Genomic DNA, 144,179 nt, shown 5'->3' on the forward strand with positions numbered 1-144,179 from the left:
ATGTAATTGATTGATTTTCCAGTTGGGGAGCAAAAGAACGTGGCAGGTATTTACAGAGCAGGGCAGTAAAACTGGCCAGTGTTTAAACAGCCTGATTTGAGCGGGCGGATGGATGGAGGCAGGGTGGATAGAGCCAGGAGGCAGGAGGAAGGCAGGGGCAGATGGGGCTAGAACATAACAGCCTGAGATAAGATATGTGGTCAGTTAGGAGGTTTATGACCCCTCACCCTGGGTAGATGATGACGATGATGGGGAAAGTTGTTGTGATCAATGTCAAGAATGTTTGTGTAGCAGAACTCCCTGTATGCTCTCAGAAACCCTCGCTAAGAAATATACAGCACATTTATGGCAATTACCACTTTTTGAAGTAGCACCTAGCTATTTTTCTGTTAATTAAACCTTTACATCTGACTGAGGTTATGGAATAAATTAAAACAAGTTTTATTATCACATACTATACACCGAAGAGGTGCAGTGAAAATGTGTTGGTTTACAGGGTCAGCTGTAGTAGTACAGTGCCCCTGGAGCAAATTAGGGTTAAGGGCCTTGCGTAAGGGCACATCGACAGGTTTTTCACCTTGCCGGCTCGGGTATTCAAACCAGCGACCTTTCAGTTAGTGGCCCAATGCTCTAACCGCTAGGCTACCTTCCGCCCAACATACAATCCTACAATCCTCGAATGTGAAATATCCCCTTCATTCTCTGTCATACCGTAGGCAGCCAGTTTCAGTTATTAAGCCTATGGAGTGTGAGCACTTGTGCTCTTTCACTTCAATAGGTTTGTGAAGCCCTACTGCGTCTACCCGTCCTCTCCTTGTCTCTTCAGACTTTGACGCAATGTCACCGAGAGCTCTCTGTCGGTCTTCCCCTTCAGCTGTTAATATCTATTCCTGTCATCATGCAGTATGAACCATGAAGCAGTATCTGACTTAAGAAATCCATTTGAATTTATTCACCACGGGGTATTCAACCCGGCACGATGATTTGGCTGCAACTCATTTGATTGAACACCTTCGGTCTCCACGGCAGTCAGTCATTGAAAACGTTCAGTGAACATGGAAACAAAAACCATGACGGCTCGATCAAAAACAGGACAAATACGTGTTAACTAAGCGAGATCCAGACAGCTCAGATAAGTAAAGGATCCTGGCCTTGATGTATTGAGTAACATAATGTCCCACAGCATAAGGCAGTAGAGGCAGCTGGATACAACCAGGCTGATAAAAGTGATGGTGCAGAGCAACTTCTACTAAAAGACCACTGTGAAATGAAGGACATCCTCCATCCACTCTGATGAAAGCAGCTGCTCTGCTCTCAGCTCATCACATACACACACACACACACACACACACACACACACACACACACACACACACACACTCAGCTCCATACAGACCAATCAATAGGCTCTGCTCTCAGCTCATCACATACACACACACACACACACACACACACACACACACACACACACACACACACACACACACACACACACACACACACACACACACACACACACACACACACACACACACACACACACACACACACACACACACACACACACACACACACACACACACACACACTCAGCTCCATACAGACCAATCAATAGGCTCTGCTCTGCTAATTTCTATGAGCTGTGGAGGAGCATCTTTCCTACTGTACTCTCTGGTCTAGCTCTAATGTGCACCTGGTAACTTGTTGTGATGTATTACACAAACTGCATATAGTATTTGCCCATATAACTCAAAGTTATACTGTGATTATTCTGCAGACAGGATATTATCAGAATCACTATTATTCTCTGAGATGCAGGCTTATAAAAACATTTTTTAACTGCCCTCCCTCAGTCCTCTTGAACCTTTCTCTCTCTCGCTCTCTCTATCTAAACCAAAAAAGAAACGTCCTCTCACTGTCAACCGCATTTATTTTCAGCAAACTTAACATGTGTAAATATTTGTATGAACATAATAAGATTCAACCACTGAGACATAAACTGAACAAGTTCCACAGACATGTGACTAACAGAAATTGAATAATGTGTCCCTGAACAAAGGGGGGGAAGGTCAAAAGTAACAGTCGGTATGTGGTGTGGCCACCATCTCCTCCCCATGGACTGCTCCTGATTTGCCAGTTCTTGCTGTGAGATGTTACCCCACTCTTCCACCAAGGCACCTGCAAGCTCCCAGACATTTCTGGGGGGAATGGCCCAAGCCCTCACCCTCCGATCCAACAGGTCCCAGACGTGCTCAATGGGATTGAGATCCGGGCTCTTCGCTGGCCATGGCAGAGCACTGACATCCCTGTCTTGCAGGAAATCACGCACAGAATGAGCAGTATGGCTGGTGGCATTGTCATCCTGGAGGGTCATGTCTGGATGAGCCTGCAGGAAGGGTATCACATGAAGGAGGAGGGTGTCTACCCTGTAACGCACATGGTTGAGATTGCCTGCAATGACAACAAGCTCAGTCCGATGATGCTGTGACACACCGCCCCAGACCATGACGGACCCTCCACCTCCAAATCGATACCGCTCCAGAGTACAGGCCTCGGTGTAACGCTCATTCCTTCGACGAAAAACTAGAATTCCCTGGTGAGACTAAACCGCGACTCGTCAGTGAAGAGCACTTTTTGCCAGTCCTGTCTAGTCCAGCGACGGTGGGTTTGGGCCCATAGGCCATGTTGTTGCCGGTGATGTCTGATGAGGACCTGCCTTACAACAGGCCTACAAGCCCTCAGTCCAGCCTCTCTCAGCCTATTGCGGACAGTCTGAGTACTGATGGAGGGATTGTGCGTTCCTGGTGTAACTCGGGCAGTTGTTGTTCCCACTGCTAGCGGAACGTCTAGCCGTAACAGGTTTTAAACCCGTTACATTGAAGATCTGTGAAGTTATTTGGACTTTTACGAATGATCTTTTAAAGACAGGGTCCTGAAAAAGGGACGTTTCTATTGTTGCTGAGTTTATCTACCAATCATCTGGGTTGTCCTGGATGATCTCTCTCTCAGACACACACTGATCTCTGAACATTGCAAGCATATATACAGTAGCAGATGGGTTTCTCAACCTGAGTTTAACTGTACCACCTGGGCTGTGGATGCTGCACTTCCCAACTGATGTGTGAAGTGTCCATGCGCACTGTAAAAAAGCCATCTTAACCAATTGCTTATTGAGCTTCAAAATGACAAGAATTTGAGCTAATGTGTTCGTTTTTTTACTCAGCAAACTCTTCTCGAAGTGAGTTGTATTTGATTAAGCTTGTTGAGTAAAATTACAAATTGATGTTTGCTCAAAACCTCTCTGTCACGCCCTGGCTATAGAGAGGTTTTTTATTCTCTATTTTGGTTAGGCCAGGGTGTGACTAGGGTGGGCATGTTCTATGTTCCTTTTTCTATGTTGTTGGTTTTCTATGTGTTTGGCCTGGTGTGGTTCCCAATCAGAGGCAGCTGTCTATCGTTATCTCTGATTGGGAGCCACACTTAGGTAGCCTGTTTTCCCACTATGATTTGTGGGTAGTTGTTTTCTGTCTTTGTATTTGTTACCAGACGGAACTGTTTTGGTTGTTCTTTGTTTTGTTTATTTTGTATTTTAGTGTTCAGTGCATATTATTAAAATGACGAACACTTACCACGCTGCACATTGGTCCGATCCTTCCTACTCCTCCTCAGACGAAGAGGAGATCCGTTACACTCTCAAAATCACACCAATCATTATCATATTTCCCAGCATGCTCAATTGCAGGTTGATTTTCAGAATTGTTTGTTTCAATACCTGTGTTTTTGCATGATTGGTTAGTTGATTTTCTAAACTAATCCAATATGTTAGAAGTTGGACTTATTACACCCGTTACTGAGATGTTTGTTCCAGTTTATATGATTTAGGTAGTCTCAATAATCAATCTACCCTACCCCGGCAGTCATTCTCAATGCAGGTTACGGGTGATTAAAAGTTCCAATTGATGTATATCATCACTCAGGATGGATTCCAATGGGAATTACACATCACTTGCAAGCCAACATAATGTGACTTGCAGGCTTGATATGACCTGTAAACCAGGGGTTTCTAACCACTGTGTTAGGGTGTAAACTAGGCCCTCAAAGAAAGCCCTTATGATATACAGTGCCTTCAGAAACTGTTCACACCCCTTGACATTTTCCGCATTTTGTTGTGTTACCGCCTGAATTTAAAATTGATTAAATGTAGATGTTGTGTTACTGGCCTAAGCATAATACCCCATGATGTCAAAGTGGAATTATGTTGGAATGTCTGGAGTCAATAAGTATTCAATCCCTTTCTTATGGCAAGCCTAAATAAGTTGTACGGAAACACTCTGTGTGCAATAATAGTGTTTAACATGATTTTTGAACGACTACCTCATCTCTGTACCCCACACATGCAATTATCTATTAGGTCCCTCAGTCGAGCAGTGAATTCAAACACATATTCAACCGCAAAGACCAGTGAGGTTTCCAATGCCTCGCAAAGAAGGGCGCCTATTGGTAGATGGGTAAATTTAAAAAAAGCAGACATTGAATATCCTTTTGAGCATATCAATTACACATTGGATGGTGTATCAATACACCCAGTCACTACAAAGATACAGGTGTCCTTCCTAACTCAGTTGCCGGAGAGGAAGGAAACCACTCAGGGATTTCACCATGGGGCCTATGGTGACTTTAAAATAGTTACAGAGTTTATTGGCTGTGCTAGGAGAAAACTGAGTTGGTGTTACTCCACAATACTAACCTAAATGACAGAGTGAAAAGAAGGAAGCTTGTACAGAATACAAATATTCTAAAACATGCATCCTGTTAGCAATAAGGCACTAAAGTAAAACTGCAAAAACATTGGCAAAGAAATAAACTTTATGTCCTGATTACAAAGCGTTATGTTTGTGGAAAATCCAACACAACACATCAGTGAGTACCACTCTTCATAATTTCAAGCATGGTGGTGGCTGCATCATGTTATGGGTATGCTTGTCATCTGCAAGGACTAGGGAGTAAAAAAAAAAAAAAAATGAACAGAATACAGCTAAGCACAGGCAAAATTCTAGAGGAAAACCTGGTTCAGTCTGCTTTCCAACAAACATTCACCTTTCAGCAGGACAATAACCTAAAACACAAGGGTAAATATACACTATAGTTGCTTACCAAGACAACATTGAATGTTCATGAGTGGCCTAGTTAGTTTGGACTTAAATCGTCTTGAAAATGGCTGTCTAGCAATGATCAACAACCAACTTGACAGAGCTTGAATAATTCTTTATAGAATATGCAATTATTGCACAATCCAGGTGTGCAAAGGTCTTAGACTCTTACCCTGAAAGACTCACAGCTGTAATCGCTGCTAAAGGTGAATACCTATATAAATGATATCTTTTTGTATTTCATTTTGAATAAATGTCCCAACATTTCCAAAAACATGTTTTCACTTTGTCGTTATGGGGTAGTGTGTGCAAATGGCTTAATTCATTTTGAAATCAGGATGTAACGTAACACAATTTTTTAATAAGTCAAGGGGTTTGAACACTTTCTGAAGGAACTTTATGTAATGTATTGTCATGAAGAGTTTGATTTGAAAGACAACATAATCACTTAGACACTCACTTGGTGAATGCTGCAGGTCTGAAACCCATTGAATACAACAGCCATGTCTCTGTCTCTAACAAATACAGTCATGGGTGGTAACTACTATTCACTCGAAAAGTTTTAGGCACACAGGGAAATATGCAAATGAGGTTGAATAAATTCAATAAAGTTCAATTGTATGTTCACTCGAACTGAAGTTAAAAGGTAAGTGAAAATGCAATTCGACTTGAGAATGTATGTTGGCTTAGCTTTATGTCCAAATGTTGAACAAACGCACACTATTATCGCAGCTGGTTGCCTTACAATTGTACGTTGAATCGGCTTTAATGCTATTTTGTTGAGCAAACAGCTGGTTGCCTTACTTACAGTAAAAAATGTACATAAAAAGTAGATGAGTCTCTCTCTCTCTCTCTCTCTCTCTCTGTCTCTGTGTCTCTCTGTCTCTCTGTCTCTGTGTGTGTACCTACCTACCTACGTGGGTGTGCTGTACGTCTGAGCACCACTGTTTTGTGAGGTCACACCCTTTGTCTAGAGACGGAGGTCCACAGGGTTTGCAAGGAAACAGCTTCCCTTCACATTACATCAAAAAAACAAAAAAACAAGTCGAAAAAGGAGTATACCAGTTCACCAAAGTCACAAATATGATACTGAAACCTAATGGCGTAAGACTGGACCATTGTCCCTGTTTGTCTTTGGTTATAACTTGTTTCAGTACGTGCTATTTTTCCACCTGATTATGAGCAGATTAAATCTGAGGCTTTGGAGGCTGTGATAGAGCTGTGGCCCCTGGGAGCGGGAACAGGGCCCTCTGCTGATTAGGCCAGGTGGAGGCGCTTACGTTTATTCCCACAGCCTACTATCAGGTTACCACATCCATGGCAACGCGGCGACTCTGTTTTCTAGCTGGAAGCAACATCCCTGCTACTCCCTGATCATTTGAAATGGATGTATTGTTCTTGAGATTTTAGACCATATGACTCTATATGTTATCCTGTAATAAGCAGAAAGTGGTATCTGAAACTAAGCAGTACCTGAAAGCTAACCATTCAAGTGTGTGTGTGTGTGTGTGTGTGCGACCCTGTGTGTGTTAGAGTGTGTGTGGACTAATTAGGACCAGCAATTACACCAAACTGTGTCTCCGTCTTCCCCTCAGACTGGGGACAATAGGCTGTCTGTCAGTGCCAATGTTGCCCATGCATGACAGATGCATGTGGACACCCCAGACAATGGCACGGCTGGCCAAGTGGATGCCCAAGTGCTGTGGGGCGGAGGGGCGGCAGGGGCCCAGGCGAACGGCAGCTTGCGTCCGACACAGACGTGGAGGAGTGCTGCTGGCTGGCCAGGCTCAGCTCCACGGCACCAGTGGGTCTCAGCAGCCCCCTGCAGCCCCAGCCCTAATGCTCACACGCAGACCTGTCAAAAACTCCTGCAGCGCCAGGCCCAGCCTGCTAATGGATGTCTGACTCTGGCTCCATAGCCAGTCATCTAGACTGTGTGTGTCGCAAATGGCACCCTATTCCCTATATAGTGCTCTACTTTTGAACAAAACCCGTATGGGCCCTGGTCAAAAGTAGTGCACTACATAGGGAATAGGGTGCCATTTGGGACGCCGGCCGTGTTCTGGTGAAGACGGCAGGACCAGACCATGAACATGCTGTGGATTCTTCAACTTGATTTTCTAACATGTAGGTTATGGCTAGATATAACAAAGAATGAGAATGGAGGTAGGGTATTTTAATCAGTGCAGTTTTAATTAAAAATAAATTCCACTTTGTCGACAAGATATATTAAATAGATTACAGAGCATCCCTGCCAATACATTTTAAATGAATAGTGAACAGCAGGGGCAGGGTTTCAGGCCAACTGCCTAAAAGCCTTTCTCAACCAGGTCCAAATAGGTGGAGCTATTGTAAGCATTGATTAAAATGCACCGTCAGTCCTTCATTTTGTATTCGGCTATATGTTCTACAATAGATTTGGTGGAAAAACTGTATGTTGGCAGAGGACATTTGTCATTCTGAACCTTTACTCTAACCTATTCACCCTGTTCTTTATGAATAAATGAATGAATGCACACATAATAACAGTAACACAACAGTATGCCCATTGAATAAAACTGCTCAAGTAAAGGGCAAGCGATGCTATTACATTTCTATTCTTTACCCTATCAACAATACTGTTAGTGAAGTGTTTGTTGTGGGACAATGTGTTGTGCTTTGTCCTACCTGCCAGAATCAGACCAGCAGCACGTTGGAATGACGTGCCGTGTATGAACATGCCACTGTTAGCGACAGCTGCTTCTGTCAAGTGCCTGATGAGGAGCGCACTGTCTGTTTGTTTGTGTGTGTGTGTACCTCTCCGTGTGTGTGTACGTGCGCTATGTGTGTGTGTGTGTGAATGTTGCCTTTAGTCAGAGGAATCCCTCAATGCATGGAGCTCATTATTCCTCCCTCCCTCTGTGGCCCCCCTCCCTCCGTGGCCAAACCTGGAGGATGATGCCTGGCAGGGCGGGGGCAGTCTGTAATGCCAGCAGAACAGTGCCCGGTCCTGCCCTCCTATCCCAGGGAAGCTCCACTGATGCCTGCATCCTCTCTCCTCTACCTCCCCCATCTGCTCTGTCCAACATCGTAATGAAAAACCAGGGCCGTGCAAAACGCTTTTGTTCTCGTTATGGCTCGGTGCAGTGTGTGTGTGTGTTATGGCTTTATGCAGGGTACTTTAAAAGGTCTCATCCGCCACTTTTTTAATCAATGTGAAACAGAGCTTTGAATGTCTTGGTTCAGAGAATTCTTGTAACTTTTGTGAATTTCGTGCTCTATGAATTCTGAGAAATCGTAATTCAGCATATTTGTACTACTCTCACATTGCATTCAGTTATTAGAACGCTGCAATCGCTTGAAATTTCGCAAAGTGCGTTGCACCTGAGAGGCCCTGCTTCTGCCACTTGTGTTATGCACTTACACGCTTCAATACCAGCCTTTAAATATGTTCTCCTCTTGGGAATGACACACATCAAGCCATGAGGCCTCTGGTAATCTGCAGCTCGCAAACATGGAATGATTAGATAATGCTAGGTGTGTGTTGGGTGTGTTTCTCAGCTATGACTGTGTTGTGTCTGGGTGTGTTTCTCAGCTATGACTGTGTTGTGTCTGGGTGTGTTTCTCAGCTATGACTGTGTTGTGTCTGGGTGTGTTTCTCAGCTATGACTGTGTTGTATCTGGGTGTGTTTCTCAGCTATGACTGTGTTGTGTTTCTCAGCTATGACTGTGTTGTGTCTGGGTGTGTTTCTCAGCTATGACTGTGTTGTGTCTGGGTGTGTTTCTCAGCTATGACTGTGTTGTGTCTGGGTGTGTTTCTCAGCTATGACTGTGTTGTGTCTGGGTGTGTTTCTCAGCTATGACTGTGTTGTGTCTGGGTGTGTTTCTCAGCTATGACTGTGTTGTGTCTGGGTGTGTTTCTCAGCTATGACTGTGTTGTGTTTCTCAGCTATGACTGTGTTGTGTCTGGGTGTGTTTCTCAGCTATGACTGTGTTGTGTCTGGGTGTGTTTCTCGGCTATGACTGTGTTGTGTCTGGGTGTGTTTCTCAGCTATGACTGTGTTGTGTTTCTCAGCTATGACTGTGTTGTGTCTGGGTGTGTTTCTCAGCTATGACTGTGTTGTGTCTGGGTGTGTTTCTCAGCTATGACTGTGTTGTGTTGGGTGTGTTTCTCAGCTATGACCGTGTTGTGTCTGGGTGTGTTTCTCAGCTATGACTGTGTTGTGTCTGGGTGTGTTTCTCAGCTATGACTGTGTTGTGTCTGGGTGTGTTTCTCAGCTATGACTGTGTTGTGTCTGGGTGTGTTTCTCAGCTATGACCGTGTTGTGTCTGGGTGTGTTTCTCAGCTATGACTGTGTTGTGTCTGGGTGTGTTTCTCAGCTATGACCGTGTTGTGTCTGGGTGTGTTTCTCAGCTATGACCGTGGTGTGTTTCTCAGCTATGACTGTGTTGTGTCTGGGTGTGTTTCTCAGCTATGACCGTGTTGTGTCTGGGTGTGTTTCTCAGCTATGACCGTGTTGTGTCTGGGTGTGTTTCTCAGCTATGACTGTGTTGTGTCTGGGTGTGTTTCTCAGCTATGACCGTGTTGTGTCTGGGTGTGTTTCTCAGCTATGACCGTGTTGTGTCTGGGTGTGTTTCTCAGCTATGACTGTGTTGTGTCTGGGTGTGTTTCTCGCTTTTGCTTTCTTTTTCTCCAGTGCCCTTAAAAGCTGTCATAGCCCCCTTTTTCACCAGTATGGCATGTTGTTGATTCCCAATTACAGCAGTGCAAATCCGTGGATTGAAGGACAATATAATCACTCAATGGAGATGTATTTGCATCTTGATTATGGAAAGGATGTGGATGGTGGCCCGTTGCCAATGGAGAAGAGGAGATGGCCTAATAAGACTACAAGCAATCTTGGTTGGGACTGCGAAAGCTACGGTGAATGGCAATGAGTGGGTGGTGCTTTCCATTTCCAACGTGGTTGTGGAACCACAATGCAATGTTTTAACACAATTCCCATTCTAATCATATTCTCTGAACTTCAATGGAATGGGGACTGAGTGAGTGACTGTTTCTGCTTGAGAGGACTCATCTGTAAGTCACTGGATCAGTGGGGGCTTTTCTCTCTCCCCATAGTCCCATATGACAGGCCCCTCAGCTTTGTGTTCTGTATGTAAGCGCAGAGTGCTGCTTGTTCCATTTGTCTGCTGCGGACCCCTGGGGCTCTGGTGTGATTGGAGTGTAGGCAGCTGTCGGTCACAGGAAGCCAAGTGATTTATCAGTAGGTAAGCGCCCAGCCAGCTCTGTCCTAGGCCCCTCCCCACGGCCAGCAGGGCTGAGGGGCCTCTAGCTGCTCATTGCTGTGGCTACGACCCAAATGGCACCCTATTCCATGCATACTACGCTACTTTTGACCAGAGGGCCCTGGTCAAAAGTAGTGCACTATGTAGGGAATAGGGTACCATTTGGGATTGAATCAGTGTGTGCCATCAGCCTGGAAGACAGGATCCTCAGACCTTCTGTGCTGGGAGGGAGTAGATCACCATCGCCATGGTGGGACCCTCTCTGCCAGAACCTCCATCTTCTCACCCGGGTGACTGGCTCCAAACAATCCTTCTGTCTGGCGACTCCAATCTCCACACCAAATGATTCAACACTCTGTATATTTCATTGGGTTCTGAGTGCCACTTTCATGTTGTACTCTGAATGCTGTTCTAAATCCTGAGCTTCATGTTTACGGAGGGAGATAATACATGACTTTCAGACTCCACCAGTGCGCTTAACAGTTGTCTATCCTCCAACTGGAGTCTACTCTGTAGGTAGTGATGAGAAGGGATGGTAGATGGACAGTTTTCTGTCTTGTCCTTCAGCCTGTATTCTGTAAGTAGTGGTACGTGCGGCTTGATGGATGGAGGCTACTCCTCTCCTGATTGAACGGTGGTGGATTAAGGAGGTGTGACCTCGGTTGATAGAGGTTCCCTTGCTTCTGCGATCGATAGCTCTTTGGGGCCTTCACCCCCCCCCCCCCCCCCCCACAACGACCACATCAGCCATCACCACAGCCATCGATCTCCACAAATATTACCAACCCCACAGCATTCACCTGAGGCTTTTAGCTGGAATTATGAGGCGGTAGTGGTGGTGGTGGAGAGGTATCTAGACACACACACATAGCCGGAGAGAGAAGTAATGCGTTATGCACTTCGGGGCTTTCTCACAGTGCTAAAATGTTGTTGGTATTGATGCTGCTGCTGCAAGGCAAGCACTTCTCCAGGCAGAGAGCAAAGGCTTTCACCATCCCCATCAAAACCCTGTCTGTGGCCGTGGAATATCAGGATGGGGTTCAGTGAGATTGGTTGTGATAATCGCCTCACAGCGAGAAAGTGGTTTTTCCCTTCTGGTGCTGGAAGAACCATTTACGTCTTAATGTGTTTGAACTGCCTCCACTGTAGATGTGCTACCGCAGTCTTTCATTTGAGGGAGGAGCGGGGTGCGGTGGCGCGTGGGCCCTTGAAGCACGTTCATGGGCCGCGTTCCAAATGGCACCCTATTCCCTGGCCAGAAGTAGTGCACTAAGAAGGGAATAGGAGGCCATTTGGGGTGTAGTGGTAGCACTTCGTAGTCTCATCTGTCTGTTGAAACTTCGTTGCGTTGCATAAGAACCCATTTAATGACTATGAAAACAACAGATTGACCTGTAGAGGGCACTGTAGTAATCAGAGTAGGTCTGGGGGATTGGTTAGTTAGATCCGTGGTTCCCAACCTTTTTTGGTTACTGTACCAACAACTGAATTTTGCTCTGCCTGGAGTTCCCCTGAAGTACCCCCTCATGTGTGTTTTACCAGTACACCTATGGTCTCATGAGTCTTGTCATGTACCCCCAGTGGATAGGCCAAGTATGCCCAGGGGTCCTAGTACCCCTGGTTGGGAACCACTGGGTTGTGTGATGTTGCCTGTCTGCTGGTCCGCCTTTTTGTTCGGAAAGACTCTGATCCTTTCACCATATAAGCACAAACCCTGCACTTTAAGGCCGCAAGATGAATCACGCTGTGTCTAAACAGCCCACCTTATGTTCAAATAAGGACTTCCTTATAAGGGAGACACCAGAAACAGGGCACCAGAAGTTGTACAAATGTACAGGTTTCATAAGTGCTAAACACGTCAAATATCAGATTAAAAGTAGAACACAAGTTCAAATGGCAGCGTTGTGCTGAAAGAACGAGAGGCTCTTCTCTGCTCCAGGCCAGTAAATCTGAGATGAGTGAAAATGCCATTAGGCTGATCCTGCGTGACCAATTCCTTTTGGCTCACCTTCTAACACTGGCACCACCACATCACTGTGAACCCCAGAAGCCCCGCAAAGGGCTTGGTAATGATTGGCATACCTGTAGTGTCTCTCTACAATCCAGGGTGGTATAGTTATGGTATGGATTTCGAAAGAGGGATGGAACACGGGGAAAGGGACGGGTGGATGGATGGGGGGTTTGTAGTACCCCTATTTGCCCTCCCTCCATGTCCCCTCTGTCTGTCTCCCTGATTCTGCTTTCCCCACTGCATGGCTTAAACTAATCCCATTACCAGTCAAGCGGCCTGACGCTGATGTGGCCTGCTTACTGACCAGCTGCTCCTGAGTCTGGCCTGGCTTGGACAGATACTGTAACTTTAGAAATCCATAGCCAGGGCCTCCTCGGGGTGTGTGTGTGTGTGTGTGAGTGTATCTTGGTCTGTGTGTTTGTGTGTGTCCACGCCTAACAGCCATGACAGTGGGGGCTCCAGTCTGCTGGTCCTGGGATGGCATGTGGTTTGGAATTGGAACCTCCTCATGCAAACCGTCGCAGAGTTCCATAACTGCCCCTCCATTATGCAGAGTCACTCAGAGCATCACTAATCCAGTCTCCCAAACAAAGGGATCTACACTGAGTGGACAAAACATTAGGAACACGTGCTCTTTCCATGACATAGACTGACCAGGTGAATCCAGGTGAACGCTATTCCATCCCTTTCTGATGTCACTTGTCAAATCCAATTTAGTGTAGACGAAGGGGAGGAGACAGGTTAAAGAAGGATTTTGAAGCCTCGAGACATTTGAGACATGTATGTGTACCGTTCACAGGGTGACACATCTGTGGGGACTATTGGAGTCAACATGGGCCAGCATCCCTGTGGAACTCTTTCGACACCTTGTAGAGTCCACGCCCCGACGAATTGAGGCTGTTCTGAGGGCAAAAGGGGGCGCTTCTCGACATAATATTTTGGTACACTCAGCGAATAAGCATCTATACTCCAGGGAGGTTCTCTGAACATAAAGATTCAGGAGGGGAGGCAGGTAGAGGAACTCATAAACACAGGCAGGGAAGCAGGCCAGGGAGGTAGAAATGCTGTAATAAAGGAGAAAACAATTGCTTTATGTTCCCTGTTATGTTGCCTCTGTGAAAACATCCTATTTACCCCCAGTATAAAGGGTCAACATTAATGAGCTCATGGACGCAATAATGCAACCTTTATAGGGAGTAAACATCTATCATCTATGACGAAAAGTGCAACTGTGATTACTAGGGTAATAATGTCACAGTTTATGGAGCGTGTCACCAGAGCCAGACCGTTTGGCTTGCCGTCAATAAATCCCTGTCTTCCACTGAGTATGGTCGCAGTATGGTTTCAGTATAGCTGAAGCCCCGTAGAGAATGCCATTAAAATGTCACATCTCTGAGAGTGTATACTGTTCAACCTCAGTGACTCTATAAAATCTCACGGCTGACCTGCCTATAGGTTAACCCTGCGAGATGTGACCTTGCTTTACCCCTTCGCGTCCCAAATGGCACCCTATTCCCTATATAGTGCCCTACTTTGCAACAGAGCCCCAGTCAAAAGTAGTGCACTACATAGGGAATAGGCGGTCGTTTGGGACACACAATATCACCCCTCCATCAGCTACAACAACACATGTTAAAATGATGATGTCATCCATCTGCTCTGTTTATTTTTGCAGCGGGAGTAATTAATAATTGATGGGTTCGCGCATTATGCCACTTTACACAGTTCAAAGGCTCTGGATCTGAATCAGCATCCCTGTCTAGGTTTGTTAGCGTCCCAAATGACACCCTATTCCCTATTTAGTGCACTACCTTTGACCAGCGCCTATAGGGCTCTGGGTCAAAAGTGGTGCACTATATGGGGAATGGGGATGCCATTTGGGACGAAGCCTTTGTCTGTTCACCCTGGTGTGAAAAAGACATCTCAAACTTTTAGTATTAGCACGTTGGTTTTAAATGTCATTTTAAGACCGTCTCCACCACCTCACATCAGTGAATAAAGAAGATTAAATTCTGAGCATCCTGCATTCCCCCTTTTCATCCTCTCCTCTCCTCGATCCGGAATCCAGCCTTTAGTGTTGTGTTTAATGACGCTTCTGAAAGATGGGAAACATGAATGAGTTACACCTGTGGAAGGAATGGAAGAACATATGTGAAAATATGAATTAGGCCGGGAAAAAATGAACACAAGCCAACATAATGACATGAAGGTTACTGCTCATGTTGACTGGTGATGTCATTGCAGCGGAGATGCCACACGTTTCTTCATGAATCACACAAAACAGATTGTTGATTTAGGGACTAAAACAAGTTGTTTTCTTGACCCTCTACAAACCCACGTCAGTAAACTGAACACGTGTGTATCCTTATATTGAAGGATTTTTACCAAAACCTTCCCATTGATGAACACACAACACCTAACATCAAAAACCCCAACAACCACTATGTAACTGCAATGACAACAGGCAGTACAGGTTGTAAAATGTATGTTCTAAATGGTATGCTAAAAGGAAAACTAAGATGCATTAGCTTGCCCGACATGTCTTTGTGTCATATAATGTGTGGTTACTAATGACTATTGATTGGAATCCTGACAGATTTGTCCATAATTCTTTCTGTGTTGTCATTGTTAGTTGCGCAAAAACACGCTCCCACTTGTTTTTGTGCATCTCTCCACATTGTCCGCATCCAGGCAGATATGTACAGTGCCTCGCTGTCTCATTTCAATTGGCCTCCATCTGTTTTGTGTGTCTATGAAAAGGTCTATTATGATCCTCTGCTCTCGGTACAAATAGACTGGCTAAGCGGATCGGGCCGGGCCCCCCCGAAAAGCATTAGCCCCTCAGATTCCAAGGAGCCCCGTCCCCTAGTTTAATTATCCAGCTCTGCGGATCTTAATTTTAACGAGTTTTAAAATGCATTGTCTCCGGAACCCATAAAAACGACCCAATGTGTCTGCTGTGGGTGGAAAGGCTGGGTGTAGTTGTTGGGCTGTGGGCAGGCAGGCAGATTGGGCCTGGGACAGCCTATTTATTAACCCTAGAGTGACTAGCTAATGTGATTGAAGTGGGACCACCTGGCAGGGGACAGTGTACAGTCAGCTGCCACTGAAGGCCACAAATGGGGAGAGACCAGGTGCTGGGCTCCGGCCCTCTTAATTGTTGCCATGTAATAGGTTGCTTGACTGCACAGTACGGCTTGGGGCTAGGATTAAAAACGTGGTTACTAACACACAGAAGTCTTTTTTCTTTTCTCTTCCAGTTCCCTAGCCCTACGGCCCCTCCCCCTCTGCCATTGGCTATGATAGAAAGGGAAAGAAAGAGAAAGAATGAAAGAAGCCTGGAAGGAGTTCTTTTTATTTTATCTTGAGGAAGTAATCTTAGGTGTACAGCCACTGTGATTAGGGAAAGATCTGCCGCCATCTGCTCAAGGTCCACAAAGCTCTGGGGCTGCTGTCTTACTAGTCTCTCTACCTATGGACAATTACACTGGCAATGCATGTGATGATCTTCTGATTTTTCTCTCTCACACACAGCTGCACTCTCTCTCTCTTTCACTCTCTCTCTTTTGCTCTCTCACTCTTGCTCTCTCTCTCATTTTTCTCTATCCCTCTGTCTCTCTCTCTTTCTCTCTCTATAGAATAACTATCTTCAAAGAAATGACTCGGGACGTCGGTTATAAGATGAAAGCTTCTGTTTAGTAATAATACTTGTTAATAATAAATAATAAAAAGTTGCTAGCGAAAGCTAGATAATCACTTGTAATAACTGGAGCATTCTTGTATTTTTTTCTCCTTATTTCCTGTCGCAGGGCATTCTGGTACTTGCAGTCAATAGCGTAATCCAATACTAACCAATACAACAGAAATATGTACATAGTTCTCTCAATCTCCATCAATTGAATTCTAATACCATCACTCTTGTAAATATGTAAATAACTCTAAAAGAAAAACATTTTTAGATACATCTCAGTGAATTAACTGTAAACATCCTCCCCCCGATGAGCACTGTGTTCCTCTAAATCTCTTAGCAGTATATCAACTGAATAGGTATCCTCAAGTCCCTGAGTTAATATGAACTGAACATGACCTAACTAGGCCATCTCAGCCTTGAAACAGTTCCTCAATCTTCCCTAGTTTCCAGGTTTGTCTGGGTGTGTTATCTTCTCCGATGAGTGCAACGTCACCCACTTTCAGTGGGGTTAGCTGTGGTGTGTCAAAGCGGTGTGCTGACTTTAGGTCCAGCAAGTAGGCTCTTCGCCAGCTGTTCCAGAAGCTGGTCACAAGTCTCTGCCTGTACTCCTATCTGCGTGTCACTTCCTCCTTGTTGAGCGTTGGGTGCTGAGTGTCAGCCGTAAATGGCTTGGGCGGCAAAGAGGTTAGTCTTTTACTCACCAGGAAGTGTGCTGGAGTCAGGGTTTGTAGTTCATCCACTTCATTGTACACGTAGGTCAGAGGCCTAGAATTTAGGACAGCTTCAACCTCTGTCAGGACTGTGCACATCTCTTCAAAGTTAATCGAAGCTCTCTCAAGAACCTTTCTCAGGCATGTTTTCACTGACCTGACGAGTCTTTCCCAGAATCCGCCTCACCAGACTGCTCGCTCGGCGATGAACCTCCAGGTGATGCCCCTTTCTGAGAAGAACACCAAGTGTTGGGGCACTTTGATTGCCTCCCACAGCTTGTTTAAGTCCTGATCAGCTCTCTTGAACATTTTTGCATTGTCCTAATAGATGACCTTGCATAATCCTCTCCTTGAGATGAATCCTTTCAGTGCTAACAGGAATGTCTCTGTTGACTGATCTGAGACCAGTTCCAAATGCACTGCTCTGGTTACAGCACAAGTGAACAGCGCAACGTATGACTTCTTCACAGAACCATTTTCTTTCACATAGAGCGGTCCTGCAAAATCCACACCTGGGACTTGGTAGGGATTCAGTTATTTTGTCTTTTGGTAAAGGCGCAATGACCTGCTGTCCGGCCCTTGCCTTGAATCTCTTGCAGACTATACATCTTGCCACTTTGCTATTGACTAGCTGCTTAGCACACATGATCCAGTATCTCTCTCTGATTTGACCTAGAGTGTCTCTTACTCCAGAATGCATCACCTTCTCATGATGGTACTGTATCATCATTTCTGAGTATCTGTGCTTGCTGGGCAGAACCCATGGGTGCTTCTTTCTGAATGTGAAGTTGGACCGTTGCTGTCTTCCTCCTACACTGAGTAGTTCGTGCTCGTCCAGGAACGGTTTCAGTTCTCTGATTTTACAGTCATTGTTTCGGCCTTTTCCTGCCTTCAGTAGTTTGATCTCCTGACTGAAACTCTGTTGTTGTCTTACCTTGATCCAGTACTTTTCCACCTCAAACAGTTCGACAGTAGTCAGCTCACCTTACACCTTTATGTTTGTAGGAGGATTGGCTTTTCAGTTTGCTGAACAGTCTTTTCAGTTTGCTGTACCTTTCAAGCTTCAACGCGGGTTCGGTGATGTACAGTATGTGCTGTTTGTTGCGAGGCGCTTGCTGAATGTAGCAGCGAGCAAGAATGGACTTGGGGAGGCTTCAAATACCACTTTTCATCCTCAGCATGTGCTGCTCCTCTTTATTTTCTCCCCTGTGATCCACAGGAATCTCACGACGTCTCCGTCTCGCTCTGCTAGGGAGATCTGCAAGAAAGTCTTCTTGATGTCTGAAATGAACGTGATCTCATTTCGTCTGAACATCAGCAGAACGCCGAGTAGATCCGGAATCAGGTTCGGTCCTGTGAGTAGACATCGAAGGATGGACAGCCATCTTAATGGGATGAGGCATCAATCAGTTTTGTCGTCAACTTACTACATAGAGAGGTAAGGGGTATTTCACTTTGTCGGCACTTGATGCGTTGTCCTTGGACACGTCCTGTTGTAAGTAGTCTTCCACTACTTCAGTGTATCTGCTGTACAATGTCACATCCTTCTTCAGTCTTTTTTTTGGAAAACCTTCAAACCATTTCTTGGCGATTCTATAGTTGTCTTGGAGTTTAAGCGTTTCTCGCTTCCATTGCAACTCCACGTGGTATCGTCCATCTTTGAAGGGGGTTGCTCTCTCAAACCTCTGTAGAGCCTCCTCTTCCTCTGGGTTCTGTGTTTTCTTGGTTGTGATACCCAGAGACTCAAGCTCCCAGAATGCATGCAGTTGCTTGGAGACTAGTTGCCTGCATGTTGCCTCAGCGACACTTGACATGGACACTGGTCCCTGCACCGACCATCCAAAGGTGCTCTCTAAAGCAACCAGCATCTCTGTCTGTCGCTCCACTCGGCCTGACACTATCTGTCAGTAGTAGTCTGAGAGTTCAGGATCGTTGTCATCTCAGCCAAATGTGTGAAGAGTGAGTGCCTCTTGTCTGATTACTGGTAGCTTCAGGCCCTTCACAACGTTTTTATGTACGAAGCTTCTCTGACTGCCTCCATCTACAAAGCAACAAGCTATCTTCCTGCCCTATGGGCCTTCTACCCATGCCTTTGCCGTTTGTAGCAACACAGTGGTCTGTCCGTCTGTTTTCATCTTCACTGAATGGGGAATAACTGAGGAAACAACTGCATCTGCAGAAACAGTAGGGGGTTGCAGCTCACTCCTCTTACCGGTACACACAGCAATGTGATGTCTGCTTCTACATGTTGCACATGATACACCTTTGACTTTACAGAACTTTGCTATGTGTTTCTCTCCTAAACATACAAAGCATCTTCCCATATTCTTTAGTTTCTCTTTGCGTGCAGCAATATTGTGGTCTGCCCTGTCACAGAATAGACAGTTTTCTTCCTTCTGGCTGGCTGTGAGCAGTGCCACAGCAGATGGCATGTTGGGTCTTTTTGTTTTAATTTCATTGGAGAATGACTTGTTCCATGGTTTTCTCTCTTTCTGTTGGTTGCATGATCTTGTCATTTGTAGTGCTCTCTCCCTGCTCTGAACCTCCTTCTGTTAGAAACGGACTAACTCAGGCATTTTCCATTCATCATCTCCTCTCCTCTGATGACTATAGTCAAGAGCTACAGTTGAAGTCGGAAGTTTACATACACTTAGGTTGGAGTCATTAAAACTTGTTTATCAACCACTCCACAAATTTCTTGTTAACAAACTATAGTTTTGCAAGTCGGTTAGGACATCTACTTTGTGCATGACACAAGTTATTTTTCCAACAATTGTTTACAGACATATTATTTCACTTATAGTTCACTGTATCACAATTCCAGTGGGTCAGAAGTTTACAAACACTTAGTTGACTGTGCCTTTAAACAGCTTGGAAAATTCCAGAAAATTATATCATGGCTTTAGAAGCTTCTGATAGGCTAATTGACATAATTTGAGTCAATTGGAGGTGTACCTGTGGATGAATTTCAAGGCCTACCTTCAAACTCAGTGCCTCTTTGCTTGACATCATGGGAAAATCAAAAGAAATCAGCCAAGACCTCAGAAACAAAATTGTAGACCTCCACAAGTCTGGTTCATCCTTGGGAGCAAATTCCAAACGCCTGAAGGTACCACGTTTATCTGTACAAACAATAGTACGCAAGTATAAACACCATGGGACCACGCAGTCGTCATACCGCTCAGGAAGGAGTCATAGAGATTAACATACTTTGGTGCAAAAAGTGAAAATCAATCCCAGAACAACAGCAAAGGACCTTGTGAAGATGCTGGAGGAAACAGGTACACAAGTATCTATATCCACAGTAAAACGAGTCCTATATCGACATAACCTGAAAGGCCGCTCAGCAAGGAAGAAGCCTAAGCTCCAAAACCGCCATATAAAAGCAAGACTACGGTTTGCAACTGCACATTCTGGGACAAAGATCGTACTTTTTGGAGAAGTGTCCTCTGGTCTGATGAAACAAAACTATAACTATTTGACCATAATGACCATCGTTATGTTTGGAGGAAAAGGGGGGAGGCTTGCAAGCCGAAGAACACCATCCCAACCGTGAAGCACGGGGGTGGCAGCATAGGACAACATAGTCAAGGTATTGGAGTGGCCATCCCAAAGCCCAGACCTCAATCCCATAGAAGATTTGTGGGCAGAACTGAAAAAGTGTGTGCGAGCAAGGAGGCCTACAAACCTGACTCAGTTACACCAGCTATGTCAGGAGGAATGGGCCAAAATTCACCCAACTTATTGTGGGAAGCTTGTGGAAGGCTACCCGAAATGTTTGACCCAAGCTAAACAATTTAAAGGCAATGCTACCAAATACTAATTGAGTGTATGTAAACGTCTGACCCACTGGGAATGTGATGAAAGAAATAAAAGATGAAATAAATTATTCTCTCTCCTGTTATTCTGACATTTCACTTTCTTAAAATAAAGTGGTGATCCTAACTGACCTAAAACAGGGAATTTGTACTAGGATTAAATGTCAGGAATTGTGGAAAACTCTGTTTAAATGTGGCTAAAGTGTATGTAAACTTCCGACTTCAACTGTATGTCCTCTGGAATCATCTGCAGTAAATGTGGGCATTGTAGGCGTCTGTAGGTTTCTGACACTACACCCAGTGATTCCAAACTCCTAATCTGGATTTCACATTCATCATATAGCATTTATGTCAGAGGATAGTGGATTGAGGTCCTGTTTTTGCTTTGGTAGTGGATTGAGTTCCTCCGTGCATGCAATCTCCGCCTCCAATCCATCCAGCGGAGTTAACTGTTCAATTCCAAAATCAAGTTCAAACAAGCTGTCCTCCTTAGCTGACAGTAATTCCAACAAGGTTCTCAAGTGATCGGTATCTGAATTTGACTGGGTTATTTCCACATCAAACTGATTCAAAATCTGTGTTGTGGCACCTCGCACGGTACCCCACGTTCGTCTCATTCTTTCTGCTTCATGCTGACGTTCCTCCTCAGCCATTTCAGCCGCTTCATCCTTCTAATCTTCGTCGCAGCTCATACTCCCGGGTTTCGCACCAAAGATATAGAATAACTATCTTCAAAGTAATGACTCGGGATGTCGGTTATAAGATGAAAGCTTCTGTTTAGTTATAATACTCGTTCACGTTACATTTTTACCACTTTAGATTCTACAAAACAATGAAAGAACGTTGTTAGCGAAAGCCAGGATAATCACTTGTAATAACTGGAGCGTTCTCTTTCGTTTTTTGTCGCAAGGCATTCTGGTACTTGCAGACAGTAGCGTAACCCAATACTAACCAATAAAACAGAAATACACTGTATGTACATAGTTCTCTCAATCTCCATCACATGAATTCTAATACATTTACTATTGTACATATGTAAATAACTGTAAAAGAAAAATATCTTGAGATACGTCGCAATTAATTAACTGTAACCAATTAAAGTTACAACACTCTCTCCTGACTGTACCGCTGCCTGCAGCAGCCTTACAATAGTGAAGGCAAAAAGTACACTCAACTTGTTATTATTATGGTGTGGATTCTGGTAACAATGCTAGTTCAAGAACAAAGTATATCAACTAAGAAGCTTGTACTGTATGTCTGCTGCTGATGTTTGAACTTGGATGTACAATAATGAGTCAATTCTAAGAGAATAGCCTATTGTGTGCATTGTGGTGTGAGTTTTGTTTAAAATTGATCGCACTGACTACCCTGCATTGTGGTGATAATGGTGCTGATACTGTAAACCTTACTTGATTTGTTTGGTTTCCTGATTGTGCAGAGTACAATCTAAGACTGCCTGTCGCAACAGTGCTGTGCAGAATACTGAAGTAGGTAGGGTCCACAGAGTGAAACACCGCTCTGAGAGAGTAGAGTGAGCTGCTATGTGTTGTGTTCTGGGAGCTGTCCTCAGCTTTCACAGCATCAGGCTGGCCTCCCTCATGTACCCTCTGCTGTGGTAACAAGCCCATGGAGCCACCATTCTCTATCTCTCTGAGGAACGAGAACAGGGCAATTACTGGAGACTGTAGATGAGCTCAGGTATCCTGCTGATCTCATTCCAGAAGAATACTCATGAAATCCTAAATAATAAAGGACAATATTATTAAGAGCCGATTCTTTAGAAGCCAATCGAATCAAAATAGCTTTAACTAATGTTTATGTTCACATAAGTAATTGAATGGTAATAGTAAGGAAAAATGCTAAATGATAAAGGGTTTGTCTCCTGGCAGCATTTACCTGCCAGATTCAGAAGCTTCAAAACCCCACAAGAAAAAAAAAAGCTTGAAACCCCCATGTGATTTTTGCCAAAAGTTTAGAGGTAAAAAACGAACACGGAACATAATTCATATGTGTTTTTTATTTTAGTTTGTTTTGGAGTAAAAGACAATACCTTCTAACGGGTTTGCTAATTGTTTTATTTCAGTTCACAAAATAGTTTTAAAATGATTCGCTTTCGTTGTAGTTTAAGTTTACTACAGTGGAAAAAGTACCCAATTGTTATACTTGAATAAAAATATAGATACCTTAAGAGAAAGTTACTCAAGTGAAAGTGAAAATCACCCAGTAAAATACTACTTCAGTAAAAGTATAAAGGTATTTGGTTTTAAATATACTTAAGTATCAAACGTAAATGTAATTGCTCACATATACTTAAGTACCAAAAGTAAAAGTGTAAATTATTTCAAATTCCTTATTTCAAATGGTACAATTTTCTTGTTTTTAAAATGTACGGATAGCCAGGGGTACAGTCCAACACTCAGACATCATTTACAAACGAAGCATTTGTGTTTAGTGAGTCTACCAGATCAGAGGCATTAGGGATGACCACTTGTTCTCTTAATAAGTGTGTGAATTTTACAATTTTCCTGTCCTGCTAAGCACTTTACTACATTCCTAAAGAAAATAATGTACTTTTTACTCCATACATTTTCCCTGACACACAACATTACATGTGAAGTACAGATACCACAAAAAACGACATAAGTAGTACTTTAAAGTATTTTTACTTATTTACTTTACACCACTCTTTTACTATAATAACCTTGGTCAGCCCCTCAGCTGTGATAAGGTTGTATCAGAGGTGATAGTTGTATTCCAAGTGGCACCCTATTCCATATATAGTGCACACATTTTTACCAGAGCCCCTGGTTAAAAGTAGTGCACATATGGAACAGGGTGCCATTTGGAACTCACTAGAAATGTTTCAGGAAGTGGTCTGTCAGTCCATTTGACAGTCCTCAGGAGAACAAAGGCTTAGCACTAATGCAGTAGAGATCAATCCACTGCTTCTACCCATGAACAAGGTACTAAGACGGTCAGGCTTTTACTGTTAAATCAACCCAGCACCAGCCACCAGGGACATCTTCAAAGCCTAGTGTACAATGAGTCATCCACCAACCGACCGTCTTCTGATAACTTTCACCTTGATTCAAACCTTTTTACTAAGGCTAGCTTGGTTAATTGTTGGCCATTGTGTTTTACACATCTGAGCCCGCATCAGCAGTCAACAATTGAATGGAAGTTGAAAGGGGAGGCTTTGTAATATTGGGAGTGGGCTAATTTGAATACACAGCCACAGTGGCCCTTTGATAGTCCCGCAAAGTGAGACAGGGCACTGTGTCGCCATCTGGGGTCTGTGTATCATTGTGCGACGCCTGAAACTAGCAGGTCCCATATGGCAGACATGGTCTGCCGGGTGTCACCTCTCTTGTTGCTATTTGTTGTTGTTATTTATTTACGAAACCAATCGGATGAGATGAGTGAGGGGAGTTAGTGTTGCCCCGTGCCAGGACCAAGGGTGGCAAGGGGGGCACATTGGCATCTCATGGCATGGACCTCCATTGAGGCTAGCAGAGACCAGGGCAGACTAGCCTGGACTGGCCTGGCCACCGGACGCATGGGAGCCGGGTGGGCCATCTGTGTGACACACATGGGTGAATCTCTCCTGGTTATCTCTCTTAGGCAGTGCCAAGTTGAGATGGCATCATACCCACCACCAGCACCAGGCCATCCAAGAGAGGACAGAGGGTTGGTTGGTCACAGCACTCTTCAAGGACCTTGATCTGTGCTTCTGTCTATCACCCCAAATGTCGTCTACAGCCATGACTACATGGCGTACAGAACATGACTTTATAGCACAAACAGAAGAAAACAGATATACTGTATCCTGTACATTTTACTACAGGTAGCAGCTCTCAGATAGTAATTGAAATGATTAGACAGCATTATCAAATGTGAATACAGACGATGGGAATAAATAGTCATTTGACAAGCTGAATGTTCGAAACTGTCGTTTGAAACGGCATGCCGTTAAACATAAGCGTTCGTAAGAGAGTGAATGCTGATGTAGAGTGAGAGAATGTCCCCGAGGCTCAATTAGCTAGTCACCACAGGTCCCGCATGTAATCATTAGATGACTGGTGTAGCAGCAGACACACCTTGGAAGAACTGTTGGGCTGTTGTATTGGGCTGTTAAACCTCTGGGAGGTGGTTACGCTAAGACTCAAAGCCCGTGCCTTCTCTCCCTCAGTCCCTACTGATCGAGCTACACTTCTCTGGCAATAGAGAGGTGTTGTTCTGTGCTGTTATTCAGGCTACATCCCAAATGGCACCCTATAACCTAAATAGTGCACAAATTTTAACCAGAATCCTATGTGCCCTGGTTAAAAGTAGTGCGCTAGGGAGTAGGGTGCCATTTGAGACGCAGGCTCAGTTGTACCGCAGGGAGGTGCTTGCTTGTCAGGCCCTCCCTCTTCCTGCTTGCCCAGTATGTGGTGTCTCACTGCCGGCCACACCCAGGGAACAAGCCAGCTAACGAGACGCCTGGGCCTTGGCGTGTACAGACAGGGTCAGTGCTGAACAGACCAATCAAGACTGGGTGTGCTTACCAAATGTCACCCTATTCCCTTAATAGTGTACTACTTTTGACAAGGGTCCATATGGTTCTGGTCAAAATAAGTGCACTATGTAGGACATATGGTGCCATTTGGGACGTATTCTGGTTTTGGGTGGTTTTGGTAGCTTGGTGGTTTTAGCATTTCATTATGTAGTCTAAGCATGCTGCAAAGGGAGGAAAGGTTGATAACGATATTCATTTTCTGTGGGACTACTTCTCACCTCTTTTTTGTCCTTTGTCCATGCATTGCAATTATTTGGGATATGATTACCAAAAATGGATTGTGTTTTGTTTACACTACACAGGAATTACACTAATGATGCAACTAGTACCGAAACTGTTTTTCAGCAGTGATCAAGTCTCATCTCGCTTTACAGCACATCCCAAAACGCATATGAAAATGTAATCAGCTCACTTATTTGGGTAATGGCGATGAAATTGGATTACGCTTTTCTCTCTTCGCCTGGTTGTCTCCAGTACTCTCCATGGCGGCGGGCTGACTCAGGCTTTGCCTCGTTACCCAAGTCCCTTTTAGCACCTCGTTAGTAGCCGGGAGCTGATGAGGTTAATTGGATGCTTTCAGCCTCCTTAATGACATTCAGAGGTTTCTCTCAGGAAGAAGGGCAAGTGTGCTCTATGGCTGACTGTGTCTACACCCCAAATGGCACCCTATTCCCTATATAGTGCACTACTTCTGACCTGGGCCCATGGTCAAAAGTAGTGCACTATATAGGGAATAGGGTGCTATTTGGGGCACAGGCTGTGTCGATGTGCCGATAGCTAGCTAGCTACCGTCTCTGGCCCCTGTCTATGATTGGCTGCACTTTTATAAGCCAATTATCCCTCTCGGTGAGGGTCGGCGTGGTCGTGGGCCTCTTGAGCGCGTCGCAGGGAAGGTCAATGCGATTGACGGGGGTTAATTAACCAACCGTAGCTCAAGAGACAGTCGAGTGTGAGCAGCCTCTGTCCCCAGCCCCAACCCCTCTGCCATCAGGGGAATTTCTCATTTCTGCCATTCAAGGAATGAACTGCTTCTTACAGAAATAAATGGCTTCCTGTTTGTCATTTTTGGGCAACCTTCGGTTTTTACCTGGTATGAGTAATCAACCAGGCATTATTGTTACTCATTGTGTATTTATTATTACTTATATTATTTCGATATTTCTTTCTCTCTACATTGTTTGGAAGGGGCCGTAAGTAACCATTTCACTGTTAGTTTACACCTGTTGTTCACGAAGCATGTGACAAATAAAATTGGCTTTTATTTGAATTGCACATCGACTGAGGACAACATTGAGGTATTCTAAGGTAGTGAGGGAATTTCCAGAAATTTCCTGGAAAGAAATCTAAAATGACCAAGGATGAATCTTGAGGGCCTTCAAAACCTGAATACAAAAGAAGTAACCTTGAGTGAACTGTGTTAGCAATCAAGAATGACTCCTTTTAATTCTATATTCTATATTCTGAGTAGAAAGACAGAACGTCTGTCCTGGTACATGGGGTCCACACTCAGTGACTCCATTAGGCAATGAAAACAGTCGTCCCACTGTGGGGCTAAAGGGGGTTGAGCCGTCAGCATCTCTTTAAAAAGCATCAGCTGCCACCATCCCGGCCCTTTGACAACCTCTGTCAGTTTATGGAGATTCCAGACCCCCTCCCCTGACCTTTATTGATTGTGGTCTGCACCAAACAGCCCCCTGCAGTCACCAAAGAGCCCTGCCCCTCGGGCTACAACAATGGGGTGCCGTAATGTTTCAATTACTGAACCCTTTCATTGTCTGGCCGTGACACGGGAGATCCATCTCTAATTGCTGAGTGGTACCTTTTGTGGTCCATCCGGCATCCGCCTAAAGTAGGGTTTTTCAGACAGGCCAGTTAGGATATGGTGTCCTACGACCACAGGACCGAAGAGAGGAACCAGTGTTGATAACTCGAACAAGAGTGATTCGATGTTTGTTTCATATTTCATCTGATGTGACTTGAAAGCATGCGCCTGTCCGGGATCAATATTTGCCCAAGGGAGCGTGATTAACAGGTTTGCTGGTGTCCTCCTTACTCCAGGTAATGGATAGGCAGGCTGCTTGTCAAAGATAAGATCCAACTTGAACTGAATCTTCTCATTGCCTCATAGCTTACAATATCAAATGACAAATCATGAGCAAAACTGCAGTTCATTTTTAGAATGAAGACCATTTAATTTCATCAGGAAATATTTTGCAGAAAACCTGCTGTTGTGAAATGGCCCTGGTTACCATGGCAGCTAAACCTGTGATGCTCTTTTGGTGTCCTAATTCACCCTGTGAAATCCAGAGTGGCCAGATTATGAAACCACTGAACCCTGTACAAAACCCTCAGGATAAAAAGCCTCTCCGCAGGTGCTTTCAACTCTATTGTTCAGTATTGCCACTTAGTGCTTTTTAAATCTGTCCTGTATTTCATATAATGATAACCAAACACTGGCGTGTGTAGAGCTATCTTTTGCTCTGTTAGTATTGCTTATGAACAAACCTGTCTGTTTGTACCTTTTGTACCTAAAACCCTTTACTTTACTTTTACCATTTCTTACAAACGCAAAGTGTGCACTGTGCAGGGGACAAGTTAGCCTCGGACAGTGGTGTCATGCACTTGAGGGATTCTCTTAAACAGCAGGAAAGTCGTTCTGGAAGTGGACTGTGAAACGCTTGTTCTCTAGTGGACCATCTTGATCTGACAGACCGAAGGGCCCCCTCTGTGGCACCCTTTGTGGCTCCCTCTGTGGCCCCCTCTGTGGCGGTCCAGACCGCAGGCTCAGGTGCTCCTTGGCTCAGAGTTGCAGCAACCTCTTTCAGCGATTCGTTATGCCTTGGGCCAGGCCTGCTGCGCCGGCACGTGCCAGACTTTAGCCAGGAGTCACACACAGGGACCCTGGCAACGGCCCGGCCCGGCAGCCTCACCACCCCACCACTGCCCCGCCCAACCCCAGCCCAGGACAAGAATAGGCAGAGCCCCGAAGGGCATGGAGGGTCCCCTCTGGAAGAAGAGGAGGAGAAGGAGGAGGTGAAGGGCCTCTATTCTCCCCTGCAGCTCGGCAGGCTATTCATTAGCCCGAGTCATCAGGAGTTCAGTGTCTGAATGAGACAAGGACAAGTGGAGGGAACCAAATGCACACTGCAGAGAGAGCAGACAGACAGTGGCTGTTAGAATCGGAGCTGTGCGAGGAACATAGCAGAGAGGGAGTGTTTAACTGGGTTCGCTGCTCTGTGGTGATTAACAGCTATCTCTGTCAGAAAGGTCACGGCTACAGTCACAGGTCACTCTGCTGGGGTGATGAACACAGCTATATGAATAGAACACTGAGGTGGTTCAGAAAATCAGAGTCGATGAGGACAAGGTCTGTCAAATCCTGTCTGCTGTCATATCAGGTGGATTAGAGCTTGTCTTTTAAAGGAGGAAATATAATATTCATATATATTCTACTATCTCTGACTGTTCTCAATCTGATTCGTTCAATGAATAATAATATTGCATCATTTTTTTCAAGAAATCAAATTCTGAACAACCAACATCAACAACCAACAAGAACAATTTTACAATGATAAAAATGTACAAATGCATTAATTTACCGTTTCTAGAGAGATATGACTCTTGGCTGAACTGGATCTGGTGTGAAGCCTGTGGCATGAGGTGGCATGGGGTGCCCAGCTGGTCCCCTCATGGTGTCGATGCCCGCCCTCCCCTGTCTGTCTGGCTGTATGCATAACATCATCAGACCCTTCATGGGGTCCCACATAAAAAAAGACTAAAATATACTATGGTAGAAATACTATAATATTCACTGTAGTGTTTTTGTGGACTTTACTGTAGTGTCGTGGACATGGATGTGGTATACTGTAGTATTTACAGTTTACTATAGTATAAATACTGTAGTAAAAAAACAGGTTCAAACCATTCAAAAGTTTGGGGTCACTTAGAAATGTCCTTATTTTTTTCAAGAAAAGCTCAAATGTTGTCCATTAAAATAACATCAAATTGATCAGAAATACAGTGTGGACATTGTTAATGTTGTAAATGACTATTGTAGCTGGAAATGGCTGATTTTGATGGAATATCTACATAGGCGTACAGAGGCCCATTATCAGCAACCATCACTCCTGTGTTCCACGAGTGGCACTTTGTGTTAGCTAATCCAAGTTTATCATTTTACAAGGCTAATTGATCATTAGAAAACCCTTTTGCAATTATGTTAGCACAGCTGAAAACTGTAGTTCTGATTAAAGAAGCAATACAACTTTAGACTTGTTGAGTATCTGGAGCATCAGCATTTGTGGGTTCGATTACAGGCTCAAAATGGCCAGAAACAAATAACTTTCTTCTGAAACTCGACAGTCTATTCTTGTACTGAGAAATTAAGGCTATTCCATGCGAGAAATTGCCAAGAAACTGAAGATCTCTTACAACACTGTGTACTACTCCCTTCACAGAACAGCACAAACTGGCCCTAACCAGAATAGAAAGAGGAGTGGGAGGCCCCGGTGCACAACTGAGCAAGAAACAGACGCCTTACAAGTCCTCAACTGGACTTGATCAATTTGATGTTATTTTAATGCACAAAAAATGTGCTTTTCTTTCAAAAACAAGGACATTTCTGTGACCCCAAACTTTTGAACGGTAGCATATATATATATATATAGAGAGAGAGATTAGTGGCTGTAAATACATATGAGGACCCCGAGGTCCGGACCTCAGCAAAAAATCAATAAATGCAAAATATATACACTGCTCAAAAAATAAAGGGAACACTTAAACAACACAATGTAACTCCAAGTCAATCACACTTCTGTGAAGTCAAACTGTCCACTTAGGAAGCAACACTGATTGACAATAAATTTCACATGCTGTTGTGCAAATGGAATAGACAAAAGGTGGAAATTATAGGCAATTAGCAAGACACCCCCAATAAAGGAGTGATTCTGCAGGTGGTGACCACAGACCACTTCTCAGTTCCTATGCTTCCTGGCTGATGTTTTGGTCACTTTTGAATACTGGCGGTGCTTTCACTCTAGTGGTAGCATGAGACGGAGTCTACAACCCACACAAGTGGCTCAAGTAGTGCAGCTCATCCAGGATGGCACATCAATGCGAGCTGTGGCAAGAAGGTTTGCTGTGTCTGTCAGCGTAGTGTCCAGAGCATGGAGGCGCTACCAGGAGACAGGCCAGTACATCAGGAGACGTGGAGGAGGCCGTAGGAGGGCAACAACCCAGCAGCAGGACCGCTACCTTCGCCTTTGTGCAATGAGGAGCACTGCCAGAGCCCTGCAAAATGACCTCCAGCAGGCCACAAATGTGCATGTGTCTGCTCAAACGGTCAGAAACAGACTCCATGAGGGTGGTATGAGGGCCCGACGTCCACAGGTGGGGGTTGTGCTTACAGCCCAACACCGTGCAGGACGTTTGGCATTTGCCAGAGAACACCAAGATTGGCAAATTCGCCACTGGCGCCCTGTGCTCTTCACAGATGAAAGCAGGTTCACACTGAGCACATGAGCACATGTGACAGAGTCTGGAGACGCCGTGGAGAACGTTCTGCTGCCTGCAACATCCTCCAGCATGACCGGTTTGGCGGTGGGTGAGTCATGGTGTGGGGTGGCATTTCTTTGTGGGGCCGCATAGCCCTCCATGTGCTCGCCAGAGGTAGCCTGACTGCCATTAGGTACCGAGATGAGATCCTCAGAGCCCTTGTTAGACCATATGCTGACACATGCACATTTGTGGCCTGCTGGAGGTCATTTTGCAGGGCTCTGGCAGTGCTCCTCATTGCACAAAGGCGGAGGTAGCGGTCTTGCTGCTGGGTTGTTGCCCTCCTACGGCCTCCTCCACGTCTCCTGATGTACTGGCCTGTCTCCTGGTAGCGCCTCCATGCTCTGGACACTACGCTGACAGACACAGCAAACCTTCTTGCCACAGCTCGCATTGATGTGCCATCCTGGATGAGCTGCACTACCTGAGCCACTTGTGTGGGTTGTAGACTCCGTCTCATGCTACCACTAGAGTGAAAGCACCGCCAGCATTCAACAGTGACCAAAACATCAGCCAGGAAGCATAGGAACTGAGAAGTGGTCTGTGGTCACCACCTGCAGAATCACTCCTTTATTGGGGGTGTCTTGCTAATTGCCTATAATTTCCACCTTTTGTCTATTCCATTTGCACAACAGCATGTGACATTTATTGTCAATCAGTGTTGCTTCCTAAGTGGACAGTTTGATTTCACAGAAGTGTGATTGACTTGGAGTTACATTGTGTTGTTTAAGTGTTCCCTTTATTTTTTTGAGCAGTGTATATATTATATATGTCACGCCCTGGCCTTAGTATTCTTTGTTTTCTTTATTATTTTAGTTAGGTCAGGGTGTGACATGGGGAATGTTTGTGTTTTGTCTCGTCTTGGGTGGTTATATGGTAAAGGGGGTGTTGAGTTTAGTGTATGGGGTTGTGTTTAGTGAATGTGTCTAGGTATGTCTATGGTTGCCTGAGTGGTTCTCAATCAGAGACAGCTGTCTTTCATTTGTCTCTGATTGGGAGCCATATTTAAGGCAACCATAGTCATTATGCGTTTGTGGGTAATTGTCTATGTTCTATGTTGCATGTGTGCACTTTGTTCGCTTTAGCTTCACGATCGTTTGTTTTTGTTAGTTTAGTAAGTGTTTGTTTTTCTTCATTAAAAGAAGATGTCTTTTTTCCACGCTGCGCCTTGGTCCACTCATTCGTCTCATAACGATCGTGACAATATATTTATTGATTTATTGCTGAGGTCCGGACCTCGGGGTCCTCATATATAGTTACGGCCACTAACCTTTTTTGAAACCGACCTGTTTAGCAAAAATATTATAATAACAAAAATATATATTTAAAACTTATTGTTTTGCCTGTTTTACATGTTATTTTGGCATTAATATGTGTTACATATCAATTTGCAAACAATAGTCTTAATAATTGGTCTCTTTTTTGCTTTCTTGAGTAAGGCAGCTCCAAAATGCAGGTCTTTCAGCTTAGCTCAGTGTTTTCTGTAGTGGAGGGGCAGCCAGCGAGTGTAGGTTGGTAATGCTCTCTAGTTGCGCCTTGATTGGCTCAGTGTTCTGTCACTGATGGGGACACCACGTCACCGCAAAATCTATGGGTAGAGCTAAGAAATTCAAGCCCCTTAGATGCTACCATAGAGTTATATTAAAAGTTCCCATCCAAGAAGGCTCAAGGTCATTGGCCACAGATAAAATGACGTCAAATCATATTATATCTACAGTAGCTTTGATTGGACATGTCAGCATCATACTTTCAAAATCTTAGCTAGCAAGCTAGCAGTCATCATCATGAATCACGTCGACAATCTACTGGCAAATCCTTTTTACTCCTTGTCATGTGAAGAGAAATAGTGAAGAGAAATTATAGATAAAACGTATCGGTGCTCATCGGCCATTGGACATAAACCTCACACAACAAGTTGGAAACCCCAAATTCAACAATGAGTGGTTTGGAAGGAATCAGAGGCTAACTGCAAGCATTGCAAAGTAATCACTAGCCTGCCATTCAGTGGAGTGGCTGTGTGGTCCCAAGTCTGGGTTTAAAGTTCTCTTTTCCAAGCTTAAAAGGGTAAACAAAATTCAACATTGGCCATGCTGTCAATCCAGCATGTCTTCTGCTGCGCTCAAAACAACTCGGAATTGGGAAATCTGACTTCGGTGAGTTCAAGACAACTGGGAACTCTGAAAAAAACATGCTCTGACTGGAAAAATATGTTTTAAACGGTCCTCCAATTCGGAATTGCAAGTATGTAACTCAGGCCTCTTTCTAGAGCTCTGACCTGAAGATCACTAATGTTATCATGATTCAACCTTGTTTTTTTCCGAGTTCCCAGTTGTCTTGAAAGCACCATAAATCCAGAGAATACCAGACTTTTGATGACAACATTTTCCCACGAAGGACCGCCGCGCCACCTTCCTGTTCAAGTGAGCACAGCACAACAAGGTGAGTCCGAAAATGTCTTGTATGCTGCTGCATAACTGATGTAATATGCCAGGGAGATATGTACACTGTCTGTGGCTAAGAATGTAATGCTGGGTGTATGTTGTGTAGTAAGCTGTTAGCAGCACATCCTAATAATTTGGACACTTTTCCCCTCATAATTTCACCTACTGTTCTGACTTGGTGGTGCACATGTAGCCTATAGCCTGTTTTAGAATTCTGTCGCTGGACATTTTAAAAAGTGCTGAACAAATAGTTATATTGACTATGTCTGTCCTAGCTTGCTCATTAATGTCTTAATCGAAACTACAGATTGCCTCTTATCCGCTTGTTGTCCCCTTATGCCATAGTTTGTACATCTCAATTGTCAGTAGAAACCACATTTGTTTAAGCAAGTCAGCCATATCAGCTATGTTTTTTTCAAAGGCAGTAAATGAGGCTGAATGAACTGTTTCGCTGCCAGACTGATAGCCAGGTGTAGCAGTGTGTAGGGACTCTGCTGTTGGGACAGCTTTATGTAGGCCCTAACAGTGTGTGGGCACGGTTTGTCACAGTTATAGTGCAATTAATGTATTGTTTAGTGTTGTGTAGTGGCTTTGCTGCCATGTGTAACAGTTTAACTTTAGACCGTCCCCTCGCACGAACCAGGGACCCTCTGCACACATCAACAACAGTTATAGGCGTGGATAGGCGTCGTTACAGAGCAAGGGGAACCACTACTTCTAGTTTTTCAGAGCAAGTGACGTAACCGACCGAAAGGCTGCTAGCGCGCACCACCGCTACCTAGCTAGCCATTTCACATCGGTTACATTCACCCCCCTTTCGACCTCCTCCTTTTCCGCAGCAACCAGTGATCCGGGTCAACAGCATCAATGTAACAGTTTAACTTTACGTCCGTCCCCTCGCCCATACCCGGGCGCGAACCAAGGACCCTCTGCACACATCAACAACGGTCGCCCACGAAGCATCGTTACCCATCGCTCCACAAAGGCCGCGGCCCTTGCAGAGCAAGGGGAACCACTACTTCTAGGTTTTCAGAGCAAGTGGCGTAACCGACCGAAAGGCTGCTAGCGTGCACCACCGCTACCTAGCTAGCCATTTCACATCCGTTACACATGCATGCCCCACCAAGACTTACATGCTAAAATTGCCACTAGTTATAGCCATGGATAGGCCTGGATGGATAGTTAAGTGTTAACTATAACCTATAGTGAACACAATATATGGTCTATACTTGGCATGTAGGTTTCTCACTTATGGCTGGCGCAAATTGGGATATGGGGGAAGGGAATGAGCAGGGTATATGCAAATTAAATACTGTAGTACAGTATATACTATAGTTATTACTGTAGTGTTTTTGTAGACTGTAGTGTTTTTGCTGACATTACTGTAGTGTTTACTGCAGTGTTTTTGTGGACTGCAGTATACTGTAGTATTTACCCTAGTATTCTACAACATGCTATAGTAGGACTACACATGATCGGGGGACACTACAGTGTAGTATAGTATTCTACAGTATACTACAGTTTACAACGGAATTCTATACTAAAATGTAGCACTTTATAATGTGTTGTATGTCCCAAATGCACCCTATTTCCTATATAGTGCACTACTTTCAATCAGGGCCTGGTCAAAAGTAGTGCACAAAATAGGGAATAGCGTGCCATGTGGTACACATACATGGTCTTTGTTCTGCTCTGGTCTGGTCCATTCCACACTGCCACCATCCTGACATTGGACATTGTCAGTCACCTGCTTACATTCCCCATGTACGCTCACATCACATTACCAAAAACGTACATCAATGCCATAAAAGCTATTTGTTATTGAGTTATTGAATTTGCACAGATTCAATCAACCACTAATAAAATCAGTCTTTGTACACTTGGGTGCTTTTTCATATGACATGACACATTTGTTTCTGTAAGTGTGTATGTGCACGTGCCATATCTGTGTTTGTGTGTGTATGAGTGTGTGTGTGTGTGTGTGTGTTTATTAGTGTGTGTGCATGTCAGTGGATCATCTGCACAGGCTCACAGAGCAGAGGGCAGGCCAGAACAGCAGACTGGCAGGAGCAGAGGGGAGCCAGAGCTATTTGCATAATTATGCCCCTGCTTCCTGGAGAGGCAATGAGAAACACTTCTCTAACCTCTATCGACCTTTCATGAACTGGAATACTGAACAGCACAGAGACAGAGGGACAGAAAGAGAGGTTACCAAAAATCTGTAGTATTCAGTTGTATTGTGCAAGGTTGTGTGTGTGAGTGTGTGCGTGCGTGCGTGCTTGCGTGTGTCAGTTTGTTTAGGCTAGTTACGGTATGTGTTGCCTAGGTGTTTCATGGATGTTATCTCTGCGTCTTCAATTCAGGTAGGATTCCTTTGTAGTCAAGCCACTATTGGCTGTCAGGACGATCACCCAGCCATTGGTTAGTCTAAGAATACACATTTATCTGCATTGATGGTAAATGGAGGATTTGTATCTCTCATCCCTCCATAAAACAGGACCACGTCTGCAACATAATCAGGCTCTAATGTGAGAGGCCTCTCCTGCCTTATTGGAAATTCATTCTGAATAGCTTGTTATTATCTTGGCCTCTGGATGTGTGTGAATAGATTTACAAGCATTAGGGCCGGGGCATTGTGAGGGGCATGTGTGGAGGACGTCCGGGGTCTTTTGTGTGTGCTGGGGTTGGAATCAGCTGTCCCCTCCACAAAAGCCGTCTGCTCGGAGGAACACAACAGAGAAATGTGTTGCGGTGTTTTCAGGAATCACCAAGTAGACATGTGCCAGATTTAGACTGTGTCTCGCTCTAAACAAGCGAGCTGTTAACACGTAGGCTACAGACTCATGTGCATGTACAAATAAATGCGGGCGATGCGCTTGAGATTGGAGGGTTGAACGGTGGTTGGGGGAGGATGTCGGGATTTTTTAAATATATGGAGATATTTAAAACTGTAAAATACTTCAAAGTCGTGACGGTTTGAGACAGTATACCTTCACATCACCCGATGACAGTGTCACAACAATTGCCTGGAGGCCTATCTTTCTTGTCATTAGGATCCAAACAGACCGTTCTCTCCTCGTTGGTCTCTTGGTTGAAATAATTAGCCTTTCACTTTGAGAGTATGTCAGGTCAACAGGGTGATTAGAGCTTATTGTTTGAGCCGTGCTAGTCCCAAAGAGAAAGATGGGTATCAGAGCCACCTGTATCCTGAACGCTTCAAAGAGGATCAGTAGCCATCTGCAGGACTAGACTCCAACAGCCTTGAGCTGTGCCAGGGATCTAGGACAGGAAGGGCCGTGGGGGGATGGGCATAGACATGAATATGTAAGAGTGGAAATTGGACTTAATTCTTTAGGAGCAACAGTCATTCAAGTTTCGTGAGCTCCTCTATGGTGTCTTAATTTTCCTGTGGTTGATGTTCCACTCTTCGTAACATCCTAATGACATGCTAGAGTTATATAGGCAGGGGCAAGCTCTCACAACTCACCTTATAAAACTATGGACAAGTAAATAATGTAGAGATACATGTACTATCGAAACAGCAAAAACAAGGAGCCTCTTCCTACACCTGTTCTATATGTTGTGGAAAATTTGATCCAAATATCTAGGCAGAGACTATTTAAGGTACAATAGTGAATCTTTAATAGAAGCAGCTGCAGGGAGATCTGTCTCTGATTTACAGTCAGGGAAGAACTCACAGGGGAGATGGTTGCATGTCACTCATATAGAGGGAGGTGATAATAGTTTTTGTTATACAAGCAACATTAACAGACAACAATGGCCTTGTGTTAGGGTGCAGACATGTAACAGGCGTCGGACTCTATGAAATGCAGTTTGTCACAATTCAACACAGAACAGAGCACAAACCTTGAGAAGTTACAACAGCTCACTCCAATTTTGCCACCACATATATAATGTCATTTAACAGGGTCAGATACACATTCATTACAGCCAGATCATGCAGAGTTTGAGTTTTTTTTTTTTTATTCTTGCTCACAGGTAAAACTGAAGAAATGCAGAATTTACAACACTGATAATTACAAAACACTAATTTAAAATACGTAACACATAATGCGTGACATAAAAAGAATACAGAACACTTGAAACATTACAGGACACTTTTCATGATGGAAATTGAAATATTCAAATGTGATTGTAAAAAAAAAAGGATACAGGCTGTTAATGACACACGAATTACCAGCCCCCAAAACAAACAATGCAGTTGTAGCCATAACAATGTTTCTGTGTGTGTGTGTATGTATGTGTGTGTGTGTGTGTGTGTGTGTGTGTGTGTGTGTGTGTGTGTGTGTGTGTGTGTGTGTGTGTGTGTGTGTGTGTGTGTGTGTGTGTGTGTGTGTGTGTGTGCGTGTGCGCGCGTTTGTTGACTCTCCTTGGGGTTGCCTGGACCTGACACCAACACCTGCCATACTGGAAAATGCCTGGAGGTTTGTTTGACTTGCCATGGGCAGCCGGGGGGAGTGGATGAGAGTGTGTTTACTTTTCTTCTTTTGTCTTTTTCTTAGAACGGTGAAGATAAGAGGCACGCGCTCTACTGCGGACTAAGCTGAAAGACTGTCTGTTCACTTTTCCTTTTTTTCAGGAGGGATGGAGGGATGGAGCCGATAAGTAGAGGGAGGATGGGAATCGAAAAGAGAGGAGAGGAAATTGGGGGTGTGGCTGACAAGCAAAGGGCAGGTGTAACTTCCACCACCATGTGTGTGTGTTAGGTTAAAAAAACACCCACACATACACACACCCACATGTATGCCCTCACACACAGTAACACATCCTACCATGTAACACTACTCCCCAGGTCTGGCTAACCGCATTACACCGTGATGGATGTCTGATTACATCAGCTAAATGAAATAACTCGGTGTTGCTTTCATGCGAGATATCAAGTCAGCTCACAGGAGAAAAATAAAGGTGTCTTGGAACAGGACCAGAGAGGAGTAGAACTGCCTTGGGATGCTGGACTGTGAAGCCTCTGCTATGCACACTTAAAGACAACACACAATGCAATTGTAAACAAGACTGGGGTTTCAGCTCCGTGACACATAGCCCTTCCTTAATTACAGAGTCAGTCGTGCCAGGATACACATACTCCATGTCCCTGTTATATTAACACAGTCTCACTCCTCTCTCCTTCAATGGAGATCAGATTAGCTGTCATACATGAATAGTAGACGTGTAACTATTTGTAAACGCTACGGTTTTATCTTTCCCCAAAGGTTTTTCCGCTCTTCTGTGTATATGTAGACTGCGACAGACAGCTCTATTATAGTGCAGCAGCGGTCTGTAATGGTTGTGTGAAAGGCTTTATCTGGAGCTCTTATCTTTGGCCCGCTCCCCAGCTGCCTGCCCTACACCTGTCTGTCTGTCAGACCCACTGGGAGGAGGTGTGTGTATGTGTGTGTGGGGGGGCTGTTGGCCAGACCGTTGCTGTGTGAGGAGTGGGGTTTGGGGTTCAGGGGGAACTGAAGGAATTTGTTGTGATTAGTGAGGACATACTTTGTGGTCACCGCAGGGCGTTTGTGAAGTGCAGTTGAGGACATTTCCTCGTCAGTGTTTTTTTTTTTATAAAGAGAGTCCAAGAATTTTCAGTATGATTATGTGACGTTTTGCCACGACCTTCTTCTTGTTTTCTACATTGTAGAATAATAGTGAAGACATCAAAACTATCTAATAACACATATGGAAGTATGTAGAAACCAAAAAAGTGTTGAACAAATCAAAATATATTTTATATTTGAGATTCTAGTAGCCAACCTTTGCCTTTAAGACATGAAGGTCAGTCAATCCGGAAAATGTCAAGAACTTCGAAAGTTTCTTCAAGTGCAGTCTCAAAAGCCATCAAGCGCTATGATGAAACTGGCTCTCATGAGGACCGCCATAGGAAAGGAAGGTAAGTTCATTAGAGTTAACTGCACATCAGATTGCAGCCCAAATAAATGCTTCAGAGTTCAAGTAACAGACACATCTCAAAATCAACTGTTCAGAGGAGACTGCGTGAATCAGGACTTCATAGTCGAATTGCTGTAAAGAAACCACTATTAAAGGACACTAATAAGAAGAAGAGACTTGCTTGGGCCAAGAAACACGAGCAATGGACATTAGACCGGTGGAAATCTGTCCCTTGGTCTGATTGGTCCAAATTTGAGATTTTTGGTTCAAACCGCAGTGTCTTTGTGAGGACGCAGAGTAGGTGAACGGATGATCTCACATGTGTGGTTCCCACTGTAAAGCATGGAGGAGGAGGTGTATATAGAATGATGTATATAGAATTCAAGGCACACTTAACCAGCATGGTTAACACAGCATTCTGCAGCGATACGCAATCGCTGTTTTAGCAGCAAGACTGTATAACAGCCATGACTAACACAGAGAGGCTGCTGCCTACATTCAGACTTGAATCATTGGCCACTTTAATAAATAGATCACTAGTCACTGTAAATAATGTTTACATATCTTACATTATTCATCTCATATGTATATACAGTTTCTTGCCTATGCCGCTCGGTCATCCCTCATTAATATATTTATATGTACATATTCTTATTCCAACCTTTTAGATTTGTGTGTATTAGGTAGTTGTTGTGGAATTGTTAGATTACTTGTTGGTTATTACTGCACTGTCAGAACTAGAAGCACAAGCATTTCGCTTCACTCACATTAACATCTGCTAACCATGTGTATGTGACCAATAAAATTTGATTTGATCCCATCTGGTTTGTGCTTAGTGGGACTATCATTTGTCTTTCAACAGGACAATGACCCAAAACACACCTCCAGGCTGTGTAAGGGATATTTGACCAAGGAGAGTGTTGGCCTCCACAATCACCCGACCTCAACCCAATTGAGATGGTTTTGGATGAGTTGGACCGCAGGGTGAAGGAAAGCAGTCAACAAGTGCTCAGCATATGTTACTTTATATGCTACTTTGAAGAATCTCAAATGTAAAATACATTTTGATTTGTTTAACACTTTTTTGGTTACTACATGATTCCATATGTGTTATTTCATAGTTTTGATGTCTTCGCTGTTATTCTACAATGTAAAAATAAAGAAAAACCCTTGAATGAGTAGGTGTGTCCAAACTTTTGACTGGTATCCATCATTTCAAAGCTCAGTGATTCACTCATAATGGTCCATTTCATAGAGAATGTTGCAAACTGGACTGCATGTAGGAAATTACTTTGAAGAGATGGTGATTGGGTCAAAATATGGCTATTGCTAAATTCAATATACTTGTCTTTAACTGCCACTTCCCGATAGTGAGGCTCTTCCCACATGCCAACTCATTATTCTCAGCTTCGGAAGCATCGTCATTCACCAAAGTTCGTGTGGCTATCCTTCAACACTGCATCCTTAGAAATATTCTCCAGGCTTACAGGGAATTGTTGATATGCTGTCAATGTATTATTCTAGACCAAATTTTCTTCCCAAAATGCATTTTACCTACATGTCTTAGCGTGTGTTTTTTTTGGCCAACTATATATGCAAATATGTACATATTTAATTCAATATAAACTGATTTGCATATCCGATCATATAAAAATTCTGAAAATTGTTAATACAAAAACTGATTATATTTGTGTCTACATTCAGCTGGTAAAAGTTGATTGTGACATGATTAAGTTTTAAAAAAAAATCCATATTAGAGTGTGGTGCCTGATCTTAATATATACATTTTCTGTTTTTATCATCCAGTGCAAGTTTTTTTTGACTAATCATTTTATAAACTGAGGTTAGAAACAACCATAATAGGGCCATGCCTTAAGTTCTTGACCCATGCCACTCCGTGGCAATGGCCATATGTGTGATTGACAGCTTGTAAGCCTCTATCACAGGCAGCAGGTACTGTGCGAGGGTGTTGCTGGCCCAGCCATCACACCTTTCTACTCCTCCAGAGATCTGGTTGCCATGGAGAACCAGGTGCAGCCCAGGTGTGAAGCGTAGTGTGAGCTGTGGAGACGTACTCAGCTATTAAGACACACTGAACCAGGGGGCCATTTTCTCCAGTTTTCTTACCCCCTTAGATGCAATGTTAAAAAGGTCCCTTATTTTCTTTTTTTAAACACTATACTCAGTATCACTAAGCCAAATACAATGTCATTGCATGATTATTAATGTGCTTTCTGAAAAGTGATACTTTTATCATTTTTATGCTACAGCCATATTTAAATGGTAAAAACAAATATAGACTTATTTCCTGCGTTTTAAGCAATCAACTCCAAACCAAAGTTGAAATGTGCACACTGACTCAACTTAGTGTGCTTGGATTCAGAATTGTTATACTATTTATCCTTTTTAAAATAAAACCATTTGAAATTTGCATAAATTAACATGTTTTTTTTGTTGAGAACCATAGGAGTACAATGGTAGCTATTCAAAATGCCCCTGCCAATTAAGCTAGACGATTTTAAAACATCCCGGCTCAAATTCCATAAACTATTACGAATTCGAATTTGCATAAATTAGCATACAACTTCATAGATTCAATGCCAAGCAAGGTTATTATAGTTTTTTGTTTTTATATTCGGTTTTAATTCTATTAGTTTTATTTTAAATTATGTTTACTTTCAGTTTGTTTTCAAACCTGATTTGCTAGTTTTATTTAGTTTCAGTTGTATAAAAATATTTGTATTTTATGATTCGGTTTCAGTTTTAACTGTAGTGTTAGGGACAGAAAGCATGACTGGGAGGCTAGAAGCGATTCGTGTCTGTTGTGTGTTTTTCGGGATGTCACTTTTTGCAACTAGGAAACAGTAATACATAAGGTGATGGGTCAGGTCATAGGTCAGGTCATAGGTTAGGTTTAAATTATAATGGTAATGGTCCCTTGCTCAGACATTGCATGCATCAACCAATGGTTGCATGCTATGTCATCTAATGTGCAGTTTGGCACCAGATTGCTATAACATATGATGTGGTTAGCTGATTTGTAAAATACCTATCCAGGCATAGAAAGATCTGGCATGCGTCAGGAACATACCCAATCTCAATGTGACTTGGATTTAAAAGGAATAGCGCAGAGACTGGTGCAAAAAAAAACATGGCGTAAGGAAAATCTCTCTCGCCCATGTTTACACCAATCCAATGCTTTTAACTTTAGTAGTACATGCAAGAAGAATCAAGTTAGTTACCTAGAAAATGTTTTCCGTTAAGCCAGCTGTAGTGATTCACAAACTGGGCCAATTTGAAACATTCCTATCTCCTGGCCACATTTACCCACCAGATTTTAGTTTGTTTTGGAGTCAAGGATAATAGTTTAATATAGTTTTAGTTTTTCAAGCAGGTTTGTTCATTATTTTATTTCAGTTTACTACATCGTTTTTTCACGATTAGAGTGTTAGTTTTGATTTCAGCTTTAGTTTACTATAATAAGCTTGATGCCAACCACAAGAAGACAGTGGTTAGACATTTTAAATGCTACTACTCTTTAACCATTTCAGCTTCAAACATTAAAACAACTTTAACATGTTCTGAACTAGATCAATTAGAACTATTAACATGAGCATAAAATAATAACCCACAGTTATAGTAACGCTTAAACCATTCAAGCTACAGACACCAAACCAACTTTCACATGTTCCGGGCATGCTATCTATCTATCAGTCAATCAAGCAATCAATCAATCTTTCCATCGACCTACTTTTTCAACTATAAAAGGTCACTACTATTACTACGGTAGTCGCTACCACTGCTAGAACTTATTTCACAACCGTAAATACCTTAAAACAAGCTAGCAAGCGCACACATTTTCTTTAGGAAATGTACTTTTATAGTTTATTATGTGGATTGTAATTAAATGTCTGATAATATCTAAAACATGTATGTGACTTCTAAGTAGCCCTAGTAGTGACAGGACGTACAGTAGCACAGTATCCTCTCTAACTATCCTCTGCTGTGCTGATGGGATGCAGTGACTAAACATAGCCAGAAGAGGACTGGCCACCCCTCATAGCCTGGTTCCTCTCTAGGTTTCTTCCTAGGTTTTGGCCTTTCTAGGGAGTTTTTCCTAGCCACCGTGCTTCTACACCTGCATTGCTTGCTGTTTGGGGTTTTAGGCTGGGTTTCTGTACAGCACTTCGAGATATTAGCTGATGTACGAAGGGCTATATAAAATAAACTTGATTGAAACTTTACATACATACACCACTATCTGGTGCAGTAGTGCCATCTCTGCTCCCTGTTGGTCTGCTCTGTGCTGCTAGGCTGCGATGGGATGTCGCTAATGGAGGCTGCCTCTTGTGTGAAGACGATAGCCTGAGACACAAAGTCAGTGTAGTGAGGGGGAGCCTTTCAAACTCAGTCAAGTGTCTGTCTGGCCACCTGCTAAACACCTGCACTGCCCTGTGCTCCCTCACTGACCGACCATGCAGTACCAAGTCGAGGCTGTGTCCATTTACTTACTGGCAATAGTGACATGCACTACAATATGGTGTTGACACCAGCACTATGGCTGCAAGGTCCTACCTAAGCTCAGGTCAGAAAACATAAATTAGTCCAAGTTAGTCAAACAATATGGATTTTTTTGCTTTTATTATTTGGACATTTAGCAAATACTGCAGAAACATACAAACGCGGTAAGAGCTTATAGGTACAAAACAACCAGAGGGAAACAATATGATTGCGTTTAAGAGCGTTGAAGAGAATGTTTTATAAGCTCAAGGTCATTAGATTGTAGCCTAATTCACTCATAAACCATTCTCGGTATCCATGTAAACTTGATATAAATAAGTAAAAAGGATACTTTTGCTATGGCATGAAGAAATACATTAATGAGTCACACATAAATCACACAAAACAATCATTTACGTAAGATAAGCTCAATAAATAAATAAATAAAAATCATGATGGTTTACTTGTAGTATATTGGCAATACAGTATGTAAATAACAGTAATGATACAATATCTGGCCAATGATAAATAAGACATTAAAAACAATCATTATTCGACACATAAATTAAGGCAGTTTTACAGCAGGTGTGTACAAGAGCTCTAATCCAAGGCATTGATGGATAGGGAAAACTTTTCAAATTGTATTATGTTCAGAGACAAAGCTAAAATGGAATGTCCACAGATTCACAAGCTATAATAAAGCTAATAGATACATGTCCAGCCTGTGAATTAAAAGGCAATTTTATGACAACGGTACAGCTAGGATATCCCTTTCTTAGGTCTAGAAGCTAATGCAAAAGCACTTGTGCAGAGATACTAGAAAAATAAGTTAACAGTCTAATGCTTTACTTTCTTTAGATCAACTAAGATGAGTCTGAAAAATATAGAATTCAAGCTCCAAACAGGATTTAAAATCCACCTTTATTAAACGCACAGGCTGATGATGGAGTCGAACTTCACGCACATGACTTCCATGCGTAAAGGCACAGGTTCAACAGGCTGGGCGCACAGGCATCTGAAGGAGGATCACCTGCCTGTTTTCTGAGGGATGACATTTGTTGATGTGCCGTGTAAGTCCCGGTGAACTGTAGAACATGGCAGGGCAGTATTTGCATGGGTAGACCTGCGAGGAGTGGAGGAGACGGATATGCCTTTCTTGGTTGACTCTGTTGGGGAAGTTCTCTCCGCAAACAGGGCACAGGTGGCACCCTGAGGAACTCAGATTCAATGGTGCGTGGCTTGGAGTTTGGTCACTGGGCTTTCCCTCGCTTTGGGATGATGGATAGGCATCATGGTCCTCGCTGCTGGTGTCGTGGGAGGATGTGGCATGTTGAGATAGGATGTGCTTTCTCAGGTATGCCTGGCGTTTAAACTTTTTCCCACAGTGATGACAATCATAGAGACCCTCCTCTGATGTAACTGATCCCGACTCTGACAGCCCGGGGCTGGGTGAGTCTCTTTCGCTCCGGAGCTTTATTTCTTCAGACACAGCCTTATCAATCGCCGGCATCTTATCACTCTGGGATTTAATATTTTGCGCGCCAGATATTGACGCTGTATTCTGTGGCTTTGGTTTGTGCCAGCGCCTGTGGGAGGCTAGGTTCGCCGGGCAGCTGAACACCTTATCGCATTCAGGGCATCTGTATTCAACTCTCACAATCCTGGAGCACTTGTGCTGGGCCAGCGCGAACGGGTTGCCATATGCTTCTCTGCACAGTTGACAGACGAACTCACCGAGGGGTTTGTCACCTGCTGCCGGCTGTGGTCTGGGTTTTTGGTCGACAAGCGCCTCTTTAATTTTGAGGCCAAGCACGGGCGATGTGGTCATCTCGTCTTCAAAGTGTAGCTTCCTGATAGCTTTGTTTTTTTTGGATGGAGGCTTGTTTTTACGCTCGGTGTCGCTCGAAGGCCTTTTGGTGCCATTCCCGGTGACAGCGGGTGGGATTGGGTTCGTGGTTGTCCCGGTCCGGTTGCTGTTACTGGTACCGATTTTTAGGTCCACTGGGGCAAAGAGATTATCTAAAGTGGTGAGCGCTGCAGGTGTGGGAAAGGATTCAGCAGACACAGGTGAGCCTAGATTTAAACTTCTCTCAAAATATGCCCGTTCATGGTCCTTACTGACGGGCCGGGTGGGGCTGTAGAGCGCCTGGTACAATGCCTCCGGGTTCCCAAACTGAACGGGTTTAGCGTCATGTCCGGGTGCCGCTGCTGTGGCTGATGCCTCGCAGAACACGGATGCTGCTGCCGCGCGCGCAGGGAAGGATGCGAGAGCCTCCGACTGTAGTGCGTCTTTTGGACTCTGTAAAGCGTGTATTAGTTGTCCCTGCTCCTCTTCGTCAGAGCGCACCCTGTAAGACACAGGGTTCGCTTTCTTGTTCCTTTTCACTAAAAAGCCTCTTGGCATTTTTGCGGTGGACGGAACGAATAAGGCACTTTGGACCCACAGATGATGTTGAAATAAAATCCAGGTTCGGGTTATTATCACAGACACATCGGACACTTTGATTTTCACCGTCCCCTGCTATTGATTCGTTCTCTTCCCGAGATGCTTTTACCACGACATAGCTGCACTCTTTTTAAGGAGACATGATGACATTGTTCTCGCCCCTTGTTGCCTCATCCCCAACCAATCAGATGGAACCAAGATCCCTATGGATTTGCGAGTGGGTGGGAAGGGTGGAGAGGTGGGCTTGGTTTCGGGTGGAAATGTAGGAGGATTTGCAGATTTCTAAACAGATGTACCTGAGTTTGTATTATATTACTAGGCGCTCATTGCCCCCCTCCCTATCCCGTTACAGGCACACGCCGGGACCCTCTTTTTTTACGGTCTGATGAGTTCATATAGAAATGCACGCGTGCCTCGGCTTTGTGTCTCCTTTTTTTGAAAGGGGGGGGGGGGGGGGGGGGGGGGGGGGCTCTGATATGCCAAAAAGGAGACGTCCGTCACTACACAACAACCATCAGAATCTAAAATCTAAATTAGGTAGGGGTGCCTGATTGACGGACAATGACAAAGATTCTGAGGTTGGTGTTGTTTATTAGTAGGCCATACTCAACATATTATTTCCAGTGCAGACACACGCACACACACACAATGTTGAGTTGCATGTTTTAGTCTGCTTCAATTGCATACACATTCAACCTTATTCGAGGCTAAACCATTTCGGCAAATTATTTATTGGCAACCTATATTCAAACAAGTTGTATAGCATAGGCTATCCCATAAAAACACACAATTTTAAAAGCCCAAACAAGCAAATATATTAAGCAGCGACAAAATAAACATTTTTAAGGCATTCATAGCGACATGTGTTGGATACGACAGTTGAACTGTGGACATATGAAGCAGTCATTTTACGCATACATAATTAATAAAAAGGGGTTTCCTGTTTTGCATTACAATGGCCGCGCTTGTGCAAGCTGTAGGCCTATACCGCTTGTGATTGAAAAGGAAATTGCACGGTAAAATGGGCCCCAAAAGCAATCTGGCCAAGAGATACTGTCGGCGCGTGCTGTGCGTAATCAGTGCAGTTTGGACAAAGCGGACGGTCTCTAAATGGGCCAAACCATGATTATCTCTCCGTTAAAACAGTCAAACCCAATTCCTTCAGGGTCAAATCATATCCCATCTCTAAAATATAGCTTAGGCTACCCACCACCATGGCGATGAATGAGAAGATTTGTCTAGTTTGGTTAATGCGACAAGATTTAATTCCACTGTGCCATAAACCACATGTCTTGCAAGTGTTTTTGTGTCTACTGCGATGACACACTGTTGACAGAATTTCACTCAATAATATATTTTTGTATGCAATGGAATTGGTTATTGGAATGGCCTAGACTTCACCAGTTGTTAATAGGCCTAAATATGTATAGGCTACAACAACAAAAAAGTTGGTCAAAGTAATCTGAAATGGGGCTACGTGAAATGATTTATGATCAATTCAGAAAAAACAAATATGTCGAGGCAAAAGCGCCTTTGAGTATTAAGTGTAGGCCTTCGGCAACATAATTATCAAATAGGCCTAATGAAATCACACACATAAGCTACGAATTAAAACAATCACACACATCTGGAAGATTTCATTTAGTTAGGAAAAGGGTAATTAGCCTAGGACCATATGATGCAAAGATTTTTTTCATTGGGAAAACTCTTAAAGTGTTTGGAAAATGTTTATTCTTACATTACATTTACATTTAAGTCATTTAGCAGACGCTCTTATCCAGAGCGACTTAAAAATTACATGACCTATAGATCTACATTGCCTTCCTCTGTAAAATTGTTTGCATTAAAACTGGCGAGTCGAGATACGACACAATTCATTGGGTGTCATTTTATAAATTCATATATTCTCGTTCTCCCCATTAACGTTGATCTTACCGAGCTATGTGATAAACGCGTGAGCGACCCCATACACTGAGGCGCGTGTGCGGCTATTTGTTTGGTGGCGTGTGCTGCGCAAAGAGAGGCAGTGAAGATTTTGGGCACATTACCATACAGCTGTAGAATATAGAACCCCCTCCTCGCCCTCGCACTTTCATCTCCAGGCCTAGGTCAGGTCCTTATCAGTCATTCCAATTACCTTTACAGTCACAACTTCGAGTAGGCCTAGCCTATTCAAGGCGAATTTCAGAAGAAAAAAAAACTGTTGACTTGTTGTTGTGAGAAAGCTGAATTTGGCAATTCCTTGTCACTTTTTTTTTTTAACTTAAAGACAATATTTATTTTAGGATTCTGTTTTGTTTTCTCTGGGGTAGATGTAAATAGAAAACGCAAATCTGTCTCAAGTTAGTATGAAATGTTATGTTTGTATGGTATCTATTAATTTAGGGATATCCATCATCCATTTCATATGATATGTTACTAATTACGATTTGAATGATATGTTACGAACTGCAATTACTACAATATGTTACCAATTTGCAATATCTATGACATGTTACAAATTCATTTTTTTTGTGTGGCTAACGTTGGCAAGGTGGACATTATATAGGGGTTAAGGTTAGGAGTTAGGGTTAGCTAATATGCCAAGTAGTTGTCCTTGATGTGATTTGAACACACAACCTTTGGGTTGCTAAACGTTCGCGTTATACACCCAACCATCCCCCCGACAAAACATCCCACATTTAGTTTTTGGTAACCTTCTGTGTTATGTAATGATCCCAAATATATCATACTAATTTGAGTGTCACAGATTTACATTTACTATGTTGCTTCTAGTCTTTGAGGCCAGGCTTATTTAGAACATTGGCTATTGTATTTTCAGTTCAATTAACTAATTTTAATGTCAATGTTTTCACTACAGTTGATTCCAGAACATTTTCATTAAATAAAAAAGATGCAACATTTCCATGTGAGAAAGATTTAATTGGAAAAGTGGGTTGAGGCAAGATAACATTGAGGAGCCATTACAGTAGTCCAGGCTGGGCATCCATGGTTACATGGTATCTGTTGTACCTTCGGTAATTCAGATAGCTGGTCCTCAGGGAAGCCAGACCTCCGCTTTCCTCAAACACCTTCTTGAGAAACATGTTTGGCTCAATAATGTCCATCTTCATCCACCATTCTCTGAATCAGCTCTGGAATGGACACATCATCATGGTCCCGGAGAAAGGCTCCATTAAAAGTGTCCTTTCTATTTTACTTACCCCTTCAAAAAATCCCCTAAATATAACAAATAATATTGGTAGACAAATAGTCATGCAAATGACAAGCAAACACTAAAACGTATTACACATTATCCTTATGAATATGAGTCGAGAAATATGCGAGAAATCAAACCTACACTTGATTCCATGAGTGGGTGCATTTCCTGCTCAAAGTCCACAAAGTGATCATGATATACTGCCAAGCACCATTTCTCCTTGAAATAACTACAAAACCACACACGCACGCAGACCCACACACACACACTAACCTTAACACCAAAACCTAACCTTAACCCCTAATCCTAACAATAATTCTAACCCTAAACCCCTTAGAAATAGTATTTTTCCTTGTGACGACTAACAACATGTCACCAGTTGGTCAAATTCTTCTGGTCCCCACAAGTATAGCTAAACACATCCACACACAGTTAGTGCGTTCATCTAATAACCCCCAACAACAGCAGCAGCAACATTGTCAATCAATTATTTTACCGGTTCATGATGTGTTCAGTCAGCTTCAATAATGACATTGAGAGTGGCCTTATTCAGAGCCATGACAAGGTCCAGTGAAAAATCCAGATTTAATATGTGTTACAGAGCCTTATGACCACTGCAGGGTGGCTAAGCCATTGTCTCCTCCATAGAGCAGAAAAGCAGATTAGGGACCTGCATAAACAGATTAGACCCAGGGACAATGACTCCTATATCTGAGGGTTGCTTGTGTTGAAACATCAGAAATGAGGTCACTCACACACAGATCTTCAAATTATAGCCAACCAGGAAACACTGACAGGGGATAATATCTGAGAGAGCTGCCTACTTCAAGAGGCTGATTTCTACAACTAATAAAGACAAGCATTGCTTCACTACTCCCTATACCATACTTGTCTGTAAACATTTGAAATGTAACTATATCTTTCCAGTGACCTGAACAGCCCCACTTCCTCCCTCTCCTCTCTGTAATGTAAACAGCCAGAGCAGCTACCTGTAGAGGTCGTGAACCAGGCCTTCATCATACCGGGAACACAGGTGGTTGAGCAACAGCTCATGTTTCCCATAGAGACACATGTAGTTGGACACTGGGAGAGGCTTCAGTGACAAACAGGTGATGGTCTCCACCATGTCGTACTGGTTCAGGTGCAGGTGGAAGTAGTTGCCAGTCTCTATGCGGCCAGTCAGGATCTCTCGGCCCTGGGGAAAATAGGCCGGATCAGATAGATTCCAGTGTTGCTGTTAACAGCACAACTTGTATGAGAACTTCAAAAAATGATCCCTATCCTTTTCATATCTCTTACTAAAATGTTCCAATGATCAAAGTAATTGAGAGAGAAATCCTAGATCGCACTTTGCAAAATGAGCAGTTGAATTACGTCACAAAGAGAAATGCATACCGATGTGGGGAAAAAAGATCAAGCCATGCACTTTCTAGTGAGCGTTTAAAATAGTACTTACCTCTACAGGGTCAAGATGGCCTTTGCTCGATGTCTGGTTTGGTAGCATGGAGATAACTGTATCCTCCTGGCAGTCTTTTGGTGTACAGATATTAAAAGCAGATAGTACAGCTAAACAGAGGTTTATGTGTTTACTAATGCCAATAGACAATGAAACCCCAGGCATGCGTCCAATACAGACATACAGTATCTTGCTTACAGTGAGCTTGAAAATAATGCTTCCATGTTAAGAAATGTGGGATGGTGTGAAATACACTATATATACAAAAGTATATGGACGCCCTTCAAATTAGTGGATTCGGCCTATTCAGCCACACCTGTTGCTGACAGGTGTATAAAATCGGCCACCCAGCCATGCAATCTCCATAGACAAACATTGTCAGTAGAATGGTCTTACTGAAAAGCTCAGTGACCTTCAACGTGGCACCGTCATAAGAAGTCAGTTAGTCAAATTTCTGCCCTGGCTCAGCTGGAAAAAAAACTGGGGAAAGAAAACACACTACCGAGTTCCAATCTGCCTTTGGAAGCAACGTCAGCACAATAACTGTTCGTCGGGAGCTTTATGAAATGGGTTTCCATGGCCGAGCAGCCGCACACAAGCCTAAGATCCCCATGTGCAATGCCAAGCGTCGGCTGGAGTGGTGTAAAGCTCGCCGCCATTTTTACTTTGGAGCAGAGGAAACGCATTCTCTGGAGTGATGAATCACGCTTCACCATCTGGCAGTCCAACGGACTAATCTGGGTTTGGCGAATGCCAGGAGAACGCTACCTGCCCGAATGCATAGTACCAACTGTAAAGTTTGGTGACGGAGGAATAATGGTCTGGGGTTGTTTTTCATGGTTTGGGGTAGGCCCCTTAGTTCCAGTGAAGGGAAATGTTAACGTAACAGCATACAATGACATTCTAGACGATTCTGTGCTTCCAACTTTGTGGCAACAGTTTGGGGAAGGCCCTTCCCTGTTTCAGCATGACAATGCACCCGTGCACAAAGCGAGGTCCATACAGAAATGGTTGAGTGGCTCAATGGAAGTCCCAGCAGCAATGTTCCAACATCTAGTGGAAAGCCTTCCTAGAAGAGTGGAAGCTGTTATAGCAGCAAAGGGGGGACCAACTCCATATTAATGCCCATGATTTTGGAATGAGATGTTTGACGAGCAGGTGTCCACATACTTATGGCCATGTAGTGTACCTAATTAGTTTAATATTTTCAAAAACAAATGGTAATAATTAATAATAATATTAGTAATAATAATAAAAAAATATAATAACTTGGAACTTTGTAACTTGATGAGCAATAAATAGTTACAGTGTGCATTTTCACCACTGCGGAACAGAAAATGCTTTAGAATGAGCAGTGAAATGCCTGGTGATGATATTGAATTTCTACCACAAAAAAATGTAAAAAGCTATTTCATTCGTTCAAAAAAAGTACAAAGAGAAGTGATTGTATTGTAAACACACTGCTTGACATAACCTTGTTTACCATGTGACTAACCTAATACAGAATAGGTCAATGTTGTTTGATTATCAAACACAGTATAATGACAAAGAACTGAGTAGCTCAGAGATTCCATTACCAGGGAACAATGGAACATTGCATAAAAATGTGGAGTACAAGTCTCCTGAACAGATGTTGCATAACAGGATAGACAATGTGCTAATGTGTGGTTTTCAATACATCAACACAGTGATAGAAAAAAGTACAATTAGTTCTAATCAGAAGTATGACTCAATCAGGGCCTCGTTTCCCAGAGCCTTTGTAGCATTAAGACAATTGTTAGAACCTTCTTACGGTGTATCTTCAGTAGCTGAAGGGTTTCCTAGAGCCTTTGTTAGTAACGTGGCTCTTAAAAACGTTCGTCTCGACCACTCGTAGAGCATCGTTAGATGTTTTTTGCCCTTCCTCGTCACATTAGTCACAGATATCCTCTCAACATAGCCCAAACATCTTGCTTCTATCCGTCAGACAGTGACTGCCGATAGATTACACAACCAAAAACACAAAGTTGCTAAAAGTATTTGAAATTGTTACAAACAAGTGAAGGATAAAATGATTCTTCAAATGAAAACTGAGATGACTGTATTAAAAGATACATGGGCTACATGGGCCTATATCAGCTCTTTGAATCATATTTGAAATCAATTTCATGTTCAATCAATTGAGTTCTATTTAGCGTCTAGGCTGTCTCTAATAGTTCTCTCAAATGTGTTTCATGCTATGAGACAAATCAAATCTTATGTCACATGCGCCGGATACGTCAGATGTAGACCTTTCAGTGAAATGCTTACTTCCAAGCCCTTAACCAACAATGCAGTTTTAGGAAAATACCTCCAAAAAAAGTAAGAGATAAGAATAACAAATTATTAAAGAGCAGCAGTAAATAACAATAGCGGGGCTATATATACAGGGGGTAGCGGCACAGAGTCAATGTGCAGGGGCACCGGTCTCGAGGTAATTGAGGTAATATGTACATGTAGGAAGAGTTATTAAAGTGACTATGCATAGATAATAAACAGAGAGTAGCAAATAGTCTGGGTAGCCATTTGATTAGCTGTTCAGGAGTCTTATGGCTTGGGGGTAGAAGCTATTTAGGAGACTCTTGGACCTAGACTTGGCGCTCCGGTACCACTTGCCGTGCGGTAGCAGAGAGGACAGTCTATGACTAGGGTGGCTGGAGTCTTTGACAATTTTTAGGGCCTTCCTCTGACACCGCCTGGTATAGAGGTCCTGGATGGCAGGAAGCTTGGCCCCCGTGATGTACTGGGCCGTACGCACTACCCTCAGTGGTGCCTTGCGGTCAGAGGCCGAGCAGTTACCATACTAGGCAGTGATGCAACCCATCTGGATGCTCTCGATGGTGCAGCTGTGGAACCTTTTGAGGATCTGAGGACCCATGCCAAATCTTTTCAGTCTCCTGAGGGGGAATAGGTTTTGTTGTTCCCTTTTCACGACAGTCTTGGTGTGCTTGGACCATATTAGTTTGTTGGTGATGTGGACACAGCTCTCAACCTGCTCCACTACAGCCCCGTCAATGAGAATGGGGGCGTGCTCGGCCCTCCTTTTCCTGTAGTCCACAATCATCTCCTTTGTCTTGATCACGTTGAGGGAGAGGTTGTTGTCCTTGCACCACATGGTCAGGTCTCTGACCTCCTCCCAAAGGCTGTCTCATCGTTGTCAGTGACCAGGCCTACCACTGTTGTGTCATCAGCAAACTTAATGATGGTGTTGGAGTCGTGCAGTCATGAGTGAACAGGGAGTACAGGAGGGGACTGAGTACGGACCCTTGAGGGGCCCCCGTGTTGAGGATCAGCATGGCGGATGTGTCGTTACCTACCCTTACCATGTGGGGGTGGCCCGTCAGGAAGTCCAGGATCCAGTTGCAGAGGGAGGTGTTTAGTCCCAGGGTCCTTAGCTTAGTGATTTGAGGGCATTATGGTGTTGAACACTGAGCTGTAGTCAATGAATAGCATTCTCACATAGGTGTTCCTTTTGTCCAGGTGTGAAAGGGCAGTGTGTAGTGCAATAGAGATTGCATTATCTGTGGATCTGTTGGTGCGGTATGCAAATTGGAGTGGATTTCTAGGGTTTCTGGGATAATGGTGTTGATGTGAGCCATGACCAGCCATTCAAAGCATTTCATGGCTACAGACATGAGTGCTACGGGTTGGTAGTCATACAGGCAGATTACCTTTGTGTTCTTGGGCACAGGGACTATGGTGGTCTGCTTGAAATATATTGGTATTACAGACTCAGACAGGGAGAGGTTGAAAATGTCAGTGAAGACACTTGCCAGTTGGTCAGCGCATGCTCGGAGTACACGTCCTGGTAATCCGTCAGGCCCTGCGGTCTTGTGAATGTTGACCTGTTTAAAGGTCTTACGTCGGCTGTGGAGACCGTGATCACACAGTTGTCCGGAACAGCTGATGCTCTCATGCATGTTTCAGTGTTCCTAGCCTCGAAGCAAGCATAGAAGTTATTTAACTCATCGGGTAGGCTCATTTCACTGGGCAGTTCTAATTTGTGCTTCCCTTTATAGTCTGTAATAGTTTGCAGGCCCACATCCGACGAGTGTTGGAGCCAGTATAGTATGATTCGATCCTAGTCCTGTATTGAAGCTTTGACTGTTTGATGGTTTGTCGGAGGGCATAGAGGGAGTTCTTTATAAGCTCCCAGTTAGAGTCCCGCTCTTTGAAAGCGGCAGCTCTACCCATTAGCTCAGTGCGAATGTTGCCTGTAATCCATGGCTTCTGGTTGGGGTATGTACGTACATTCACTGTGGCGATGACGTCCTCAATGCACTTATTGATAAAGCCAGTGACTGACGTGGTGTACTTCTCAATGCCATCGGAAGAATCCCGTAACATATTCCAGTCTGTGCTAGCAAAACAATCCTGTAGTTTAGCATCTGCTTCATCCGACCACTTTTTTTTATAGACCGAGTCACTGGTGCTTCCTGATTACATTTTAGCTTGTAAGCAGGAATCAGGAGGATAGAATTATGATCAGATTTGCCAAATGGAGGGCGAGGGAGAGCTTTGTACGCGTCTCTTTGTGTGGAGTAATGGTGGTCTAGAATTATTTTACCTCTGGTTGCACATTTAACATGTTGATAGAAATTAGGTAAAACTGATTTAAGTTTCCCTGCATTAGAATCCCTGGCCACTAGGAGTGCCGCTTCTGGATGAGCGTTTTCCTGTTTGCTCATGGCCGTATACAGCTCATTGAGTGCGGTTTTAGTGCCAGCATCGAACTGTGGTGGTATGTAGACAGCTACGAAAAATACAGATGAAAACTCTCTAGGTAGATAGTGTGGTCTACAGCTTATCATGAGGTACTCTACCTCAGGTGAGCAAAACCTTGAGACTCCCTTAGATATCGTGCACCAGCTGTTGTTTACAGAAATACATTGTCGCCCGCCCCGTGTCTTACCAGAGGCTGCTGTTCTGTCCAATCTGCTATACTGTCCAACATGTGCCCAATCTGTGATTTAATGCATTATTTTTGGATAAGCATCATAAGGCACTTGTTGGACGGCATGAGGCCTTAAATCTTGGCCTGTGTGTAGTTGGTGATGAGGCGGTCCAGGTCGGCTGGAGGGTTGATGGCAGGTTCCAGGGTGAGGTCGAAGAAGGGCAGCCAGCTCCTGGACCACCTCCCTGGAGTTGAATCTGGAGTGGGACCACTGGTCTGAGTGGTAGTGCCGGGGAAACTTGGTCAGAGGCCCAACGGCACGGATGGTGGAGTCACTGGTATGGAAGGTGGTGTCTATGACCAGTCGACCATCGCACACCAGACAGGCATTGTTGTTGGCCTGAAAGGCATCGTAGTCCACCCCATTGGAGGAGAGGCTCATGAAAACCCACAAGAAATCAAGGATGTGAACAGTTTTACTAAATTTGTATCAAAACCCTTTTCTACCAGCTATTTTACACTGCTCATAAGAGGATGAAATCGACAATAAAAATGGGCAATAAGAAAACAACAACGATTAAAGCACTTTGGAGAAAAAAGACCACAAAACCACTTTTGTACAATCCCTTTTAGAGATCTCTTCAACAATTCACTGAATCAAGTATAAGGTTACTGTACCCTAGTAAGAGCCCCTCTTTTCTCTCAGAGCTGTTGAGTTGCACTTAAAGAGCACTCCAGCCTGAGAGGTTGACTGTCACTGGTGAACGACACGAAGGTGATTGACTCAGGGTGCTGTCCGTCATTCATCTGGGCCAGAAAGCAGTTGTGGTGAACATGGACCCCACTGTTCTCCAAGGCCTTCTCCCCCGTGTGGTTACTGAAGCAGGAGATGAGGCTGCAGCTAGAGCCTCATCAGTGGGAAAGTGGATACGAAAGCCTTCAACACCCAGGCTTAACAGAATCCCCACACGGGTGTACACATCGATGGTGTTGCTGTGATGATGGTATTACCTGTCGCGCCAACATAAAAACTAGACATTCAAACAAAGAACAGAGATTGAATGAATAGTGAGCTTTGATGCAATTTACAATCACAAAAAGAGGATTGGTTGAAATCTACTACAGCCAACCAAATTACTCAGACGCTACGTGGATGGGGAAGATCAGGTCACTTGGCAACAAGGGGGCAAGGCAACCAAACAAAGACTGCCTAATCTTCTCCTTGTCAGTGAAGAGCTGTGGTGGTGGTGGGGTGGGGTGGGGTGGGGGGGGGGCAAGATGAGAGCAGCTATCCCAGTGACCTCTGAATTCTTACAGCTCAGCCTCTGTATGTAAGACATGCCTTGGTGATGAAAACACAATTATGCTAATAATGACAGCAAAAGGAGGATCTAAATGAGTTTAGCCTCAGTGAATGGGTCCTTTGATGCACAGGCTTCGGAAGTGACAGCTTTCTGCTCGAGGTAGGCATCCCTACCCATGGGCGTATTATCCTAAATGGGAGGAACAACAATGGTTGCGTCCCAGTTGATTAGAGCTTGTGCCTGAATGAAGTAATTTATTTAAAATCACTTTTGTAGAAACAGAAAGCAGTTTATTGAAGGCCCTCACTGTTTTCCAGTTCTTTTCTGTGCCCCTGTCCATGGTGCTGAAGTGGATAGCTACAGCAAAGCCACTGCATAGTACAATACTGCACTTTAAATGCGTGTTGTATTTCTATGATTTATATTCGTTATTATTCCTCCATTCCTTTCAAAAAATTTGAGGGGGAATAAGGAACAAATAAAATACAGCCATTTCCAACACATTTTCATTCTGTCTACAACATTCAATTCGTAGTAACAGTCATTTGCATTTTGTAATGATATCCTCCATAATGAACAGATCCCCTAATTAGTGAATATAATAGGCTTAATCTGGATCACTGCACATCTCATATTCCTTCAGAGGAAAAAGATTAATTCCACTTAATGACATCAGTCTTTTCATCAGCAGAAAACAGAAAACCTTTTCTCTATCTACGTTCCAAATGGCACCCTATTCCCTTTATAGTGCACTACTTTTGACCAGGGCCCATAGGCTCTGGTCAAAAGTAGTGCACTATTTAAGGAATAGATTACCACTTGGGACACAAGCTCTCAGAAATTAATATCACCCTGTAAATGGAGGGAGATGGAGGAGGCAGAGCTGGTTGAGAGAGATGAAAGATTTCCCCCTTCTCACTAATTACCGTTATTATTCATATCCTATTGAATAATGGCACATCAGTGGGAATTAATGTAAGGGGGTTATCATGCTTTTGGCACTTCCTACATACAGTACATTCGGAAAGTATTCAGACGCCTTGACTTTTTCCACATTTTGTTACGTTACAGCCTTATTCTAAAATGGAGTACATAGTTTTCCCCCCTCATTAATCTACACACAATACCCCATAATGACAAAGCAAAAACAGGTTTTAGCAAATGTATTAAAAGTAAAAACACTGAAATATAACATTTACATAAGTAGTCAGACCCTTTACTCAGTACATTGTTGAAGCACCTATGGCAGCGATTACAGCCTCGAATCTTCTTAGGTATGACGCGACAAGCTAGGTACACCTGTGTTAGAGAAGTTTCTCCCATTCTTCTCTGCAGATCCTCTTAAGCTCTGTCAGGTTGGATGGGGAGCGTCGCTGCTATTTTAAGGTCTCTCCAGAGATGTTCGATCGGGTTCAAGTCCGAGGTTTGGCTGGGCCACTCAAGGACATTCAGAGACTTGTCCCGAAGCCACTCTTGCGTTGTCTTGGCTGTGTGCTTAGGGTCGTTGTCCTGTTGGAAGGTGAACCTTCGCCCTAGTCTGAGGTTCTGAGCGCTCTGGAGCAGGTTTTCATCAAGAGTCTCTCTGTACTTTGCGCCGTTTATCTTTCCCTCGATCCTGACTAGTCCCCTAATCCCTGCCACTGAAAAACAACCCCACAGCATGATGCTGCCACCACCATGCTTCACCGTAGGGATGGTGCCAGGTTTCCTCCAGACGTGACACTTGGCATTCAGGCCAAAGTGTTACATTTTGGTTTCATCAGACCAGAGAATCTTGTTTCTCATGGTCTGAGAGTCCTTTAGGTGTCTTTTGGCAAACTCCAAGCGGCCTGTCATGTGCCTTTTACGGAGGAGTGGCTTCCGTCTGGCCACTCTACCAGACAGACCTGATTGGTGGAGTGCTGCAGAGATGGTTGTCCTTCTGAAAAGTTATCCCATCTCCACAGATGAACTCTGGAGCTTTGTCAGAGTGACCATTAGTTCTTGGTCACCTCCCTGACCAAGGCCCTTCTCCCCCGATTGCTCAGTTTGGCCAGGTGGCCAGCTCTAGGAAGAGTCTTGGTGGGCCCAAACTTCTTCAATTTCAGAATGATGGAGGCAACTGTGTTCTTGGGGGACCTTCAATGCTGCAGAAATGTTTTAGTACCCTTCCCCAGATCTGTGCCTCGACACAATCCTGTCTCGGAGCTCTACGGACAATTTCTTCGACCTCCTGGCTTTGTTTTTGCTCTGACATGCACTGTCAACTGTGGGACATTACATAGACAGGTGCGTGCCTTTCCAAATCATGTCCAATCAATTGAATTTACCACAGGTGGACTCCAATAAAGTTGTAGAAATATCTCAAGGATGATCAATGGAAACAGGATGCACCTGAGCTCAATTTCGAGTCTCATAGAAAATGGTCTGTATACTTATGTAAATAAGGTATTTCTGTAAAAATTTTTTTTACAAATGTATAAAAACCTGTTTCGCTTTTTCATTATGGGGTATAGTGTGTAGATTGATGAGGACCATTTTTTATTTAATCCATTTCTGTATAAGACCGTAACGTAACAAAATGTGGTAAAAGTCAAGGGGTCTGAATACTCTCAGGAGCTAGCCTGGTTATTAGTCTGTTTGTGCCACTCCTCAACATTTGCTTGGCATGACAAGGAGTGGCAAGGACTGGAATGATGGCACAAACAGACTGGTACCCAGGCTACATTCATACCCTCCAGCTCTACAAAGTTCATCAGCAGCCACTGGTAGACTGTCACCCAGTCGTGGTGGTTGTTGAGGGTGAAGAGGTTGGATGGGACGGGCCCGGTCTATCTACGGCAGGGCTAGGAGCTGGCTGTTGCGAGGAAGTTGGCTTATGGCCACACCAGCGGCACAGGGAACCTAGCAGGGATGAATCTAGAAATCCTCACAGCAATCATTCAACATTGTGCATGTAAACAGAAAAAGCAGGGTATGTCATCAGTACAGCATCAGGGCGTTAAGAAATTGTCGAAATAACTTGTTCTACCTATAGAAACAGAGGGCTCTATTTTCGTCTGGCGCTAAGGAAGTGGCAGTGTCAAACGCACGTTAGTTTTTTTGTCATGTAAATGCTGCCGCTTTTGGCATTTCCCATCCAAACACCAGGTTTGGAAACTTACCTGTGTATGCCATATCAACGGCAGACTTTTTGAGAATCTGCCTCGCACATTGGCAATGATACAAATTGAGAGGAGCTAGTATTTCGTAGAGACATGTGAATGTTATACATAAAGAAATTTAAGCCTACAGTGCCATGGAACGGGAGAAGCGGTATATGATATCGTGTTTCTGACCAAATCCTATTTAGAAATATTGTTTGTTTGAAAAACAGATTTGTTTTTCATTTAATTTGATAAAAAAACCACACTTAATATAAAGATTCACCGTCTATGGGTTTATAGACGGGTTGGTTGTTTAGTAACAAAACCGAGGCATGCTCAACTATCGGGCGGGGTTGGCTTAGACTGTTGACCGCCATGTAAACTATTTTGTCTCCAAATGTTTATTGAAAACATAAATACAATTTGCACCTTGAGCACTTGTTGTCTCTCCAATACATCGTTAAAGTTGCTGGTTATCTAGATAGCTCATTTTAGCCGTATTAGCATTGACATGAGTCAAAACACCTCAAAACAATACACGGTATCAAGAACATGATACAACGCTCAGAAACGAGCCAACCTACGATTCCCCACGTGGCAGCTTCTTGTCGTTGTTGCTAGTTATCTGACTGTTCAGAATCATAATACCACATGGCCTTCTGCCAACCCGTCTATGGTGAGAATGTACATTGCTCGAATGCAATGCAACTTCGTCTGCTATTTCTGGAGAAGTGCAAATACGATCTGTAAGATGGTTCCATGAGGTTTGTAAAACATTACATTTGCAAGCAGTATAATGGAGAGTGGACATTCCCCATTTGTCTTTATATTGGATCTTTATCCAGCTCCTATGAAAAGTTGGGATGTGCGTAAAACCCTCCATAGTCTTAGTTGCCTTGTCTGTATTATACGCCCACGGAGCAATTATGGTGCCTGTAACTGTATTTAGCCTATTTAAAGCAAGTTCTTATATACACAATAGCTTAGATAATTTAATCTTGATGATTGACTACTTTTGCCATGTCCATGTCCAGATGGCAATTTACAGTAGGCCTAGCCCCTACGTCAGTGTGAATGCTATAGCCTGTTTAACAATGTATTTCCATATTGAAGCAATGCAATTAGATCAATGTGGACTACAGACATGTTCAACATGATCAAACATGGCGAAGGCTATTTAACGAACTAGGTTATAACGGACTAACTTTTGAATTGGAATTGATGACAATGGAATACATAAAAAAAGGTAAATACACAACTTGAAGCAACCACATATTTAGCCATGGAGCACGTTCTGATTGGCCAGTCAGGGGCCAAGCCTCGACACACCAACAACTTGTTTATTCATCAACATCTAGTCCTTTAGCGCCACCGCCAGCTATTGCGCCCATCATTACTGTACGGTTGTGAAAATAGCAAAAATATTTCTGACACACCCCTGAACCCTACAACGCTACCACCAGCACTAAGATTTACCATTGCGTTTTTTAAAATAGAGGACAGTGTGCTTTTCACCTGACACTATTACATAGTAGACCAGAAGTGTCAAACATCCGGCCCGCGACTGTCACGGCCGATGCTGGAATAAGACCAAAGTGTAGCGTGGTGAGCGAACATATTCATTTTATTTTGGATGTCGCCAACAAAACAATAAACAATACAAAACGACCGTGAAGCTTAACAGGGCTACGAAGCCTCTAACGCAGTTAACTACCCACCACGAAAGGAGGGAAAAAGGGCTACCTAAGTATGGTTCCCCAATCAGAGACAATGATAGACAGCTGTCCCTGATTGAGAACCATACCCGGCCAAAACAAAGAAATACCAAAACATAGAAAATAGAACATAGAATGCCCACCCAAAATCACACCCTGACCAAACCAAAATAGAGACATAAAAAGCTCTAAGGTCAGGGCATGACAGTGAGGGGGTCCAATTCAAACTTAATATTCTTTAAAATAACTAAAGCCAACAGTGTTCAGCTCACTAATAATCCCCTAAATTAAATCTAGACAGTCAGGGAGCATAGAAAATAAATAAAAATATTGATATTAAGAGGACAATTTTTTAGCAAATTTTGACAGCGAAGAAATTATCATTGCGGACCTCACTGAAGACCGAATGCGGCTCCCGAGGCAAAATTTGTTCTCACCCCTGTAGTATACCAGTGTGTTATATTTCCTTCTAACCTGGTACTGCTGGCCTGTATAGAAGATCAGCACGTGCTTGACTGCCCTGTCGATGCCCACCATCTTGCCCGTCATCACGTTGATCCAGGAGCGGAGAGACAGATGGGTATTGTCCCTGTCACAGTAGCCATGGCTGTGGGTTAGTCAGCTTGGCACAGTCTACAACAGATGTTCATTATGTAGTATGTTAAAGCTTTTATAGAGCCTTCTGAAAGGTGTGTTTGATAGGCGAATACAGTTAATATTCTGTGTCTGGGTACATTTGTAGTACAGGCCATTTCTGTGTCCGTGAGATCAAAACGATTCCCAAGCTCTGATTTCCGTTGACATTGATGACGACAGTCTTCCATGTAGACCTTGAATAATAGTAAGGTAAGCTGCAGGTATCGCATCTTGTGGACAGGAATCTCATCTTGGTGTAGTAGCCCGGGAAGCCTTGCGTGGAGATCAGAGTCATGTTATTGAACCTGCAGGTGTGGGCTGGAGCAGGAAAGGAACACAACGCTTTCTGGGAAGATGACCTTGCTTCTGACAATTCAGTGTCCTTCAGCCAGCCTAGGGAATAATGCATAGATAGATGAACAATGTCCAGTGCGTGTATTTTCTGAGAGATGATGACCTCATCATACCTAAACACAAATGGTCTTGCCCTGATGATCAAATGGGTGTATTTCGGCAACAGTTCTCTCAGAGTTCCTGTTCCATTTTGTAGTAGCGGAAAAATCTAATACTAGACATGCAGTACATTGGTTCAGGAAGAACAGAGGGGATCACGGAGATATGAGCTAAGGCTCTATCTGCAGTGTGTTGTTATTCTCTGAGAGCTGAGTGAGAGGGCGCAGATGCAACTGAATGCCTCCATCTAATACCCTTATTGCATTTCATCTACATCGGTATACATTAAAAATCCTTTCTTTTCTAAGCCTCATAGTAAAAGCCCTTCCTTTGTTTTGTCTGGTTTTGTCCCCAGCTTGTAGTGTTCCTCTTATGCGTTTACTATCAGGAGTGTACAAGGTCTCTTGTGATGTAAATGTCCTCCTTTGTTCCGTGCCAAATGGACATTATTCCCATTGGTAATACAACAGAGAAAGCCTCAATGGTGCTTAGTGAAAAGGAGATGTACACTGAGCTGAGCCATGTCATGTCAAGCTTTAGATCGCCTGCGAGTTTGCTGCCTCTCTCTGGGAGGGAAAGCATAGATCTGGTCTAAGTTGCACATTTGTGAATGAAGTGAAAAAAAAAACACCTTTTCAAGCAACACAAACAGACGTGTCAACACAATATTTATTACAACCCTTTAATGTCAATAGATTTTAACACTCGGTTTGATGTATAGAATAAATAACTCGACCATAGTCTTTTGTTCACAATGGCAGCCTAATCCAGTGTGTTCCCTCTCAGTCAGTCAACTTCGGTCCCGCATACTATGCGGGGTTCGCACTCTCGCGGCTTCGGGTTGAAGGATCTACAGGCACGCCTGCCAAATGTCAATGAATTCCGCGCCTCGCTGTGAGCCCCGCCTTCCACAGGTGATAACAGTGAGGCTCGGATTCATTACTTCAATCACACCTCAGTGTGCACACTACTAAAACAAACAATTGGAACACGAGACTGTTTTACGTTGCTCCAACTAAATTGCCCCTTGCTGTGCTCACCCACTGGAAGTTGTGTGCTGAAGTTTGTATGGTTCTCAAAAGTTTCCTAATAATGAACAATTAGTTATTCTTGTAAATGATTGGCCTGGCTATAGCAATAAGTAAGATGGCTAACGTACCTGAAACGACGAAAGCTAACAAGCCGGGTTCGGTTTTTTATTTGTGTGTAACCCTTATTTTATGAGGTAAGTTGTCTGAGAACAAATTCTCATTTACAGAAACGACCTGGGGAATAGTTACTGGGGACAGGAGCGGGGATGAATGAGCCAATTGTAAACTGGGGATGATTAACAACCATGTCCCAGGGAATTCAAAGATACTCACGTTGATTGTCTTGTATGTCTCGGCTCTGTGCATGCTCAGGCTGCCCTCGCTCAAATCAGTTTGTGTGTAAGACTAGGGGACGGCTGGCAATGTTCCCCTACTAGTCCGTGGCGCAGGTTCTCTTCACAATAGTGTAGCATTATTTAGGGGGCTTTGTGTTTCGGTAGTGATTTCCTCTCCCGCATGCACGTACCTCGTCCGAGTTGCGGGACGCAGAGATGGTTTGGGTCATTGGTCAAGACGATTGTCTCCTGGTTTCTGTGCGCTCTGTCACTGATCCTACCTACACTTTCGAGACTAGGCTAGCTAACAAGTGCTGCATCACCGAGGCAAGCTAGCTACTACTACTAGCTATTTGTGCCTCCCCACGGTAGAGTTGCTTGGGTAGCTCTCTTGTTTAGCTAACGGTGTTAATTCGCTTGGTTATTCTAAACGTACCGTGATACGGTCCAAGAGGCTGGCTAGCCTAGCTTAGACTAAAGAGCCTCCTGGATTTTGTCACCAAAGCCCCATATACTACCCACCACTGCGACCTGTATGGTCTAGTTGGCTGGCCCTCGCTACATATTCGACGCCAAACCCACTGGCTCCAGGTTATCTATATGTCTTTGCTAGGTAAAGCCCGCCTAATCTCAGCTCACTGGTCACCATAGCAACACCCACCCGTAGCACGTGCTCCAGCAGGTATATTTCACTGGTCATCCCCAAAGCCAACACTTCCTTTGGCCTCCTTTCCTTCCAGTTCTCTGCTGCTAACTAATGACTGTAACAAATTGCAAAATTCACTGATGCTTATCTCCCTCTCTAACTTCAAGAATCAGCTGTCAGAGCAGCTTACTGATCATTGTACCTGTACCCAGAGTGGGCAGGGCTTTAGGGTAACCTTGGCACAATTTTAACAACCTCGAAGTTCCACAGTGTTCACGGGTGTCAAAAGTGTTGTCTTCCACATGTGAGTTTGATGGTTGTCAAGAGTGGTGGAAATGGAAGAAGACCCATTCTCTCCCAGGCCACAAAGTGGTGTCCTGTCCATTTAGATGGCACATATCGGAGGCTCGCTGTCTGCTCCGTCCAGGGTTGCGTGAATGTGCAGTGTCACCCATGATCATGTGAATAGTGATGCCAGGGTACAGGCTACAATTTATTGTGCCCCCCCACGCTTCTGCAGTGTCATCAGTTTGACTATTCTCGAGGCCTCAACGCCCGGTTTGAGATAGTTAATATCCTCCCGTTTCCAGAAACAGGCAATCCGTGTGGTTCCTATGTCGAAGATCCAGGACGCTGGTACAGCCAGTGTTTCCTGGTTCCGAAAATGGACAGAACATTGGGTCCCATTCTAGACCTACAGTACCAGTCAAAAGTTTGGACACCTACTCATTCAAGGGTTTTCCTTTTAATTTCCTTTTTTCTACATTGCTAAATAATATTGAAGACATCAAAACTATGAAATAACACATGGAATCATGTAGGAACCAAAAAAGTGTGAAACAAATCATTTGAGATTCTTCAAAGTAGCCACCCTTAGACTTGACGACAGCTTTGTATACTCTTGGCATTCTAGCAACCAGCTTCACCTGGAATGCTTTTCCAACAGTCTTGAAGGAGTTCCCACATATGCTGAGCACTTGCTGGCTGCTTTTCCTTCACTCTGCGGTCCAACTCATCCCAAACTCATCCCAAACCAGGGTTACCTAACGGTGTACGTGCCCCATTCCACCAGGGGTCTGGCAGTGTCTTGCGCATTGTTTAAAGGGTTGACTATAGGAGATATTTGTGCTGCGGCAAGTTGGGCATCACTACACACTTCTGTCGCTTGTATTTGTATTTATTATGGATCCCCATTAGCTGCTGCCAAATACTCTTCCTGGGGTCCAGCAAAATTAAGGCACTTTATACAATTTTAAAACATTACAATACATTCACAGATTTCACAACACACTGTGTGCCCTCAGCCCCCTACTCCACCACTACCACATATCTACATTACTAAATCCATGTGTATGTATAGTGCGTATGTTATCATGTGTGTGTGTGTGTGTGTCTGTGCCAATGTTTGTGTTGCTTCACAGTCCCCGCTGTTCCATAAGGTGTTTTTTAATCTTTTTTTTTTTAAATCTAATTTTACTGCTTGCATCGGTTACTTAATGTGGAATAGAGTTCCATTTAGTCATGGCTCTATGTAGTACTGTGTGCCTCCCATAGTCTGTTCTGGACTTGGGGACTGTGAAGAGACCTCTTGTGGCATGTCTTGTGGGGTATGTGTAACAGTATAACTTTAAACCGTCCCCTCGACCCGGGCGCGAACCAGGGACCCTCTGCACACATCAACAACTGTCACCCACGAAGCGTCGTTACCCATCGCTCCACAAAAGCCGCGGCCCTTGCAGAGCAAGGGGAAACACTACTTCTAGGTTTCAGAGCAAGTGACGTAACTGATTGAAACGCTATTAGCGCGTACCCGCTAACTAGCTAGCCATTTCACATCCGTTACATATGCATGGGTGTTCGAGCTGTGTGCCAGTAGTTTAGACAGACAGCTCGGTGCATTCAACAAGTCAATACCTCTCATAAATAAAAGTAGTGATGAAGTCAATCTCTACTCCATTTTCAGCCAGGAGAGATTGACATGCATATTATTAATATTAGCTCTCTGTGTACATCTAAGGGCTAGCCGTGCTGCCCTGTTCTGAGCCAATTGCAATTTTCTTAAGTCATTTTTTGTGGCACCTGACCACACGACTGAACAGTAGTCAAGGTGCGACAAAACTAGGGCCTGTAGGACCTGCCTTGTCTTAGCTACTACTGCATCAATATGTTTTGACCATGACAGTTTACAATCTAGTGTTACTCCAAGCAGTTTAGTCATTTCAACGTGCTCAATTTCCACATTATTTATTACAAGATTTAGTTCAGGTTTTAGTTGACTGCCTGAAAGGGAACGTAACGTTATGACTATAACTACTGTTTCCTGAAGGAGGGAAACAACGTACAACACCTCTTTGGCCCAGCGCTGACCGTTCCTGGGCTCGGTGAAGAGCGGTATTTAATTGAAGGAATGAATCCGCGCCTCACGCTTATCACCTGTGGAAGGCGGGGCTTCCAGCGAGGCGCATTTTTCATTGACCTTGACAGGTGCGATTGTAGATCCTTCAACCGAAGTTGCGAGAGTGCGACTCCCCCATAGTATGTTGTACATTGTTTCCTTTCTTCAGGGAACAGTAGTTATAGTCATACAGTTACTTTTTTTCTGGTGAACAGAGAATAATCGGAGCTCATTTCAAGCCAACTTTCTGTGTTAATCTGAGCCAGAAGGTGGGTTTAACTCCCAGCACTGAAGCATTAAGGCCTGTGATTGGGCACTGGACACGACCAAATCACCAGCTCCTGGCTTTCTGTCTGTCTGTTATCAGACGCTGACAGACGACCGCTGTGACCCCGGCCCCCCACCTCACCCCACCCCACTGACCACCAGGCAGAGAGGCAGAGCAGCCCCACCACCTCTTTATCTGTCTGCCCTGTCGTCCCCCCCCCCCCCCCAACTCTGACCCTGTCGCACTGAGTAATGGAGGAGGGGGGTGGGCTGGATGGAGGAGGATGGAAAGCTGGAGGCCAGCCGTTTGGGTTGGCCTGATAAGGGGGCCCAGCAGGGTCCAAACTGATCCATCACTCACCCAGGCCCACTGCTAGCAGAGCCTCACCATTATTTTAGTGGACACTAACTGCCTCATTAGTCAAGTCATTAGTGACAGCAAACACAGATCGCTGCAGAAGATCCCTGACAGGAGAACAGTGGAGTGGCTAATTAAAGGGCCAGCGCTTGGCCCTCCTGAATGCCAGCCCCAGGCAGCTGTGTGCCCATCGCTCCGCCGCTCCTGCCTGCCAACCCCCTCCCTGCGTTATGCACACTCCCTCCCTCCGCGCTGCTTTCACATCCACACACAATGACCCGGTTGCCTGGCAGTTATCGGCTCATGGTGAATGAGCAGGCCTAAACGGCAAATTGTTTGGAGGAACGGTTAATCTCAAAGATGGGATGAGTGCAAACATAACAGCGCCTCCACTTTCTAACCAATCAAAGGTCTGGTGACATTTCCAGAGATTGGATTCCTGGAATAAAAGACAAATGCTGGACAGCTCTTTCTGCAAGTGAATGCTGTTGACATACACTTTAGACAAGTGTTTTTACCCGTGGCCATGGAGCGTTGTCGTGTGTGTTCAGGCTTTCACCCAAGCCTAAAACTACAAAAGCCTCATTTATCCAATCAACTAAACACCAAGACTTTGAGAAGCAAGAATAGATAGATTAAGAAGAGTTAAAAAACAAACTGCTTATTTATGACTATGCAAAAAAGACTGTACTAACAAAAGGTGTTGTATTGGTGTTTTGTATGAAGGTAACCATGAATTCAGAGTAATACTGATAGTACGCTGGTTGCCTTGGTGGGAAAGGGGATGGTAGTGTGTTCACACATGTTGCTCTGGGTGGGTATAGCTATTAGCCTCTCTACTCATATTTCTACTAATCACTGCTGTTAAAGCCGCACAATCTGCTGCTCTAATACCGACCAGTCACTCCCACTAATTACAATCATCTGGATGTCATTGAGCTACCTCTAAAACACACATTTCTTTTTTTGGTGCACTTTATTTATCGATTTTCAGATATGAGAAAAGAAAGAAATCCTGTACAATAACCTTATTCCCCAACCACCCACCTTTCCCTCCCATCCACCCATCCTATCCACCCATCCTATCCACCCACCCATCCCTCCACCCATTTACCCCACCAAGGTGTCATACAAATATATCACAGAAAATGTAATAAGACAAAAAATAGACAATGATAGAAACATAACCTAAACCAATAGAAAAAATAATATAAAATACAAAAATCGGTATCGTAATTATAGTTGAGTCTTATCAGCACAATATATGGCCACTAGATCAGACATGACTGCTTACTAAAATATACAAGTTACACTATTTAAAAGACAGGCTTTCCACATATTTGTATGACTGGGGACCCATGCACAGTGTACCTAACCTTTTCCAGAGGCAGGGATGACATCGCCTCCTTAACCCACTGCATAAAGGAAGGCGGCTTTGCAGTCTTCCAGTGAAAGAGGACAAGGCGGCGAGCTAGTAGCGAGGCAAAAGCTGTCGCGTGCCATTCTGATCTAGGGGAAGTACTCCAAAAATAGCAGTGAATGGGTTGGGGCTAATAGTTTTGTTACACGTGTGAGAATGGCAAAAAAAATGGGGTCCCAGAAGCCACTCAAAGACTGGCACGACCAAAACATTTGTCCACCAATCGCTTGACTCTGATGGTATCTCAGACACTTGAGGTCAACATTTGGATATATGTTTGCAAGTCTGTCATTTGAGAATGGAGACGGTGCAAAACTTTGAACTGAATGAGACCGTGCCTTGTGCAAAATGATGAGGTGTGAATACGCACATTACTCTGTTGCCATATGTCATCGGGTAGCTCGGCACCCATGTCTTGCTCCCATGCAGATTTTGTATTTGCCCAGGAAGGCAGATTAATGTTATGTATTAAATCATATAATCTGGCGATTGTGCCCTTCAGATAAGGGTTAAGATCTAAGCACCTCTCAACTGTACCAAAACACACATGAATGCTTGTATAGAGTTTCTCAATACTTCAAAAAAAGTGAAGCCAGTGTCTGATGACCCCACTACCACAATAATGGTGACTTTTGGTTCCATGGTTAGTTTTCGGTTGATGTGGTTGAGTGCATATGGTGCCTGAGGCGACGTGGCAGAGAGTGTCCGTAAAAGTAAAATATTAATTTGTTTGATTACCTCAAAAAAATGACTCTCCTAAAATGTTAATATTTCAGTCACTCTAGTATTTTTAACCAATATACAGTACCAGTCAAAAGTTGGGACACAACTACTCATTCAAGGGTTTTTCTTTATTTTTACTATTTTCTAGAATACAGAAGATACAGAATACAGAAGATAGCCCTATTTGGTAAAAGACCAAGTCCATATTATAGCAAGAACAACTCAAATAAGCAAAGAGAAACAACAGTCCATCATTACTTTAAGACATGAAGGTCAGTCAATCTGAAAAATGTCAAGAACTTTGAAAGTTTCTTCAAGTGCAGTCGCTTAAACCATCAAGCGCTATGATGAAACTGGCTCTCATGAGGACCACCACAGGAAAGGAAGACCCAGTTACCTCTGCTGCAGAGGATATGTTTATTAGAGTTACCAGCCTCAGAGATTGCAGCCCAAATAAATGCTTCACAGAGTTACCACTGCTGCAGAGGATAAGTTCATTAGAGTTAACTGCACCTCAGATTGCAGACCAAATAAATGTTTCACAGAGTTCAAGGAACAAACACATCTCAACATCAACTGTTCAGAGGAGACTACGTGAATCAGGCCTTCATGGTCGAATTGCTGCAAAGAAACAACTACTAAAGGACACCGATAAGAAGACGAGACTTGCTTGGGCCAAGAAACACGAGCAATGGACATTAGACCGGTGGAAAGCTGTCCCTTGGTCTGATTGGTCCAAATTTGAGATTTTTGGTTCCAACCGATTGGAACCAAATAAGGTGAACGGATGATTTCTGCATGTGTGGTTCCAACCGTGAAGCATGGAGGAGGAGGTGTGACGGTGTGGGGGTGCTTTGCTGGTGACACTGTCTGTGATTTATTTAGAATTCAAGGCACACTTAACCAGCATGGCTACCACAGAATTCTGCAGCAATTTCCCTGAGCACTAAACCAACTAAAAGAGAGTACCAGCTTTCAGCTCAAACATTCTATTATTATTTTAGCAGTGTTCATACAAAACAATATGGACATTTCTTAGTATTAGATGGCGCCACTGGAAGCACTGAGTGAAACATAAGTGCCAGCGCTACTTAAATACTAACACATTTATTATGGATACTGGCTCTATTGAAAATAAATGTCAAAATGTGTTGAATGCTCTGACAAGGTACAAAGTGAGAATGGTTGCAGAGAACATTGTGTTATCCACAGAATTGTCCATTTCTCCAAACGCTTCCATAGATCACTAATAACCACACAGTGATCTTAGAGTGCTAACTGGTCCTTGAGCATTCAGAATTAGCTAGATTGGTTTCCCTGCACACCTTGTTGGATGGAAAATGGCAGCACACCACAAAGGAAGGGGAAACGGGGGTGGAATTAACCTTTGAGTAATATTTATGTTACTTCCGGCAGTGCCTGCTCTGTTCTTAAAAGAACACAATGTAAACAAAACGGAAATGCAAACTCTTAATGTGAAAATTAGCAAATGTTATCAAACCTATGTAATTAAAGTGCAAGGAACATTGTCAGTTCAGCTATTGACAACTTTATCTAGCTTTGTAAAGAACACCCTCAAAAAGAATCACCTGAAATACTCCAGACAACCAAACACAGGGCAGGTCTGATTTGTGATTTGTCATGTGCAGGTAGATATAGCGTGGGGCAGGTGCAGCTGTCCCTATTTCCTATCCCTGTGGAGATGCTGCCTAACCTTTTCTCTAACATAATGGCCGGGTGCTGTGACCATGGCACTGTGTAATATGATCCCGTATTGATAGAGAGGGAACAGGTGCTTTAAATCTGATTAATACATCTGTGCTAGACACCAGGCTTACATCACAAAGCGGAGGCTGCGTCCTAAATGGCACCCTATTCCCATAGTGCCCTACTTTTGACCAGGGCCCACAGAGCTCTGGTCAAAAGTATGGGGAATAGGGTGGCATTTGCGATGCACCCTGACAGACAAAGCTGCGGGGCAGCGCTCTGCTCTCCTCTTATCTACATGGCAGCCTGGATATGATGGTTGCCGTGTTACTAAATAGAGATTTTAAATTGGATGGGCTGGAATGGGCGAATGCAGGTGTATCTGCAAATGCACTGAGGGAGAGGGGAGTGATGCGTGATAGACGTGACACATATAGGAACAATTAGCCTCCGATTTTAAATCTAAGATTAAAAAGCACAGCAACATGTTGCATAACTGTGCTGCTTCCATCTCATGGTTCAGAACATGCTGTGGACTAAAGCTCCATTGATATTATATTTGACAAAATGCTGAGAATATAGACTGATGTAAAAGAAGAATGCGCTGTGATTTAGCAGAAGTCCAATGGTGAAAGTATTACCTTTTTATAAAGTTCTGATTTAGAATAACGTTACATTGACAGCATATCCAACACGAGTGTTTCATTAAGAGGATAAAGAAAGGTCCAGGTCTATGTTTTGTTAGTCTGAAATGGCTTCCTTTCCTTGTCTCCTTTTTTTCCATGACCTACCTTTGTATAGGTGAACAGACTGGTTAGGTTTACTTTCGACTATTTTGCTTCCACCTGTTCTGTCCAGCCGGATCAGTGATCATGGGGGAAAAAGGACACAAGGAGAGGAAGCTAGTTACAACTATTGAGATATAGCCCAGGTGCGGCAGACACTGGTTTATGGCAGTGTGATAAGTGGACTATGCTGCTTTACCTTGTTAAACAGCAGAGGCAAACATCCCCAACCGTCTGTCAGAGCAACCATCTGCTGCCCTCATCTCTATAAATATAAGCCCTTTAAAAATAACCTGTGAAGGTTGGGTTGGAAAGACTTAAAGAAAAGCTGTGCATATACAATACCACTGAAAAAGCTCTACAACTCTTTTATATGCAATGTTCAAAACTGCAATGATGTTTGTACATGGCACGCCTTACTCTTGATTGAATAATTATCAGTCACATAAAATCATATTATCCATCACAATATTTTACTGTTTGACACAAATATCAGTTATAAACACTCCATGCTAAGTGGGGAATCCATCAATTTTAAAGCAGCACCCTCTTGTGGGCATGTAAATTACTCACACTAAAGATGCTCCCTGTCTTTCTCCCTACTCTAGCTCTGTCTCATATCATCTCTCTCCCGCTCATTCTGATAACCTGGAGACAGTGGGTATTTCCCATTTGCATTCCCTGGCATGTTAAAACATGTCCACCAGCTGCTGCTGTGCCCACCTGGTCCTTGGTGATCTGCTTGGGCGGGGTGTTGATGCCCAGCTCGTCCAGAGGGTAAACAATCTGTCGTCGCGGGCGCACCGGGACCATGCAGTTCAGGACAGAGGTCAGGTAACGGGCACAGGAGTTCTGAGGGGAGAAGAAAAGGGGCAAAGGTCAGCTGAGGTGATACCTATGAGCTATACTATTGATGGAGGCAAGGGCGGGTGGTGACTAACAGGTGCCAAGTCTAAGGTGACATAGGATGCATCCCAAATGCCACACTTTTCTCTATATAGTGCACTACCTTTCACCAGGACCCATAAAAGGTCTGTAAAGGGATACGGTGCCATTTGGGAAGCAGACATAATTAGTTCAGATGAACAAGTTGGTTTACACGATTTACATGTCCTTCAACGTGCTCTTGAATAGAAATAAACCCCTTCATGGCTGGCCAACCCAATGCTCCACCATCCACTGCCCAAATGAGGATTCCTTCCAAATGATGATTTCCATAATTCCATAATTCTATTTACACCTCATCTCCCAATCTGGTGCATGTTTGTAGAAGGTAATTAGCAGGAGGAGGAGGCCTCTACACACTGAGGAAATGTCTTCTCACAGTCCAGAGAGCTGGAGCTGGCAGTCTTATATTAGCACCTGCTGCCCTAACCCCGGAGAGAGCTGGTGGCTGTGCAGGCGCTATCTGGTACTGAACGCACGCACACACTCTGGAATGAGCACATTGAGGAGTCACTCAATGTAAGCTTTACGGTCCTTAGGCTGTTTCTCTCACCCTCTGGCTGTGGTAGGAGGGGTAGACTGGGTAGTAGAGGCAAGATTTGTGGGTGAGCTGCAGCGCCTCCTTCGGGAAGTGTTTGGCGTAGTGCTGGAAGATGGGGTTGAGGGCAAAGTGACACCGTTTGCCGTACTCCTCATAGCGGTGGTGGCTGAAGTAGATTGCGTTTTTGATGTTATAGTTGGCTCGGATGTAATCTATCTATATATATATATATATATATATATATATATATATATATATATATATATATATATATATATGAGAGAGAGAGTTTAAGTAGTACTAAATCTATGAAAGCAAAATACCAATGAAGTCTGTCTAGTGAAGATAAAAAAATTCAATTGCTTCCTAATTTCTAATTATTAAAATCCCAACTAGTTGGTTTGGAACTTGGGCCACAAACATCTGCAAGGGTGTTCCATCCTGGAAGACAGACAAAGAGAGGTTGGGAGATGAGATATCACACATAAATGTGGTTCCATTTTCATTTCCAAAGTAATTATCTGTGTTGGAGCTCTGCCGTAGTCATGTTTGACATCTGGGGTGTCAATCACCACTGGTAATGTGGTTTACATGGTAATTAGTTGGTTCCTTGCAAAACCATCAATCAATCAGTGATACTCCAAGTGTTCCAACATAACAATTGTAATCACTGGAACAGTTTTGTGTGACTGATTGATAAACGGAGACTAGCTAAGGTAAATGGAGCTAGTGGCTATTGTACTATCCTTTGTCCTATTTGCAGTAGTATGCCCTATGTGTCTGTGACTGACCATGTCTCTGTTGGCCTTGAAGAACATGTCCACGTCCTCCAGCAGGGCTCACATGCAGACCGAGTCTCTTCACCATGTCACAGACAGCAGGCCTATCTGCAGACACTGCCAGCCTCATGTCAAATGTCATGAGAAGATAACAAGACCATAATTGACATTACACAAGCAATATACAGTACATCTAGGGCAGTGGTCACCAACTGGTCGATTGCGATCGACTGGTCGATCTCCAAGACATTTCTAGTCGATCAACAAACATTTTTGAAAAAAACCATTCCTATTTAAAAAAAATGGTTGCTTAAGTAGGTGCACTTGATTCAGCAGCCCTAGAGCCGGGAAGGCAAAGTGTTCCCATTTTGAACCATTTCATGTGTCCGAAGGTAGAACTCCGCCTACCCAGCAGGCCCAGACAGCAAACCAAGTGCACCTATAGGTCTACCGCTGGCCAATCAGATAGCTCAGATCACCATGTCTGCACAGTTTCCTCGAGCCATAGACTGTAAAAAGAAACCTTGTTGATACTGTGAGAGTTCAAAACTTTTCAAACCAAGACTAGAGAGAGACTCAATGAATACAGCAAAGAGTTGATGTTTTGATGAGTAAGTTCATGTTTAAGTTGTTACTCAGCACTTTTATAATCCATTAAATTTGCGTTCTCCCTACTTCCACTCATGCTACAACCAGCACTGCAGCTGCAATGACTGAGTATCGCAAAGTCTTCCGATAAGCTTGCGTTGTTATTATTAGCGGCTCGTGTCTTTTTTAATATCGAGGAATATTTCACTTTCTCTGGTCATAGGAGTAACAACATGAATTAGTACATGAGGCAGAAATAACGCAGTGCGACTTGATTTTCGCCATCTGTGTCCCCTTTTTGTCAGCGGAGGGAGGGAGAGTGGAGGAATGGTGAGTCGAGTGAGCGGCAGCCTCACCGCTGCTCCCTCCTCTTTTTACTGGCCATCAGTTCAGTTTTAAAAAAAGCACATTATTATGCTCACTCAGCTGTGCCTCACAAGTAATACAACAAATGATCTATTACCAGTGTGATCATGTACCTACATTTTTTTCAATATAGTATAAAAATGGTCTTAGAAGAACAACTTTGGCAGGGCAATTCAATCATGGCCAAATGTAGTGATAATGAATTGGGCTTATAGCCTACTGCACAAACCTCATTGCTACAGAATGGTTTTTAATTGGTTAATGTTGCATGTGCTTACGTTTTCTAAGTCATGTTTTTTTTTTATCAGAGTGGTAGATCTCGCCTTGCATTTCGACTCAGAAAGTGATCTGGACTCAGAAAAGGATTGGTGACCACTGATCTAGGGGATGTCTCTCTTCAATTCCCCATTAACATCCATCTCGGTTTGATCCTAAGATAAACAATTAGATGCATGCTAAGACAATGCACTTTGTACCCAATCACGTTTTTATATTACACCCACTTAAGCAGACCAGAGCAGTGGAAGATGTAGAGCTCCTGGGGCAGGCTGCTGGTGTGGCGTGGTACCACCTGGAGGAGGGAGAACTCAGGGGGCAGCTTGGGCACAGAGATGATGCAGGTCCTGGATGAGACAAGGAGATTGGCTTCATGCTTATCACATAACCTCAGTTTCAAAGACCCTCCACAATAAGGCAATCACCTGAGTATAGGAAGTCAGTCATAAATGGGTTTAGTAATAAGACTTAGAGGGTACTTACAGGGAAAGGTTTTAATATATTGGGCAGGAAGTCCACCGATCTGTAGCTGAATGAGGGAAGGTAAGTGAAACTGTGTTTCTGCCAAAGCTCTAATCAGAGCCAATATGGAGATCATAGCGGTGGAACAACTGGCCAAGCAAGCTGCCCGTCTCAGTACAATGCCCGTTGGTCTCGGCTCAACTTCTCTCCTTCAAGTCACTGTCACTTTAAGCGCCATACTCATTAATTACATGCTTATTCTCGGTGGGGAGTGACTGGCTTCCATATTCCAGAACAGCTGGGCAGTAAGGCGACAGAGAGAGGGGCCCAGCGGGAGCCAACTAACAATCCGTCGCTCTCCTTCACACAGCACAAGACTGATACACACTGGAGGGCTGCCATGATAAGTGAAAGTTTTCCACATATTCATAAAATGGAGAAAGACAAATTAAATTTGATCACCTTTGATTAATGGGAATGTATTTCCTCTTTATTTTTCGAAATAGTAACCCTTCTGTTAATGACTAGGTAATTAATTCATCAATTAATTATTTAGTAATCAAATTATGCTTGTGATCTTCCCCTGAACTTACCTCATTTCAAACGTCTTATTGATAACGACTAACTGAATGCAGAAAACATTGGGTGTTTCTGAGACTCTTGGTTGCAGAGTCACTTCTGAATCCTGAAGCTCTGCAGCACAAGCCTGGGTGTCCACCGGCTGCAATGAGAGCATCACGGTGTTAATATATCAATAAGAGATGAAGGAGAGCACATAGCTAGGTGGACATGAAGGTATACCGTAAGAACGTCATAATTGATTTACCTCAAATCCATTCTCTGGTTTACATCATGTGATTACATCTTGCAATTTTCACGTAATCAAACCAATATGTTACATTGTGCCTGACAATGACATATCCATTATAGCCTTACATTATTGCAGTATTGTGTTATAGCCTTACAGTATTTTGTTATAGCCTTACAGTATTGTGTTATAGCCTTACAGTATTGTGTTATAGACTTACAGTATTGCAGTATTGTGTTATAGCCTTACAGTATTGCAGTATTGTGTTATAGCCTTACAGTATTGTGTTATAGACTTACAGTATTGTGTTATATCCTTACAGTATTCCAGTATTGTGTTATAGCCTTACAGTATTGCAGTATTGTGTTATAGCCTTTCAGTATTGCAGTATTGTGTTATAGCCTTACAGTATTGTGTTATAGACTTACAGTATTGCAGTATTGTGTTATAGCCTTACAGTATTGCAGTATTGTGTTATAGCCTTACAGTATTGTGTTATAGACTTACAGTATTGCAGTATTGTGTTATAGCCTTACAGTAGGTTGGACACATGGATCCTCCTGGGTCGTATTCATCCCTGTGGGCTGGTGGTATTGGTGTTCCCTGGAGGCCCCTTTACCTCTGGCTCAGGGGCCGTCTCAATCAGGTCCTCTGGGCTGGGCTTATACAGACCGTTGAAGGGCCCAAGCTCAAAGCACTCCTTGAGCAGCTTCAAGTTGACGTCACCACTCACACTGATGAAACCCACTGCAGTTCCCTCATTCTGTGAAGACAGTGCACAGACAGACACAGTCATTATACTGTAATGCCATTTGTAATTAAATAGATAGTATATTTCCTCTGTAAGTTTGAACACTAGTAATATACATATGCATATTATTAAAGTTGATCAAATATTTTGTCCTAGGCTACAACTTTCATTTGAGCTGTGGCACATTAAAGATGACTGGCGTCCAAATTAGACCTTTATAAACTGATGATACCACGGGGTGTGCAAATTAAAGTAAATAATGTACGATGTTCCTAAGAGGAAGAGAGGGCTGAATAGGACAACCCTCTTGGGCAATGTTGTGCTGTTTGTTCTCTGAATGGAGAACACATCCTGAAAAAAAAAAAAAATGCTAGATGTCTGAACACAATATGTTTAGTGAGAGCATGTCTTGGCAGAGTGTCAACTCTCATCTGCCATATGCTGCCGTGAACACGTCAGCTTGAGTTGAAGGGAGGGGAGGAAAGATCTGCCATCTTCTAAGTCCTGGGGGAATGCACCCCAGCAGGATTTCTGTGAACCAGGCAATAGCATCTGCACAGCCGCTATTACATTTTAAATGGCCTTACCGCTCTGACAGTGGATCAGAGATGACTGATGCCAGTGATAAAACAAACAGAGAACGTCAGAAACAACAACATGGCTGACTTGATCTAGAGATTAATAATCATAAGGGATAATGTTTTTTTTCTTCTCGCCTGTGGTTTTGGCTGAAGTTGTATTAAGGAGAAACAAAGATATTCTCATGACAACAAAGAAAGACAACTTTAAACATAGCTAACCTTACAAACAGCTGAATAATTCTCCTCATCCTGAGCCTCGATGAGCTCAGCCAGGAAGTAAGGTCCATAGGATCCTGTGAGGACCTTTGTCCGCTCCGTAAAGATGTGTGCGAGGTTGTCATGATCCTCCACCCTGTAACAGAAGCCTCAATAATTTGCTGAACGCCACGAGCAACACAAGGATCGTTCATCACTCACCAAAATTAGAATAGAAAAACGTGTGAACATGTTGAAATAAACAAATTCCTCAATTCCAAAAAGTTATTTATCATACCAGAGAATTGCAAAATCAAATTTGAGAGTAAATCTATTGCTAAAGTACTCCTTCATATAAAGCAAAAGGGTACAGAACATAGGTGTGTTAAAATGACTATGAGGACCTGACTCGGTGGACATTTAAAAAAAAATATATATATATATATTTCACCTTTATTTAACCAGGTAGGCAACATGCAGCCTTGGATTATAGTTGTGTCTGTGGCATACAAATGGTGAACACTGGGACCCTGGATCGTTTAGATCAATTGTCCCAAACCTTTTCTGAGTCAATACCACTTTCTGAATTAAAATTCAAGATGAGATCTACCGCTCTGATTTTTTTTTAACAACACTTAAAAAAACGTAAGCCTATGCAACATTAACCAATTAAAAACAGTTCTGTATTAATTAGGTTTGTGCGGTAGGCTATAGGTCCAATACATTATCCCTGCATATTGGCTATGCTTGAATTGGCCTGCCAATGTTGTTCTTCTCAGACCATTTTGAAATTATATTGAAAAAAATGTAGGTACAGTACACTGGTAATAGATAATTTGTTGTATTACTTGGGAAGCACAGCTAAGGAAGCATAATCATTTGCTTCTGTTTTTATTGGACTGATGGCCTGTATCTAATGGTTAGTCTGAGGGGAGGGAGGGAGCAGTGGTGAGGCAGCCTCTCACATGACTCACCGTCCCTCCGCCCTCCCTCCCTCCGCTGAGAAAAGGGGACACCATCTTCCAGCTAATGGAAAAACTCAAGTCGCACTGCATTATTTCTGCCTCATGCACCAATTCATGTTGTTACTCCCTATGACCAGAGAAAGTGAAATATTCCTCGATATTAAAGACACAAGCCACTAATAATAACACTTTCAGAACACTTTCATTCAAAAACAGCAGCTCTTTGCTGTATTCGTTGAGTTTCTCTCTATTCATGGATTTTAAAAGTTTTGAAATCTCACAGTATCAACTTTGCTGTGTGTTCTAGGCTTCTTTTTACAGTCTACGGCTCAAGGAAACTGCAGACATGGGGATCTGACCCATCTGATTGGCCAGTGGTAGAACTATTACAGCCCAGTTGATCTTCTCCATTGGGAGTGCCAAAGAGGTAAGGTATTGGAGATGATGAATGTTTTCAATGTATGGTATGAAATCAGCAAAAAACTGAGTGGCAGAGTGAGCAGCACTAATAAGTGTTGGCATGGCATTACTCATAATCATGTAACAAGCCCTTTCATAAAATAGGCTCAAAAATATAACATGATAAAATGTTATATTTAATAATAAGACTGTTTGAATCCTGTTTGGATATAGCAGTGTGACATTCCTATACCAAAAATGCTTTTCCAATTTGATTCCACAGCCATTCCATCAAATTTCAGCATCATAAATTAGATTCTCATGATGTGATATTGCATGCATTTCAGGCTCTTGACAGGGTGATGGATTGTGCAAAAAGGAAAGTAAACATCTTCTTCTTCCAGAACTGTGTTTAATGATATCATTGAGCTGCAATACATCTGTTTGGTCACCCCAACCAGTGGATGTCTAGGTGAGAAGTGGAGGGTGGAGGAGAGTCTCATGTATTCAAAAATATATGATTCTGAAGGATTCACAGTATGCCCACTCCCACTGTGTTTTCAGAGCCTGTCCTGATTTTGGGAGAGAAAAGCAAATGAGAAGCAAACCAACTAAATTATCATCAAATCAACGTTTATTGGTCACGTGCACAGGATACAGAGTGTACACGTTGGGAAATTTAACAAAACACAACAAATGCATTTCTGTAATAGTTAACAATTCAATAGCTATGGGGTATAATATCAACAAGTGTTTACGTTTGAAGACCACTCCAGCATTCTTGTAAAATTAGCATCAAGGAAACTTTTTCAAGCTCTATGTATTCTTCTGAATTTACATCAAGGATGCAAATCAGGGTGTCTCTTCTTTAACGGTTAGCTAATTAAACATAAAGTGTCAATACATATTTGTCCTCCTGTAATAAACTAAGAAAGTAAAGGCACTGTGCTGATGGGGTTGTGGTGTGTAACCATAGAAACAGAACCGTCAGTGACGTCTTGGGGTGAAAGGTTACAGTTCATAGGTTACGTTTGACGCACGTTTTTGAAGGTGTCATGGCGGAGCCCACTGGCGCTGTAAAAATATTCTAAACTATTATCTGTTCGTTGTGTTTTATAGATTCAATTGTAATAGTTGTTTCTCATTGACTCTGCCATAGTACCGAGCAAAATGGCATCCACTGCAGCAGGGAAACAGAGGATACCGAAAGTGGCTAAGGTAACAAAACAGTTAGCTATCTAACGTTAGCGAATTTGTAAGTTATTGGTTAGTCATGTCTATATGGGCCTAGCCAGGTATCAAGCTTGCTAACCACAACAAGACCTGTCCTTTGTTTTGGTACGAATGTATTTCAATTACTTTTAGCTACTTGAGACGAACGAAAGGGCAGCTAAGCACAGCAAATAATTGTATTTAGCAAGCTAACGTAACTAGCTAGATACTCTGACCCAAGTCATGTCTGTGATGAAGTTAGCTAGTTACGTAATTAGCTAGCGAGTTCGAACGGTTTCCTTTTGGAACATGTACTATGTAGCTAGCTAGTATTATCTCCAACTAATTTCACCCATTCGTAAATTAACTTCTTAATTTGTTTTGTGTAGGTGAAAAACAAAGCTCCAGCAGAGGTACAAATCACAGCTGAGCAATTGCTCAGGGAGGCAAAGGAGAGGGAGCTCGAGCTTTTGCCACCGCCGCCCAAACAGAAAATCACTGATGAAGAAGAGTTGAACGATTACAAGTTGAAGAAGCGGAAGGTAAGATCCCATTGACAGTGGACACATAGGTTACACTTCAAACTTCACTTTTACTGTTGATATTCTGTTGGTCTGCCAACCTGCCAGTTTCATCATTTCCGATTGTCTGCGAATCCTGTGAAGAATACAGTAAATACATTGATCTAATTAGATGCATATTGGACTCTCCTTCTCATAGGGATTTGAAGACAACATCAGAAAGAATCGTACTGTTATCAGCAACTGGATAAAATACGCACAATGGGAGGAGAGCCTGAAAGAAGTCCAGAGGTAAGCTAATGCTTGTCAATTTCACTTTGTGAAGGTGATGATTGTGAACCGTACCTATTTGAAATCTGATGTGAATGTTACAGAGGGATTTTGACTGGGATACTTGTTGTCTAACCCCCCCCCCCCAGGGCTCGCTCTATTTACGAGCGTGCTCTGGATGTAGACCACCGGAACATTGCTCTATGGCTGAAGTATGCCGAGATGGAGATGAAGAACCGGCAAGTGAACCACGCCCGCAACATCTGGGACAGGGCCATCACCATCTTGCCTCGTGTCAACCAGTTCTGGTACTGAACAACTTCACCTCCTAAACTGTTGATATCTGTTTAAAAACATTTTTTTTATCTGATTGATGCGGTCACATATTAGTGTTTCGATCCTCAATGAATCAGACTTTTGCAGAATAATGACTAAAGCATGCAGAGTGTGCACGTTGGTGGTAAAATCTTGTTGCGGCTCATCTGTTCTTTTTCTGTTTCCCCCCGTTTCAGGTACAAGTACAGTTACATGGAGGAGATGCTGGGCAACATTGCTGGCTGCAGACAGGTGTTTGAGCGCTGGACAGAGTGGGAACCAGAGGAACAAGCCTGGCACTCCTACATCAACTTTGAGCTGCGCTACAAGGAGGTCGACAAGGCTCGCTCCATCTATGAGAGATATATCCTTTTGATGGGAAGTGCTTGAAGCATTTACTTACTACAATGCATTGGCAAAGGAGTTGTGGTTGCTGTAGAGTGCGTCATTAATTGACAGGTTTTTGATTATATTTTTTACATTTTATTTAACCTTTATTTAACCAGGTAGGCTAGTTGAGAACAAGTTCTCATTTGCAACTGCGACCTGGCCAAGATAGAGCATAGCAATTCGACACATACAACAACACAGAGTTACACATGGAATAAACAAAACATACAGTCAATAATACAGTACAAAAAGAAAACAAAAAGTGTATATACAGTGAGTGCAAATGAGGTAAGATAAGGGAGTTAAGGCAATACATAGGCCATGGTGGTGAAGTAATTGCAATATAACAATTAAACACTGGAATGGTAGATGTGCTGGAGATGAATGTGCAAGTAGAGATACTGGGGTGCAAAGGAGCAAGATAAATAAATAAATACAGTATGTGGATGAGGTAGATAGATGGGCTGTTTACAGATGGGCTATATACAGGTGCAGTGATCTGTGAGCTGCTCTGACAGCTGGTGCTTAAAGCTAGTGAGTGAGATATGAGTCTCCAGCTTCAGTGATTTTTGCAGTTAGTTCCAGTCATTGGCAGCAGAGAACTGGAAGGAAATGTGACCAAAGGAGGAATTGGCTTTGGGGGTGACCAGTGAGATATAACTGCTGGAGCGCGTGCTACGAGTGGGTGCTGCTATGGTGACCAGTGAGCTGAGATAAGGCGGGGCGTTACCTAGCAGAGACTTGTAGCAGTTTAGCAGTTGATTACATTTATAATGATTCATAGCAACCTACTGTAGTGGTATTACCTTCATATTGTCATCATGCCTGTAGAGTGCATCTCTTTTAAAGCTCCTTAACTCCAGTGCACTTGTGATTGTCCACCCTGACGTGAAGAATTGGATCAAGTATGCCCGTTTTGAAGAGAAGCATGGCTACATCGCCCACGGGAGGAAGGTGTTTGAGAGATCAGTGGAGTTCTTTGGCGAGGAGCATGTCAATGAGAACCTCTTTGTGGCCTTCGCCAGATTTGAAGAGAAACAGAAAGAGGTATCTAAATCTTACACTTTGGACCATGTCAGTTTTTATTCCCACACATTTATACTGTGGTCAACAGAACACAACTTTTCTCCCCCTTTGTCTCTTAGTTTGAGCGTGTTCGAGTCATCTACAAATACGCCTTGGACAGAATCCCCAAGCATCAGGCTCAGGAGCTCTTCAAATTCTACACAGTATTTGAGAAGAAGTTTGGAGACCGGAGGGGAATTGAGGACGTCATCGTCAGCAAGCGGAGATTTCAGTATGAGGAGGAAGTGAAGGTACGTTCAGCTAAACCAGTAAAAATGTGCAAAGATTTCACTCCAAATTAACCATTAAAACACTATTCTGGTTCAATATTTAATCTCCCTAATAGCTTTCTATTGGATTGTGTTTTGTTTCCTGTGTAGGCAAGCCCACACAATTACGACGCTTGGTTTGATTACCTACGCCTGGTGGAGAGCGATGCGGATCCTGACACTGCCAGGGAGGTCTATGAGAGAGCCATCGCCAACATCCCTCCTATACAGGAGAAGAGGCACTGGAGAAGATACATTTACCTGTGGATAAACTACGCTCTATATGAAGAACTGGAGGTCAAGGTAAGCCTGCTTCCTCTGTGTGTTTTATATAATGGATATAATTCTCACATTGCTATGTGTGACATTGTGCATATAGCTGTGGATTTTAGTGCTTATTTTGTTGAATTGGCAGGACCCGGAGAGAACACGACAGGTGTACCAGGCATGTCTGGATCTCATCCCTCACAAAAAGGTATTGGCTGTTTGCAATCAGTGGCACATCTTTTCTGAAATGTGACATAATCAACATTTTGATATTGAACAAAAACATTAATCATCAACAAATTATCATATTTATTACTTTGCATCCTTCCTCATAGTTCACATTTGCCAAGATGTGGCTACTCTACGGCCAGTTTGAAATCCGCCAGAAGAACCTTCAAGCTGCCAGACGAGGCTTGGTAAGGTCCCTACTGATTGCTGAAGATGTATGTTTTTCATTGCATCAAACGTCTCTCTAATTTGGCCTTCTTCCTCTCCCCCAGGGCACAGCCATTGGTAAATGTCCAAAAAACAAGCTGTTCAAGGGCTACATTGAGCTGGAGCTGCAGCTCCGGGAGTTTGACCGATGCAGAAAGCTCTACGAGAAGTACCTGGAGTTTGCCCCAGAGAACTGCACCACCTGGATCAAGTTCTCTGAGCTGGAGACCATCCTGGGAGACACAGAGAGGGCCCGGGCCATCTTCGAGCTGGCCATCGGACAGCCACGACTGGACATGCCAGAGGTCAGGCTCAAACGCTCACCCAGAGCATTTACTCACTGTATTGACTTTCCACTTTCTGTCGTTTAGCAGGTCTGAAGACGCCCCTCAAGTGAGAAGTGTTGTAGTGAAAACTAATGAAGGTACCTCTGAACAGTATTTTACTCTTTTATATCCCATTTCCTTTTTAATCTTAGGTGTTGTGGAAGTCCTACATCGACTTTGAAATTGAGCAGGAAGAGTATGACAACACCAGGGGCCTCTACCAGAGACTGTTGCAGCGCACACAGCACGTTAAGGTGAGAGCTGTCCCTTTAACCTTGAAGTGACCGCCTTGCTACCAGTCCCGTGCTACAACTCACCTGCCATAAACTCACTGTGGCGCAGCAACTCCTCAAACATCTACACGCTCATTGTGTAATTTAGCTAAATGTTACCTGCAGGTCTGGATCAGCTATGCCCAGTATGAGCTGTCCATCGACACCTCTGACCGGCTGCAGAGGTGTAGGGGGATCTTTGAGGAGGCCAACAAGGGTCTGAGAAACTGTGAGGAGAAGGAGGAGCGTCTGATGTTGTTGGAGTCCTGGAAGGCGTTTGAGCAGGAGTTTGGTTCGGACACGACCAGGGAGAGGGTGAAGAAACTGCTGCCGGAGAAGGTGAAGAAGAGGAGAAAGCTCACAGCAGAGGACGGGGTAAGTGTTGTTTCCTTTGGTCATACCAATCCAACATCAATTCATTACCCTTGTTAGTCTTACCGAGTACCTCAACTCCTCCACGGAGTTGAGAGCAGAATATAGTTTTTCAAATGAATCTCCGACTCGCTATGCGCCGACACTTAAAAAAATGTACATTCTTAAACCCTTACCGTGTACCTATGTTTTGTCCTCTATTGCTTTTCTTTGTTTGCTGAAATCCATACTTTTTAATTAAACATGAATCAAATACAAACAGACTGTTTCCTTGTTGAGATACAATTGGCACATGCGCATTCACACTGGTTTCCACTAGCTTCTATAGCCAGTCAGATTCCACAGCCACAAAATGGGCTACAAAGATTTATCTTTTGGTCTTAATTTAGGGTTAGGCACAAGGTTAGCAGTGTGGTTAAGTTTTAATAAGAAATTGTAGAAATGGGTGGGTTTTATGACTCTGGCTGTAGAAGCTAGTGATGACCTTTCACGTTGAGTTGCCATCTTAGAGCAACAGCAATGACGAAACAGTCAGTGGTTGTATTTAACTTTTTATTAAAAAGTATGGATTTCAGCAAACGAAGGCACGAAAAAACAGTGGACAAACATAGGTACGCAGTAAGGTTTTAAGAATTTACATTTTAGAATTATCGACGCATATCGAGCCAGCGGTTAGTTGGAGTCGAGGTACCCAGCAAGTTTGTCCTGACGTGGTTCGATTGATCACTAATTGACTTTTCATTTTGATTCAACAGTCGGATGCAGGGTGGGAGGAGTACTACGACTATATCTTCCCTGAGGATGCAGCCAACCAGCCCAACCTCAAGCTACTCGCCATGGCCAAGATGTGGAAGAGGCAGCAACAAGAAGATGACGACGAGGAGGAGGAAGAAGATGAGGAAGAAGAAAACAATCGAGGTAGTGGGAAAGAAATGGAGGAAGAAGATAACAGAAGAGTGGAGAGAGATGGAGATGAAAAACTGGATGGAGAAGAAAATGGAAGAGTGGAGAGAGATGGAGATGAAAAACTGGATGGAGAAGAAAATGGAAGAGTGGAGAGGGGTAGAGACAAAGAAATGTCAGAAGACTCTGCATCATCAGAAAATCCTATGGTCAGTGAGCCTGTGCCTGAAAAAGACTCCAAAGAGAGCACACATGATGACAGCGATGATTCTGATGAAAGCAGCAGCAGCAGTAGTGGCAGCAGCAGCAGCAGCAGCAGTAGTGATAGTGACAGTGACAAAGATGTCAGTGAGAAACAGCCCAGGAAGAGCAAAAAGGATTCAGTGAATGATTAGCTTGTCTGGGAAAATGTTTCACTCATGACAAGTAGGGACAAGTTGAGTACCTCATCAGGTAATTTCTAGTGCTTTTTTTTACAAACATGTCTTTTGTTAATGTGAATTCTTATTCCATGTTTTAGTTACTGTAGTGCAATGACAATGTAAATAAATAAAAAACACTGATATCCATTTTATTTTTTTTATTCTTGAAAATTAACCATAACTGATTGTTGTAACAAAGCAGCAGGTCCCTGGGTGAGTCAAGTAAGTAGATCATTTATTGAATTTGAATTAGTCCTTTCAATTCCATATAGCATTTCATACTTTCAAATTTCACTCCAAACAGTGACTGAATCATTGGCAAAAAAAATCTTAGTTTCACAAAGGACCAGTTATTGGATAGTTCAAAATTATGTACAATGACATTCTGTCAGCTTTCACACATCACACCCTCAAAACAAGTCCTAATCACACTTCACCAATGCAGACGAGAGAAATATAAATGTATTTGTTTTCAAAAGTGTCCGTGTTCCACCGTCTATTCTATATCTTCTGGTCTGACAGGATGTGGTATAGGAACGATGGACTTCTTCTCTGTGTCACTCGACAAGGCTTTCCTCATATCTACAAAGAGTGAGCACATGTTAACAAAATGATTGAGCTACAGTACGGTTTACATTGATTTGAAGGGGTTCAAAGAGTGAGCACATGTTAACAAAATGATTGAGCTACAGTACGGTTTACATTGATTTGAAAGGGTTCGTCTTACCATAGGCGTCTTCATCCGGTTCTCCGTTGCTAGCAGAATAGTACTCTATCACGGTTCTGTAAACGCTGTAGCCTAGCTGTTTGTACATGTTCACCGCCACTTGATTGGAGACTCGAACAAACAGGTCAACAAAGAACCCGCCCTTCCTAAACAACAGTGAGACATGACATGGATTAGAATAAACCAAGAAGTATGCTAGATAACATGGTCATGTTCAGTAGGGTGCACTACAGCAAAACGGTTTGAAACAGAAAACAAAAATAAGGGTTTATAATTTGTATTCCCACCTGGTTTCAGTACATAAAAAAAAAATATATATACATTGGTACCAAATGACACTGATCTTAGTAAAAGTCAGACCCACCTTTCTGAGATCTCCTCCAGCATCTCCATAAGCTTGGCTGCCAGTCCCAGTCGTCTGAACTCTGGGGCCACTGAGAGAGCTGTGACGTGCCCATGCCACTCTTCTCGCGCCACTGATCCCTCCGCCTTTCCCATGACTGCAAGGACAAAGTCAGAAGTGTAATTTTGATGGAGGCCATCCAGAGTGTATGCTATTGCATTTTCTCTAAAACAATCATCATATAGAATGGTACATATGACATGTACTTACTGTAACCCATCAATTCTCCACCAGGGGCCTCTGCAACGATGAAGTACTCAGGCCAGTGGGCCAGGTACTGTAGGTAAAATGGGATTCCATACTGTAAAAGAAAGTTAAGGACTGCTTGTCTTCTAATATAACAAGACAAAGGCTACATTATCTGTGGTTTCTATGCATAGATAGACAGGTGATATATTATTACAATGCAGGGGTTCAATTTGTACGTGTGAAAGGATACAGTCTCTGTTAATGGATCCAGGTTGCTGTGAAGGTAGAAAAAAAGTTTGAGATGTTTCATTCATTCAATGCAATGCCTCTGACGATGAGGGGCAGCAGACTTCAGTTTACTGTCTTTATGCCTAGCTAGCCATCTTTGAAAGAATGAGCTAGCTAGTGAGCTATTGTCCATACATTCCAAACACTATATCTTATAGCAACAGAGTTGACTCGTTTAAGATAGCGTCTATGCATCTCACTGTATGGCCAAAGAATTAGCTTCTGGCTAGCTAGCTATACTTGCAACTAGCCAACAAGCAAAATGCTATTGATATTGTCCACTAAAACATGAGTATTATGTAGCTAGAAGATTAGCCTATTCAACACTATTAAAAAAAAATCGAAATTAACTTACATGTTGTTGAACTTGAACAAATCATCGCACGTAAAAGCTCGTAATGTTGTCATTTTCGCTGACCATTCAACTTTAGCATGAACAAAAACGTCGATGCCCTCTGTCGTTAGGGAGGTGTCATTGGCTGTTGATTTACTGCCATCTTCCGTTTGACTGAGGAATAGCAGGCTAGAATACACACGATCAGAACATGATAAGCAAAGTGGAAAGATATTTCGATGTGTGTGACCTATCTCATCAAGTTTTGTATGGGACGTTGAGATATTAATCCATTACTTTGCAATAGTGAATTCACAAACAAATGGATAGCTGACTTATGCTTGATACTGTAGTAGTGTCCAATTAAAATCCATTAATTCGGTGGCAATTTAAAAACCATTAGCTAGTTGTTCCTCTGTGAAAAACAAATACCTGGGTAAGTAGCCTATGAGAAAAAAAGTACATGCATCTAATTGCAGTAACTGAACTACCCATTTCCAAACATAAACATATTGATTGAACAAGAACATGTTTTAGGAAAGAAAGGTTTTAAGTGAGGTGTTTTTTTCCTTTGATATGGTTGGTGGAGAGTATATGTATTCTCTGGGGACAGAGTAGGTGGAGTTACTTTATAACATGTGTAAAGACAGTCACTGAAAGGTCTTGGTTCCATTGATCAGTGAAGCACTTTGGTATGTTGTTAATGCAAATGGAGTGGTTTCAAGTGTTGGGATTTCTTGGATTATTTGTCGTTTTCAATGGAGCCCAGAGCACACCAAGGTATGGGGGAAAAAATGGTACTTCAAAAGTATTCTAGACAAATGGATTTGCAATCCTATACTTTTTCCAATATCGAAGATGCTATACTTATTTGTCGTTATAGAGGATACATTTTTTTTAAATGGCCTCCCCTATTTTCAAAGTTCTCTATCCTCTTTTCTTTCAGGCCCAGCATGGCCCCCGGCCCTTCATACCTGATCTCTGTTCCGAGGGTGCTACGGCCTGGTGTCCCCATCACACTATCAGTCACTATCCTCACCAAGGCGGTGGAAGTCCAAGTCGTTACTGAGATTGTTAATGGTAATAGCACTGTTGTCACAGAAACAACCATAATTCAAGGAGGTAAGATATTATTTTCAACTCGACTTTTAATATTTCTATAACTGTTTATACGGTAAATGTTTGCTTGAATTTTGTTTCACATGTCAAGCAGCAATCTTGACATTTCGCTGTAATTATGTTGTATGATTATCAATGGTTTAACTCAATTGATTATGACTCAGTTGATGTTAAACATCCCTTTTTATTTATTCAATTTTCTTCATACAGGTTCTACTGAGGTGCTGGTTCTTTCACCGGTAAGTATTCATTTTTCTGAAATGCATAATGTGTATGCTTATACAATATAAAAACAATTCATTCAATTAAAGTAGCAATTAGATGTCAACGCTATCATCTATACATGCTATGAATGAAGATACACATTTACATTTTATAGTGGGAGTAATGTTGCTACCGTTTTGGTTACTTGAGTTGTATTCTCCCTTTCAAAGTAGACACAGTATTTTTATAGTATGTGCTGTTGATCACAGAATTGTTGGTCACAGGCACGTAGAAAATTCCTCTTCAGTTTTGGTATTCAACTCTGAGGTCCCACACAATCATTTTTACAGAGAGAGGCTTGGATCCGGTGTATCTTTTGTGTCAGGTATAGCATAAAAAATGGGATATTATAAACCACCACAAACACGACAAAGTAAGTCGCGTTCGAAATATCACCGTCCACCATTGTGTCTGAGATAACAGTACACCTTAGCCTTGACTCGTGACTGCCAGAATACTTGAATACTTCTTCTTCCTGACCCTCTTTGACCTTGGACCTATTCTGCTATTCCCCCCTCTACAGATCCCTGACAGTGAACTGAGCTATTGGCACCCCTACACGCTGGTGGTCAAGGGCTATGTCGGGATGGGCAATATGGTGTTCACCAACTCTACGGTCCTGCGTTTTAACCCCAAACGCTCATCCACGTTTATTCAGACAGACAAGGCCAACTACAGGCCTGGGCAGGTTGTGAAGATCCGGGCAGTGTCCATTTACCCAGACGGCAAGCCATATAAGGGCAAGATAGACATTATCATTAAGGTGTGTGTTACTGTTACCACGTCAAGTGGGTATTGTATGAACATTCAGTGTGGAAGTGATAGCAGGTGGATGGAATGGAAACTTGAGATATGAAATTATGATGGCCAGTTGATCATTCTCATTTCCTTTTATGAACGCTGTGGGCCAGGATCCTAAGGCAAACATGATCCGGCAGTGGTTGTCATTGGACTGTGTTCTGGGTGTTCTGTCCCAAGAGTTTCAGCTGTCTAAGAATCCATCCCTTGGCAAGTGGACCATTGTGACTTCTGTCAATGTAAGTCCTCTTAAAATTTGAAGGACTATGCTAACGTTTTGCTGCTCAAAACATTGAGTGGTTATTATAGCTTTGTTAAGGATTTTCAGGGTGATGCAGGCTATGTATTTCATCTTGCCGATATTTCATCTCGTTAACAGATGGCCTTGGGGCTTGAATGTGTTTTTTGTCTGCAAATGTTTTCATCTTCAGGAATAATTGACACTAAATACTCATAATAAATGAGTGTTATTTAAAAAATGTGTCTTCACTGAAACGTGTCTTCTGCGAACTATTACACAAAGACAGCCCCCCTCGTGTTGTTTTAATCAAGGGAGAGTAGATAACTACAACAAAACTGGCCAGACGTTTCAAAAGTCTTCCTGTAGGAGGGCTAGAAACAAGCAGTGCATAGTTCATTGTGCTGAAATGTGGTCACCTCTCACATTTTCTCTTTGTCTCGCAGGAAGTTGTGAGTGAAAAACAATTCAACGTGGAACATTATGGTAAGATCGCCTTGATCAACGTTACATCATTGTTAAGCTTAGGGCTCCTGTACCTTGTCCATAAGTTCTGGTTCCTCCCTATATTGTTCAGAACAGAGGTAGATGACCCACCAAGGGATACTCACTGACTCTCTCTCATTTTGAACATGACTAAAGCTGAACTATTTACTCAGACATTTAACTTAAGCTAATAAGCTATACATTTTCCATTTACATAAACCAAACACATTCAATATGGTACATTTAGGTTGTAACTAAATAGGCTGTGATTGAACTGCATAGCATTTACTTGTTGTGTACTTCAATATACACTACATATACAAAGGTATGTGGTCACCCCTTCAAATTAGTGGATTCGGCTAATTCAGCCACAACTGTTGCTGATTCGAGCACACAGCCATGCCATCTCCATAGACAAGCATTGACATTAGAATGGCCTTACTGAAGAGCTCAGTGACTTTCAACCTGGAACTGTCATAGGATGCCTGTAACGGCAGTCTAGCTCTTCCTCCTCCTCGGACGAGGAGAGGCGAGAAGGATCGGAGGACCAATGTGCAGCGTGGTAAGTTTCCATGATTTAATTTACACGAAAACAAGACACTATACAAAATAACAAAACGTACTAACCGTCACAGTCCCGTGTGGCACAAACACAGACACAGGAAACAATCACCCACAAAATCCCAACACAAAACAAGCCACTTATATATGATTCTCAATCAGGGACAACGATTGACAGCTGCCTCTGATTGAGAACCATATTAGGCTGAACACAGAAACAGACAAACTAGACACACAACATAGAATGCCCACCCAGCTCACATCCTGACCAACACTAAAACAAGCACAACACATAAGAACTCTGGTCAGGACGTGACAGTACCCCCCTCCTGAGGTGCGGACTCCGAACGCATCCCTAAAACTCAAGGGAAGGGTCTGGGTGGGCATCTGTCCACAGTGGTGGCTCCGGCGCAGGACGAGGACACCACTCCACCACTGTCTTTGTCCCCCTCCTTAGCGTCCTTTGAGTGGCGACCCTCGCCCCTGACCTTGGCCTAGGAATCCTCCCCAAGGCCCCCACATGATTTAGGAGACAACTCAGGACAGAGGTATCTCAGGACAGAGAGGTATCTCAGGACAGAGAGGTATCTCAGGACAGAGAGGTATCTCAGGACAGAGAGGTAGCTCAGGACAGAGAGGTAGCTCAGTACAGAGGGGCAACTCCGGAGTGAAGGGCAGCTCCGGACAGAGAGGCAGCTCTGGACTGATGGCAGCTCCGGACTGAGGGGCAGCTCCGGACTGAGGGGCAGCTCCTGACTGGCTGGCGGCTCTGGCAGCTCCTGACTGACTGAACAAGTGGACCTGGTGCGTGGTGCCGGAACTGGTGGTACCGGACTGGAGACACGCACCTCAAGGCTAGTGCGGGGAGCAGGAACAGGGCACACTGGACTCTCGAGGCGGGAGAGTGGAGAGTGCGTGGAGGAGGAACAGGGCTCTGAAGACGCACTGGAAGCCTGGTGCGTGGTGTAGGCACTGGTGGTACTGGGCTGGGGCGGGAAGGTGGCGCCGGATATACCGGACCGTGCAGGCGTACTGGCTCCCTTGAGCACCGAGCCTGCCCAACCTTACCTGGTTGAATGCTCCCCGTAGCCCGACCAGTGCGGGGAGGTGGAATAACCCACACTGGGCTGTGTTGGCGAACCGGGGACACCATGTGTAAGGCTGTTGCCATGTACACCGGCCCGAGGAGATGTACTGGAGGCCAGATATGTTGAGCCGGCTTCATGGCACTTGGCTCAATGCTCAATCTAGCCCGGCCAGTGCGGGGAGGTGGAATAACCCACACCGGGCTATGCACACTTACAGGAGACACCGTGCGCTCTTTCGCATAACACAGTGTCTGCCCGTACTCCCGCTCTCCACGGTAAGCATGGGAAGTGGGCGCAGGTTTCCTACCTGACTTCGCCACACTACCCTTTAGCCCCCCCCCCCCCCCTACCCCCCCCCAAAGAATGTTTTGGGGTTTCTTCACGGGCTTCCAGCCACGCTTCCGGGCTGCCTCCTCATATCACCGCTCCTGGGCTTTAGCTGCCTCCCTCTCTTCCCGAGAGCGGCGATATTCTCCAATGTGAGCCCAGTGTCCTTTTCCCTCCAAAATTTCCTCCCATGTCCAGGAGTCCTGTGTAGTTGGCCGCTGCTGCTGCTGTCGTTGCTCGTAGCCACGCTGCTTGGTCCAAGTTTGGTGGGTGGTTGTTTTCTGTGTCAGTGTTTGTGCCACACGGGACTGTGACGGTTAGTTTGTTTGTTATTTTGTATAGTGTCTTGTTTTCGTGTTATTAAGTCATGGAAACTTACCACGCTGCACATTGGTCCTCCGATCCTTCTCGCCTCTCCTCTTCTGAGGAGGAGGAAGAGTTAGACTGCCGTTACAATGCCACCTTTCCAACAAGTCAGTTCAGCAAGTTTCTGCCCTGCTAGAGTTGCCCCGGTCAACTGTAAGTGCTGTTATTGTGAAGTGGAAATGTTTAGAAGCAACAACGGCTCAGCCTCGAAGTGGCAGGCCACACAAGCTAACAGAACGGGACCGACGAGTACTGAAGCGCGTAACGTGTAAAAATCGCCTGTCCTCAGTTGCAGCATTCACTATCGAGTTCCAAACTGCCTCTTGAAGCAACATCTGCAAAATAACTATTCATCGGGAGCTTCATGAAAGGGGTTTCCATGGCCAAGCAGCCGCATACAAGCCTAAGATCACCCTGCGTAATGCCAAGTGTTGGCTGGAGTGGACTAAAACTCAGCACCATTGGACTCTGGAGCAGTGGAAATGCGTTCTCGGGAGTGATGAATCACGCTTCACCATCTGGCAGTCCGACAGATGATTCTGGGTTTGGCGGATGCCAGGAGAACGCTACCTGCCCAAATGCATAGTGCCAACTGTAAAGTTTAGTGGAGGAGGAATAATGGTCTGGGGCTGTTTTTCATGGTTCGGGCTAGGCCCCCCTAGTTCCAGTGAAGGGAAATCTTAATGCTACAGCATACAATGACACTCTACGATTCTGTACTTCCAACTTTGTGGCAAGAGTTTGGGGAAGGCCCTTTCCTGTTTCAGCATGCACAATGCACAAAGCAAGGTCCATACAGAAATGGTTTGTCGAAATTGGTGTGGAATAACTTGACTGGACTGCACAGAGTCCTGACCTTAACCCAATCAAACACCTTTGGGATGATTCGGAATGCCGACTGCAAGCCAGGCCTAATTGCCCAACATCAGTGCCCGACCTCACTAATGCTCTTATAGCTGAATGGAAGCAAGTCCCCCCAGCAATGTTCAAACATCTAGTGGAAAGCCTTCCCAGAATAGTGGAGGCTGTTATAGCAGCAAAGGGGGGACCAATGCCCATGATTTTGGAATGAGATTTTCGACGAGCAGGTTTCCACATGCTTTTGGTCATGTTGTGTATCTTGAATAAAAATACACATTTGAAAAGCTTTTGCTGAGGTTTGTGTGTGATTGTAATCGATTTCAATGAATGTTGTTGTTTGTTTCAGTGCTGCCCAGATTTGAGGTGTGGATAGAGGCTCCCAGTGTCCTTCATCATGATGATACTCTCTGGGGCATGGTCACTGCTAAGTAAATCAGTTTGATAATGTTTTACCTTATTGTTTGAACAAGGCTATGTGTTTTGTGCACACGTACTTGAAGAAATAGTGTCTTATAAGCCCATATGGGCTGGGCGCGAAATGGTGTATAACACTGAAAATTCAATCAAAACGATTTGGTTCAGATCATTTGAAGGTCCTACTGCAGCAAGAGGGATTGTAATCTACTCCCTCTCTATCTCACAGATACATGTATGGGAAGCCTGTGCGAGGTCACATGAACATAACCTACTTGCATCGTTTTCATGGCATCGGTATGAGTTCTGATGTTCATAAAGAGGTACGTTTGCCCACCCCCACATGTAATTTGTAGTTTTAGTCTTATGAATCACATAAGGGATCCTGTTGGCATTTGAATGACATTCATGAAACCTGAAGTGGAGATCTCTGATGATTCAGTGTTTGTCATTTTTATACAGATTCACGGCTCGAAGGAGTTCTCTTTTGATGTGCCTGACTACCAGGCCATGTATAAACGATCTGCAGACAACATGTATGAGGATTATGAGAACGATGAGTTTCTTACCATCATAGTTTATGTCACAGAGTCCCTGACAGGTAATCATATAGTTATTTCAAACCATATAAGTTAGATTCTGTACACTCATTTCTTATTGAGAAGGAAGAGTCACGCTCTCATTCAGAGTCGACTGTTACTGATCTTTAGAATCTGTTGTTTGTTGATTTTTAAGGACTGACCTATCACAGCACTATGGAGGTGGGTGTGGTTAAATGTAGATATAACCTTGCCTTCCGTGGATACCCCAGCTATATAAAGCCCTCTTTGAACTTCACCGCTGAGGTAAGCGAAATTACAAGTCCACAGAGTATTGTTCAGTTGCGTGGGTGTGGAAATAAATGGTAAGCTTTCCATGACCAAACACATCGGCGAAGCTCTGACAAAAGTAGGTTAAGTAGCTTTTTTCACGTTTTGTATTATTACGCCTGTTTTCATGCAGCATGATCAGTGATACATGAGTAGGGCATATCGTTGGTTCAGACTACCTCATATCAATGCCATGGAAACAAACGTACTACTATAAGTGTTTGTGCCATACCCAGGACCTGCACAACGCTGTGCCCTACTACTCTTAATTCTCATCACAGAAAACAATAGAAGTCATTATGATCTTTGGAGTATGGATGTCACGTCCTGAAACACGTTTAGTTTACGAAACCCCTTGTTCTTGCAGCTGAAAATATCCACGTACAACAAGCGGCCCCTGACCCGAGAAGACCAGGGGAAGACTGTTACAATCTCTGTAACACAGCAAAGGCACAGTCCATGGAGCTGGAAGCTGGACGACTTGGGGTTAATGCCTCGTGTGTTGCTAAACTCTACTGGTCCTGGCCTCCCTCCAATGCCAGATGAGATACCAGTCCAGACAATGGTTTTACCTGTGCCTGCAGACGGGGTCATCCCCATTCACATACAGCTCTCAGATAAGGCGGCAACACTCACTGTAGATGTGAGTGGCATTTCAAAATCCCTGTTTCAAAATCACTGCCAACTTCCAACAATGTACAGTATCTCTCTTTGTATTGAACTGTACCTGGGTCAGTTACCACAGTACGTGGTCAAAATGAAGATATCATCATTTGTGATAATATTTCTTTTTTTTTAGGCTTCATTCAAGGACGGCTATAAGATGCTACAGGTCTATAGCAGCTACAAGTCCCCCAGTAAATCGTACCTGCAGATCCAGAAGTCCCGTTCAACTCCACAGGTAGATCTCACAGGGATGGTTAAGACATCCAGTGATTAAATGCGTGTTACCAAATTACTTTGTCCCTCCTAGGAGATTTGAAGGAAGTCATGCTGAGACTGAGGCCGCAGATGTCATAGATGTGTGAGATGCCTTAGGCTCGAGCACCTTGCGCTAAAAATGGACCGTTTCATAAACGCTAGCAACATGGCGAGATCCTCGTGATATATTTACCCTAAGCGATGAACCAAACTTTGATTTTCTGAAGGTTGATGTCCCGCTCCAGTTGACACTTCAGAGCAATTTCCCATTGAAAGAGTTTCACTACCTGGTAAGTACCTCAAGCAGTTTACCTGTCATATAACGATACCTTAAAAGATTGATCCTCAAGTTAATCTCATCAGTTAGTATCCAAAGGCCCAGCATTCTTCTCTTGTCTCCCCTGTTTCCAGGTGATGTCCAGGGGACGGGTGCTGTCTTCTGGAAGAGGCAGCTCTTCTTCCCTCACCCTGACCCCACAGGAGTCCTGGGCTCCCTTGGCCTGCATTGTCGTATACTGTGTACATTCCGATGGAGAGATCTTCAACGATGCACTGCATGTTCCCATCGCCCAAGATCTAAAAAACAAGGTAGTTGCCATCGGTTGTTTTACTTTGAACATTTGCCGCGCCAGCTCAAGGTGCAGATTGAGACCCCCGCTGCCCTTCATCATATCTCGAAACTGAATCGTTGGAACAAGTAACAGTTAACCAACCTAGCAGTATAGTCATTCATGATCTTGACTGTGATACTCTGCCCCAGTGTATTGTGGTGTGCCCTCTCTCTGGCAGGTGTCTCTGAGCTGGAGTGAGGACAGGGCCAGGCCTGCTGATGAGGTGTCTCTCAAGGTGTCTGTTGCTGAGCCCGGTTCACTGGTGGGGATTCTGGTGGTGGATCAGGCAACGCGCTGGCCGCACTCACACAATGACATCACCAAGGACATGGTGAGGAAGACCAATGTTGTAAAAGGGGGAAAAACAGCCTAAAAACATGTGTGAACTTGACTGCCACAGAATTCAGTCATATAAGGAAAATGTATGTAAGCAGATACTGTATGTACTTCTTGTTTTGAAAGACATTGTTTGTCTCACAAAAGAGTGCGATCCATTCTGTAACCTTGGGCTAGATAGTCCCAGTGATGACACAGGGATGGGCAACTTTGTTGGGGGTGGGGGCCACAAAAAAATATGAATTTACCCACATTCATACCCACACATGCAGTCAACTGATTTGTGCAATCAATCCAACTGTGCAGTTAAACTACTTAACTCTCTTAAATAAATGCATTATACCAGTAGCCAAGGCCGGCCCAAGCTTTTTGTGTGGGGGGGGGGGGGGTCCCCCATCTCGCAGGCAAAACATTTTACTGGCCCCCGTATTTTTTATTAACTCGGCAAATCAGTTAAGAACCATTTATTATTTACAATGACGGCCTAGGAACAACTGCCTTGTTCAGAACGACAGATTTTTATCTTGTCAGCTCGGAGATTCGATCTAGCAACCTTTCAGTCACTGGCCCAACGCTCTAACCACAAGGCTACCTGCCTTCTTGAACGTGAAGATACATTTTTCCTGCAAATGTTCTGCAATTCTACACATTTTGCCACGGGGCAGAGAGACAATGTTGCAGTTTTAAAGTAAGTTTACTGCAATTCTACACATTTTGCCATGAGGCAGAGAGAACATTTTGCAACTAACACGTCATGCAATTCTACTCATTTTGCCATGGGGTAGAGACATTTTTACAGTTTTTAAGCTAATGTCTTGCAATTCTACACACTTTGCCATGACTTATGCCATGTTACTATTACATCTGAGTGAGAAGGACTAACAAAATCAATGGGGGCCCTCTGGAGGTCAGGTTCCCTGGGCACACGCACGGTTGGTATTCGGCCAACTTTAATACAAGTTTAGATAGCTGGATAGACTAACACACCAATCAAAAAATGGTTAGCTGACATGGTTAATTGAGTGACTGTCAGTAACTGACATAACACGAGAGAAACTACTGATGCACAACCACATTTCTAAATTGCACCTTGTGTATTCTACTATTCTAACTCAACAGTAAGTTGAGACCCAAATTGTTTACTTTATTGTTGTTTCAACCCTCTTCTATCCTCCTTTCCTTTCCCTTCCTTTCCTTTCCTTTCCTTTCCTTTCCTTTCCTTTCCTTTCCTTTCCTTTCCTGTCCTTCCTCATTCCCATTTCAACAGTTCATGGATCTGGTAACAACAACAAAAATACATATTTGGAAATTGATCCGCGGGCCTACAAAAGGGGGGAGCTTTTTGTTGTTTTGTGATTCCCTACAGCTTTTCAATGTCTGACTTTAATGTGCACCACACATATTTTTTTATTTGATTTATTTCATCTTTATTTAAACCAGGTGGGCCATTTTACATGATATAATATCCCGTGCAAGTACACCTATGAAACACATCCTATTGCCCCCACCCAAGTATCGGTCAGGTGTAAACGAAGTCACTATGAACTGTCTGTTTTGAACCTGACCAAACAGGTTTTAACAATGCATTATATTTTTGTCTCTAGCTGTTTTGTTGTGCTGTGAAGGTTGTAACAGTAGGAGGCTTTAGTGAACGATGGCGTTTTTTTCTCAGGTGCTGGAGGAGATGGCAAAATACGACAGAAAGACGACAGGCGACATGAGAATGGGAGATCCCTACTCCATCTTTACGGTGGCTAGCTGTGACCTTGACAGGCGTATCAGATGCCATCACACCATCACACATACTGTATATCACATTCCTAGGAAAATGTGCATGTTTCTTATGTTCTTTGTGATTGTTTGCTACATCCCCAGACATCTGGCATCATGGTTTTGACAGATGCCAAGTTGGAGAAGATGGGGGAGCAATTGAGACCTCAATTTCGTAAGCGCAGATATAACTACCCACAAAGCACATTGTGACTCCAGTACGCCTATGTGCAGTGTTTGTCTTGGCTGTATTAACCCCTGTGTACCCTACAGCAGGGGAGGGAATCCAACTGCCTGGAGATGAGGGGGATGATATGGAACAGGAGGAGCAGGAGCCTCGGGAACGCAGGGACTTCCCTGAGACCTGGCTGTGGCTGGACACCAACACAGGGTGATGGACAGTAACCATGGTCCATAATATATATACACACACACACACACACACACACACACACACACACACACACACACACACACACACACACACACACACACACACACACACACACACACACACACACACACACACACACACACACACACACACACACACACACACACACACACACACACTTTAATTAAATGTGCATTAATCCGACTTTCACTGACAACATGCATTTCATTGTCTTGGTCACAGGGATTCTACCACAGCTGAGTTCCCTCTGACTTTACCGGACAGCATTACTACCTGGGTAGCCACTGCCTTTGTCATGTCTGCTGATCTGGGCCTAGGCATCATTGAGACCCCTGCAAAGGTACTGTACTATACCCTTTAGAAGAAAAGGAATAGCTGCACACTCTAATAGCTCCGATGCAGTATTTTATTTACCAACTTTTCCTGTACTATATCCTCACACATGCCCTGATCTGCATTGTTGGCACCGTACGAGTCATTGTTCATTCTCAGATAGACTTACTCTACTCTACTCTACTCTACTCTACTTTACTCTATGATACTCTACTTTCATGTACGATACTCTACTCTACTCTACTTTCTTATACGATACTTTACTCTACACTACTCTACTCTACTTTCATCACCGGTACTCTACACTACTCTACATTACTCTACTTTCATCTACTCTACCCTTTCATCCTCTACTCAACTTTCATCTACAATACTCTACTCTACTTTCATCTACGATACTCTACTATACCCTTCTCTACTCTACTTTAATCTGCAATACTCTACTCTACTTTACTCGACTTTCATCTACTCTACTCTACCCTACTCTATCCTTCTCTACTCTACTTTCATCTACAATACTCTACTCTACCTTCATCTACTCTACTCTACTCTACTTCCATCTATTCTACTTTACTCTACCCTACCCCTTTCTACTCTACTTTCATCTACGATACTCTACTGTACTCTACTCTTCTCTATTATACTTTCATCTACGATACTCTACTATACCCTTCTCTACTCTACTTAAATCTACAATACTCTACTCTTCTCTACTCTACTTTCATCTGCGATACTCTACTCCACTTTACTTTACTCTACTCTACTTTAATCTACTCTACCCTACTCTACTCTACCCTTCTCTACTCTACTTTCATCTACGATACTGTACTGTGCTCTACTCTATCCTTCTCTACTTTCATCTACTATACTCTACTCTATTTTTCTCTGCTTGACTCTCCCATCCTCTCCTCTCCCTCTTGTGTTTTCAGCTCACAGTGTTCCAGGACTTCTTTCTATCCTTGAATTTACCTGCTTTCATCATCCGAGGAGAGCTGCTGGTCGTGGAGGTCACTCTCTTCAATTACCTCGAACAGGATCTCGAGGTGAGCTGCATTGTCTGGCATCAATGTGCCTCTCAGATGTCTCTGGCATAGCCACTTTGCTATTATTTACTGTGTTGAGAATCTCTCACTACGGTCAGTGGTGTAAAGTACTTAAGTACAAATACTTCAAAGTACCACTTCAGTAGTTTTTTTTGGTATCTGTGCTTTACTTTACTATTTATATTTTTGACAACTTTTACTTTTACTCCACTACATTCCTAAAGAAAATAATGTACTTTTTACTCCTTACATTTTCCCTGACACCCAAAAGTACTCGTAACGTTTTGAATGCTTGGCAGGACAGGAAATTTGTCTAATTCACGCACGTATCAAGAGAACATCCCTGGTCATCCCTACTGCCTCTGATCTATCAGACTCACTAAACACAAATGCTTCGTTTGTAAATTATGCCTGAGTGTTGAAATGTGCCCCTGGCTATCTGTAAAAAAAAAAAAAGAAAAAAAAAGAAAATGAAGTCGTCTGGTTTGCTTATTATAAGAAATATTTAATGATTTAGACTTTTACTTTTGATACTTAAGTACATTTCAAAGCAAATACTTTTAGACTTATACTCAAGTAATATTTTACTGGGTGACTTTCACTTTTACTTGAGTCATTTTCTTTTAAGGTATCTTACTTTTACTCAAGTATGAAAATTGGTAACTGTATTATTTCCTTATTTGACACATTCACCGTAACATATTTAAGCAGTAAGGCCCAAGGGGGTATGGTTATATATCCAATATGCCACGGCTAAGGGCTGTTCTTAAGCACAACGCAACACGGAGTGCCTGGATACAGCCCTTAGCCGTGGTTTATTGGAAATATACCACAAACCCCCAAGGTGCCATATAGCTGTTAAAACTGATTACCAATGTAATTAGAGCAGTAAAAAGAAACGTTTTATCATACCCGTTGTATACGGTCTGCTATACCACGGCTTTCAGCCAATCAACATTCAGGGCTCGAACCACCCAGTTTACAATTACAAATAGAATCCTGTAATGGAGTTGCAGCCAGAACAAGAATGAACCAGTTTAAATGTTTACATGCTAGAAGTAACAAAGCATTGTACCTATTAATCCAACAGGGACCTATCCCAGAAATATCACTCCCCTCTAATCCATTTATCATAGTTCTAATCTGTAATATTGTTACGGGACAAACATTTGGGGGTAAAGAACAGTTTGTTTTACCTCGAAATACATTCCATGTCTTTTGAGAAGCGTGTCATGTGATCTGGGCGACTTCCCTTTCTTCCCTTTCTCTCATTGTTTGCTCTCGTTCTCCACTTCCAGGTGATGGTGATTGTTTCCCAGAGTGACTCGTTTGAGTTTGTCTTCCCGGACAATGAGGAGCTCTCTATGGCCAGTACACGTACTGTGTCTGTGGGGAGTCAGAACGGAACCTCTGTCCTATTTCCCATCAAGCTACTGGTCCTGGGGGAGATCCCAATCTCGGTCGAAGCCAAATCGTCTGTGGCCTCTGACGCCGTCCGCCGGATGGTTCTGGTCAAGGTACAGGTCACAAGTTTCACTTTACTTTGATAAACGTACAAGTTTTTCTCCTTATTGGAGTATCAAATTCATTTGTTAGTTATTTCAGCTCAAACACACAAATCTCGTTCTTGTTAAACTTCTTCAAAGGACTTTTCAGTCTCACCCAGGTTGTATCGCATATTATTGTTTCTTTGTGCGTAATGATTTTTCATCCATGTTGTTTTGGTAGCCTGAAGGACTTGAGCAGTCTTTTTCGAAGACCATGTTTCTGGAGCTGGTGGGGTCAGAGAAAAGCCTTTCCAGGGAAGTGGCGTTCACCTTCCCTGCAGATGTTGTGGAGGGCAGTCAGCGAGCACAAGTGACTGCAGTCGGTATGTAAACACATCCAGCTTGGCCTCATCCACTCCAGTCAGAAGCTAGTGACCCAAAACTCATTTTCGGTGGTCTTATAACGAGCATAGTCACAATATATTAGACCTTTCTATCACCACTTTACCCCTATAAAATGATGAAGTGAGCACTCTTTGAAAACACGGAGAAAGAATGTCAAGCAAAGACAAAGCCTTAAACACGTTGAATCATAAATTTCCGTGGAAAATACTGACATGTTTGGCAACGTTTCGTTCTCTTTTTATGGTCGACAGCTGTGTGATTGTTTTCTTACCCTTCGGAGGAATGGAATCCTAAAGAGTGCTGCATCTGTCACTCTAGTCAACCTGTCAATCTAGCAGGCTGCTTTGGATGCTTGAGTTTGTTGTCCGGTAAACATGCTTGCTGTTTAAGTGGCAGCTCTTGTAAATATGTCAGGGAAGAGCAAGTCTGGTTGTTACTTGTTAGGCTAATTGTCTGTCACCATATTAAAATATTATTATATATATATTTTTTTACTTGTTTAAGCTGTCACCACGTGGGCTCCTTTGGATGTTGACAGGCCATAGATATCTTAATCAATTATTAGTGTTCTCATTCCTAATTCTATGGGATGAGCTGTCAGTCTGGGGATGCATTGTGAGAGTTAGACCAAGATGTCATTTCTCATGGTTTCTGTCATCTTTTCTTCATTTTCTTTCTTGGTGGAAAAGGTGACATCCTTGGACCGTCCATCACGGGCCTGGAGTCCCTCATCCAGATGCCTTCTGGTTGCGGGGAGCAGAACATGATCCACTTTGCTCCCAACATATATGTCATCCAGTATCTGACCGCGTCTGGACAAGCTGACCACGATACCTTGATTAAAGCCACGTCTTACATGATGAAAGGTGCTAATAATACCAACTCATGCCACTGAGCTGAAATGTGTACGATGAAGATGAATAGTTAACCTTTTTGTCTCTCATCCATGTAGGATATGAACGTGAACTGTCCTACCAGAGAGATGACGGTTCCTTCAGTGCTTTTGGGGATAGTGACTACTCTGGAAGCACATGGTGAGAACTTGGGTTGTCTGTCTGTCTGTCTGTCTGTCTGTCTGTCTGTCTGTCTGTCTGTCTGTCTGTCTGTCTGTCTGTCTGTAAGTAACCCTGTAACCCTGTTTTCTCTCCGAAGGCTCTCTGCGTTCGTACTGAAGTGCTTCCTGCAGGCGAGGCCCTTCATCTCCATTGATGGCAGAGTGCTGGTCAGTACCGCCGCCTGGTTGGGGGCCCAGCAGGGGAAGGATGGGGCCTTCTTGGAGCCCGGCCGGGTCATTCACACTGAGCTCCAGGGAGGCCTGGATGGCCCTGTATCTCTCACAGCCTACGTTCTCATGGCTCTACTGGTGGATGACGTCTACAAGGTGGGAGTCATGCTACCATTAGATTCTGTGCTACAATATTTGGTTTGTTAAATCTGAGCCTGTTGAATCTCTGTGGTTGACGTTTTCTCTGTTTCTATTATTCAGAACATGTATGCGAACCAGGTTTCCGGGGCCCTGGTGTTTTTGGAGACCAGGCTTGCTCTAGGCATCTCCAGTAACTACAGCCTGTGTCTGGCCACCTATGCTCTGTCCCTGGCCAACAGAGAGAGTGCAGAACGAGCGCGGGCACAGCTGATGGGACGAGCAGAGATGAAGGGTAAACACTTAGGGAGTTGGATGGGGATGGATGAGACACCTCTTTACTAAGGTGCTGGTTATATCTAAAAACATTTCAAGAGGAATTTAGAAAACACACAATTGTTATTTCTTGATTAAACTTTCTTGATTTCTGAATGTTTAACAGTATGTTATTCTATATACAGTTGAAGTGGGAAGTTTACATACACCTTAGCCAAGTACATTTAAACTCAGTTTTCGACAATTCCTGACATTTAATCAGAGTAAAAATTCCCTGTCTTAGGTCAGTTAGGATCACCACTTTATTTTAAGAATGTGAAATGTCAGAAAAATAGTAGAGAGAATGATTTACTTCAGCTTTTATTTCCATTCCCAGTGGGTCAGAAGTTTACATACACTCAATTAGTATTTGGTAGCATTGCCTTTAACCTGTCTAGGATCAGCGTGGCGCTAGCGGCACACCCCCCCCCCCCCCACTGAAAAACCAGTGCCGCGAAATTCAAAAAAAATATTTTTTTAAAATATTTAACTTTCACACATTAAAGTCCAATACAGCTAATGAAAGACACAGATCTTATGAATCCAGTCAACATTTCCGATTTTTAAAATGTTTTACAGGGAAGACACAATATGTAAAGATGTACATCTATTACCTAAAAACACATTAGCATATTCCACCATCTTTTATTTGTCCACCAACACCAGTAGCCATCACCAATTCGGCTAAACTAAGATATTTATAGCCCCTAACCAACAAAAAAACTCATTAGATGACAGTCTGATAACATATTTATGGTATGGGATAGGTTTTGTTAGAAAAAAGTGCATATTTCAGGTATATGGCATAGTTTACAATTGCACCCACCATCACAAATGGACTAGAATAATTACAATGAGCAACGTGTTTACCTAACTACTAATCATCAAACATTTCGTAAAAATACACAGCATACACGAATCGAAAGACACAGATCCTGTGAATACAGACAATATTTCAGATTTTCTAAGTGTCTTACAGCGAAAACACAATAAATCGTTATATTAGCTTAGCACATAGCAATTAGCAGCCCAGCATTGATTCTAGCCAAAGTGAGCGATAAAAGTCAACATCGCCAAAAGATATTAATTTTTTCACTAACCTTCTCAGAATTCTTCCGATGACACTCCTGTAACATCACATTACAACATGCATATACAGTTTGATCGAAAATGTTTATATTTAGCCACCAAAATCATGGTTAGACAATGTGAAATGTAACTCGGCTGGTCAGAATTTGTCCTTGCGCCACTTAGACAGTGATCTACTCTTATACATAAATACTCATAAACGTGACTAAAAAATATAGGGTGGACAGGGATTGATAGACAATTTAATTCTTAATACAATTGCGTTATTACATTTTTTAATTTATCCTTACTTTTCAATACAGTTTGCGCCAAGCGAAGCTACGTCAAAAAACATGGCGTCCTAAGCCACTAAAATGTTTCGACAGAAACCCGATTTATCATAATAAAAATGTCCTACCTTGAGCTGTTCTTCCATCAGTATCTTGGGCAAAGGATCCTTTCTTGGGAGAAATCGTCTTTTGGTGGAAAGCTGTCCTCTTGCCATGTGGAAATGTCAACTACGTTCGGGATGAACTGAAAAGCGTGTCCAACTTTTCACATCGTTGCAAAAATAAATGTCACAAAATCGCACTAAACGGATATAAATTGCTATAAAACGCTTTAAATTAACTACTTTGTGATGTTTGTAACTCCTATAACGAGTGAAAAGATGACCGGAGAAATATAACAGGCTAAACTAATGCTTGGAACAGGAGAGGGTCGGTGTCTTCCACGCGCGTTACGCAGCAAGAAAAGACTTGCTAGCTAAAGGTTTTTTTCATTTGTAGGGCCTGTGAACGAGCAATCGAGCCCGTTGGAATCGTCATCACGTAAAGGCATCCAGGGGAAGACGTAAGAAGTGTCCGTATAGTCATAGCAACGACAGTGCCCGTTTAAATGACTTCAGAAAAGTGGCCAACGTTTCTCAAATCTGACTCCATGTCAGGGAAATTGCTGTAGAATGGGCTCTGTTCCACTTAGAGACAAAATTTCAACTCCTATAGAAACTATAGACTGTTTTCTATCCAATAATAATAATAATATGCATATTGTACGATCAAGGATTTTGTGGGAAGCCGTTTAAAAAATTAGCCACATTAGCATAAATAGTCTAAACAGCGCCCCCATCCCCAACAGGTTAAATTGTTTAACTTGGGTCAAACATTTTGGATAGCCTCCCACAAGCTTCCAACAATAAGTTAGGTGAACTTTGGCCCATTCCTCCTGACAGAGCGGGTGTAACTAAGTTAGGTTTGTAGGCCTCCTTGCTCGCACACACTTTTTCAGTTCTGCCCACAAATTTTGTACAGAATTGATGTCAGGGCTTTGTGATGGCCACTCCAATAGCTTGACTTTGTTGTCCTTAAACCATTTGCCACAACTTTAGAAGTATGCTTGGGGTCATTGTCCATTTGGAAGATCCATATACGACCAAGCTTTAACTTCCTGACTGATGTCTTGAGATGTTGCATCAATATATCCACATCATTTTCCTCCCTCATGATGCCATCTATTTTGTGAAGTGCACCAGTCACTCCTGCAGCAAAGCACCCCCACAACATGATGCTGCCACCCCGTGCTTCAGGGTTGTGATGGTATTCTTCAGCTTGCAAGCTTCCCCCTTTTTCCTCCAAACATAACGATGGTCATTATGGCCAAACAGTTCTATTTCTATCTGACCAGAGGACATTTCACCAAAAAGTACGATCTTTGTCCCCATGTGCAGTTGCAAACCGTAGTCTGGCTTTTTTTATGGTGGTTTTGGAGCAGTGGCTTCTTCCTTGCTGAGTGGCCTTTCAGGTTATGCCGCTATAGGACTTGTTTTTACTGTGGATATAGATACTTTTGTACCTGTTTCCTCCAGCATCTTCACAAGGTCCTTTGCTGTTGTTCTGGGATTGATTTGCACTTTTCGCACCAAAGTACGTTCATCTCTAGGAGACAGAACACGTCTCCTTCCTGAGCGGTATGACGGTTGCGTGGTCCCATGGTGTTTATACTTGCGTACTATTGTTTGTACAGATGAACATGGTACCTTCAGGCATTTGGAAATTGCTCCCAAGGATGAACCAGACTTGTGGAGGTCTACAATTTATTTTCTGAGGTCTTGGCTGATTTCTTTTAATTTTCCCATGATGTCAAGCAAAAAGGCACTTAGTTTGAAGGTAGGCCTTGAAATACATCCACAAGTACACCTCCAATTGACTCGAATTAAGTCAATTATCCTATCAGAAGCTTCTAAAGCCATGACATAATTTTCTGGAATTTTCCAAGCTGTTTAAAGGCACAGTCAACTTTATGTATGTAATCTTTTGACCCACTAGAATTGTGATACAGTGTATTATAAGTGAAATATTCTGTCTGTAAACAATTGTTGGAAAAATTACTTGTGTCATGCACAAAGTAGATGTCCTAACCGACTTGCCAAAACTATAGTTTAACAAGAAATTTGTGGAGTGGTTGAAAAACAAGTTTTAATGACTCCAACCTAAGTGTATGTAAACTTCCGACTTCAAATGTACAGCGCAATCCTTGTCTTCTAGATGTTGTCGTTGTTGATGTAGTTAATTTGTGTTTCCCACCATTACTTTCTCTGTTTGCAGACGGTGTTCCATCCTGGAGTTCATCAGGCATAGGGCTTTCTGAGTCGTGGCAGCCGCGCTCCGCAGACATCGAAATGGCTGCCTACCTGCTGCTCTCCCTCCACAAGCTATCAAGGCTGGAGGAGGGCTTCAGCCTCATGAAGTGGCTCAGCCAGCAGAGGAACTACATGGGAGGATACAGCTCCACACAGGTAAGGAAGGAAGGGTCAGTCTCTGATCCCATATCAGCAAGGCTGGTTCAGAACATATGCATTTCAAGGGTCACTGTGGGTCAGTGACGAAACCCAGATCAGTTAGACTGGGTCAGAATAGAAGCATTTAAAGGGTCAATCTCCGAGTCCAGATCAGTTAGGTTGGCTCAGAACATACTGCATTCCAGTTTCACTGAATATAACCAAAAGGAACATTCCCAAAACCAAAGAGAACAATCCTCTAGTTTAGTGTCTATGGAGCCTGTTCTGTGTCAGTCACAGGGATTGAAATGAAGTCTCACAAGTACTGTGAGGCACGTTGTGATAAAAATGTACCACTTTACCCAAAATCCCACCACGGACAGAGTTAGTGTATAACAAGATATTAGGGGCCCAAGGGCTTACAAGTGATACACAGTGAAGATAGGAGTAAGGATCAGCAGGCTGTATTGAGCTGGCATGCAGCTACCCGTAGAGCTGGAGAGAGAATAATAACACCAACGGGAGAGAGGGAACAGCTGCTCTGTCTGTGTCAAATTGTTAGGGAGACTGTTTTTGGCTGGCTGGGCTAAAAGAAAAGTTATTGTAAGCAGCCCAGTCCGTGCTCAGACACTCAAACAACATCCAAAGCAAAACCAGATATTGGTTTCATTCTGTGGGAATTGGCATTCATTTATTGAACGGGTTTTTTCGAAAACGGCCTCTTCTTGCCTCCACATTTGGAAATTAAGTCTATGGTTGTCCCAATTGGTACCCTATTCCCCTTCATAATGCACTACTTTTGACCAGCGCCCTAGGGCCCTGGTCAAAAGTAGTGCACTATATAGGGAATAGTGTACCATTTGGGACTCAGCCCGGAGTCGAGCTGCTTTATTGTCCCTTTCTCTCCTCAGGATACAGTGATAGCCCTGCAGGCCTTGTCGGAGTACGCAGTCTACAGTGGGTCTCAACTCATCAATCTCCACATTACAGTCAACACAGCACCCTCAACCACAGTGGCCAGCTTCCACATCAACTACACCAACTATTTGCTATACCAAAGCCGAGAGGTAAAATAAAAATATCCCCATTCAAATAAATATCTAAAAACTATCTACCGATAAAGAACAAAGCAGCACATGATTCTCCAGGTTGGTGCCACCTTAGTGATGATGTTGCAACTGATTGCAGTGATTTACGTTTCAGATCGAGACAGGCAGAGAGGTACGCTTAAAGGTTTCTGCCAAGGGCCAAGGATTCGCTCTGTTTCAGGTACCGATAATCTTAAATGTACTTGATGTCATGTCTGCCGGCAATGTCCATCAATCTCAATAATGAAAACCTGTCACCCTGGATTTACGGTCATAATCGTAACCCCACCATGCCGAACAATGTTGCGTCAGTAAGAGAGTACATGACATTACAGACAAAAGCTGAGCCACCCCAGTTGCTGGGCTATTGTAGTATTCACTCGAACCCTATGACATAGAGGTTGCCAGTGCCTAGAACATTGTAATTATCAAGGTACAACACATGAAAACAAAACGTTCAACTGCTGTGAATGATTACCCAGCCTCCTGCATCATACCAATGACTAAACTCATATCAAAAGGATAAGAAATAACCAAAATATATCGTAAAAATGTCCACTTTGCAGTGTCATTGAGTGCAACTATCTCATGCCGACACTGTCTGATTGTGTCCCAGGGAGTTTGTGGTGGAGTCTCCTGCTGGAAAGTGGCCTGTAGTCTCAGTCTTCTTGTCCCGTTTTCATCCCTCTGAATGGGCTGCAACAAATCAGCCCGTAGACAGTTTGAAGAAAACATTCTGTCTGTCAGTTAAACAATGGAAATGAAACGTGCCTGTAAATTGTTTAGATTTTCCTGTCCTTTATTTATATCTCTCAAATGATTTGTTTCTCTCTTTCTCTCTCTCGCGCTCTAGTTGAATGTGTTTTACAATTTAGAGAGCAGAGGGTTGTCACGGAAATGGAGAGACGCTGTACAGGAGGCCTTTGATTTGCACATAGAGTTGTTTGACACGAACATGTACTACGTCCATCTTTACATTTGCACAAGGTAAGGGTTAGGGTATGGCTTGGTAACACACATTTGCAACTTCAAAAGGGAAAACAAGAAAGAAAACTCTGTTTTTCGATCGCCTGCTGTTAAATAAGACAGATATTGGAAAGGACCACATGGTCTGGCGTGCCAGTATGCTACTAAAAGTTTAATACCTACCACGTTTGAGACAGCTATTTATGTATTTTTCTCTTCCAGTCTGTTGGAGGGCCAAGGCATTAATCAGACTGGCATGGCCATTCTAGACGTGGGCCTTCTCAGTGGCTTCATCTTGGCTCAGGATGGCATCGAGACCAACGATGTGGTTCGGAGAGTGGAAACGCCTCCGGGAAAAGTCATTCTCTACCTGGACTCTGTAAGTGTTACTATTATTTATACAGTATATATATATATACCAAAGAATGTTGAAGACATTCTTTGGTACCCTTCCCAAGATCTGTGCCTCGACACAATCCTATCTCGGAGCTCTACAATCCTGTCTCGGATCTCTACAGTTTCTGTCTCGGAGCTCTTCGACCTCTTGGCTTGGTTTTTGCTCTGACATGCATTGTAAACTGTGGGACGTTATATAGACAGGTGTGTACCTTTCCAAATCATGTCCAATCAATTGAATTTACCACAGGTGGACTCCAATCAATACAGTTCATTCGGAAAGTATTCAGACCCCTTTATATTTTTGTTACGTTACCTACCTCCTTATTATAAAATGTATTAAGTTGTTTTTCCCCCCTCATCAACCTACACCCAATAACCCATAATGACAAAGTAAAAGTAGTTATTTTTAAAATTTTTGAAAAAAATAAATAAACTGAAATATCACGTTTACATAATTATTCTGACCCTTACTCAGTACTTTGTTCAAGCACTTTGGCAGCGATTATAGCCTTGAGTCTTCTTTGGTATGATGCTACAAGCTTGGCACACCTGTATTTGGGGAGTTTCTCCCATTCTTCTCTGCAGATCCTCTCAAGCTCTGTCAGGTTGGATGGGGAGAGTCGCTGCACAGCTATTTTCAGGTCTCTCCAGAGATGTTCGATCGTGTTCAAGTCCGGGCTCTGGCTGGGCTACTCAAGGACATTCAGAGACTTTTCCCAAAGCCCCTCTTGCGTTGCCTTGGCTGTGGCTTAAGGTCGTTGTCCTGTTGGAAGGTGAACCTTCGCCCCAGTCTGAAGTCCTGAGTGCTCTGGAGCAGGTTTTCATCAAGAATCTCTCTGTACATTGCTCCGTTCATCTTTCCCTCGATCCTGACTAGTCTCCCAGCCCCTGCCACTGAAAAACATCCCCACATCATGATGCTGCCACCACCATTCTTCATTGTAGGGATGGTGCCAGGTTTCCTCCAGATGGGATGCTTGGCATTCAGGCTAAAGAGTTCAATCTTGGTTTCATCAGACCAGAGAAGCTTGTTTCTCATGGTCTGAGAGTCCTTTAGGTGCCTTTTGGCAAACTCCAATCGGGCTGTCATGTGCCTTTTACTGAGGAGTGGCTTCCGTCTGTGCACATAAAGGCCTAATTGGTGGAGTGCTGCAGAGATGGTTGTCCTTCTGGAAGGTTCTCCCATCTCCACAGAGAAACTCTGAAGCTCTGTCAGAGTGACCATTGGGTTCTTGGTCACTTCCCTGACCAAGGCCATTCTCCCCCAATTGCTCAGTTTGGCCAAGCCGCCAGCTCTAGGAAGAATCTTGGTGGTTCCAAACTTCATCCATTTAATAATGATGGAGGCCACTGTGTTCTTGGGGACCTTCAATGTTGAAGACATTCTTTGGTACCCTTCCCAAGATCTGTGCCTCGACACAATCCTGTCTCGGAGCTCTACAATCCTGTCTCGGATCTCTACAGTTTCTGTCTCGGAGCTCTTCGACCTCTTGGCTTGGTTTTTGCTCTGACATGCATTGTCAACTGTGGGACGTTATATAGACAGGTGTGTGCCTTTCCAAATCATGTCCAATCAATTGAATTTACCACAGGTGGACTCCAATCAAGTTGTAGAAACATCTCAAGGATGATCAATGGAAACAGGATGCACCTGAGCTCAATTTAGAGTCTCATAGCAAAGGGTCTGATTACTTATGTAAATAAGGTGTTCCTGTTTTTTGTTTTTAATACATTTGGAAGAATTTCTAAAAACCTGTTTTTGCTTTGTCATTATGAGGTACTGTGTGTAGATTGATGAGGGGAATACAAAACAATCTATTTTAGAATAAAGCTGTGACGTAACAAAATGTGGAAAAAGGGAAGTGGTACTTTCCAAATGCCCTGTACATATCCTCACCTCTTCCCCTACGTGTGGTACTGTTTGTCTCTGTGTGCTGTGAGCTGTATCTTCTACTACAGTACTGTGTGGTGTGAGATGTATCTTCTACTATAGTACTGTGTGGTGTGAGGTGTATCTTCTACTACAGTACTGTGTGGTGTGAGGTGTATCTTCTACTACTGTACTGTGTGGTGTGAGGTGTATCTTCTACTACAGTACTGTGTGGTGTATTTTCTACTAGTGTACTGTGTGGTGTGAGGTGTATCTTCTACTACTCTACTGCGTGGTGTGTCTGCTGGTTCATGTAACAAGACCGTCAATAGGATATACCCTGTGGCATCTCTCGTTCAGACAATGGTGAGGAGGAAACATATCCCGTATTGAGATAGATCTTGAAACTCTTGAGTACACAATTGCTGTCGTAGGTACTCATTATAGATAGGGAGGCCTTGGAAACATTAGTGAGAAGTCAAACTTGTGTTACACGACCTCAAGTTCACTGTTCAGCAGGGAAACCACCTCTCGTTTTATTTCTCACGTTGACTCCCTCCTCAGGTGACAACAGAGGAGATGTGTGTGAAAGTCCCTCTAGTCATGGACTTCAAGGTTGCCAACGTCCAGGATGCAACGGTTCTCATCTATGATTACTACGAGCCCCGTAAACAATACTTAAGTTTCAACACACATTCGAAAATGAGGCATGAGATTACTTGGTGGACTTGTGCCTGTAAACTCATTGTTTCCTTTCTTGTCTCATACCCAGGGAGGAAGACGGTGAGGACATACCAGTCCTCTTGGAGGAATGACATGGGCGCCTGCTCATTCTGTGGGGAAGACTGCAGCCAGTGTAAAGGACAGATGGCCTATGTGTCTAACAGTGTATCTGTCTCCCACCATTGCCACCATGTGGCCACTCTCGCCTGTTCTCTCCTTGTCCTCCTGGCCTGCAGCTTGTAAAAGAGATCTGTATAGACTTGTTATACCATTTGGTTGTTTAATAATAAGTGGAAACTGATTTTACTGAATAGGTTGGGGAAGTGTGAGGTATTTTTTTTTTCTCAATCAAGGTTTTATTAAATCTTGCTCTGCAGTATATTTTGTCTTAGGCATCTCAAAGTCATGCACTGGAATGTTTGTATAATACTGTTTAGAACTTTTTATTGGACTTTTAAGTTAAATATAAATAGAGGTACCAGAGCGCAGTACATTACAGGCATATTATGCATTTATTTGAATTCTTATTGTCATCACTTTTAAGGCATTAATGAAAAGTACAATATAGTATTTCACAATTAATGTAATGACTGACTGTCACAATCTGATATGTCTTCATATGTTGGGTATGATCGTGTACAATGTAATATAAAGTCTGTTAAATAAAGAGAAAGACACCCTTCTCTGAGAGCCGACTGACTGACCTGAGAGGAGTTGAGAGCACTATGGTAATACAGGTGTAGGATCTTAATTTGATCACCCTGTTGTCGCAGGAAATGTCCTGCACAGTAGGAAAATGAAAACGTGTCGTATGTTCAAGGTTTAAAAAGGCTTCTAAAGTTTGTAATTTCCACTTAAACATGTCAGACTTGATTTGCCCTAACAAAAAATGTATCAACCCCTACAAAAATATCCATTCATTATAATTCACACAATAACTCACATTTCCTGTCACTGCAGGATTATTTTCCTGCTGTTACAAACTGGTCAATTTAAGATCCTACACCTGTATATACTCAAGTGGCTGGCAACTGGAAACGGCAGAACAGATCAGACAACAAATAGTCCACACCTCCAGCCCCTCATGCAGACCTTTTTGAAGTAAATGACAGACAGTATGGATTGGCGCATACTCTCTGGGGAATACTCTCCGGGGAATACTCTCCGGGAATTACCCATTACAGAAAGAGTGGGGTTTTAAAGATCCAATGCAGCTGTTTTGATCTCAATATTAAATATTTTCTGGGTAACACTTAAGTATCTTACTGTGATTGTTTTCAATTAAAATGGTAAAAAAAATGTTTAAAAAAATGCTTCTTAGCAAAAAGCTATTTATCAAGCAAGAATTTTGCTAGGACTGTCTGGGAGTGGTCTGAGTGACCTAGGGGCCTAATTTGAGGAGCCTAATTGGAGGGATATGTAACCTGAAAACTAGCTGTTATTGGCAGAGAGGAGGGTATAGTCTCTTTGTTATTGGCCTATTAACTTGTACCACCTGTTGATGTCGCCAGGCGGTCCAAAAAACAGACCCATGCGAAACAAGGTGAAATTTCAGGCAGTCTTTTCGAACAGCTCTTACAATAAAAAGGGCATTATCATCATTATCGTAATTTCACAGTATTATTCCAATCTCATAGCATGGAAATATACATAAAACACAGGAAATCATGTTTTTGACCCCTTTAAAGAAAAGATTGACCCCATTCTATATTGTTTTGTGCATCTCTGAGCGATGCTCTATCGATTCCTGGCGTCATTTAATGTTTTCATGTGTATCTGAGCCAGCCGTTTAAGCAGGCAGAAATACAGCTGGTATGACAAGTTTTGCTCACTCTATTTCTGCCTGCTTGAATAGCTCAGATACACATGAAAACATGACATGACAATGGAAATCGATAGAACATCCGCTCACAGATGCACGAAAATAATATAACATTCAAAACGGGTAAATCTTTTCTTGAATACAACCAAGCTGTCTCCATGACGATGAATTACAGCAATCACACTGCCCTTACTGGACGCAGAATGAGGAGAAGAGAGAGTTACGTGAGTAAGGTGATAACAGATTTTGTTTCTCCATCGGCACAAAACAATATAGGTGGGGTTGGAGATCTGGCCCTGACCTAACAAAGTCAAAGAACCAACCCACTGGGCACACACTGGTTGAATCCACGTTTCCACTTCATTTTTAGGAAATGACGCTGAATTAACGTGGAATAGATGTTGAATTCACGTCTGTGCTCAGTTGGAATCATGCCCTTACAGACAGACTGTGTAGTGTATGACGTTAGTCGGTTAGGTCATTTTGACCTCATGTTCTGGATCGTTTGTAATATTTGTAGTTCCTTTGAGGTTTTTCTGGGTCGATGGATGCCCTCTGGTCCTTGGCATGCTGTTTCACACTGCTGTTTGTATTTATTGGCATTCCTTCTGACAGCAGGGGAGATGAAACACTTCTATCACTACATACTACTCCTTTGCTGGTAGTGTACTTACATGGCAGATATTGGTAGAATCATTTTGTTACGATTCTTCAACATTGTACTCACTACAAGCATTGTAACGCTGATTACTCACAAAGTGTGATGGATGTTGTTAATTCCTATAGTATTGCAGAGTTGACATACTTCTACCCTGTTGATCATGTAGGATTATTTTATGTCACTGTTTTGTTGTTCTCAAATATGGTGAATCAGTTGTTTGGAATAGTAATGGTAATTGAATATCTGTCTAGCTACTTTTTAGCTCTGTGGATTATCTACCTAGTTACTACTTAGCTCTACCCTGCTCTATTCTGATTGGTCAGATGTTGGTTAATCGTTGGGACAGAACAAGAAGTAGTTGAGTTGATGCATGGGTGTGAACATGGTCAGCTCAAAAGAGTAATCGATGTCCATCCAGTGTTTGTCTATAGAGAGTAATCCATCCAGCATCTAAAGAACCTTCAAACTACTACACAATCAAATCACTCAGCCACAAGGTTCGGTGTATGTGTAAATGTCAATGAGCCAAAGTGTTGCTTCTTCCAGAGGAGGGGAACCCTGTCTTTGCTTACCGGTACCTGACGCCTTGCAGGCCTGGGTCTGAACTGGACATATCCTGGGCCCTGATCAGCACCAAATGGCACAGACAGGGCTTTACTTTGGGTGTGTCTCTCAACTAGATCTGTCCAAAAAGCACTTCCTGCCCCTCAGTCTGCCTCTGATCTCAGTTAGGTGTGCGTCCCAAATAGCACCCTATTTCCTATATACCGTGCCTTCGGAAATGATCCCGACCCCTTAATTTTTTAATTAATTAATTCAGGGGTATGAATACTTTCAGAATGCACTGTAGTTGGGAGGTGATTCAGGGTATATCAACAGTAGAAATGGGTCTGAATGTCATCTCCCACTGGTAACAGAACAACATTGGACTCAGTCGGAGATACCGGAGATGGATGTCAGGCTCAGGAGATATGCCTTCAGAAATGACCAAGGCAACCAGGGAGTCCTAAGCAGCCAAACCAGGAAACAGGGCAGTTAGAGGGATATTCAACGCAGCTGTGAATTACAGAGGTGTGTTGTGGATTTTGGGCCATATGTTACTGACTGGAGCATGCAGAACCTTATTTCATAGGATCTGTTCCAAATAGCACCCTATTACCTATTTAGTGCATTACTTTTGACCAGGGCAAAGTAGTGCACCATATGGTGAATAGGGTATCATTTGGGACGTAACCATAGTAATTACATTGGCTTTGATAGCAACTTGCCTGTTTTTTCCAGTTTTATCATGCACACATTGCAGTACTGTTCAGTATGGAATAACACAGTGAGGTTAATGTCTGCAATAAGGACACAAGAGGAAGGGTTGTTTACTTGTTAGTGTATCTGGTCATGAGAGACTGACCTCTGGTTCCAACGAGGTCCAAAAAAAGGGAAGATACGTCCCTGTAAATAAACACGTTTGCTCGCCGCACGCCCAGCCAGAAAATCGTGTGTCTAGACCTTGTGGGAATATAAACACAATAAAGGCTGAATATTTCCTCAGCGGAGAATCTTACTCTACACAAACACAAAGTTCTGGTTCATCGTTAGTCATTCTAAATAGGCCAGACCCTCTTGTATAGCCTACATCTATCCCCCCCACCCGACACATGTAGCACAGACCACATTGGTCATTCCCTTGGTCATCAAACAACACACACAGGCAGGAATGTCAAAATGACTCTGTGCTTCAGTGTCACTTCAGAGAAGAAAATAATATCATACTGTCAACAACCACCTGGCTCCAATTTTCCAACAAGATCCAGTTACGCTAATTTGTGGGTAAAAGACAAGGTTGGATCATCGGATCCAACAAGACATCCAACATTTTCGCTCAAGCCACACTAATGCATTTTTCCAAGGACACCCATCCCATTTGAGTTCATCTCGTAGGCAATCAGACATAACTGATCGTTAGAGCAGTTGTTGGAATCAAAACCAGTGTCAATTGGGCTACTCTGGGACTAAAGATTGGGAAAGACTGGTCTTACTAGTGATGGATGATGGAGACAAGATTCACAACACCTCTTCTTCTGGGGCAACGAGAAAAGGAGTTCTTAATAATAACCCTCCCTCGGGTTTCATTCATACGCCGTGGATCCTGGACGGTCTTAACTCTGTGCTGACCATCACAGTCATCCATTTCACCACTAGATGGCAAACTTGCTCAAGGCAAACGCTTTGAGAGAAAAAAATAGGTAAATTACTTTCCATGACAAGAAAGGTAACAACAGGAACCTTTTTATGGATGCTTTCGCATCGCCTGTGTAAGTCAAACTGTGCGAGAAGAGAGCCTTTTTGAGTGTCACTGTTAATCGAAGGCAGATGGGCCGAGATCACTGCCAGAGACTCATAGACCACATGCAACAAAAGAATTAAGAAAATACGGAATCAGTGGACGTGTAGCACATAACACAGAAACACCTATGATGTCGAGCATCAACTCTACAGTGTGCTAAGGTTCTCTTAGGGTGGATATCCTCACACCGTTTTACATTACAAGTGTATTCATATAATGTCTATCTACAGTGAAAAGTGACACGACTGAGCTTGGGGTGAGCGTCACTTAGCCTGGGTGTCAGTCTGTTTGTGCCATCATGCTACCTTGCCACTCCTTGGCATGCCATGACGAGACGACGTTGACATGGATGCATTTACACAACATATTTTTTCAGTAATTGGTCATTTGACCAATCAGATCAGCTCTGGAAAAAGATCTGCTGTGAAAATATCTGATGTGATTGGTCAAAAGACCAATGAATGGAGAAAAAAAAATCAGAATTGGGCTGCCTTTGTAAAAGCAGCCATAACAGCACAAACAGATTTGGGACCAGGCTAAGGGTAACCATGACAATTAAACATTGCTCTTGCTCTGTTTGAAAGCATTCTCACAACTAAAACATACTAGTAATTAGATTCACTAAAGGTCAGGGAGAGCCAATAAAAAACAAAATGTGGTAGGCTCGTTAATGCACCAAGGAAGTTATTTTCTCATTCTACTTAACGACTGCCTAGCAACAGCAAGTGTTATCGTTCAATTCGTTCCGTTCTTTTATTCATACTAAACTGTCATGTGAATCTTGGTCAGCTAGGCGCGCCTCAGAACAAGGGATGCTTCTTCTTCATGCCCCAGTTTACAGGAATCTGGAGTGAACGGTGGCAGGCAGATATGCAGCGCAGCTTTCCATAAACCCCAGAGCATAGCAGATCAGATCCAGGCATGGACGTATACGTACATGACTCACGACTCAAGTCTGAATGTATGAATGTAGCATTCATTTTGCTGACTAGGATAATGGAAGTCATAAAAGAAAAAGGTATCATTAAGGTTTCCCCGGGGATGGGAGTGAGGCAGTTTGGTAACGTAACACACAGGATGCGTCCCAAATGGCAACCTATACCTGATATAGGGCACTGCTTTTAACCAGGGCTCTGGTCAAACGTAGTGCACTATATAAGGGATAGGGTACCATTTGGGATGCGGAGTGAACGCATCGTTACAACACAAGTCCATCCCACCATTGGAGAGAGCAGAACAGAGCAGTCCTGGCTGGAGGTGATGTATAACATTCATTTGCATTGAGCTCAACTCTACTCAGGGGCCCAGGTCATAGAAGTCAATCCATAACCCCATGGGCTTCCAAGGACTATTGACTCTCAGGATCCTGTTACAGCACTAAGCCACTGTGGCCCCTCGGCACACCCCAAGCTGCCTCTTTGAGGTCATCCGCAGAGGCAGGTCAGGGAAAGTAAAATCCAAAGTGATCCTTAGAGGATCATTATTAAACTGTCCGGTATGTCCAGGGGGGTTTGGTTGTCCAGAGCTTTGAGCTACTGTTGTTGTGATGAAATGTTCCAACACTGGGGCCCCTGATTATCCCACACACAACTTACAGTCACTATGGGAGACCCCAGCCTCCAACTATTGGTTTCCATGGCCGTGCTCTCCGTAATTTGTGTTGCGTATCCCAATAATACATTACCATTACCCTAGTGACACTTACTGCATCAAGCTGAGGTTGCCGTTTATGGAAACAAGCATGCCTGGTCGTGGATGCAGCTATTTACTCAATCACATGTCGACATGTGTTTGCGCTGTTTACATTGATGAAATCAGGGAAGGGAAACATTACAAAAATGTTCCCGTCTAAACATTGCTTATGGGAGAGAACACTAAACTTTGAATGTGCTATTAGCTAACAGATTTTGTGGGGTATGTAAAACAGCTCACTTCCCAAGGTATTTGGATTCAGTTTGTAATTGGCTAGTTGTATTTGGCTCGATATTGGCTCGATGTGTAGCAGAACACAATAGGAGGTCTAGGTAAGGGCATGTGTCACAATCAAATAACTTCACTCGAGGCTCAACCATTTAATGATATCCAGGAACGAAGAAAGACCTCAAAGAACACCTATAAAAGGGTTACCATGAGGATGCAGATGGCATAAACAAATAAAAATTCAACACCTACCAAGAATCACTTAATACAAAAATGCTCGGACAGATTTGGATTGGAGGGAGCTTCAATGCATGATCAATTGTGGGTAGGCTACTTAAAACGGTGAATGTATTGCAACTAAGTCAACCTTAGAGTCACAAATATTTTCAGTTATTTTGCCTGCCCTTAATCATAAAAGGCAACACCACAACTTAACCGTTGCCATGGAAATAAATGCAAAGGTTGAGCGCTAGCGTTCATAGATATTTATAAAAGGTATCACTAAATCGTTTTCGGCACACTGTAACCCTTACAGTATCAATGCCATACATGTTTTACTGTAATAACCCAAGACTCATTATCTTAATATTCCAAAATTGCTTCACAGGACAAGTGATGGAACTTTGATTACATTTCTCTAAAACTCCCTTAAACTTTAAAAGCCTACTCATCCCCTTCAAATACCTCCTTTCATCTTGTGAGCCCAAAATTGCAGCTGTGTAATGATTATCTTTAGATTACGCTGATAGCCCCCAAACACAAAGTCCCACTGCTGTCTACATAAGAATCAAAAGCAAACATGCCCTACCGGCATAACCCTGATTTGGCCCAGAGCCAAGTCATGATGTCATCCCATCCCTTGGAATAGCCCATGGGGGAGCTCTCATTTGTTTCTGACAAAGAACCAAACATGACCTTAGTGTGGCTCGCCAGCCGTGGCGATGATGATGCATGCATCTGGCAGGACTCGCTCATTTCATCCCGGGGAGTCATGGAAAGACCTCTGGTCCTCTTCCCACCAGCTAACTCATAATTCAGTCTAGGCTTTCGCAGGCCAAGCACACCAAGTCAACTAGGCTAGCCACACTACTGGGAGCACCACTGGGAGATCAAAGAGAACGTTGTGATGTGAGACAACGTTGTGGGAGTTATACAACAGGTCTTACTTAAAGCGTTGATGGAACTAATGTCTACTTTTTTTCTGCCGCTAGGCTTGCAACAGCTATGATTACAACGGGGATTACAGTACCTGTCAAGACAGCGATCCACTTGGGAATCCCAGACCAGATCTGATGGGTTTCTTTATCGCATCAATCTAATCCGCAGTTTAGTCAATTTAAGTAAATTGGGTTCATTTAGTATCATTAGTAGGCAGTTACCCTTATTCACTGTGATTACCATGGAACCTTTGCTCTTTGAAAATATGCGATAATGGTCATTCTGAAGATAATGAGCATTGTTGGTAAACGCGGCACGACACAATCCCTTTTTACCGCCACAAGTTACTGCCTACATAACTTATAGTATATAACTGAGTAACTATTGTGTACTACAACTAGATATCAATTCCATTCCTTGGATGCCCATGAAATAATACAGTTCATTGATAACTACTATGGCTGTCAGTGATGTAAGTATGGATTGGAGCCATGATTTATGAATGGAAAACCTTTAACAGGGTCAAAACCCCACATCTTGTGGAAAAAACCTGCCTGTCTCCACCGAAAGGCTAAAAGGGCAGGCCCAGGAGTGCCCGTGGCCCTCTCCCTGCATACACGCCAAAGGAATGGATGATTGGCAGTGTCCGCAGGCCGTCTGTTGTAAATCATTCTCCAACATGCTAGGAGGAGAGGCCCGTTTATGGTCCCTTGGAGTGTGAGTGTTTCTCATTTGGGGAAAACTGAGTTCAAAGGAGAGATTTGCGAAAGTAGCTTAGCTATGCTGCTAGGGGCTGGGTGGTAGTAGTAGTGGTGGTGGTGGGCAATTCTTCATGGGTTGGCCAAATATGACCAAAGGTAAAACGAGAGGCTCCGGCTTAAAGTCATTGAAAACGGCTTTAGAGCTTTCAAAAGCCTTAGCTAACTGTTAAGTTCTTAGATGCTGCCAGGCAAGGGAAGCTGCTGGGAAGTTGCCGCTTCAGCCCGGCTCTCTTATTAGCAGAAGAGCTTTCATTTATTTTGCCCAAGCCCAACATGAGCTTCCTAGTACAAATTTAGACATCTGCCCAACATTTTCCTTAACACAATCACCAATTTAGGATAATGAGAAACAGGCCACTGCATTAATCTTCTGTGGCACGTGTCGCCACTGCACATGTGAATGGACTAATGTATGGAAAACATGACGGTTGTGGCCATGCCTGATTCACACAGCATTGCTTCCTTCACCTTGTGCGTGACAAAAACAATAGCCATTCTCAAAAGTATCAGTCTTCAGTCCTTCTGGGTGAATGCATCATAACATCAAATCTTCATCCAAAATTCTAATAAAGAATTGCCTTAAACAGTAATGGCAACACATTTGTCCTTGTGGAGGGCTCTCACTTTAAAGCTGCAGAGCTGGATAGAATCACTTCTTTAACGCCTCAGTGGTATGATGCCAGATTTTGTAGACTTCCAGAAGCAACATTTTCCACTGCTGCAGTGCTAGCTGGAAACATCAGTGGTGAGCTAGGGCTTAGGGTGGAGAGCGGGACCCCAGTGAGGAGATATTTCCGGATGCCCTATTCCTGCAGGGTGGGTAGTATCATATAGGTGTTTGTCCCAAATTGCACCCTATCCCCTACATAGTGCACTACTTGTGCCCAGACCCTCACAGGCCCTGGTCAAAAGTAGTGCACCACATAGGGAATAGGGTGCTATTTGGGACGACACCATTCTCTGGCCCAGAAGACATGTGGACTGCCTACAGTTTTACATTGTAAGCCATAAAGAAAGTTACGGACGAATAGGCAGATCTGCTGCACTATAGGGAGAAATGGTTTTCGTGTGAATGTACAAATCCTCTTCCTTTTTGATGCAGATATTTTCATTAAGAAAGCTGCTAGGGTAGCTTTATAAGGTCAATAGGATGATGTTATTAAACTGATATTAAATTGATGTTGTGTTTATGTTCATGTTTAAGTCAAAGGAGACAGTATAAGGAGTATAGTAAAGTCCATGTTGTTTATAATTGTAATTGAAAACTGTTTTATGTCAGAGCTCTGTATCCTCTAATGACAGTAATTTAATGGTTTAGCCACCGTGTCTTTACCCTCAAATCTAGAATAGTCGCATTTGAACAATGTAAGCTTGACGAACAGTTCTGAAGGGATCTATGGCTCCAAATCCCAATGACTATGGGCCCTTCTTCCACAATGTGGTATCAATCACACTGTTATACATTTTCCCCGTTTCTGGCTCAAACTGTTTGGCATATCCTCAACTTTAAAGACGGAAAAATATCATAAAAATGTGAGCGAGGGAGACAAGCTAATATTACATTTATGTATATTTATGTATGTGGAGAACATACCCCTCAGTCAGTGGTCAAGTCTTGCCTCCTCTGCTCCTCACCATATGCATTCTTTCCCCATTGCTTGATACTGTTGAGGATTCGACAAATATGTAATCCATGTAAGCACATAGATTAGAATTCTCCCTTTTTCCAGGGACATAGTAAAGAGCTATCAGAAATGAAAAGCACACTCAAGCTCCATACAGTTTGGCTTTGCAGCCAGCACCGACTGATGTAAATGTTGCTGATGACATGTGTATGGATAGAGAAGATAAAATGCAAGGCTCCGTCAGCAACAAGGATATTTCAGACATGCTTTGCATTTCTTTAAAGTAAATCACCCTTTCAAGTGAGATTTATGTGTAAAGTCTACTGACGTTTTTAAGTCAGGCTGTATGTGAATCAATACACCCAGTCAATAAAGAAATACAGGCGTCCTTCCTAACTCAGTTGCCGGAGAGGAAGGAAACCACTCAGGGATTTCACTATGAGGCCAATGGTGACTTTAAAACAGTTACAGAGTTTAATGGCTTTGATAGGAGAAAACTGAGCATGGATCAACAACATTGTAGTTACTCCACAATACTAACCTAAATGACAGAGTGAAAAGAAGAAAGCATGTATAGAATGCAAATATTCCAAAACTTGCATCCTGTTTGCAATAAGGTACTGAAGTAATACTGCAAAACATGTGGCAAAGCAATTCACTTTTGTCCTGAATACAAAGTGTTATTTTATGGGCAAATCCAATACAACACATTAATGAGTACCATTTTCGAGCATAGTGGTGGCTGCATCATGTTATGGGTATGCTTGTAATCGTTATTAAGGACTGGGGAGATTTTCAAGATAAAAAAATGAAATGAAGCTAAGCACAGACAAAATCCAAGAGGAAAATCTGGTTCAGTCTGCTTTCCACCAGACACTGAGAGATTAATTCACCTTTCAGCAGAACAAAAAAAGGCCAAATCTACTCTCACTAAGAAGACAGTGAATGTTCCTGAGTGGCCAACTTACAATTTTGACTTAAATCTCCTTGAAAATCTATGGCAAGACTTAAAAATGGTTGTCTAGCATTGATCAACAAAAAATGAGACAGAGCTTGAATAATTTTGAAAATAATTATGGGAAAATATTGTACAATCAAGGTGTGCAAAGATCTTAAAGACTTACCCAGAAATACTCACAGGTGTTGTCACGTTCCTGACCTGTTTTCTGTTGTTTTGTATGTTTTTAGTTGGTCAGGACGTGAGCTGGGTGGGAATTCTATGTTGTGTGTCTAGTTTGTCTGTTTCTATGTCAGCCTAGTGTGGGTTCTCAATCAGAGGCAGATGGTAGTCGTTGTCTCTGATTGAGACTCATATATAGGAGGCTTGTTTTGTGTTGGGATTTTGTGGGTGTTTGTTACCTGTCTCTGTGTTTGTGTTATGCACCAGATAGGTCTGTATCGGTTTTGCACATTTGTTATTTTGTATGTTGTTTGTAGTGTTTCACTTGTTTGTATTAAACATGTTTAACACTAGCCGCGCTGCATTTTGGTCCTCTCCTTCACCCCTGGAAGAAAGCCTTTACAGGTGAAATCACTGCCAAAGGTGATTCTAACATGTATTTACTCAGAAGTGTGAATACTTATGTAAATTAGATATTTCTGCATTTCTTTTTCAAGAATTTTGCATTTCTAAAAATGGGTTTTCACTTTGTCATTATGGGGTATTGTGTGTAGACGGGTGAGGAAAATACATATTTAATCAATTTTGAATTAAGGCTGTAACACATCAAAATGTGGAATAAGTCAAGGGGTATGAATACTTTCTTAAGGCACTGTAGTTTTCTAACGGTCCTGTATTGGCACAGTTATACTGCAACTGCTTTATAAACTCAGCAAAAAAAGAAACGTCCCTTTTTCAGGACCCTGTCTTTCAATTATAATTCGTAAAACGCCAAATAACTTCACAGATCTTCATTGTAAAGGGTTTAAACACTGTTTCCCATGCTTGTTCAATGAACCATAAACAATTCATGAACATGCACCTGTGGAACGGTCGTTAAGACACAATTAAGGTCAGTTATGAAAACTTAGGACACTAAAGAGGCCTTTCTGCTGAATCTGAAAAACACCCAAAGAAAGATGCCCAGGGTCCCTGCTCATCTGCGTGAACGTGCCTTAGGCATGCTGCAAGGAGGCATGAGGACTGTAGATGTGGCCAGGGCAATAAATTGCAATGCCCATACTGTGAGAAGCCTAAGACAGTGCTAAAGTGAGACATTACGGACAGCTGATCGTCCTCACAGTGGCAGACCACGTGTCAACACCTGCACAGGATTGGTACATCCGAACATCACACCTGCGGGACAGGTACAGGATGGCAACAACAACTGCCCGAGTTACACCAGGAACGCACAATCCCTCCATCAGTACTCAGACTGTCCTCAATAGGCTGAGAGAGGCTGGACTGAGGGCTTGTAGGCCTGTTGTAAGGCAGGTCCTCACCAGACATCTCCGGCAACAATGGGCACAAACCCACCATCGTTGGACCAGACAGGACTGGCAAAAAGTGCTCTTCACTGATGAGTCGCGGTTTTGTCTCACAAAGGGTGATGGTCGGATTTGCGTTTATCTTTGAAGGAATGAGCATTACACCAAGGCCTGTACTCTGGAGCGGGATCGATTTGGAGCTGGAGGGTCTGTCATGGTCTGGAGCGGTGTGTCACAGCATCATCGGACTGAGCTTGTTGTCAATGCAGGCAATCTCAACGCTGTGCGTTACAGCGAAGACATCCTCCTCCCTCGTGGTATCCTTCCTGCAGGCTCATCCTGACATGACCCTCCAGCATGACAATGCCACCAGCCATACTGCTGATTCTGTGTGTGATTTCCTGCAAGACAAGAATGTCAGTGTTCTGCCATGGCCAGCAAAGAGCCAGTATCTCAGTCACATTGAGCACGTCTGGGGCCTGTTGGATCGGAGGGTGAGGGCTAGGGCCATTCCCCCCAGAAAGGTCTGGGAACTTGCCGGTGCCTTGGTGGAAGAGTGGGGTAACATCTCACAGCAAGAACTGGCAAATCTGGTGCAGTCCATGAGTAGGAGATGCACTGCAGTACTTAATGCAGCTGGTGGCCACACCAGATACTGACTGTTACTTTTGATTTTGACCCCCCCTTTGTTCAGGGACACATTATTCCATGTCTGTTTGTCACATGTCTGTGGAACTTGTTCAGTTTATGTCTCAGTGGTTGAATCTTATTATGTTCATACAAATATTTACACATGTTAAGTTTGCTGAAAATAATCGCAGTTGACAGTGAGAGGACGTTTCTTTTTTTGCTGAGTTTATAAAAACATATAGTAAACCAGACTGTGATATGGACAATAGTGGAAAATGTACCCAACTGTTATACTTGAGTAAAAGTAAAGATACCTTAATAGAAACTGACTCAAGTAAAAGTCACCCAGTATACTTCTAAAAGTATTTGGTTTAAAATATACTTAAGTATCAAAAGTAAAAGTAATTGCTAAAATATACTTAAGTATCAAAAGTCAAAGACAAAGTATAAATAATTTCAAATTCCATATATTAACCAAACCAGACAGCACCATTTTCTTATTTTTAAAAGCATATACAGATAACCAGGGGCACGCTCAAACACACAGACATAATTTACAAATGAAGCCTATGTGTTTTGTGAGTCCTCCAGATCAGGGGCAGTAGGGATGGCCAGGGATGTTCTGTTGATAAGTGTGTGAATTGGACCATTTTCCTGTCCTGCTAAGCATTCAAAATGTAACGAGTACTTTTGGTGGCAAGAAAAATGTACGGAGTAAAAACTACAATATTCTCTTAAGGAATGTAGTGAAGTAAAAGTAGTCAAAAATATAAATAGTAAAGTAAAGTACAGATACCCCCAAAAACTACATATGTAGTACTTTATTATTTTTACTTAAGTACTTTACCATATATGGAAACCTGGACTCGGGGGTACACGTAACATAGTAAATGTAAATCTGTGACCCTGAAATTAGTATGATACGCTTGTAGCGTCATACCCAAGTAGATTCAAGTAATTGCTGCCAAAGGTGCTTCAACAAAGTACTAAGTAAAGGGTCTGAATATTTATGTAAATGTGATATTTCTGTTTTTTATTTTTAATAAATTAGCAAAAATGTCTAAAAACCTGTTTTTGCGTTGTCATTAAGGGGGTATTGCGTGTAGATTGATGAGGAAAAATAACAATTGAATCAATTTTAGAATAAGGCTGTAACCTAACAAAATGTAGAAAAAGTCAAGGGGTCTGAATACTTTCCGAATGCACTGTACATGGTATAACTACTGTATTACATCTCATGATACACACCATTAAAACAAACCACTGCGGGAAGTTGGCAGGAAGCTTGGTGCTACCCACTTCCCAGACACAAGATATGTCCTTAACACTAATGCATGCATGCATGCACTGTGTCTGTGAGAGGTGATCTGTGAGTGCTACTATTCACATTTTCTTGTGGCGTATGATTTGTGATGACTTCATGGGCTCTGGCCATCCAATGCCCACTTTAACATGGGGTTGCGTTTGGAATCCTTACATATACAGACAGAATGTTTTTCCAGAGAGATTTGAGCATTTGATTCACCTCCGTTCGTCTGTCTGTAAGGTGCCTCATACCATGGGGTTGCCAAATCCTGTAGAATTATGTGCTCTGAGGAATTTCCGTTTGATGGCTCACTTCGAACATCTGAGCTCCACATGAAACGATCTGTCTGGTGATACGGATCCTCCATCCAAACCATTTTATAGGCCATTATCTTTTGGTCAACACCAGAGAAAGGATGGTACAATTAAGCTACGTTGTGAATTGTTATGTGTTTAAACAATCCCACATGCTAGTCAGACAAACTCTATGATACATCTGTTTCAGCTAAAAGAACATATACATTCCCATGCATGATGACACATAGAATGATGATGACATATAGAATTATGATCCCTGGAAGAAATTAACACAAGATCTTAATTCACCAAATGTAACTCATCTTGACTGAAACTTGAATGGCCCTCACCGGTCTTGTAAAAAATTTTTTACGTAAAAACTAGTTGAATCAACGTCGTTTCCTCATCAATTCAACAAACGTTAAATCAACGTGGAAAACTAACTGGATTTGTAAAAAGTAATCAGTGTAAGGGAATTTAGTATTTATTTTCACCTAACTTTTAACCTAAATCCAATGACATGGTGAAATGTTTTTTGATTTCATGTTCAATTCACGTTAGTTGACAGCAACCAAATGTAAATAAAAAAGAAACTTTGTAAGGTCTGCACTTAGTTATTATTATTATTTGTAATTTTTTTAATTAACCCCTCCCCCACCCATTCCATACCCCCCCTTAACTTTAAATGTATGTTGTGATTTTTTAACCGTTCCTGAACCTGTGACCAGAAACAAGCTACATAGGGGCAATACCAGAATACATTTTCTATTGATTCTGTCTATTCGCAGCAAAATTTAGAGCCGAGATTGTTTATGCCCCATATATACAGTATATATATAGCATTCTGTGGGTGGCAAGAATTGTATATAATAATTTAAATTGAAAAACTCTAAGTGTTGAATCAAGTGTAGGTTTTGTACCAGTTCATTAACCATGTGCTATGGAATTGGTACATCGAAAATCTCTTCCATTTATTTTGCAACCTGTATGGCGGAGCTGTCAACATTTTTGTCCTCAAATGACACGGGTATATTTTTCTATTTATTCCTTTTATGCCTATTTGTATCTTTAATATATGGCAGGCAAACAAGTTCTCTACCTTTTCCCTTTTTTTGTGGTAGTGCTGCAATCAGTTGGTTGTAAATTTGGATTGAGCAGATATTCCCATATATTTTCGATAGCTGCATACGTGACATAACTACTCTGTTTCTATTCATAATATCATTAATAAATATAATACACTATTTTTAAATCCTTAAAGTATGTTTTTTAAATTAATCAGTATATTTGAGTTTAACCATAACATTTGTTGTAATATTTATTCTATCTTTTCTGAAGGATAAATCTGAAATTGTAACCAGCTTTGTATGGCTTGTTTAAGAAAGGGCGATACTTTAAACAAAATTTCATTTTCAAGTCGGAAATGAGAAGTTGTAATCTGTATAGGCCATTTTTGAACAAAGGATGAGCCTTTCTTAATAATCTACCGGAGAACCATTTTGGGTTTATGTATATCTTATGTATGAGTGAAGCTTTTAGTGAGAGGTTTAAAGCTTTAATTTAGCCCCCCAAACTCATATTCATTATATAAATAGGCACGTTTAATTTTGTCTGGCTTAGCATTCCAAATAAAATGAAGTGTTTGCTCATATGATTTAAAAAACAAGTTGTCTGGATTAGGTAGTGCCATTAGTAAGTACTGTAAGTAAACTGTGATAGGACCAGAGTTAATCAATGTGATTTTCCCATAAATAGACAAGTATATACCTCTCCATGGTTGCTGAATCTTATCTATTTTTGCCAACTTCCTATTGAAATTGATTGTGGTAAGTTCATTTATATATTTTTAGATGTGAATACCAAGTATGCCTACTTCACCATCCGCCCATTTGATTGGTAAACTACAAGGTTGTGTAAACACTGTGTTTTTTAATGATCCAATACGTAATATTGTCAGAAAAAACTAGAGTCATCGGCATACATTGACACTTTTTTTTATCCCCTGGATTTCTAACCCCTTCATGTTCTTGTTGGATCTAATTTTAATAGCTAACATTTCAATGACCATAATAAATAGATATGGAGACAACGGACAGCCTTGTTAACTCCTCTTATAAGCTCAATACTTTCTGAGAAGTAACCATTATCTACTATTTTACATCTGGGGTTGCTGTACATAACTTTAACCCATTGTATAAGAGATTAACCAAAATTAAAGTAATCCAGGAATTTATATATCGATTCTAGTCATACTTTATCAAACACCTTTTCAAAATCTGCTATGAATACCAGGCCTGGTATCTTTGATGGTTCATGATGTTCAATTGTTTCAAGTAATTGTCATATATTATCTCCAATATATCGTCCATGTAAAAAACCTGTCTGATCAGGATGATCAATATTTGGTAAAAACCTTTGTATTCTATGTGCTATGCATTTCGCCAGGATTTTCACATCACCATATTGAAGTGTTAGAGACCTCCAGTTGTTTTAAATGGACTGGATCTTTATACTTACCACCTGAGTCCTGTTTTAGTAGTAATGAAATCAGGCCTTCTTGTTGAGTACCTGAAAGTCTACCATTTGTATAGGAGTAACTAATCCATTTGGGAGTCCTATAGGGCGGTGCACGATTGACCCAGTGCCGTCCGGGTTTGGCCAGGGTAGGCAGTCATGGTAAATAAGAATTTGTACTTAACTCAGGAGCATTGTTAAATAAACGTTAAATAAAATAAATAAAACAATTAAAACATGCTGATAATGGATCTGATAGGTCTGATATACCTTTACTGGTATACCGTCAAGCCCTGGTATTTTTCCAGACTGAAAATATTTTATCGCCTCAAAAAGTTCCTCTTCTGTAAGTTGGCCTTCACACGGGTCTTTATGGAAATTTTTTAACTTTACATTATTATTATTATTATTAGGAAAGAAATCCTTACAGTTAACATCATTCAGTGGAAATGGAGGAGACTGAAAAGAAAACATATGCTTAAAATAATTTCTTTCCTCTTTCAAAATATAATTTGTTGAATCATGGATGACGCCATCATTTGTACTGACATTCTGTAAATTATTTTCGGTATTATTTATATGTTGAAGATTCAAGAAAACATTTTGTGCATTTTTCACAATTTTATATCCAATTCACTTTCTTTTTGTAGTGAATTATTAATTATTTTGTATTAGTTAAGAACAAATTGTCATCCAATAGGTCATCCAATATCCCCATCCATGTGGAAATTTTGTAAGCGTTATATGGAGGCCAATTATATGGTGGTCCGATCGCATTTGGTCTCCTATTAATACTTGTTGTACTTTTGATGCCAGCAAGAATGAGACTAGGAAGTAATCAAGATGGCTAGCTTGATTAAGCCTCCTCTATACTTATCTCATTTGTCAGGGGTTTTCAGCCTCCATATATCCACTAGTTCTAATGTATCCATGATCTTCAAGATCTCCTTTAGTGCTTGAGGGTGATAGTTTGTAGAGTGATTTCTTTTACGATCCATTGAGGTACTTAAAACCGTATTATAATCTCCCAGCATAATAATAGATTCATTTTTTGCTTGTGAGCTCAATAGATTATATATATTTTCAAAGTGGGGATCATCATTATTTGGCCCAAAAATATTAATTAGCCATATCTGTTTTTTATCCAATAGCATATTTAAAATAATCCATCTTCCTTGCGGATCTGTTTGCACAGTTTGCAGAATCAGATCAAAATTTGTATTAATTACCATAACCACCCCTTTTGAGTTTCTTTGCCCATGACAAAAATATATTTCTCCCCCAGTCCTTTTCCCTCCAACCTCATCTATATTTGTAGAATGAGTTTCCTTCTTATGGCTGCAGGGGCAGTATTGAGCAGCTTGGATGAAAGGTGCACAGAGGTGCCCATAGTAAACTGCCTGCTCCTCAGTCCCAGTTGCTAATATATGCATATTATTATTCATATTGGATAGAAAACACTCTGAAGTTTCTAAAACTGTTTGAATGATGTCTGTGAGTATAACAGAATTCATATGGCAGGCAAAAACCTGAGAAAAAATCCAAACAGGAAGTGGGAATTCTGAGGTTGGTCGATTTTCAACCAAGACCCTATTGAATACACAGTGGGATATGGATGAGTTTGCACTTCCTACGGCTTCCACTAGATGTCAACAGTCTGTAGAACCTTGTCTGATGCCTCTACTGTGAAGTGGGGCCGAAGGAGACAGGAATTAGTCAGGTCTATCATGATCTGACCATGCTCTGACCATGAGAGGGAGCTATGTTCCATCGCACATCTGAAGTCAATGTAATTCTCCGGTTGGAACGTTACTGAAGATTTATGTTAAAAACATTCTAAAGATTGATTCAATACATCGTTTGACATGTTTCTACTGACTGTTACGGAACTTTTTGACATTTCGTCTACTTTTAGTGAACACGCTTCCTGACTTTGGATTTGTTTACCAAACACGCTAACAAAAATAGCTATTTGGACATAAATGATGGGCATTACCGAACAAAACAAACATTTCTTGTGGAAGTGAGAGTCCTGGGAGTGCATTCCAACGAAGATCAGCAAAGGTAAGTGAAGATTTATAATGCTTTTTATGAGTTTTGTTGAATTTGGCGGGTAACTGTATGGCTTCCTTTTGTGGCTGAACGCTGTTCTCAGATGATTGAATATTGTGCTTTTGCCGTAAAGCTTTTGAAATCTGACACAGCAGTTGCATTAAGAACAAGTGTATCTTTAATTCTATGTTAAACATGTATCTTTCATCAAAGTTTATGATGAGTATTTATGTTATTTGACGTGGCTCTCTGCAATTTCTCTGGATATTTTGGAGGCATTTCTGAACATGGCGCCAATGTAAACTGAGGTTTTTGGATATAAATATGAACTTTATCGAACAAAACATATATGTATTGTGTAACATGAAGTCCTATGAGTGTCATCTGATGAAGATCATCAAAGGTTAGTGATACATTTTATCTCTCTTTCTGCTTTTTGTGACTCCTGTCTTTGGCTGGAAAAATGACTGTGTTTGTCTGTGATTTTGCGGTGACCTAACATAATCGTTTGTGGTGCTTTCGCTGTAAAGCCTATTTGAAATCGGACACTTTGGTGGGATTAACAACAATATTACCTTTAAAATAGTATAAGATACATGTATGTTTGAGGAATTTTAATTATGAGATTTCTGTTGTTTGAATTTGGCGCCCTGCACTTTCACTGGCTGTTGTCATATCATTAACGGGATTGCAGCCATAAGAAGTTTAAACAATAGATATGATATTCTTTCTATTTTAGCCATGTAAAAATGTATCTTATTTTTTTCTGATCTGCTAAGCCATTACAATTATAACTGGCTATACTTATTTTTCCACTTACAATAATGACACCCAAGTTTCAATTATACTTACTACAACCAATGTTTGTAAACTTACTATTAAAAAGCACCATGATGATTAAGTGTCCATATAGCTGTACCATAATATTTGCACTGTTAAGCATACTGTAGCTGCAAATTTGTAAACCTCCAATTGTCCTAATATTCCCCCCACTAAAACCAACCCCCATATCTAGGTCTATTGTCACTAAGACCATCAGACCATCTCCCTGACTCATGACGCACCTTTGCATCCTACAGAAAACCCTTGGCCGCCAATTGGCGTTGGCCAGAGGGAAATATCGGCAGTCCCATGATAACATAAATATCTATGAGGGTGCTTTTTAACTGACTTACCTAGTTAAATAAAGGTTAATAAGTATGATTCGGCGCATGCTCAGTGTGCCCTCGCTCAAATCAGTTTGAGTGTGAGAGTAGTGGATGGCTGGCACTATTCCCTTACTATTCCGCAGCGTAGGTTCTCTTGACAATCGTGTAGCATTCTTTAGGGGGCTTGGTGTTTCCGATGGTGACTTCCTCTCCTGGGTGCCCGTACTTCGGCTGGGTCTGAGTTGCAATACGCGGAGATGGATTGGGTCGTTGGTCAGGTTGACGGTCTCCCGGCTCCTATGTGCTATGCCACCTATGTCTGCCTTGGTTGAACACCGATTTCCTCTCTTCCCAGAAGGGTCCGTGTCCCACCTCGGTGATCCGGTCCTATGTGGACTTTCGAGACCAGGTTAGCTAACAAGCACTACATAGTGTGGTAGCCAGGTTAACTAACTTGCCGAGGTGAGCTAGCTACTGCTAGCTATTCCGGCTTCCTAACGGAGGAATTGCTTTGGTACACTCTTAGAGAAAAGACTTCCAAAAGGCTTCTGCGGCTGTCCCCATAGGAGAACCCTTTTTGGTTCCAGGCAGAACTCTCCTCTGTGGAAAGGGTTTTACATGGAACCGAAAAGAGTTCTTCAAAGGGTTCTCCTGTGGGGACAGCCAAAGAACTGTTTTAGGTTCTTGATAGCACCTTTTTTTATAAGACTGTAGCTCTCTTGTTTAATATTTGTAGATAGCGCTTGTAAATCGGTAAATCTAAACAGACCATGCTGTGGTCAAAGAGGCTAGCTAGCCTAGCTTAGACTAAAAGCCTCATCATGGCTAGCATGCATAACGTCCGGCAAATGAAGCTTACTAGCTTTCCTTCGCCGTTATGGCAACCACATTCCTATTTCCAATTGCTGGAGTTGGAGGGAGTGGAGGAAACGGGCATTACGGGCATATCAGATGAGGAAGCAGCTTCCGAGCACTTGGCTTGGGTAACCCTCGGCGCGAGGGGCTTAGCATCGGTCCGAGCAAAATCCATAAGGGGCTGGGCTTCATCCAGGCTATACAGTTGCACAGAAGCACAACTTAATTTGGTAGTTGTCCATGTTTAAAGCCCCCTCTGTTACCCCATGTTCCATGGTGTTCACAGGGTTCAAGGGGTATATCAATCTCCCCAGGGTGTGAATAATAAGTTGGGCGAGTCACTCTTTGTCCACAAAGGTACTCCTCCCTATAGTTGGCTCATTACTGGGATTCATTGCTGATTCCTGCCTGTAACTCACTAGTCCCTATCAGGTGGTTAGTGACACAGGTTATGGGTTGTATAGGCAATTAGTTTCATTCCTGGGAATTAGATTCAATTACGAATCGCCCCTGGCTGTTATCACAAAAGGGGTCTGTTTTCACCCAGGGCTGACGTCAGCGTACAGGCTACAATTTGTTGCGAAATCCCTACGCTCTTGCGGCACCATCACATCGACTGTTCCTGAGGCCTCCGTGACCTTTTTTTCAGGGAGGGAATATCCTCCCGTCTCCAGCCGCAGGCAATCCGAGAGGTTTCTATGTCGGATCCTGGACAGCTGGTACAGACGGTTTTTATTGGTTTCCTGAAAGGGGTCGGGACTTTACGCCCTGTTTTAAGACTATTGTGTCTTCAGAAAGGATCTCAGAGTTCGCAGGCTTGTGTCCCATTTTCAGTCTCTAGGTTTTATTGTAAACCAGAAAAAGAGCTGTCTAACTCTATTGCAGCGCATTCCAATACTGGGTCTCGAGTTAGACTCTTGCATAAACTAGGTAAATCTCTGCCTTATCTCAGTTCACTGGTCACGATAACAACACCAACCAGTAGCACGCGCTCCAGCAGGTATATCTCACTGGTCATCCCCAAAGCCAACACCTCCTATGGCCGCCTTTGCTTCCGGTTCTCTGCTACCAATGACTGGAAAGAATTGCAAAAATCGCTGAAGTTGGAGACTTATATCTCCCTCACTAACTTTAAACATCAGCTATCTGAGCAGCTAACCGATCAGTGCAGCTGTACACAGCCTATCTGTAAATAGCCCATCCAATCTACCTACTTCATCCCCAAATTGTTTTTATTTACTTTTTGCTCTTTTGCACACCAGTATTTCTACTTGCACATCATCAACTGCACATATATCACTCCAGTGTTAATTTGCTAAATTGTAATTACTTCGCTACTATGGCCTAATTATTGCCTTACCTCCTCACGCCATTTGCACACACTGTATATAGACTTTTTTTTCTATTGTGTTATTGACTGTACGTTTGTTTATTCCATGTTTATTCTGTGTTGTTGTTTGTGTCGCACTGCTTTGCTTTATCTTGGCCAGGTCACAGTTGTAAATGAGAACTTGTTCTCAACTGGCCTACCTGGTTAAATAAAGGTGGAAACAACCAACCTTTTTTTAATCTCCGGAGAGGGTCCGGATTCTAGCTCTGCTTGGCCCAATTTCGGTTGGGGTGCACAGTAAGTTTTCACCAGTTCCTGTGCCTACTGGGGATGATTGCTTCTATGATTGTGGTCATTCCTCTGTGACTATTATTGATGCAGCTGTTCCAACGCTTGGTGCTAGCCATCTAAACCGGTCGATTCGGGTGTTCCCGACATGCCTTCGGGCACTGGCCCACTGGAGGGATCCCCGGCTACTGTCGCAAGGGGATCTCATGGGCTAGGTGTTGTTCCACAATATGGGCATGACAGACGTATCCCCCAAGGGTGGGGCGAGCTGTGCGAGGGTTACTCAATTCGGGGAGTATGGACGGTGTGAACTTCTGACGATGTACATGGCGCTCAAGTGCCATCTCCCATGTTTGTCGTCCGGCATTTGCTGGTCAGATCTGACAACATGACAACGGTGGCACACATCAACAGGCAGGGGGGGACACGGTCCCTCCCCATCCTGACCTTGGCTCGCTCCATGTTGCTGTGTGATGCATGTTCCCGGTTGACTCAACTTGGGTGCAGATCTGCTCTCCTGTGGTGCCCTCTTCCTCAAGAGTTGAGAATTCAACCCTGGGTGGTTGCCCAGATTCGGCAGGGCCGACGTAGATCTTTACGCATCCCGAGAAAGTGCATGTCTATGTCTATTTCTCTATGAGGGACCCGAGTACCCCATTGGGAACAGATGCTCTGGCGCACCAGTGGCTTATGTTCCAATCTGATGGCTAGAAGTTTACCTCCGAATGTTATTGCTACCATTCAGTCCGCAAGGGTGCCCTGTATGCGTATAAGTGACAAGCATTGGAGATCTGGTGACAAGATAAAGGGATAGTTTATTTTCAGTGCTCTGTGAGTGACATCCTTATGTTCCTACAGGAGCTATTCGAGCAGGGGTGGGCATTCTCCACATGGCCGCAATCTCAGCATGTAATGTGGGAATTGACGGATCCACACTGGGTGCCCACCCGCTGGTTGTGCGGTTCCTGAAAGGTTGTACGTCATCTCTAAAAATATTGCACCCATATGACACTTGCCGCTGGTTTTGGAGGCACTGTGTGCCCCCTTTGAGCCTCTGGAGTTTGTGGATCTGAAGATCCTCTCCTACAAAATCTCCATGCTCATGGTTTTGGCCTCGGCTAAACGTGTTGGGGACCTCCACGCGTTATCCGTACACCATTCCTGTACCCAGTTCGCACCAGGAGACTCTAAGGTGACATGGAGTCCAAATGCGGCCTTCACCCCGAAAGTCATGGCTATGTCCTACAGGTCCTTAGCTTTGAGCCATTTCCCTTTCCACCTCCTCCTTTTAATTCTGAAGAGCAACAGAGTTTACAAGCCCTGTGTCCGGTGCAAGCTTTAGACACGTACATTGAAGGACCCGGGGTATCCAGTTATGTTATAAGCTTTTTGTATGTTTTGCTAATCCAGCTTGCAGCAGGGCGCCTTCTTAACAACGTCTCTCCCACTGGATTGTGGAGGCTATCTCCCTAGAATATAGCAGCAAGGGGTAAGGGTTAACTAGTGGACGTGTACACCGCTCCACCCGCGGTCTTTTGCAGCATCTTGGGTGTTGTTTAAAGGGTTGGCTATAGGTGATATTTGCGCTGCGGAGAGTTGGGCATCACCACACATTTCTGTCGCTTGGATGTCAATGCTCCCAGTGTAGCCCACAGTGTGCTTACGGATTGGACAGGGGAAAGTCACAAAGCAGCATTCCATGAGCGCAATACCTAGACTGCCGAAACTGGCGGGGACAGGTCTGGGGGGGGGGTCTGCCATCGGCCATTTCATTTAGTATCTATTGGGGTCAGGTTGGGGCGTGATTATATTTCCCCATAATATGTTGTACCCAAGTTGACTGACTGAAAGGGAACGTAAAGATTGTCAGGGACTCTGCTGTCCTAGCGTCAGGGGGAGCTCGTTCCACCATTGGGGTACCAGGACAAAGAAGAGCTTTGATTGGGCTGAGCGGGAGCTGGCCACCCATAGGGCCTAGAGACCAGAGGTAGCAGAACTGAGTGCTCGAGTTTGGGTGTAGGGTTTGAGCATAGCCTGAGGGTAGGGTGGGGAAGTTCCCGTTGCTGCTCTGTAGGCAAGCACCATGGTCTTGAAGCGGAATGAAAAATTTGGCTGGAAGCCAGTGGAGTGTGCAGAGAACCGGGGGAACAAGGTACAACACCTGGGAGGGAAGCGAGGCACAACACTTGTTGAGCCCCGCGGCGTCCGTTCCTGGGCTTGGTTAAGAGCGATATTAAATTGAAGGAATGAATCCAAGCCTCACACTTATCATCTGTGGAAGGCAGGGCTTGCAGCGTGGCGTGGATTTTATTGGCCTTGTCATGCTTGATTGTAGATCCTTCAATCAAAGTCGAGAGTGCAACTCCCCATAGTATGTTGTACCTTGTTTCCATCCTTTGGGGAACAGTAGTTATATTCATAACATTACGTTATAGTAAATCACTTTTTTCCTCAATAAAGTAGCTATCAGAAAAGCCAGTGCTTGTAGTAAAAAGTCAAGTGAGAGTGTTAGTTCATGAAAGGGTGTTAGAAGCTGAGCTACGACCTTCTAAATTCGAGGAGTCCAAAAAATTGGCAATCTTATACCATGTCACTATCAATTGATCTATTCACCTTCTGTAAAAGAGAACATGTGTAATTAAATTGAGGGTTCATATAAATTATAATAATAATGGAGATATTTGGTAGCGGAATAACATTGGGTGAAATCAGGTCGAGAATTTATTTTATTATTATCATAATTAAATAGCCTGTCTATAAGATGTCATGTGTCTTGTTAAACTACGTGGAATTGCAGGAAATGAGCTTCAGAACAACAACATTTTCCAAGCTCTCTCAAAATAAACAATTTCAAATGTGAAAAAGGTGGCCCTGGGGAAAAAAGGTTGGGAACCTTGTAGATGACAGACCACAGGTCTAACATTGGGACTCGGTTCCTGCTTTCCTTCGGAAAGTAAATGCTTGAGGTTTAGTTACTGTAGGCTTTTAGCATAGTGACAAAACAACCATTCATTCAAGAGGAATAGATCATGTATGTTGAAAGGGTGATGAAATGTAAATCTACAATAACAGTGTTTTTAGGTGATTTGTCTTCCAAGTGAGGATCTAGCTGTCATAGTTCAGTGTTTACTTTGGAATTCTGCTATATCATATTTCCTTCCACAAGGATCCCATCCAATGTGCGTGCATGCGCAGGCACGCAGCTCCCCTGGGACTGTCAGGCAGAAGAAATATCAGACACCGCAGAGAAGTACGAGATTGAACATTACTCAACTTTTTAGAGTTTTTCCCCTTAGTTAACACTATCAACATTTCCCTTTACTGTGGGAATTGTGATTGAACTAATATAATATTGGCCACTTTCAATGCAACATACTGAAACAAAACAAACTATGCAAGACTTAGTATGCAAGAGATTTTGTTGTAGGCAAAACACATCGGAGTAGGATTCTATTGCATTGACAGGCACGACTCAGCCTGTACTCTACACACACCTGTGTGGCATAACCAATCAGAGCTCCAGTAGGCCTATATGCAAATAGACCATTGCCAAATGTGGATCTGTGCCATTCACTTTGAACTGGACTGTGTTTACAACATGAGCGGTCCTGAGAAGATGCTTTTGTTTTCAAAAGCATCGATCAAAGCGAGAGCTGCATGTAGCCACGTGTGCACATTTGTTCATATCCTTTGCTAGTTAGTGAGTTCTCCATTGTTTTTAATGGTAGGCCACCCTGGTAGGCCTATATTGTGATCAAATAGCCACAGTAGCTTACTTGGCGCTATCAAAACTGTAACTTAAAGCGGGTACAGCCTCAGTGTTTACAGTAAACGCACTGGAAGTTGCACAGAATTTTCACAACATTAAAGTTTAGGTGCGCATTAAAGTTTGCGCACCTAAAGTGTTTTGAGGGAACATTGATCTTATCTAAAACAACTTATTAGATCATGTTTGTTGTACAATCTCATTGTTGCAAAATTTGAGGCACTAACTAAGTGCTTAGTTGCAGAACACCTAGCTGACATCCTGTTGAAGTAGTCCCCGATACGTATTTGCACGGCAGTACACAGTACAAATACACAGTACAAATATAGATTCATTTGTTTTTTACAAAAACATTTTTTTTGCATGATGGACTTTTTTTTATTCATGCAGTATAGAAACGTGGACTATGTGGACTTAAAATAAGGTTGGACTTATGGTAATGCAGAATGGGTATGATGAACTTATCCTTTTTCTATTTGGGCAATATGGAACTTTGGACTATTTAAATGTAATATCAGATTTTGATTTAGGGGAAGGTGAAGATGGGTACGGCTGACCTTTTTTCTTTATGATTGTTTATTTATTTAATTTGAAAATTGCACATTAGAAATACCAAGATTGGTTTTTGTTTTGTTTGATATGATATGGCCTAATTGTAGAGGTCGGGTATATTATGACTTAAAAGCTGTGAGATAGTGTGGCCCTTTTTTGATGATGTGATTCGGAACTATTAGCTTTTAAGATAAAAATGTGAATAAATATGAATAGATTTATTGTAGGGCTAGGATAAAGGATTTTAGAATTAAGAACAAAATTATTGGTGTCATTACCCTTATACATTTAACAAATACATCTCAATATAAAACATTTAAAGGATGATTATTGTTCCGATACACACCGGCAAATGGATTAGGTTTTGTCAACAGGGCTGTTGTCTCTATTAGTGTGTGGTGGGGTGGTTAACACTGGGATAAACTGATTAAAGTTAACGGTAGAACTAACACAACAACTGGCTTATGGAAGCACTTCTTTAAGCGAGAGAGGTATATTATACAGTTGAAGTCGGAAGTTTACATACACCTTAGCCAAATACATTTAAACTCAGTTTTTCCACAATTCCTGACATTTAATCCTAGTAAAAAGTTAGGATCACCACTTTATTTTCAGGATGTGAAATGTCAGAATAATAGCAGAGAGAATGATTTATTTCAACTTTTGTTTCTTTCATCACATTCCCAGTGGGTCAGAAGTTTACATACACTCAGTTTAGCATTGCCTTTGAATTGTTTAACTTGGGTCAAACGTTTCGAGTAGCCTTGCACAAGCTTCCCACAATAAGTTGGGTGAATTTTGGCCCATTCCTCCTGACAGAGCTGGTGTAACAGAGTCAGGTTTGTAGGCCTCCTTGCTCGCACAAGCTTTTTCAGTTCTGCCCACAAATTTTCTATGGGATTGAGGTCAAGGCTTTGTGATGGCCACTTCAATACCTTGACTTTGCTGTCCTTAAGCCATTTTGCCACAACTTAGAAGTATGCTTGGGGTCATTGTCCATTTGGAAGATCCATTTGCGACCAAGCTTTAACTTCCTGACTGATGTCTTGAGATGTTGCTTCCAGAGTTGGGACCAAGTCATTGTTTTAAAAGTCACAAGTAAGTCTCAAGTTTTAGCACTCAAGTCCCAAGTCAAGTCCCGTCAAGTATCAAGTCAAGTCTCAAGTCCTAAACTTTGAGTTTCGAGTCCTAAACAAGTCATAATGTGCTCTTCACCAAATGTAATACCATTTCATATTTTTAACAAGAGTAATAGTTAGTATATTATATTTACGCAAATCATGAATGCTTTTAAAAATATCTATATATTTATTTCTTTGCAAATAAACGTTATATTTCCATGGAAGTACATGGGTAGCCATGAGAAAGAGCCCCCCCTCCCCAATAATGATCGACTATTGAGGATTGGTATGGGACACAATTGGGCGATGTAGGCTTGTACACAATCGCCCAACCACAATCGCCCAATCTTGTTTTAGGAACAGCAGTAACATCAGGAAGGATTTAGGCTACCAACTGCCTAGCCAGTTGTAGCTCAATCTTGGGTGCAATGGTCACGTTCCCGCACTGACTGACTGTGTGGAGGCTCATTGATTTAACGTTACGTTAGTCTACATACTACACTAGTAAAGTAATAAAATATATAGCTGTTGGCTATATTAGCCACGACTTACAGTTCTTTTTGCAGCTTCAAATGTCGAACAAAGTTGGAAATTGTTGCGCCTCCGTCTGTAATTTTCTTCCCGCATGTTTTGCAAGTTGCAATCCGTTTTTTGTTGATACAGCGTCGTCTTTATATCCGAAAATAATACTTTTAGGTATCATCTTTCCAAGGGCTCCATCTGAATTCACCCGCCGACGTTCTTCTGCACTGCCACATACAAATTTTTCTCAGCTGGCACAATTTGATTGGCTGCTGTCCGATTCAAACTGTAATCCGTTAAATGAAGCGATGCACACTTTTTTTAATAGCGTCATTTTTAATATTTGGGCTTGGGGAGGGTATCAAGTCAGGTTGAGTCATAAGGCTCAAGTCAAAGTCAAGGCACGAGTCATTGGTGTTAAAGTCAAAGTCGAGTTGCAAGTCATCATATTTGTGACTTGAGTCTGACTCGATATAGATATAGATACTTTTGTACCTGTTTCCTCCAGCATCTTCACAAGGTCCTTTGCTGTTGTTCTGGGATTGATTTGCACTTTTCGCATCAAAGTATGCTAATCTCTAAGAGACAGAACGCGTCTCCTTCCTGAGCGGTATGACAGCTGCGTGGTCCCATGGTGTTTATACTTGCGTA

The 144,179-nt window shown here is 42.9% G+C and overlaps 4 protein-coding genes and 1 pseudogene across 5 annotated transcripts; 2 read left to right on the forward strand and 3 right to left on the reverse strand.

The window, feature by feature from the left end:
• Positions 1-43,728: 43,728 nt before the first annotated feature.
• On the reverse strand, positions 43,729-46,244 carry LOC129824945 (insulinoma-associated protein 1a-like). Its single transcript, XM_055884519.1, has one exon. It carries the CDS (start codon positions 46,006-46,008, stop codon positions 44,596-44,598), a length of 1,413 nt encoding a protein of 470 aa, XP_055740494.1. The 5' UTR covers positions 46,009-46,244; the 3' UTR covers positions 43,729-44,595.
• Positions 45,573-87,359, forward strand: LOC129824944 (crooked neck-like protein 1). Of its 2 annotated transcripts, XM_055884517.1 has the most exons (16): positions 45,573-45,671; positions 80,082-80,201; positions 81,333-81,391; positions 81,775-81,927; positions 82,106-82,197; positions 82,326-82,484; positions 82,689-82,855; positions 83,750-83,928; positions 84,027-84,197; positions 84,327-84,518; positions 84,631-84,690; positions 84,818-84,898; positions 84,983-85,222; positions 85,396-85,497; positions 85,642-85,890; positions 86,643-87,359. In XM_055884517.1, exons 3-16 carry the CDS (start codon positions 81,344-81,346, stop codon positions 87,183-87,185), a joined length of 2,436 nt encoding a protein of 811 aa, XP_055740492.1. In that variant the 5' UTR covers positions 45,573-45,671; positions 80,082-80,201; positions 81,333-81,343; the 3' UTR covers positions 87,186-87,359. The 2 variants fall into 2 exon arrangements, with proteins under 2 accessions (XP_055740492.1, XP_055740493.1); XM_055884518.1 differs by lacking the exon at positions 80,082-80,201 and having other exon boundaries at positions 45,590-45,671.
• Positions 49,014-80,185, reverse strand: LOC129825632 (cilia- and flagella-associated protein 61-like; annotated as a pseudogene).
• LOC129824946 (N-alpha-acetyltransferase 20-like) lies at positions 87,356-89,286 on the reverse strand. Its single transcript, XM_055884520.1, has 6 exons — positions 89,175-89,286; positions 88,782-88,806; positions 88,553-88,643; positions 88,304-88,439; positions 87,940-88,085; positions 87,356-87,794 (listed from the first exon to the last, which is right to left on the reverse strand). The coding sequence occupies exons 1-6, from the start codon at positions 89,225-89,227 to the stop codon at positions 87,709-87,711; spliced, it is 537 nt and encodes a 178-aa protein (XP_055740495.1). The 5' UTR covers positions 89,228-89,286; the 3' UTR covers positions 87,356-87,708.
• A 570-nt stretch (positions 89,287-89,856) lies between these two features.
• On the forward strand, positions 89,857-115,149 carry cd109 (CD109 molecule). Its single transcript, XM_055885881.1, has 33 exons — positions 89,857-89,933; positions 90,100-90,275; positions 90,483-90,511; positions 91,060-91,299; positions 91,448-91,573; positions 92,019-92,058; positions 95,608-95,689; positions 95,905-95,998; positions 96,138-96,276; positions 96,411-96,520; positions 96,912-97,187; positions 97,344-97,445; positions 97,693-97,755; positions 97,877-98,053; positions 98,255-98,407; positions 100,085-100,162; positions 100,288-100,357; positions 100,456-100,573; positions 100,820-100,937; positions 101,860-101,973; positions 103,272-103,490; positions 103,702-103,843; positions 104,555-104,731; positions 104,818-104,899; positions 105,018-105,246; positions 105,352-105,523; positions 109,215-109,405; positions 110,299-110,454; positions 110,591-110,656; positions 111,329-111,462; positions 111,664-111,820; positions 114,275-114,377; positions 114,483-115,149. Exons 1-33 carry the CDS (start codon positions 89,857-89,859, stop codon positions 114,674-114,676), a joined length of 4,404 nt encoding a protein of 1,467 aa, XP_055741856.1. The 3' UTR covers positions 114,677-115,149.
• The last annotated feature ends 29,030 nt before the right edge of the window (positions 115,150-144,179 follow it).

The sequence above is a fragment of the Salvelinus fontinalis genome, chromosome 27 (assembly GCF_029448725.1).
Source record: "Salvelinus fontinalis isolate EN_2023a chromosome 27, ASM2944872v1, whole genome shotgun sequence".
Taxonomy (NCBI): Eukaryota; Metazoa; Chordata; class Actinopteri; order Salmoniformes; family Salmonidae; genus Salvelinus; species Salvelinus fontinalis.

Excerpts from the sequence above, each read along its gene's own strand:
- LOC129824944 (XM_055884517.1), top strand. The coding sequence starts at position 81,344 with ATGGCATCCACTGCAGCAGGGAAACAGAGGATACCGAAAGTGGCTAAG. Across the intron at positions 82,485-82,688 it reads CCTCGTGTCAACCAGTTCTG|GTACAAGTACAGTTACATGG; the intron begins GTACTGAACAAC and ends CCCCCGTTTCAG. Across the intron at positions 84,899-84,982 it reads AAGCTGCCAGACGAGGCTTG|GGCACAGCCATTGGTAAATG; the intron begins GTAAGGTCCCTA and ends CCTCTCCCCCAG.
- LOC129824946 (XM_055884520.1), bottom strand. The coding sequence starts at position 89,227 with ATGACAACATTACGAGCTTTTACGTGCGATGATTTGTTCAAGTTCAAC. Across the intron at positions 88,644-88,781 it reads TGGATCCATTAACAGAGACT|TATGGAATCCCATTTTACCT; the intron begins GTATCCTTTCAC and ends TTTCTTTTACAG. Across the intron at positions 88,440-88,552 it reads TGGAGAATTGATGGGTTACA|TCATGGGAAAGGCGGAGGGA; the intron begins GTAAGTACATGT and ends TTGTCCTTGCAG.
- LOC129824945 (XM_055884519.1), bottom strand. The coding sequence starts at position 46,008 with ATGCCAAGAGGCTTTTTAGTGAAAAGGAACAAGAAAGCGAACCCTGTG.
- cd109 (XM_055885881.1), top strand. The coding sequence starts at position 89,857 with ATGCAAATGGAGTGGTTTCAAGTGTTGGGATTTCTTGGATTATTTGTC. Across the intron at positions 104,732-104,817 it reads CACGTCTTACATGATGAAAG|GATATGAACGTGAACTGTCC; the intron begins GTGCTAATAATA and ends TCATCCATGTAG. Across the intron at positions 104,900-105,017 it reads GACTACTCTGGAAGCACATG|GCTCTCTGCGTTCGTACTGA; the intron begins GTGAGAACTTGG and ends TTCTCTCCGAAG.